The sequence below is a fragment of the Oreochromis aureus genome, linkage group 17 (genome assembly GCF_013358895.1).
Source record: "Oreochromis aureus strain Israel breed Guangdong linkage group 17, ZZ_aureus, whole genome shotgun sequence".
Taxonomy (NCBI): Eukaryota; Metazoa; Chordata; class Actinopteri; order Cichliformes; family Cichlidae; genus Oreochromis; species Oreochromis aureus.
Window position 1 is genome coordinate 6381568 of NC_052958.1, and position 121896 is coordinate 6503463.

Sequence of the window (121896 nt, forward strand, 5' to 3'; positions counted from 1 at the left end):
ATGGAATTAGTTGGGGATGTTTCTGCTGGGATCTCTACTCCTTCGGAAGATTGGCAGCTGTCTTCCAATCAGTGTTTTCCACTTGTGAATAATCTTTCTCACCACAAAATAATGGACTTGAAATTTGAAATTTGTCTTACAACCCATCCCAGATTGATGGGCAGCGACAGTTCCTTCTGTAAGATCAGTGGTGACGTCTTTCCTCCTTGGCCTTTTGTTAACACACTACTGAATTCTCCAGATCAGCAAACCTACAATGTCCGCTTTCATATAGTTTCTGATGATCAATTAGTCAAGTGCATTTGATTAGCTGGACCTGGCTAACACTTACCCTCTTAAGTGGCTTACCCTCTGGGGCGCCTCTGTCAGTGCGCCCCAGGGTGGCTGTGGCTACAACGTAGCTTGCCATCACCAGTGTGTGAATGTGTGCGTGAATGGGTGAATGACTGGATATGTAAAGCGCTTTGGGGTCCTTAGGGACTAGAAGGCGCTATATAAATACAGGCCATTTACCATTTACCATTTAATTTCTATGGAAGCAGTAATGGTGCACTTACTTTCTCACAGGACTGCACAGAGACCTGTGAAAACTTTCATTTTCACTTAACTGCACATTGTTGTCACAGTGTGATAATGATCTGGTTCACTTTCAGAGCATGTTTTTCTTTCACAGTCAGCGGAAGGTGACTGGCGTGAGTGGTTAATACACAAAGTATGGACTCTCACATTAAAGAAAGAAATCTACATCGAAAGTCTGTCTGTAGGTACGTTTTTTTTGCATCAACAGGATTTAGGAAAAGGTCATGGTCTGAACCAGAAGTGAGTAAATCCATTTTGTCCGACTACACATATGGCAATATACTATTTTTCTTACTATCAGTGTAACTGTTTTCTTTATTGGGTAACAATTCAAAATGCGTTTGCAGCTAGGTCACATGAGGTGAACTGTCTCAGCAAATCAGGTCATCCAGTTGTTGTTACATTTTATTATCAGATGATCCTAGAGAATAAATCACTGCACTATCACTCACAGCTCGAAGGTTCCTGGTTCGAACCCTGCCTGTGGCCTCCAGCACTTCCTTTACTCCAGGAATTTCGGCTTCTTCCCAAACACACAGATGTTAGGCTAACTGGTGATTTTTAGTTGGTCATGGATTTGAGGCAAATAAAGTGCTTTAGGTGCACACAATAAAGGGCTGTATTGCTATATGTTGTACGGTTATGTGTGGCTAAAAGTGTGATTTGTAGTCTAAAGCCTGTTGTGTGGTCAGTGAGACTAGAAAAGTGTTGCATGCATGTACATTACATGAAATCCTACTGCTTTTGGTGACCTCTTTGACGCCTCTATGCACTTTGCTTTCATGACTAATCAAAGCAAGTGTCTATTGTAAGCATACTTACAATCATATACAGATGCTAGAGAGCAAAAATGTTAAACACAAATGGTACGTAACTTCAGACTACAACCGTCTCTACATACAGCCTCCCAGAATCACAAGCATGACTGCAAGTCTTGTTTTATCACTTTCAAAAGTTCACTTGAGTTTTTAATTCCTTTACAGTATTAATATAAATCTTTGCTTCATATAACAGGAACTCTTTATAGAACTGCTAATCCTTTTAAAATACTTTGGTCCGCAAGTGCTCCAGTGCAGTTTAGTGCTTCTTATAAGGCTTTAAATGTTGTTTTAGAGGCACTGTTGGTCCACACTGCCAAAAATAAAAGTCTGCGGTTAGCATTAAATCCATGTAATTTACGGCTGTGAAAATATAAACTGAATATTGACTTCAATCAAATTTTCCTAAACAATCTGTGTGTGTGTGTGTGTGTGTGTGTGTGTGTGTGTGTGTGTGTGTGTGTGTGTGTGTGTGTGTGCGTGTTTGTGTGTGAGTGTAGAAAGATGAAGAAAGCTGGAAACCCTGCTATTAGCATGTCAGTGTGCACGGCTCAAGTGCACCACTCAATATACACAAGCAACTGCACACTTGAGCCCTTTCACACACACACATACACACTGTTATTGTTTTGTTTTTTTCTTTTCCAGCGTACTGAATCCAGAAGTGAAACAATAAAATGTCAGCAACGAAAAGGTCGTCGGGGGACAGCCGAGGAGCTTCCACATGTCTCCTCCTCTCTGCGGTGCTGTATTTTGTGTCTGCGATCAAAGGAGCCAGAGCAAGCAGGGCGTTCTCATTGCAGATCCTGCAGCTATCACTCTAACGGCACAGGCACTGAAAGCTGAGCTCGCTTGTGCAGGCCTGTAAACTCAATAGGTGTACTGAAAGTGAGAAATATGCATTCTTAGCTTATGCTTTTAGTTAACACATCTCAAAATACATGCTTAATATACACCACTCCAGAAGAGGTAACATTATCTCTTTGTTCTCTTTGATGTAGCCTTCATCGCTTTCTGTACTTTTTTCAACATCTTAACTCTGACTACATTTCCTTTTGTGAGGTGGGCAGATCGATCCAAATATCAACAGTATTGATACCAACGCTGGTATTGGTATCAGATCGATACTGTTGCAATAGGATCAATACTTCTTTTCTAAGTTCAGTGTGTTGCCCACTGGCCACTTAAATTCATTATTTTTTTGCAAATGACCCACTATGAAAAATGTCTGACTATTTGGACATTGATGATGATTATTCATCTCATAACGCTTTATTAGTTAAAAGTATCAGTATTGATCTATATCAATCAATACTGGTATCAGCAATACTGTCCCTGTATTTACTTGGTATAAGATTGATTCTAAAAAATTTTGTTTGCTGACATTAACAGCATCGAATTGGAGTGGAAGTGGGTTGCAAAGCGGTTTGAAGATGCCTGCACAAATGCTTGCTAAACAGCTAAAACATTGTATTCTATATAACATATGCTAGCTGGATGTGTAGAAGGGTATCAGTTGATACTAAGTGTCTTAGTTTAACGTTGTGGCCTGACTCAGTTAATGCTATGCTCAATGTATATAGGATGGCTTAACATAAGTGGTTTTTTAAATATGGTGCATTGCCACATAAATTACCAAGTAACCAAACATAAAATAAATTAGTTACAAATGTCTCAATTTTTACAAGCTCACGGACACAAACTGTGACAGCCTGAATTTGTAACTAACAGAATTTCACTACAGACTATAATTTGTGTCTGTAGCTTGTATGTTGTCCTGACAAAGCAGAAATGTGTCACCATATAGTCAAGAAACCATAGCTGCAAAAGTAAAAGCAACATTTTTATATTTTTCTAAATCTAACCCAATATTTTTTCATTCATAAGTCCAAGTCCTTTTTTATTATATTGAAAATTGAAAAAAAAAAATTGAAATTTTTTTTTTGTGTACATGGCCAGTACAGATGAGACCAGACAAATGAAAACTTGTGTTCAAGAACATGAATATAATGTTGGAACATTCATGTTCAAAAACCCAAGAAAACTGTTAAATTCATATCCAGAAACACAAACAAATAAGTCAGAGGTCATGGCTATTTCACGAACAGCCCTGACATTGCATTGTTGCTAAACTAACTTTATCCATATCTATCAAAATACTTGTCACTACAATACTTGTAAAATAATGTGGTAAATAATTCAAAAATTAAAGACACTAACAGAAAGTGTTTTTTAATCCATTGTAAACACTGACAGTTTAAAAGGTGGACGTGGCTACCGTGAGGTCATCAATTAGTTCACGAAGTTTGAAGTTTTCACTGTCGCCATCTTGATTTAAAAAACAAACAAGGATGTGAGAAAAAAGGGCGGCTCTGGCCATGAAACCACTTGCTCATAAGATACCACAGATATTTTTGTAAAAATAAATAAATAAATAAAAAATAAAAAAGCAAGCCTATTATTTCATGACTCAAAATGAGCGACTAAGACCATAGAATCACCAGCAAGTTGTTTACAGAGACAAAATGAAAAAGTAATTTCACTATAGACTTCTACAGGACTGGAAGTCTTTTGCAACCACAGCTACAGCCCAGCCCATACAGCGGTTTATTAATTCATATTGTGGATGGATTATCTTAGTTGTTCTCCCGACTGAAGTTTGCTCCGTTTACAGCATCCTGCCATGCGATTGCATTTGTCCCTAACCATCGGGAACCCTCGCATTAACTATTATCAAATGGAAAAAAGTTAGCATTCATCCTCCAGCTTCACTGTGTTTATATTATGCTAACCGTAGCTGTGTAGGCAGCCACCACGTGGCACATTATTATATACCAGCTAGCCCAACTTCAGTAACCCTACAAACGTCACTGCTGTTTAGTTTTCTGTCTTCATTTATGTCAGAAGTGATAACAGAGCTGTACGTTTTAATTTTTTCAGAAATCCCTCAGTCAGAACATGATATATTATGTTTGGGTGGAAACTAGCGAGTTAACTCTCTGCTAACTTCTAACTCTGTTAAACTTCATAAATTCTGTTTTCATGGATACCTGGATGTTAAACTTAATTGTTACACCTGGTAGAGCAGCAACACTGATCATTTTATTAAAGATGAAAGAATTTAGACAGTTGCGCCCCAGGGTGGCTTCAGGCCCCATTTGACTTTGGGGCCTGAAGAGGAGTTTGGACCCAGAAATGGCTAATGATGTCAGACTTACAGACCAGATAGCAGTATAGTAGATTGTGACCTTACAGGAGCTCAAACAGCCAGCCAGAGTTACTCTCTCGAGGTCTGTGACCAGTTGATTTTGTGGCACATTTATACGGCTGTGCAAGCGTGTGCAGTGATCTGGGCAAGAGGAAAAGCCAAGACTGAGCAATGGACAAGAGGAAACACTGAAATACATTTATTGATAGCATGGATTTTTTTGTTTTCTCAGATTGAGTTATTCTTTGATTTAAAAAACAAAAACAATCCCTTCAAAATGTAGCTTTTGTCTTTGCAAAAAAACTATTTATGTGAGCTCAAAAAGTCCCACTCTACGCACAAAAATAACACCACAGCCTCAAGCCTTTGGCCTCAAGCAGAGAAGAGACGTGGGCTACAGAGATCTGCTAAGCTCACTACTTCACACTTGCAGATTATTTTTATTTTCAGACTTTGTGCCAACAATTGCTGACTGTAGAGAAATGGCTCCGCCGAAGGATTCATACAACTTGTTTCACATTGGTGGTAGTGCGCCATAAGACCTGTAAACAGATTTTGGAAACAGATTTTAGAGTAGCCCACATAAGAAAATAATCTTATTGCCTTTCCCATTAGTGCGTTTTCCTCTTTTATGCATGCATCACCTTTTTCTGAACTTTGTCCCTAAATGACCTTACCTCTTTCTGTCCTATGTCACTCCCACGTCTCATGTTAGGTAACTCCGCCTCTATAATCCACACAACTACTGGGGGTCTAATCTGTCCGCTTGCCTTTTCTAATGAGGTACACCTCTTTATTTTCCAAGTCAGTGCCAATGTGTCCCATAATCCCCGTTTATTAGCCCAGTTAGCCTATATATAGCCCCAACACACGCACAAACACACAAAAAACTACAAGAAACCACTGCTGTATTCATATTAAACAGCTTAGCTTGTATAGCGAGCAATGCCTTTTTAAAATACCACAGAGGACTCAGAAGGGATTATATCAGCCAAACTGATTTTTTTTCTATTTTTTTCTCGCGCAGGAAGGTGGGAAAAGGATGCAAAAAGGAAGCGAGAAAAGGGTGTAAAGATTACTCTCAAGGTGAACCTGGATGTGGGAGTCCAGGAAGGCAGCTGTGAAGAACAGTGCATACCTGAATGTCACTCACATCAGCGTCTGTGATTTTTTTACATAACTGAGCCTACAAGCAGAGAGCATTTAGTGCACCTCCTGTGAGCGTCTGAACACTTTTTTTCTCACTCCAAAAGCCACTCTACCATTGTTTTCTTTTTTTGTACTACAGCTGTCAGGATGGAGGCGTTACCATGAAAAATGAAAGCCACATCAGAAAAGTAATTGAGTTGCTTGGGGAAACAGAAGCTTGTGTGCTACGATGAAAGATCCTTTTAGACCATATTCTACTATTGAATGTTAACAGTTTACAAATTGTCTACAAATTGGCACCAGCTCAAGATGTGACTGGCTGGGAAATTACATTTATGCCTACTGTAGCTTTGGGTGTTACAAAAAGATACAGAGGGAGGGGAAACGCACCACCGTGCTGCCAAAATTCCAAGGACATTTCATGAGGTGAATCCACTCAGCATGATTAATATGTGGCCCTTTATTCAGTGCTCATTTTTGGAGAAAAAAAAATGCAGCGTGTGTAAAGTGTGCACTGTATGCTGTAAGCCTTCTAAAATGGTGCAGTAGAGCAGGGCCCCTGTGTGTGTGTGTGTGTGTGTGTGTGTGTGTGTGTGTGTGTGTGTGTGTGTGTGTGTGTGTGTGTGTGGAGTACTATTCTACGCAGCATTTGGCAAGAGCGAGCAGAGGAGAGAGGGAGAAATTTGACAGATTGCCAAGCCGACCTCGTTTCCCTCATTCGGTGTGTGCATGCGCACGTGTGTGTGTGTGTGTGTGTGTGTTGCAGTCGCAGCAGTACTGTAGCAGCACTAGCCAGCTTGGCTCACTTCACAGCTCCTGGATCTCCACCCTGCACTTTATACATGTAACCGAATCGCCACTGCTGCACAGCACTACATGGAGACCAGCACTCCCTCCCTCACTGTCTAAAATACACACACATACCCGGGGTGTACATGCACGCACATATGCTGCAAAGCTACATGACACACTTTTCTGCTTGTATTAGGGTCTTTTGAGGTAAAGCAGCTTCAGTTACATTTGACATTTTCAAAACCCAACTAACATGCAGGCTGATATTTACAGTAGGTCACAGCTGATGCTCATATATGCCCTGTTCTCATGTAGTGGTATATGTGCTAATTTGTGGGTTTGATCCAGTCCCACCATCCTACACTCTATCTCAAATAACTACAAGGTTCTGAAAATATCACAGTGTCTAATAATAAGGCTATTGAATGTGCTGTCCCACTGCTTTTTTGACTCTGTGTTTGTGTGTGTGTGTGCACACTTTGAATGTGCGCATCTCTGGCACCGAGCCTGACTGTTCTCCTCACAAGGAACTCATTGACCTGAATCGGTGCAGAGAGCCGCGCCCCTCCTCAGGGCTGCTGCAGAAACTCTAGGGAACCTCTGGTGGCCTCAAGGAGAACTGCAGCCTCAGCACTATAATATGAGACACCTGACTGACGGATGCTGTAGGTGGTAAAATGCTGATTCTGTCTACATATGAGAAAATTGTTTGCTTCATATTTATTATTATTTTTCAGTGTATATAATTTGTAACTTTATTGTATTTTATTGTTTTTAAGCTTTTTATGTATTTATTTATTTGTTTGATTATTTGGTTCAGCTTTGAATGATTTTACTGCTACTGAGCTTATTGTACATTTTGACCAAGTATATATATGTTTGTTTTTTTTAAATTTTCAGATTTGGAAGTTGACATTTGGCTAATGAGGATTACTTTTCTCTCAGCAAATACTGAGCACTGTCCTGTGTGTGTGCTTGTACCACTGTGCACTGGCAGTTCTGACTGTCTCTCTCTACAGCTCTGGAGGATCAGAGGTCAGGATGTGCAGGTCTTCTCGAGGGTTTCTTTTTTTCCATTATGCAGACTTTAGACTCTCAAGGGAAAAAAACATTTCACTGAGAGTATCTGGTGTATGAACTATAAAAAGACAAGAGATCAGAGAAACTACATTTTCAGGGAGTATACACAAAAATAAAACAGAAGCTGATAGTCCTTTAACTGACAGCTGAAATGTCTATTTCAGTTTTTACATTTTATTTGTCAAGCTGCAAGTTTGCCACACAGAGGCTGTCAGCAGGTGACATAAAGCTCCCTAATCATATTCTTTATTCAGACACAGGCATCTTTGAAGTTTCCTTTATTTTTTTTCTGTTGTAATGCCTTCCTGTTCATTCACCAAAATTTCAATGAAAAATTTGATTAATGTGAAGTTCTTTGTTTGCAGCAGAAATCTTAGCTTTAGCAGGTACATATTTTAGCAGATCTTCTGGTGAGTAATACAATCAGTAATAAGGACTCCAGTTTGTCTCAGCACCTTAACTCATCCCTTTCACTCATGCAGAGGACTTCTGACTTAATGCTTTCCAACTGATCTGCACCTGGGCCCATTTCACAAGTGGGTCAGGTCATGATATATTTAGTCATAAAACCACATATTGATATTGATGTCACGGTTACCATTTTTTATACCAAGTAAGGGCAAGTATGACAGATGATGTGAAAGTTACTCTGTTTGCACAAACATGCCCTTATGATGTTGTTTGCATGTGCATAACTTTTTATTTGCATGTTAGCAAATGTCTTCAGGGTCTTTGCACACCACTTGCTGTGTTCAAAATTTTTATTCCGATGAATAACAGGATACCTTGTCTTGTTTTAACAAATAGTGTTTGCCCTATAAATGTTTCCAGTTACTTTTTCAGATTCCAGTGTTAGCATTCATCCAGACTTGAATTTCTCTATGTCTAAATAAGAAAAAAGCCTGACTGATATCAGTAAATCAAACATTAGCTTCCTAGCAATGGTGAAATGATTGATTAATCAATTACCAAGTCAAAATCAAGACTAATGGTGCATATACACTGAAGGTGTTTCAGCTCTTCTGTCACACATGCATCTGACAGAACAGATACGCTCCTATTTAATTAATCTGTCTGCACAGACTTTGGAGCATCTAACCCAAAGCACAGCATTACCAATTCTTGTTTTTGTGTTTATTATGTGCATAACTAGAGTGATTGTGTGTTGAAGTCTAAGCAATTTGTCTTGTAGAGACAGAACACCAGAGCTGATGCTACAAACATGCAGCTCGTGCTTCACTTTGAGACAGCATAAGATTGGATAAGACATGTATACAAGCTGTTTTTATGACTTATAGTCACAAAAGAGATCAACCTCTATACGTTGTGTGACTAACTGCATATATTCAATTCAATTCAATTCAATTCAATTTTATTTATACCAAATCACAACAACAGTCACTTCAAGGTGCTTTATATTGTAAGGTAGACCCTACAATAATACATTCAAAGAAAAAAACCCAACAATCATATGACCCCCTATGAGCAAGCACTTTGGCGACAGCGGGAAGGAAAAACTCTCTTTTAACAGGAAGAAACCTCCGGCAGAACCAGGCTCAGAGAGGGGCGGGGCCATCTGCTGCGACCAGCCGGGGTGAGAGAAGGAAAACAGGATAAAGACATGCTGTGGAAGAGAGACAGGGATTAATAACAGATATGATTCAATGCAGAGAGGTCTATTAACACATAGTGAGTGAGAAAGGTGACTGAAAAGGAAAAACTCAATGCATCATGGGAATCCCCAGCAGCCTACGTCTATTGCAGCATAACTAAGGGAGGATTCAGGGTCACCTGGTCCAGCCCTAACTATATGCTTTAGCAAAAAGGAAAGTTTTTAGCCTAATCTTAAAAGTAGAGATAGTGTCTGTCTCCCGAATCCAAACTGGAAGCTGGTTCCACAGAAGAGGGGCCTGAAAACTGAAGGCTCTCCCTCCCATTCTTCTTTTAAATTCTCTAGGAACAACAAGTAGGCCTGCAGAGCGAGAGCGAAGTGCTCTAATAGGGTGATATGGTACTACAAGGTCATTAAGATAAGGGCCTGATTATTTAAGACCTTGTATGTGAGGAGCAGGATTTTGAATTCAAGCCAATACAGGAGAAATATGCTCTCTTTCGAGTCCCTGTCAGTACTCTTGCTGCAATATTTTGGATTAACTGAAGGCATGGTAAAATGCATGTTGTGAGTTTAGAGAATCGTTATGCGATAAAAGAATAAATCGTTATGCGATTAAAAAAAATGTGCCTAGCTAAATAGTAAATGGTGGAAAGTGTGTAGTTGTGTAGCACTTCTACCCTACTTGACTTTTGCTTCCTAATGCATACCATGTAATTTCTTTTTAAGTGAAATAGTTCCTATACGCTTTTTCACTAACTTTATGTATAGTATTAGATGGAACAAGCAACTACTATAAACATTTACCTGAAAGACTTGTTCACTTGTAAAGATAGATCCAACATGTGCTTCCAGCTAAATGCAAACATTAGAAAGCTGGCATGTTCAAGGAACTAACTAAGAAACTATTTCCAGTCAGTTGATGTTTATTTCTGTGGCCTATTACTTGGAAATGTGCAGTAGTTTCTGTGTAACCAGGAATTGGTCCCACAAAATGCAAAACTGCCGGGTTTCTGTCTAATTTCATATTAATAACCTATTTTAAGCCACACTCAATACTGCCTTTCTTCTAGCCAACAAGATAAACTAGCAAATATTAACCACATGTCAACCTAGAGTTGTTATGATTTTGTTTCATGTCTTGAACAATGGTAAGTAACATTATTAAGATTTCTAATAGATTTTTCATTGAAATGTTATCTCTATCATGTTAGCTTTCTGATATTAGCATTTGTATCTCGCACATGACAAATCCATTCTTAAAACACTTCTTTCTTTCTGCTAAATGATTATAGTAGTTATTTATTCCAGCTATCTAAAACAGTTAATCAAATAGCATATAGCATTGGTCACAAAATCCAAGCAGGGTATATGTGCCACAACTACATACTTACCACAATCTGCTATTTAGTACTGTTTTCTTCATGTAAGATCATTTCTAGCAGCTTTATTCTCTAAGCTTGACACCCACCATATTCATTTTACATGCAAATATTAACAGAACCTATAGAGGTTGGTCCCTTGATGTGACTATAAGTCATAAAAACAGCTTGTATACATGTCTTATCCAATCTTATGCTGTCTCAAAGTGAAGCACGAGCTGCATGTTTGTAGCATCAGCTCTGGTGTTCTGTCTCTACAAGACAAAGTGCTTAGACTTCAACACACAATCACTCTAGTTATGCACATAATAAACACAAAAACAAGAATTGGTAATGCTGTGCTTTGGGTTAGATGCTCCAAAGTCTGTGCAGACAGATTAATTAAATAGGAGCGTATCTGTTCTGTCAGATGCATGTGTGACAGATGAGCTGAAACACCTTCAGTGTATATGCACCATTAGTCTTGATTTTGACTTGGTAATTGATTAATCAATCATTTCACCATTGGTAGGATGCTAATTTTTGATTTACTGATATCAGTCAGGCTCTTTTCTTTTATTTGGACATAGAGAAATCCAAGTCTGAATGAATGTCAACAACGCTTTTTTTTTTACAGTTTTAAAACAAGATGAGGTATCCTATTATTCATCGGAATAAATATTGTGAATACAGCTGAAGGTGTGCCAACATCCTGAAGACATGTGCTATCATGCAAATTGTTGTTTGTTCAAATAGTGTAACATTCAAATCAAGCAAAAGCATAACAGTCAGTGTGGTTTTAAGAATCAGCTCTTTTTATTTTGTTTTTTATGGCACAAGGTGGGGTTAATTTAAGCAGTAAAATATGATAACAACATTCTAATATGTTAAAGCATCGACCAATATTACCTTGTTATTATAAAGTTACTGCAAGTGAGTGTAAAAATGTCTTCTGCAAAGCTGCTACTATTTTATTGGTGACAGGTCATCGGTGAATAGGGTTTTACTTTCTATTGCCATAGTCAAGCATCAAGGGACTATTTAAGTAATTTACGATTTTTGCACTTGATTTGTTGGCCCTTGAGGTTACAGCTTGATCTGGACCAAAGTGATGGTCTGAGGACATGACTGCATGGCATTGCCATCAATTGCGAGTTTCTGCTGGGCTACCAAAACATGCTAAACATTCACTGCTTCCACTTTGTCCCATGTGACTATTTTCTGCTTATCGCCTTTGATTAGACAAAGCCAATAATTTGATTATAATGTTATTTGCATGGCCAGTTTTAGCTATTTTCAGTAGTAAAACACTGAGCAATATTAGAAAAGAATCAACCGACCATGATTGGTTTTTGCGTCCCTTTGCTGACCTGACACCTTCATCAGCGACTGCTAATTTCATTGTACGAGTATAGCAAATTAATGGGCCTATTTGAAGTGACAGGTGTTATATTGTTTGTGGCAGCCCAACATGTATGATAGAATTAGTTGATCAAATCGACTGGGTACTAATCATTCTGAGCACATTCGAGATTAAAAGAAAAGAACAGTTTGTTCCGGACCCTCTGATGTATCTGTTCCGTTCCCAAATCAGCAAAGGATCAGACTGTGACGGCATTTGTGAGGAGGTGTCGCTTGTCTTTCTCTCACTACAATAGCTGGTGATTTTCTATTTCCTGGCCTTGTGGTGTGTTTGGGTGAGACACAGAACATTCCAGCACTCGATGTACCCAACAGCTCCAGTCTCATTTGGAGGGCTGTGTGCATGCCTCAGTGTCTTGTCATTTTATTTTTCACTGCGTCGATCAGTGCATCTTGCTCATCTCTCCTTCTGCAAGCATCTCTCTTTCACTTTCTCTTTAGATTGGCTTCAACCACACATTTACACATAAACAGCCCTCCCGGGGTTCATCTCATTTGCCTGCAGCTGTTTTAAAACGATGTGATTCTGTGTTTCTTAGAGGGACAGTTGTGTAACCTCATTAATGCTGCTCGGCCTCTGCATGTGGGAAATGTGTCAGAGCCCAGCTGAGCACCGCCATTGGCTCGCAGGCCACACTCCCCTACCGTTCGGCCCCTCCCATTTCCTCCAAATAGGGAATGCTCAGACGCCTGGGTGTGGTCTCCATGGCAACCGCCACTTCAAGAGAGTAGCCTCATGTAAATATCCCCTTTTCCTCTCCTTTCTGTTTTGCTCTCTCGTCTTCTTGTACACCCTTTCCATCCTTTGTATGGCTTCTTTTCTTTTCTGCTATTATTCTAACACGAGATGTCATATTCTGTTTTGGTCCGCCTCATCTGTAGGAATGCAAACATAGCTTTTGGTGACTAAAACACAGTGTGTGAATACAAAAGATAAGCATTTTCATTTCCTTTTACTGGCACTCCTTTACCTTTCAAAACGTTTTCTGTCAGGAGAACGACTGCCTGGAGCCTGTTCCCAAATTTATATCCCTCCATCTAAATTCCACTGCCCATTTTTGGGTATGGGCAAGCTCATAAATCAGACACAGACACACGCAAGGTGTTCAGAACATGAGGACCACCCACTCTTTCAATCATATAGTATACACAGCCTCTGTAAATTTGCTTAAGTAAAGGTCATCAGTTCTTTCAGTGTTATATCCACTTTAGATGAATACACATATACATATATATATATATATATGTAGAGAGAGAGAGACAGATGACTCATCTTGTAAATAATCTTTAGTAAAAAGTATGGAGCAGTGTTTATACTAAAGTATTGGTTGGCTAAATCTCCTAAGAGCTGCAGTGGCCAATGATAAAGACTTATCACTTATTTTTGTAGATGCACGTCAGCCTTTCAATCGGCGTCATTTGTCCTGCAAAGCAGGTGAAATGTGTGAGTGGTTGTTGTTGTGGCTTATCAAGTGAGACGTCAGACGGATTCTTGGAAAGCTCAGCCTACAGAACACCCGCTTCCTGGCTGCCGAGCGCTCATCATGTTGCTCCCGACTGACCGTTCACTCCATGACTCACTCCTTCCAGCACTCGCTTCTTTCTCTTCCTACTCACATCTCAAGAGCTTTGGTGCTTCGCCTGATTGCAAATCAGTAGTAACGGAAAATGTGTGAGATGAGTGATGGAGGTGCGCAGTGAAGTTAGGAGGGGTAGTGGGAGAGCCCTCTGTGTGTGTGTGTGTGTGTGTGTGTGTGTGTGTGTGTGTGTGTGTGTGTGTGTGTGTGTGTGTGTGTGTGTGTGTGTGTGTGTGTGTGTAAGAGAGAGACACCCAGAAACCCCCTGTAAAACGAGCTGTGGAATACTAAACATGGAGGGGAGCTCTTTTTACACATCAATGTGCCCCGTGTGTGTTGAAATCTTTTAATACATACTCTGAGCGAAGAGAAGTGCTAGAAAAATGTTTAATCTGAAGGAAAGAGAGGAAGGAGGGATGATGCAGTTGCAAGGGAAAGAGGAAAATAGGCAAAGAGGCGGAGAGGGGGAAAACCTGCAGTGCAACACAGTCTGAATTATTCATCGACGTCTGATGGGTCGCCGCAGACGAAGAGACGGAGGGGAAGACAAAAGGGGAGGCAGAGAGAGAGAGAGGAGAAAAAGGGGAAGGGACGACAAGCAGGGAAAGAAAAGAGGAAACATGGGGGGACGGAAGTGCAGGTAGGTGGACGGAGGAGAGGAAGTAAAGGGGAATTAGGAGGAAGAATGAAGGAGGAAAAGAGATGGAAGAGCAATAAAAAGAAAGGGAAATGAGAGATGGAGGGATGGAAGGACAGAGCAGAGAAGAATCAAGGGAGAAGGAAAGGAAGGAGGGATACAAGAAGGGAGGGAGATGAGAGACAGCCGGAAAGAGGGAGGGATAGCGCAGTAGTCTGAACTATGCGTTCCCGACACTTGAGTCACGTTTGCACTGTCTGCTTCCGTCACTATACACACACACACACACCTAAAAACACATCTGGGTACAAGCTGTTTATGTTACAGAAATATAACACATATTTAAGATAAATGCATATGGGGTTACAGAGCATGACAGACCAGAGTCCTACACTGAATATGACAAGCAGGCACCAGCACCAAATAGCCTCACGCACGGCAAGTGTCTCCTTCAGTGGAAGACCCCACAGCTTAAAAAAAAGGGGGGGATTCATCAAACGGCCTCAAAGACACACAAACACACTCACGCAGACAGACAGAGGGTAAAGTACACACAGTGACACGCGCGCGCAGACAGTGTGGGAGGATCTGATATGCTGCCAACAGATGAAGAGGAAAAAAGGGAGACAGAGCAGGGGAGAGTGTGAGGAAAAGAGAGACGGGTCAAATGAAATAAATGGGGGGAGAACAGCAGGGATAAAAGAGATGGACACACACATGCACACAGATCATAAAATGTCAAAGAGCACACAGAAAGGAGAGCCTGACAATTATACCTGCACGCTTGAGGTAAGTAGCGTTGACAGAGGGTTTAGCTAAATTTTCTTAACTTTTCTCAATTTTGATGTAAATGCGCCCAAAAACTCTGCAACAGTACAGAAGAATTGTCCTCAGACTGATGAAATTTAGCAATCATTTTAACATACAGCAGCAGGAGGCTGCATACAGACAGTACATCAGCCCCAAACTGTGTGTGAAATAGAGAGAGAGAGGTGCACTGCATCCACAAATGCAGAGAGATCATTCAAGGGGAAGGAAACCGACTCGCAGGGAAAAAAGTAGAGATGAGACAGAGGGAGAGAGCGAGAGAGAGATGGATGCGGATGGAAGGAGGGAGGGAGAATGTGTGAGAGGCGATGGGGTGGCGAAGGAGATAGACAGCACTGCAGCACTGTGAACTCTTTGTCCCTGTCGCATCTCACTCGCGGAACACAAACACACACACACACAAACAGAGTCACAGACACACCAAAATAGACATAGCATGCAGAGGGAATGTCATATCAATGAAAAGTGCAGAGCCAGACAGCAAACGCCAGACACTGCAGAGACAGACACACCCTAACACACAGCTTCATACATGTCAAAGTTCACTCACAGATGGGATTCGCTCATGCATTTATAAATGTGACACTGCCATTTATTACTGTCATGTATGTTTCTTTGTTTCATCGGGGCACGCAGTTACCTTAACCTTTCCTCGCATTTTGCATGCTGCACTGCACAGGGTTACACCAGTGACTGCGCTCTGCAATTTCCATCATCTGAAGCTTGTTAGATGTGCATTTACATTGGCCACTTTGCTACACTAGTTTCATATCAGTCAAGTTTAAACAACTCAGTTGTTTTCAAAAGAGCCTGTTTCAGCCAAAAGTATCCACTAGAAGTGAGGACAACGATCCAAATATCGATAGTCATATCGATGCCAATGCTAGCATCGGTCTCTGTATCGGAATAAATAAATACAAATTTGGGGAAATGAAAAAAATATACCTCAAGCAGTATATTTTGATTTGATGATGATTCATCTCATAAATATTGACACACTGCTCTCCACTCCATAAGTTGCCTTTTATGAGTTTAAAGTATTGGTATCAATATTGATATCAGTAACACTGGCCCTGTATTTTCGTCATCGATACCACAATTTGCAGTTTCACACATTGAAACTGCAATAGTTTTACTTAATATAATCTATATTATATCTAATAAACTATAAAAGCACTCATAAAAGCAGACCTTTTAGTGCTTCAGCTTAAACACGTGCATCAAATGCTGGATATATATTGTATACATGTGCACTTACGGACTATCAGTAAGAAACACTAAATGCAGGGTTATCTGAGGACAGCAATAAGCAGAGAGAGAGGAAAACTGCAGTTCCTTTCATGTTCTTTGATTTCATTTCACCCCATGTTGAACAAAAAAGCCCAAGGTCAGGGTATGACAGAAAGAAGTACATTGGAAATAATTTGTTTTTATTACTGCTCTAAAAAGACATACTTGAAGGGGGAAAAGTGCTGCATAAAGAAAAGAAATAAAATACATTTATGTGAAACTCTCGCTCTTCCTCTTTGTTTACCTCTTCACCACTGAGCAATCAAAGGTATCCTATGCCACACAATGGTGCTGTAGCCTCTTATGGCTTTAAAAATTACCTACAGTAATAACCCGTTAGTTAGCACAAAGATCACTAATTATGGTCCCACATTTTTGTTTTTCAGCATGAATTATGGCACCACATTGATTTTGTACTTTTTCAGCTGAGTCAGTTTCAAAGTCTGGATGAACCTTTAGACCTCCACCTTCTCCATGACCACAACATCTCAATGTTTTTTTCCAGGACACTGTGCATGAGAGCTTCCGACTTTCTGGATCAAATGTGTTTATCAGTATTATAGCTATAATGTGGAACTTCAGCAGATAAAATTCCCTCATCATTCAACCCTTTTCTTGAGATCAATGATTGGATTTACACTAAATGGGCAAAAAATACCGGACCACTTACACATAGTCAGTGTTGGGCAAGTTACTTTGAAAAAGTAATTAATTAGAGTTACTAGTTACTTCTTCAAAAAAGTAACTGAGTTACTCACTGAGTAACAAGATTCTAAAAGTAATTAATTACTTGAAAAGTAACTATTGCGTTACTTTAAAAAAAAATGTTTAACCCTCTGGGGTCCAGGGTATAATTAGCCATTTTTAACTACTTTTGATTTATCCTCTACATTTCACCTTTAAAAACTATTTACTTTGCCTTGTTCCTTTCCTTCCCCCAGTCAAGTCTGTCGCGTATTCAGCAAGCGAAAATAAAATAAACAATAAAAGGTGAATCAAATGGACCATTACGGCAAGGCTGGGATGGTCCATTTGGTAAAGTAAATCCGTTGGGCATCTTTCTTCGCCTTTAGACAATAATTCTGATGGCAAAAGAACCAAACGGGACAGGTTAAAATAAAAAATAAAAAATAAAAAAAATAAAAGTAATTAATTACTTGAAAAGTAACTATTGCGTTACTTTAAAAAAAATGTTTAACCCTCTGGGGTCCAGGGTATAATTGGCCATTTTTAACTACTTTTGATTTATCCTCTACATTTCACCTTTAAAAACTATTTACTTTGCCTTGTTTGGTATCATCCATTTCAGCACAACCTCACGTGTCTGAATTTACAGTTATGTTTTCATTTTGACATACTGTATTAACACAATTGATCTAAAATCAGACAAAAAACATAAAATTCGAGTAGAAAAAGTTCTATTTTTTACTGTAACAACCACAAACATGTTTAATGAATCATATTTCATAACTTTAAATGCAAATATAAATTGTCAGTTTTAACCCTAGAACACTATCGCTGGGTGATTTACACCCGAGCAAATACATTTACATGATTTCTCTCTCCTGCAGCTGTTTGTGTGTCGAGGAGCCTGTGCCTTCACCAGGGAAGTCCCAGGAATGGGTGGACCAAAGACCAGCTTTCCAGAGTCATTATTTTGTTTTAGGAGTTTTTTTTTTTTTTTTCATTTTGTTAGATATGGCACAGTTGAAAGAAGACCACTCTAATTTGTCATGTGTTGTCATATTTTGATATATTTGATTACTTTTTATTGGTTATATTATATCAGGTAAAAATCACCCGGCATTAGTGATTGTGTTACTATTTATAGCGATAGTGTTCTAGGGTTAAAATCATATGCACAAATTTTGCAAACAAAGTTATTTGCAGCCATTTACCTTTTACCCTTTTTTATAACCATTTCAAACTATTTACAGAACAGTCAGGTGTTCTGCATTCAATAAGATGCAACACAAATTATTTGTGCCACTCCAAAAAAACAATTTCTGTCCACTATAAAGGAGAACATCACAGCCTGATACCTGCAGGTCTGACAGCAGCAGGTGTATCACTCCTGTTTTCTACCTGGAGACAGCAGTCACCTCATTCTTTTGACACACAACACAAAACTATCCACAACACTACACACTAACTACACAAGACAACACATTAACTACACACTCCAAACACGCTAAACGTCACAAATCTCTCACATCTCAAAACTTGCTCTCTCTCTTTTTCTGATGTCTTTCTCTCTCTCTCGCCGTCACTCCTAAAACTTTCCCCTCTTCCTAAACATCCAAATGTCATGTTGCCATATCGTTTTCTGATTGGTTGACATGGTGCATTTTTCCACAAACACGAACGGGCTGTTTTTTGGTTTGCTTTTTTATTTTTTGGTCATAAGCAGAGAGTGCTAGCGCTGTCCTTAGACGTTAAACGTGGCGAAACCATTCAGGAAAAAATGCCATATATATTGTTTATCATGACTCTGGTTTTACATGGCCTATCAACACAATTAAAAACTGGTATATATCACCTTGTTGCTTTGTCATCTTGAAGTGGTCATGTGATTGGCTTACCACGACTACTTTATTCTTCCTCAGTCAAACAGCAGCACTCATGTCATTGTTTTGCCCCCTTAGCTACAGGTGTTGTGCTAGAAAGTGATCGTCGGGCAGAAAGTGATTGCCGTCCGCAGGAGCGCGTGCAGCTGCTTAAAGCTGTAGCGCCCAGATTACTTACGTAGACAGCTACTTCCGTTGAACCATTTAATATAAGGTGCAGTAAGCTGAACACAGCTTCAACAGTCTGTTTTTTGAAAAATAGTAACACGACCGCACCGCATTTTCTTGTTAGTAACGGTAATGGCGTTGTAACGATAGAAATAGTAATTAGTTAGATTACTCGTTACTGAAAAAAGTATCACTGCACATAGTATCCACAAGAGCTGTTCAGCCATGGAAACCCACACCACGAAGCTATTGGTGTACAGTGGTGAAGAACCTCAGCACATTGCGATTCCATCCTTTGGCTTTGCACGGTCTCCCACTTCATAGGTGAGTTGCTGTGGAAAACCAGTTTTTTTTAAAGTTCATATTTTGATACAAAAAAATAATAATTGGAAAAATTCCAAAGAGTTTAGTTTAGATTAAAACACTTCTGCAAGAAATTGTTTTCAGTAAACTTTTTCAGTTACCCAGAATCATTTGAGAAAGGTTACTATTAGCCTTAAGCCTTGTGTCAGGACTGTGTGTGTTTCTCTTTGCGTGTATAAGAATGTGTAATGACCCAGATTCTCTATAGGGACATGGTACAATGTATTTTTCAAAATGATGATTAAAACTTGAATGCTTCATATAGGAAGGGGAGCAGGGCTCTAGAGACAGAGAGTGAAACATGCATGAGAAATATTAAAGTATGATTGAAACAGATGAAACAGAAAATCAACTAAATACTTTATATTCTGCATAAAGAGCAAAGAATAAGCTTTTCTTTCCCGAGGTTAACCTGAGGTCAGAAAGCCATACCAATGGCTAAAAGCCAAATACTTGACCTTTAGCCAATCAAAGTTTGTGGATTATTAAAAAAGGGGCTACTGTGGTATGTTTTAAGTCAGGACTTTGACCTTCTTTGTGTTTTAGTCCATTTTATAAGGTCAAGGTTAAGAGCTGTTGTTTCCCGAGCTGTTTTTTTACCATTATTTTTACAGGGTTAAAATTGACTCTGTTAGTGTTGGTTCATGTGTTCACCGAGCTCTTAATGTACGTCTGGATGACTACAAGTTTCCCCGTGTGCAATGGGGGCATATTTATTAAGTTACATATTTATAATGATATAGTCTAGATGATTCTCTTGCACTGTATCATGTATCACGTGGAGGAGTAGCAGTTCTACTCTGAGCCCTTCTTAAATGACTTCTCGCCCTACCTCTCCTTTCTCTGTCTCTATCCAGACACCTTTCAGAGGAAGCTCATTTTCTTCACTTATATCCACAGTGCCGTTCTCTCAATCAGTACCCTCACTTTGTGACCATGGGTGAGCGTAGGTGCTGAATGTAGTTCAACCAGTAAACTGAAAGCGTCACTTTCAGGCTTGTCTCTCTCTTTACCACAGCAATGCATCATCTGCATCACTGCAGACACTCTACGCTCCCTTCACTCATGAGCAAGACACAGAGATACTTAAACTTCTCCACTTGGGGAAGTCAGTTATAACTGATTTACAGAAGCCACTTCACTTTTTTCTGGTTAAGAACTATTGCCTCATATGCGGAGGTGCTAATTCCCATTACAGTCGCTTCATGCTTCCCTGCAAACCACCCCAGTACAAGCTGGGGGTTAAATCACTCGATAAAGCCAACAGAACCACGCCATCTGCAAAACGCAGAAACAGCATCCTAAGACCACTGAACCTGACATCCTCCCCACCTAGAAATTCTGTCCACAAAAGTTGTTGACAGAATTGGTGACAAAGGACAGGGCTCGCAGAGTCAAGCACACACCAGGAATTAGTCTGACCTTTTGCTAGGAATGCCAACCAAGCACTTACTATGGTTTTACATCAACTGCAAAGCAAGTAACAATGAACCTAATACCCCATCCTCCTGAAGGACTCCCCAGAGGACATGCGAGGGATGTGATTGAAATCCTTCTCTAAGTCCAAAAAATACATGTATTCTGGTTGGTCCAACCCCCACACACCCCTGAATATCCTCATGAGGATAAAGAGATAGTCTGGTGATCCATGACCAGGATGAAGCTATAGGATAGGATTTAGTCAGGCAATGGATGGAATACTTTGAGGATCTTCTCAATACATATTTTATAGATGCAACTGGGCGACTCACATGTCAGGTAGTTAAGAAAACTCCAGTGGCTGTGGTCCTGGAGTGGGTAAAATTTGCCCCAAATCCATTAAGGCTCTGGATGTTGTATGGCTGCCCCTTGGGAACGGTGCATTTGGAGTGGCAAATTCAGATCGTTATTCCAGTTTCTGAGAGGACGGATCAGAAAGTCTATAGCGACTCTATACCAAAGTACTGGAGTGAAGAGTTTTCACATTAGATGAATCACACATTCAGGGGGAAGAAAGGTGTTTATATCTTTGTCCCTTCTTAAAAGAGTTAGTCGAAATTGCTTGTGTGCCAAAAATATTTGATAATCAGCTTTTTTACAGTGAAACATTACTCCAGCTGCATCTTAGTTTGCAAGAAAAAGTGAGAGAAATAGTCACTACATCAATTTTGAAGATGCCTTAATATTAATTTCAGTGTGGTCTCAGACATGCTTCATTGTCTCATTAAGTAGCAGGAGTGCCCTGTAACTACCAAAGCTAGAAATATCAGTGACGTTTTGCTCATAAAGCGGTCATGAATAATCTCTTCTTTCAGTCTTACCTATTCATTGCTTTGTCTCTTTTTCATTTTGTTCAGCTAAATCCACTCTTGTAGTAACAGCAAGTTGTGGAATAAAAGAATGTCAAGCACTTGATGTATGTGTGTTTGTGTGAGACTGACTGAGCTCGCGCTCTCTCTCTCTCCATATATATATATATGTATTTATATATATGAAAGAAGACTGCAATTCTTGATCTTCCTCTTGATGTAGTCTACAGTATAAAGGCAACTAGATAAAGCTATATATGTTGCAAATAATTGTTTTGAAACTGCCTACATTAAAGCTGATTTCTTTTATTAAAAGCTATGCCTTAAAAGCTACATCTATGCAACACTTTCAATCATTTTGTGCACCAGCTCTTTTGAAATAGAAGTGGTCAAAAAATAATGAGAAAAGCTCATCTGATAATTGCTTTTTTGTTCTACATGTGCAAACATCAAATAGGTGATGGACTGCTCAGCCGACTTCACAGATGCCTTTAACTTTGGTAGCGTCCATTAGCTCAGTGGCATGTGCCAGGTTTGATGTCCATATAAACACGTCTTAACGTTCCAGATCTAAATTTGAGTCATTTTATTTAATACTGTGATCCATCCATATGGGCTAACACTGCAGCAGTCACAGTAGAGTGTGACTAAATCGTATTACGCTAGACATCTCCTATGGAGTGTGAATTTATAAGTGCTCTGATCAGTCACAACATGTCTGGTATTGTGAAGGTCCTTGTCATGTCACCAAAACAGCTCTGGCATATTGGGGCACAGATATAGGCGCTATGAGGTGTTCTGGATCATCCTGCATCAGGAGTTTGAAATCCATATCTCAATGCCTTGGATCCTTTATTGTGTTCCTCAAGCTGGGCCGTGTGGAAGGCATATTTCTGCCTAACAGCGGCATTGCTCGAAGGGTCATGTCAAAGTAAGATGCACATGAATGGTTTCCCAGCAGAGCAGGGCGTTGTAAAGAAATTATTGATGTTGTTTAATTTACCTTTTAAATGTTGTGTGTGTGTGTGTATGTTATACATGCATTTGTTTAGCATACATGTATGGCATTCAGGTTCTATCTTTTAACTGCAACTTTGCATGTGCTTGGTCCGTGTGCAGGTGTAGCATGTTTTCATGTCCACGTTGTGCATCCATATGTGGCTCGAGTGCACGTGGATAGGCTTCTCTCCAACATGTGTGTGGCTCAAGCCTATTACAGCAGATGACTCCTGCGGTGTGGAGTATCCGTCTCTGCTCTTCCTCCCGCCGAGCAGACCAGGCGCAGTCTGTCACTTAGTGCCAGCGGATGATTCGCAACCACAGAGTGGAGAAGAAGACCGTACATTAGCTGCTACATATAGGAGGACAGCTTCCATTTGCTTTCTGTCATATTCTTGAGTTATGTGTAAATTTGCTCTTAGTTTATTCTGGAAAAAGATTCCAATTAAGAAAGAAGGCAAAAGAAACATGTAGCAAAATGGAAATGGGTGTAGGAGAAAAAAAAGAAGGACTAAACGACTAATGTACCTGTAATAAGCAAAGAAGAAAACACAATAAGAGCTGTTGGAAAGCATGATGAATTATGTGAGCCATTTAGACTTTACATTTAAGAGAAATACCCTAAAAGGTCTGGCTTAGTAAGAAGATTGTTAACACTCTACAGAATGAATAAGTACAGACCCAACAGGAAGTTAGCACATTAGCTTTACTGCTAATATGGTAACTTCCTGTTGGCTTTGTATTTATTAAAACCTTCTTATAGGTGGAACTAGCTTTCTTCTGTCTCGTTTATTGTCAGTTGGCAAGAAAGCAAAAAAGAATAGTAGTGATCAAGATGTTTCCCATAAAACATCACAAATTGTACTTGATGTAAATGTAGACGATCTCCTGTTCCGACTGCAGCTTGGAGACTTAACAACCATTTTTACTGTCTATAGTTTTCCATCACAAAGGCTCACATCAGCTAAGGAGCACTCCCAGGACTTTATTATTAGGTTATTTTCAATTAACAAGGTTATACACTAGAATTTTCCAAGGTTTTGGGGGGTTTTTCAGGGGAGGGTTGGCCACACAAGAACAATCTTTTCTCAACACTGTAAGGCTACTTGCTAGATTTTTCCATATGCATTGTCTTCCCTTTTTTGGAGGATTAAGTAGCTAGAATATCAGCTATTTGACAGTGGTGCATCACTGCCCAAGCAACTGCCTGTAGGAGGAGATAAATAACATCTATATCAGGTATTGTTTTCAGTTTTTATGAGCAGATGCTGAACTTTATGATTCCACTTTGTATTTCTTACAGGGACTCCAGGCTTACCCTTATTTTGGTGTGAGACTGTGTTTTTTTGCTGCCGGTGTTTAACATTATTACTGCTCTCTATAATTGAACTGTGAATCGTGAATTTCCTAAATCTACCCTAGGGCTAGATTTGTTTCTAACAAGTTATACCGAACTACTTGTTCTTAAATCATAAATCTAAAAAGATTTATTAGTATTTAATTGATTTAATCTCTTTATTTTTGAAAGCGCATGGTCAAAACTTTTCAAATCTATAAATATCCTGTATAATAGTTGTACCACATAATAATTATTCATTAGTATGTAAGATGACGGTAATTCAGACTGCACAACATTCAACAAGAAGAGCACTTATGTCATCAAAGTATGTCCAGCCACTTGTACGGGTCTTTCTATTTTCTGTGTGTTTATTTCAGGGTTGAAAATGAACCTTGTAGGTATATTTTACCTTGGAGGTTCACCTCCCAGCCTGACATGATTGAACACGTCAGTGATTTAAACTCTGCCTGACAACTCTATTTCCCACTAGTGACCCCCTAATACACACACACAGGCACACAAGAGTCAGTAACCATGAAATGGCATCACCTACCAAGGCAGTGAGGGGTCAGCTTGATGTTGAAAGGTTGCTATTGGTTAGCTGACTGGCTCACGTGTATAACAGGAAATATATACGTTTACCTGAATGCCTCAAAAGAGCCTTCTTAGATGTTTTTTGGTCACAAAGGTCAATCTATAACATTATTCTTATGCCTTCCAACTGCTATATCAGTACACGTAGCTGCTGTAAACAAAGAACAACTTTTATTTTTAATTGTAACACCCCGCGACAACCACCACCACGCCCACCTTTCTTTTTAAGTGGAAAGGATCAGTTTAAGTCCATTATGGAACAAGGTAGTCTACAGAGGTCATGCAACTTCATGATTACCACTGAAAGTTTCCAAGACTGCGTTTTGAAGAATAACTCTTACTGGCTCAGCGGTATTCAGAATTTACAAGGGCAGTAGTCAAGAAAATACTTATTGGGGGGGGGGGGGGCTGCTTTAAGTCAATCTTCTACGAGGATGAAGGTCAACCAGACCATCTTTCTGCCTCTCCATTCATGTCATGTTCCATTTGTCTAGTCTATTTATCTGTTCATCACTTTTTGTCTTTCCCTCTCTTTGGCCTCTTGGTAACCTCACACTGGATGGGAATGTCAGTGTTCAGTGGCATTTACGGCCCATTCCCACTGCCCTCAGAGGGCCTAATTACTCCTAGGTCAAAGGTCAGTTTGTGTATTTTTGGCTTGCGTGGTTGGCAGAGGGAGGTTCATGAACACACTCTCAGCATGTGCTAATGATTCCACCTGATGGTCGTGCATCTGATCAATCATCTCTGAAGGCAGAAAATATTCAACAGACACAGATGAGGGTCTTTCCCATGTGATTAATCTATGGTGATGCACACACATGTGTCAGGTTGTAAGGTGGAAGCATTTCATCAATGTATTGATTAGACTATTGATTAGCTTAATAGCAAGTATAAACACTGGAGGTGCTGCTACATTATGCACTGACTGACTGACTGAATGGTTAAGTGTGCATTTATGCACTAGCATGTGTCAATATGTCGGTGAGCAAACAAACGTGAGCATGGTTGCATGTGCTTCTAAGCATACATGTGTGCGTCTACTGTAAATATGCCTTTGTTAACATATATGCATGTGTGCGGGAGTTTCATGTGTTAAGTAGCTTAGAAGTGGCAGCTGTGGCAGAGTGCACTGAATACAAAGACCCCACCCTACCCCCTCCAGTCAACCAACCGTCAATCAAACACTCTCAGGGGGAAGTGTGTGCTGGTGTGTTTATTTCTTCTTCTGTCAATCAGCTCGACTGATGGCCCACCCATCTGTCTACCCATCCATACATTGTCCATGCATGTGAACATTCATTATGCATGCCAACAAAGTGAGCTGATGGAGCTTTTTATATGGGGTGTAAACACTGAGAATCCATAGTTCCTTTCATGCATGAAACCCACAAAATTACTTGGTTCAGTTTTCCTGGTAAGATAATGGATAATTACTGAAGGCTTCTCTGACTCATTGTTCAGTTTCTAACACATTCATATGCAGCTTTTGTTTTTACATATTTTTCTATTATCTTTTTGGACTGCATTAATATGTGGAATCCTCATTTTTACCTCATGTTAGTGTGGTTGGTTGTGGATTGAGCTATAATACCAAACTTCTACCCGAGTGAGTTAGCAACATACTCCTGCAAGCTAAATCAAATATTTCCTTCATGAGTTGGAGGAGTCTAAAAAAGAGCAAAATAAGGCTGTTTTTAGACTGCACTGGGGCACAGCATGGTGGATTGGTACCATGTCAACTTTATTTATAAACCACTTTTAATACAGTGATAATAGACACGAAAATTGAACAACTACATTCAAAACAATAAGAAGTAGAAAAACAAAACCAAGAAGAAAAAATGCTATAATGCAATAAAAACAAGAAGATCAATGTCTCATGCAAGCCAGAAGAGCTATATTGTGCTCTTTTTTATATGTTCCAGTCATAGGATGAGCAGCAGCATTTTGAACCAACTCCAGATGTGAGAGGCAAGACTGTCTCCAACATAAAGTGCATTATAGTAATCCTGCTAAGACATGATAAAAGCATGTATCACTGCCTACAAAGGACACGTTTCACCTTTGCCCATGGCCTTAAATGAAAGAAGCTAGACCTTACTAGTGCACCAATTTGTCTGTCCACTTTAAAACCACTGTCCATTATAAAGTCCACTATGGACCAACATACTTGGTCAAGCATAGCATGCTCCCATGCCTTCTAAGAATGGGTCCCAGTGGAAGGAGATAAAGTAAGAAAAGCAATGGTCCCAAAATAAAACCCTGTGGAACACCACAAGCCCAGAAAGCAGCAGAGGAAGCTGACAGAAATCCTCCTACCAACTAAATATTAATTAAACCTTTTCAAAGCATTATATGCACAAGATGCTGTTGACAAGATGGTTAATTTGGATGGTTAGCTATAGCAAAAGCAGTAGTTGATCAAGCAGAAGACTAACCACATCAGATGCTAGGAAAATAGCATGAAACACTCTTAACACTGCTGACTATGTACCATGAAGGGTTTTAAACCCAGATTAGTTATCACTATTGCCTCACAGCAAGCAGATCCTGGGTTTTAATTAATCAGTGTGGAGTTCTATGTGCATGTTCTTGCTTTGTCTACTTGGGCTCTCTCCAGGTACTCCTACTTCCTCCTGCAACCCAAACCCATTTGATTATATTTGTTGAGCTGTTTGAAAAGTTGTATTGTAAATTACAGAACACTGAAAAAAAACATCACTCTGTTTATTCTTACTTCTAGCTAAGCACTACGACCAACATCTGCACGATGCACACATCACTCGGATGAAGGAGAAATCTCTATGCCTGCAACTGGAAGCAACTACCGGCTGCACCACACACCAAAAAATAAAAAAAAAACTAACTTACTTGACAGCATTACGTATTAATTTTCCTATAAGATTTAATTGCTAAATAAATAAGTGAAGGTGCCATTAACAATCATTCTGGCCAACTTCAACCCCTGACTGCACCAAAGTCACAGCTTGGATTAAACTATAACATTACCAGATGTTAGAGGGTAAACCTTTCCCATCTGCAACAAGTTTCTCTACAATTTTCTTCATTACCACAGTGAAGACTCCCGCGACAGTGACACCACCACCAGAGAACATCTGACTGCAATCTCATGGCATCTATTTCACTGAAGGACATCTATTCAAGACTGTTGGACTGCGCTGCAAAAGGGATGCCAAAGGGGTACCCAGTGCATTTGAATGTACCATCAGTGGGGCCCTGGCCAGGCATCAGCTTGTGACAAGATGGGAGTGAGTCTTCCCTTTCATTGCAGCACAGCATGCATAGCACAGGTAGTTGTGCCCATTTCAAATGCATGTGGTTCCATTCACTCGTAAATTATTCTCCCATTTCCCTGCTTACGTCAACACAGGCGTTTACATCATTCCCCAGTGGTAAACACATGCACTTTGATAAGGAAAGCATTGTGTAAATGTACTCTAGATCACAACAGCAGTAAACAAGTGTGAAAACAGACCCGCATGGTAAGGGGGAGAGGGGAATACAGTATGAAACCCAGTTAGAAAACAATATGAACAGTGATAACAAGCAGGCCTGTTCCTTTGTGGTGTTTGTTCTATGGAAATCTTTTATGTGCTTACTTGGAAATACTGGAAAAGCACCCCCGTAGTTTGTTCCCTGCCACCACCACAGAAAATGATCTCAGTATTTTTAAGTCAAGGGGCACATTGTGAGGAAACTTTTAGCCATGGTTTTAAAGGTTGCTTTTATGCTTTTTTTCTTTTTATGCATGCATTTTCAACATTGTATGTATTTATATACTACACACAGTATAAAGCTGCAGATTTTTTGCCAGCATGTGTGTGTGTCCATCATATCACGCATGTGTCTGTGGCACCTCACGTGGAGGTTTACCTCCCCTCCGGCTGCCTAGCAGCTCGGTGTGCCAGAACAGGGTCTGTATCTGTGCCAAGTTCCACACACCACCACACTCACCTCACATGGCTCCCAGTAGTTCTCCTATCCAGTTTTTGGTTATTCAAAAGGTATTTTCCTAAATTGTTCTTGGCACTTGGTGTGCTGAGTGAAATCCTCCTAGGCTTTGAAATAAGCTCACACACTGTGGGTTTAAAGACGTACAGATATCAGTGGACGGTTTAACACAAATCCTTTCTTTTGGGAAGTGAAATTCAAATTAAGCTAGACTCATTCATTGTTATTGAATTTGGTATTATTTAAGATACAACAAATGTCTCTTTGTGATCCACAAACTGTCTGTTCCCTATGTAAACTTGTTTCTTCCACTAAAAAAAAATAATAATAAAATTCTGTCAGTGAGTCAAACTTTCAGCTCACTATCTCAAAATTTCAGCATACTCAAAAGTTTGAATTGGATAGTTAAAATTTTGAGATAATAACTCAGAAGTTTGACTTTGATCTACCTGAATGTTTTCTTTTTTTTCAGTGGTGGAAACACGTTTTCATAGCTCGCACCTGATTCTGCAACCAGAAAGATTGTGCCTTCTTTACACTGTAATGAACATGTAGCCCATTGCACACAGGAATCGCTCAAAGCCCTAAACAGACTCAATGAATCCAACAACAAAGGTGCTCTCACTGGGTGTAACCATGGTAATGAAGGGCACAAAACCATCCTCACCTCGGTGTTATGCTTTTGAATTGTCCACTGGTGAATCCCATTCACTTGATTGTAAAAGCTCAGGAAAACCAAGAAGGAATATGAGTCTGTATACATCTGGAGAATGAACTGATTGGAATTAGCTATGAAAAACACTTCTGTGGAAAATCTTTTAACATCACAATGCAGGAACAATATGAGAACAGCATGGAAGATGATTGTAAACTGCAGCTTGTCAGTCTGGAAGACCTATATGACCACAAAAGCAGCAATTTTCCATTGAGCTTAATGTTTGGTTAGCGAAGCATGTTAATATAAATTGCTAATAACTCCATGTTAATATAAGATGCTAGATAGATAGCAAACATGTAACATTTTAAATTATTGTTGGTACTGTTGGCTCTATTCATGGTTGAAAAACAGTTCCAAAATGAAACCTGTATGTAAACTTTTTAGCAAGAGAATGTTTGATTTTGTATGGTTTGTATTCATTTTAGGTGTTGTGTTTTTCTCTGCTTGTGTGCCATGTAACAGATGTTAAAGCTGAGCACATCTATAATTATTATTAGAATTGAAGTTTATAATCAATTGTGTTAATTTCATATTAAATTAAGTTTACTTTTCTGCTCTGAGCACATCTTACATCTTGTTCTTTTTCACTTTTACGTGAGTAATACATCTAAATTAATAGTTTAAAAACTGGGGGAAAAAAATATATGGCAGCTTTTACTCATGTTTGTCCCATTTTCTCTTAAAAAAATGGGGAAAGTAGTATTCTTCCAACACAGACCTCGTTTTTTTTTTCTTTTCTTGCAGTGGCAGAAGATTATGGAAAGACTGAAATTGAAGAAAAAAAAAATTGGGAAACCCCAAACCCTCCAACATGTGAAAGAGTTGAAGGAAAATTACCAGCAGCAATGCCCCTGGTATATGAGCAGAGCTGTGGCAAACATGGTCCCGTTCTTTTTTCTTTTTTTGTTTAAATTAAAATACATGTTTATTCTTTGAACACAACCTAAAACCTTTAAAAGCTGGCTAGATGACAACTGAAAGCTGTTTTGCATCTTTAAGCTAAACAAAATGAGTGGTATCCGCTTTTTAATGTGGCTCTCCAACTACAAGAGGGGTGGATAAGCACATTTCCAAGTACCAAACTAAAACAAAATCAGACATGAACGTTGGGACAGCACAGGTGGTTTAAGCTGCGCTGAATGCAGCTGTGAGTTGTCTGGTACAAAGAGAACAGCAGGAGAAGTAAAAAGGGAACACACACTTTCCTCAAATGTTGTGTTTTCTTTCCATGTAGAAGTGAAAACACGGTGCAATGATCATGCAAGCATTTGAGAATGTGTGTGCATGTGCGTTTTTAGCTGTGTTTGCTGGCTCTTCTCCTACTGTGTGGTAAATATTTCTTCGGGAGAATCATCCCAGTCTGTTCCCAGAACAACCACCCAGCCTTCAGCCAGAATTATTTGTTATTAATTCCACGAGTATGAGCTTCTCATCTTCTTCCATTCGCCTCCCTGCTTACAGTAAGCAGCTGAAGCGCCATAGTGTGCATGAGAGAGGGAGAAAGAGAGGCAGAGGGAAAGAGAACAAAAGCAGAGAGAATCAACATGTGACAAGTGAAACTCTGTCCACGCACGAGAAGAGTCGGGTGATGCCAAGGTCAGATCAAAACAATAACAGGAGTGCACGCACGTGAATCGTCTCCCCCACACACAAGCTCACCACCTCACGACCTTTTTCTCAAAAATACGCTGTACGCTTGTGCAGCTGTCAAAAGTTGGCTTTTTGCGGCACTCGCTGCTTTTGTTTTCTTACAGAACAACCTCTTTCTCCCTGATCACAAGCCAAAACATCAACTTACGTTGTCAGTATATCAGCAGTCATTTGATGAGTTGGGTAGCCTTTTGGGGGAGTTTGTAACAGCAGATTTAAAACATTAATCTTACTGTGAGTCATTTCCTCCTCAAAAAAAAGGGAGGGGTATAAATATACGTTGATTAGTGTGTAATTGCATCATCAAACAAATTGAAACATTCTCTAAAAATTAGTCCTCTAACAATACATGGGAGTAGCTGCTTGTTTATAGAAGCCCCCATCTTGAATACAGTGGCTGAGATGGACATCACTGTTTGGCCTAGTTGCATTTTTTCTGTGGCTTGAGACCGGCCACATATTATCAAACACTAACATTGGAGGAGAGGGGAAGGTGTTTAATTCATGTCTGCTCGTTCAGTATATAAAGGATCATACCTATGTAGTATGTAGTAAGGGCGATCGTGGCTCAAGAGTTGGGAGTTCGCCTTGTAATCGGAAGGTTGCAGGTTCGAGCCCCGGCTTGGACAGTCTCGGTCGTTGTGTCCTTGGGCAAGACACTTCACCCGTTGCCTACTGGTGGTGGTCAGAGGGCCCGGTGGCGCCAGTGTCTGGCAGCCTCGCCTCTGTCAGTGCGCCCCAGGGTGGCTGTGGCTACAACGTAGCTTGCCATCACCAGTGTGTGAATGTGTGTGTGAATGGGTGAAAGTTTGGGCAGCACGGTGGCACGGTGGTTAGCACTGTTGCCGCACAGCAAGAAGGTCCTGAGTTCAATTCCACCATCAGGCCGGGGTCTTTCTGTGTGGAGTTTGCATGTTCTCCCCATGTTTGCGTGGGTTCCCTCCGGGTCCTCCGGCTTCCTCCCACCGTCCAAAGACATGCAGCTTGTGGGGATAGGTTAATTGGATAATTGTCACTAGGTGTGAATGTGAGTGTGAATGTTTGTCTGTCCCTGTGTGTTGGCCCTGCGACAGACTGGCGACCTGTCCAGGGTGTACCCCGCCTCTCGCCCTATGACAGCTGGGATAGGCTCCAGCGTCCCCCGTGACCCTGAAAAGGATAAGCGGAAGCGGATGGATGGACCTATGTAGTATCATCTGAGATGAAACTAAAGCAACAAAGCCACTAGCATTAGGATAAAACCTTTCCCTCCTCACCTCAACCCTCACCTCCTGAATTAAAATCAGGGCACTAACACATTAAAACGTGTATATGTATTTCCAATATTGTCGGAAGTACTTATTGTCAGCAGATTAGAGATGAACCAAATGACAACAGCTGGTTATAAGCTAGCATTATGCCAGCTAACCTTTGGCTCAAGTGTTTGAAAAACATTTCACAATTTTACTTATAAATGTGGATCCTTAAAATACAAAGTCTTTGCCAAAAGAATACAAAAAAATCACTCCTTTTGTAATACATCATGATCAAACAGGTTTAATCAAGGGTAGACACTCAGCCAATAATACACGCAGACTAATAAATATAATATTGCTCTATCAACAAATTTGAAACCGCAGTAGTCTCTTTAGATGCAAAGGTTGTGTTAGAAAAAATGAACTTTCTTCAAAAAGCTTCAACCAACAGATCATCACTAGACAGGGCTGCCTGCTTTCCCCCCTCGCTTTTTGCTATTTTTAATCAAGGCACTAGTGGCAGCAACCCGACAAAATACAGCTATATCAAAGGAGTTCAAACAGAAACTAAACACCATAAGATAAGCCTATATGCTGATGATGTATTACTTTTCCTCAGAAACTTACAAACCTCGCTCATAAAGACGATCACACTTATAGACAAGCTCTCATCAGCAACAATACATTTCTTGAATATCAGCAACTTACACACTCAAACATATGGGGGTTTGGGGGGCAGTGAGGGGTTGGATGAGGACTACTGCTTAGTAATACTCATTCTGTACACATACAATCACAGATACCCACCCAACATAGCGCATTCAACACTGAGCAGGAGGAGGGGGGCATCTTCCTACACCCCTGTTTCACACACCAGGGGAAGACCTCACGCCCCACAAACCACCTGTAAAATACAGGTGGTTTGTGGGTTCCCACCGGGTTAGGGGTGCATGTGTGTCTTCCTGTGTCTCTGTGTGTCATTAGTGAGTGGGTGGTTGGTTGTTGGTTCTTGTTGATTCCAGGAAGCATGGTTGGATGTTCCAGCGTGGTCGTTGACCCACTCCCTTGGTAGTCCAGGCTGCCTTGGACCTCTTCTGTGCTGGGGGGAGACCCTGATCTAGGCTCATTCCAGGGTGACTGGCCTCTAGCAGGGTCATCTGCCCGTCTCCTCTGGGACTCCCACCTCGGCTTCCCACCCTTATTTTCAGGTACATTTTGTGACAAAAACACATACTCACTCTCGCTTGACGCTCGTTCTTTTTCTCTCTCTCACACTCATACTCACACACACACACACACACACACACACACACACACACACACCCACCCACCCACCATAAGCTGATTGTAGATTTATGTATCTGTGCCTGTTGTCATCCCCTATGTAGCCGGTGTATCAGAGAAACTCAGGAGAGTTTTCTCCAAGCATGACATCCCAGTGTACTTCAGACCCAGCAACACACTCAGACACAAACTGGTTCACCCGAAAGACAAAACTCCAAAACACAGACTGAACAACGTGGTGTATGCTGTACAGTGCAGCGAGGAATGCCCGGACCTCTACATTGGAGAGACCAAACAGCCACTTCACAAGCGCATGGCACAACATAGAAGAGCCACCTCCACAGGACAAGACTCAGCAGTCCATCTGCATCTTAAGGATAAAGGTCACTCTTTCGAGGATGCCAGTGTTCACATATTGGACAGAGAGGACAGATGGTTTGAAAGAGGAGTGAAAGAGGCCATCTATGTCCACTGTGAGCGACCATCTTTGAACAGAGGCGGTGGTTTACGACACCAACTGTCTGCCATCTATAATCCAGTTTTGAGTTCCCTCCCCAGACGCCTTAACGCCCACTCACATCCTGGGCCATCTGACCTCAGGAATTCACATGATAGGGTGGGGCCAGGTTTCACAATGAGCTCACCCGAAACCCTGGCTGATTAGGTCCCACACCCACTTTCACACCTTGGCGCATGTGATTAGAGGATCACCAGGGGGTCCTTTGTCCCTCCTTGGGGGGATACTCCCACTGGGTTTAAATCTGGGACTCTCGGCCATTTGACCTTAGAACTGAAGAAGCTTCTCGGATGAGAGGTGAAACGTCTTCAAGCAACTCAAAGAAGTCCAGACGCTTTTCTTTGCAAACTCCTTTGACTACGATGACCTGGATGACTGAGAACCTTCACAGACATATCTGTGCCTTTTTACATTTTTGTGTTCCAGGTGTTTGTTTTTCTTACAGGTACGGCAGTTTGCAATATATTATGCATTTCTAGTTGTACACTGTCCCTCAAACAACTCACCTCAGTATGGCTGTCATACAGAAGTAAACTTAACTGACTCACTGACTTGTATTGGACTCCTTTCACATGGTTACAGCCTCCTGCAGCTGAATTAAACAGTAGATTCACAGCCTACACTCACTACAGATGAATGGCAGCCAACAACAATGACAGCGTTGTTTGTTCTACAGTAGCCAACATTGGTAACATAATGCACTTGAATTGGGACAGGTAAGAAAACAGAGTTCAGTTTACTACAGTATGCAATCTGTTGACATCTATGGGCGAGATTTTACACACTGTAACTTTAACAGCCCTGTCACTTACAGAGAAATCATTAGGACCTGTCATGGTCCTGGGTCACTTTGACCCAGCGTTCTTACTTTTCTTGTGTTTTTGTATTTTATCCCATGGTTCCTAGGTTGTTCAGTTTAGTTTATTAGATTCCCCTTGTGTCCTTACCCCCTGTGTCCCCCTCCGTGTATCTGTGAGTTCCCATGCCTCGTTTCTCCTCCTTGTGTTTTACTCCATGTTTTCCCCCAGCCCGTCTGTCTGTGCTCTCCCCGTGTTCTCTCTCCCCCTCCTGTCCGCGTCTCTGTGTACTTCCTGTTTTACTTTGATAGTCTCCCGTCAGTGTATGTCACGTTGTGTTTGCTCCTGCCCTGTCTTGTTGCAACTATCAGTATCGGCTGTGTTCCCTGTGTGCTCCCACGTCCCTCGTTATCCTTCTGTTTATTTATGTCTGCGTCTGCCTCAGTTCTGTGTCTCATCCTCCCTCTTAGCTGTGTGACTTTCCTCGTGTCTTCCCTGTGAGTTTAGTTTTCCCAGTTTAGCTTCATACTGTTGTTTGGATCAGCTTTTTCCCGTTCTGTTAATAAAGCTACATTTTGAGTTAAGCCCCCATTCTGGTGAGTTTGCATTTGGGTCCTTCTCCTGCCTACACACAGCGTTTCATGACAAGGACCAATCATCTACCCATAAACAAAATATCAATTCTTTTGAATGGGACATAAAAAGAAAATTAACCTATTGTAATAAATAGAATGACCTCCTGTCTAAATAAATCACACTAACAGTTTCACAAAAGTGCAAAATGAAAGGCAGTTCTCTTTTTTTCATGAGCTATAGAATTTATGTTGTAGACAGTTGAAATATTGGCAAATCAGTTGCAATTCACGCTGTTCTATGAAAATAACATTCCTGCCGGCATTTCTGAATGTCTAGTAAAAAATCAATCTGATGTTCACACTCTCTGATGTGAGAATGAGCTACATCATCAAATTTACAGGTGGCAAAAGCAACTTAATGTGTTGAAAGACATCAAAAGCCTAAACCAAATGGGGCTAAGGGGAGCTATTACATCCCAGTGTGCTGCTTAAGGTTATTTATTTCTTGTTTCGTTTTTCGTGTAGCGATGGGTTTTTGTGCATATTAACCTCTTACTACTTGTCTTTTTGAGATTGGTTTTTTTTTTTGAAAACCTCTTCCTGCTCTCACAAACCCCATGTCACCTTTTTGATTATAGCTACTTTTTTGCGAGTTATTTTGATTTAGTTTTATTATATATAATGAGCACCTTACTTTATTTAGCTCTTTGTGTTTTGGAACGCAACAACTTTAAGTAAAAAGGATAGTATATTTTATAGTATTTTAAAATGTTTTTATAGTGTTTTTATTCTGTGTGGATATGTCATTAGACACTACACTGATTTAACCGTAATTTGACCTGTAATTTTTCACCCATTTACTCTCACAGCATCTCAAAGACTTTCCGTTTTAAAACACTGGCTGAATAGTGGCAGGTACCGATCTACCTGAAGTCAACTGAATGTGGCTTTTGAGTCCTACAGTTCCAGAATGTGATGATCTTTAATACAATGAGTCCTTAAGAATGTAGTTAAAACTTATAATTCACAACCATCAGCAGTATTCGACAAGGGCCACTTGTTTTCTTGCTTCATCTGTCAGATTTTCACAAAAACTAAATATCCTTATCAAGTGAATAGAGTGAAGCTCTCATGTGCTCTTTGTCCAAAAGCTTCATTTTATCTGCCTTCCATACCCCTGGTTGGATCTTAAGAAATCACCCACTTCTAATAGGATTATGAAGATGCCAGCCCTACCGCAGATCAGTCCTGAGAGGACTGAAATGGCTTTGGCTTATCCCTGAACTAAGACAAAGGCTACAGATGGCTCCTTTTGCTGCTGGTGAAAGGTACTGAAGAGAGAGAATCACTGAATGTATGAACACTCACACTGTGTTCATCCCCTTTTCCTTGAGAGCTTGGGGGCATTGGTGGACTTTGCCATTCAAGACTGGAAAACCCCACAATAAAAACTTGGGCCTAATTCAAAGAAAATCTTGATAAACGGAAACCGCAACAACTCTCCAAACACTCAACCAGTAAATCTGCAGACTAACAAAAACACATGAGTGGTACAATGACTAAACAATGACTAAACGCTTAATCTTTAACTGATTTTCAGCCATCACAGCAAACATCTGGGAAGGAACAAAGGGGAAAGCCAACTGACTTGTTTTGCGGTCATCATCTGACACCATAAAAAAATGTGGGTTAATGACAGGAACCAAAGTTAAATTGTCTTTGCTACAACAGTCATATCTATATTATATTATCGTATATATATATTAAGTGTCACAGTGCCTTAACAGCAAGTTATCCAGCTGTGGTCATAAACACAACATGTGAGCTAGGATTAGGATGTAAAATCCTTTTTTCACAGTATGTAAAAATGATGAACCGTCCTCAGTTCTGAATGTCTTTATGGGAAAACTAAGAATGGCACAATTCTAACAAGCTTGAAAGTCAATTTTTGCTACTGCCACCTTTATTATTCAGCCCAGCCTGAACTCTTTTATGCAAGCTTTCTTTAAGTAGTGTTTAGGAATAGTTCTCCAGGACGTTCAAAGCTCTTCTTTGGATGTTGGCTGTTTTGTGGTCCATTCACTGTCAAGGTGATCCCACACAGCTTTAATAATATCCAGGCTCTGGGGAGGTCGATCCATGACTTATACTGTTCTGGTATGCTTGTACTGCACTGCCAGTGTGTTTGGGGTCATTGCCATGCTCAAAGATGTGAATTTCAGATGGTACTGCACAGTTGATCCAAATATGATGTTGCCCAACACCACAGCATCCCAAAACCATGGCAGAGCCTCCACCATGTTTTATAGGTGGCTGTAGCAACTCACTGTTGTACCTCTCACCTGACCTCCTTCATGCATTTTTATGACTATCTGAACCAAAAATGTTCATTTTGTTCTGCATAATTATTACTTAATAGTACACAATATAAAGTTCATCCGTTTTTTTCAAATTTTTGGGTTGACTGGAAGCTATCCCAGGGCTGCAAGTCTATCGCAGGGCTAACAAAGAGAGACCAGCAACCATTCACGCTGACATTCACACCTACAGACAATTTAGAATCACAAGTTAACCTGACATGCATGTGTTTGGATGCAACCCATGCAAACACAATGAGAACCAAACTCTAAACTCGACATAGAAAGGACCCTAGTGGAGTTGACCACCCCACCACTCTGCCCACACACACACACACACACACACACACACACACACACACACACACACACACACAGCCAATATGCACTGACAAAAAATGCACAGTAGGCTCTGGCTTCCCCCCACAATCCAAAGACTGTTAGGTTATCGATTCTAAATTGGCGAGAAGCCTAAACGTGAGCACAAGTGGCTGTCTGTATCTTTGTGTTAGCCCTGCAATAGACCTGTGACCTGTCCAGGGTATGCCCCACTTGAACCGATGTACAAAATATATAAGAGACTTACTTGAACAAATATATATGAATATATGTTGTATTTACTGTAGACCTATGCCATCATTCTTATTGGGAGGATGGTTTTTCCTCTCTTCTTTGTCATATAGTCATCACACTGGATTATCACCTCTTCTGCGGATGTGAAGGACACAGTGTTCCCTTTCATCATAGTCTGCCGCTCATGATTTAAATCAAGCATTCCTCTAGTAAGGCTGCAATTAATTGGCAAAAGCGAGAACTTCATCCAAGTGCCAAGACAGGTTTTATTAAATGCTAAATTGATAAATCACAGGTTGGTGAAACAAGACTTGAATCAATAACTCCCGCTTTTCGTAGCCAGTACTCTCCTCTGTTGGCCGAGAACATGCCTCTGTAGTATAACACTCAGTCCGTGACCTTTTATCTGAGGACAATGTCCCCTACAGCTGATTTCCATATAATTCCAGACTCCCTTTAGCCTCATGGGAGAAGGAGGGGGGAGGGTTTTAATTTCACCCTCCTCACCAAAAATCATTGCTCTATTCCTGTTATCTCACCCCCTGGTCAGTGCAGAGAACATAGCCCACTCACATGTACATACACACACCTTCTCGGTCAAATCTCCTCAGATCAGAGTGACATAATGCAACATGAGCAGGAAGACAGATGCAGCTGGAGTGACCTGCAGAAACCTTTTAATAGCTTTTCATTGCTTGACTTTTCTTTTTTATCCTTTAAATCCACTTAGAATGGAACATAGGGCCGCTGTAAATGACTGGCTCTCTCGGCTTGAGTTGGAAAAGGGCAGCCTTTGGAGCCACGGGAGTGTGATTGGAGTGTTTAGGAGAAATCAGTGGAGGAAGGGAAGGAATAATTTGCATTTCCCCTCAAGTGACTCTGGCGGTAACAAGCTGACGAACAGCAAAAAAAGAAGAAGATGAAAGGATTAAACATAGATATAGGTAGGCTGCACTTACAGGTAACTGCTACCAATTTATTTCCGTTTATCTCTCCACATGTATTCTGTGTAAGTGCAAACTATCAAAGCTTCTGCGAGAAAAATCACAAGAAAAGTGGTGTACAAGATAAGTGATAGTTTTAGCCGGTCACTACCAGGTGATTTTTTTTTTATGACTAAAATGGATAGCAAGTGATGTACGCCATCGTGCTCTTTCACTGCTCACTGATGTGTCAGGCTCATTTCCATCAAAAAGTGCCTTTTAAATGCAGTGATGTAGAAGCTTTTTTCTGAACATCAATTTGGCTAATTTCATTTACCTTTCATCTAGATCCTTCTGCAAATCTACTCAAAAGCATCCTCACTTTATCCTGATTACCTTCGCCGTATTTATTTTGTCTGACACGTACACATGCGGTGACTGCCACGTTGCTTCTACCCTCAATTACTCAACTGTGTGCTGTGTGGATTTTTTGTTCTATTGTAAACTTTTTCACCAATGTTGCCGTGATAACAGAAAGAGAAGCACTCAACTGGAAATGCCTTAATGACAAATGACAACTTAAGTGATGGCAGTAAATACCTATGAGCATATGCCATGCTATTAGGGTCTTGTGCTGCCGCCACTGGATGTCATAAAGCTGCCATAGTGTGACAAAAGGAGTTGGCAGCTGAAAATGCCCATTGTCTGCAAGCATTCAATGGTCATACCACACCCTTTGGAGCATTAAACACTTTAAACAAGATGGGCAGTCTAGAAGTTTGTTTAACCACTCGCAAACAACAGCAAATCTGAGATGTATGAATTAATGCACAAGGACACAACCACACATACAACTCAAAGCATTTAGGCATGTACACATGGTCAGGACCACTTGCTGAAGTTATGCACTGTATCAATGGTTCAGGTGTCTGGTGGTGGTGTACTGCATCTAGGACAACACAGCATGCCATAAAGGTCAAATAATCTAAAGCTGGTTTCGCTGTACTTAAATGGCCTCCACAGTCACCAGATCTCAGTTCAATAGAGCACATTTTGGATGTGCTGGAACAGGACATGGAGATGGAAGGGGACAAATCTCTATGTCAATATGAACCAAAATCTCTAGGGAATGTTTCCTTTTATGAAGAATTAAGGCAGTTGTGAATGCAAAAGGGGGTCCAACCCATTGCTAGCAATATGTACTTAATGTATTTTTAAAATTTTCTCCGTGGATTTTATTGTTATTGTCATAGCATTCAGATTTTCATTGTGTTTCCAAATACCCAGGGTGGGTCACCATGTATTTAAATAGAGGGTGGGATGCTCATTAGCTTCTTATTTTGTGACTAATTATAAAATAGTCTAAAGGAATATAATAGAAAAAGAATTCCTCATTGAGAAAGCTGATACTTAAACATTCACAGATTATTATTCATATATCCATGCTATCTTTTCTTTCTTAAGTCCTGTTGTATTTTCTGCAACTCTGCCAAATATATACTGTCTATTCAGGGCTCTAAGCTAGTTACATACAGCTCTAGGAATAGCCGTGAGCTATACATACATTTTTATTAGCAAGAGGAAAAAAATCTATAATACATTTAAAGGATCTAGCCATGTATAGAAGTGTGTGTTACAGTGTGTGTTATACCCCAAATAACTTGGCTGAGAATGCCGAGGCAGCGCCACTTGGATTTGTATGGAAATGCCTTTGGCCCCAAGCCAAAGTGGACCCTACAGTTGAGTTATTCCACAAGAGCACATACACACACACACCATACACTCCGAGAAAATAGGGATGCCCTTTTACTTCTTTTGGATGGAAAAAGAAATACATTTCAATTAGCGGCCCAGTCCAAATACACCACTGTAAACACTGTGCATGCGAGTGTGTACGTGTGTGTGGTGTCTATGTGTGTGTGGAAAGGGGTGATGGGGGGCTTGTGAATAGGCCCATAGAGTCGCTAACCACAGGCTGGCCATTACACCTAGTTACAGTCACCGCTGGATCGACAAGGAGACAGACAGTCTGCAACACTGACAGAACTCCACTGTGTGTGTGAGTGTACGTGTGTGTGTGTGTGTGTGTCTTATATCAGGTAGGGGATCCCCTGAGTTACCCCTGTCAATACTACCACACGGTTAATAGAAAACGTAAACTCTGTCAAACAGGGAACAAGGGAGAAAAAAGAGCTTTTCTCTTCCAGCAGAAAGAGTCCTCTGTAACCTGGAGCTGGTCGGACTGCTCGTCTGTCTCTCCGTCTGCGTCGCCGTCACTGGTGAAAGACGTATTCAGATGATTTACTTGAGAAAAAGCAGCAATAAAAGGATGTTACACTATGCTGACGCAAGTTCTGCATTTAAGAAATTATCTAACTTAAGCTTCATAAGCATTAGCACCATAGCATAGCACAAATACTCAAACATGCCAGGATGGCTCCTGTTTCTGTTCTTATTTTTATCCTTTATATAGTCGGTCAGCAACACTTACATTTGGGGGAAGAGCTACCATAGACCGGATCCTAATTTTTGAGGTTGTCACATGTTTTCAGTGTAAAACCACATCCAGGTTTACAAAAGTAACATTTTGGACTGAATCCGTTATTCCAGTTGACTCCATGCAATCAATGAGTCCCTGGAGAAAATTAGCAGCATCCTATTCTATTACTTTTGCTGCTCCATAAGAGAAATGTGTACACTTCCCAGCCAGGATTGGATGGTACAAGAACAGTCAGAAAACGTTATTTAAAAGTTAATGTAAAGGTTCAGTTCTTTGAATCAAGTGGGTTTAAAAGTGCAAAGGTTCTTAATTAAAACTATGTTCTTTCTCTAATCTGTAAATTGGACTGCATTTTCATGTCAAATGTAAAAAAGAAAAAAGAAAAGCTTGTAGTTTTTGACCAGATGTATTGGTAATTTCATGGCTTTCAGGCTTCTCTCTTTGAGGGTTACCATGGTAGATCAGCTGCTTCCATCTCACCCTATCCCTAGCATCCTTCTCTGTCACACTCTGCTTGTCCAAAACATCCAGGTGCCAGCCAGGAGTTGAACATAGAGCCGTATGATTCGTAGTACGATGCGTTAGCCATTGTGCCAATGGCCCCAAGTTAATGACAGAAATATAAATGGAAAAATAGACAAAAAAGACAGTGCTATAAACCCTTTCTGAAAACATTTCCTGAAAAGTGCATTTCTATTTACAGCTCTCTCAGTACTCTGGCTTCCTCCCACGCCCCACAGACATGCTTGTTAGGTTAATTGGTGATTCTAAACGGTCATAGGTGTGAATTTCTCTTTGTGTCAACTCTGTGACAGACTGGCAACCTGTCCACGGTGCACCAAGCCTCTTGCTGGCATATGAAACCATCACGGTTGTTCGATGATTATGCGTAGAGCTTATGCACAGCTTTGCTGAATGTTGTAGCTGTTTACTCACCAGAGCTCAGGGGCACAAACAACCAGTCTGTAGGCCACTCTTGCTTATGCTAAAGTAGAGCTTTCAGCCCATTTTTTTAACCTTTGACGCTTTTTCCTGTTTCTCTTTCTTTCAACCAATTAGTATTCAACCTATGCACAATGTCATAAACGCGTTTTGTTTTGCTTTTTCAAAAGACTGCATGCAAGCGCATCTGTGTAGGTTGCCTCCCCATAGTCTTTCACTCTGTGACACACAGTACCATGAATCTCCCAGTAGGGTCCAGACCCCTGTTACCCTAAATTGGATAAATGGTTCAGAGCTGGAGTGATTTGTGTGACAAATAACAACCTAAAGCTTGAAAAAAGTCCAAGATCTGCATATTTTTTTTACTCTGCATATCTGTCCAATAGCTTGTTCGTTTTTAATGAGTGAAATCAGGACTTCGATTTCATTCCAACACTCTCCCTGCCTGTTTCTCTTTCTTTCTCCGTATAAGCGTGCCTTTTTCTATGTTTACACACTGTGCCATTATACTGGCTTCACCTTCAGTCTGTCTTACTTTCTGTCTCCCTCTCAGCTGATGCACAGTATTACTATTCTCCATCCTGGCTTTTACACACACCCCTCCCCCCTCTATTTATACACAGTGTTACTGTTCCCTCTATTGGCTCTTTTTAAGAGTCTCTCGCTCTTGGACGCAACCTTAAATGGAAAGTCTATACATGCTGTCTGTTTGTGAGGCCCAAAGAACTCCATTCAACAGCTGAGCATTTATAATGGTTTGTTTATGTCTTAAAGGGCTTTCCACAGTAACCCCACTGTCATGTGTGGAGTCTGGTTGAAGCAGTAGCCCGGCACACACACTTCACACACACGCTTGTGCTTGAGAGCATCGGGGATATGGATTTAATTAGTCTTATTATTCTAATCATAGGCTGTACATGACAGGCCATGCCACTGGGAGGGGATGAAGGGGGAGATGGAGAGGAGGAGGGAAAGCAAAGTGAGTGTGGAGGGGGGGCAAGGTGGAAAATACTGCTTTTTCCACTGATTGGGAGGATGGTGAGGTTATTACAGGTTGTTTGAAGCCTTGAAATTCTACGCTAGTTCCATCCTTCCGGGAAAGGCTTAAATTTAATAAACTGCTCGCCCACTGAAGCGCTCCTCGTGTGCTTCCGTTTGATCGCTGTCAGAGCACGGCCGGCTCAGTTAGGTTTTCTGTCAGCGTGCGTATGTGAGCGAGTGTTTATCAAGGCTTCTTTTTTTCCCAGTTTGGCTCACATCAGTGGCCTATGCAAAGGGTTATGTGAGAGTATTTAAAAACTGAGATGTTCTGATTGATGGCTGTTGAGCCTCTTTGCACCTGTCTCTGGCATCACTAGTGGAGCTGGCAGCTTGATGAAGTGGTGCTCTCTGACACAGACACTTGCATGCACGCTCTTGGATGAGGATGCGTGGGTGTGTAGGGACCTCCTCCTTGCTCTGTTGTTAATTGCCCCCACTCCATTACGCACTGAGCCGCCATGGAGGGGGTGGGCAGGGAGAGCGGGTTGAGGAGTGAAAAAGAGGAGAGGAGTGGCGGCATCACAGTCAGCCATCTGCTCTGACTCCTGACCATGCTCAACCCCACCCCACCCCTAACACCACCACCACACAGAGCCCCACCCTTCTCCCCTCGCTGCACATCACAACCTCTCCCGCCTTTTTCAAGCTTGCTGGGGGTTGATTCCTTTATTCTACTGTGAAAATAAAGCCAGGTGTGTGTGTGTGTGTGTGTGTGTGTGTGTGTGTGTGTGTGTGTGTGTGTGTGTGTGTGTGTGTGTGTGTGTGTGTGTGTGTTGCCACTTTCAAAGAACAAGGGACCGGCCCCCTTACTGCATCCACACAGTGTGCAACCACAAGTGGTGCACACGTGCCTCTGCATGATTATGGGAGAAACCCAACTGTGAAACATACCAGTCCACAGTGTGCAAAACAGTTAAAACAGTCACATGTTCTTTACACAGCTCGTCTATTTATGTGTGCTGTGTGTGTAAGGTGGGTGGATAAGGGCTGACTCACACAACACTCACACTCAGTTTGAATCGGCACACCGAGTGAATTAAAGGATGGGAGAAAAAAATCACTGTTGCCACAAAAGACACAGCAAAGCGGGATGGAGAAAAGGAAAGGAGGCGATAGGGAGAGAAGGAAGACAAGATGGGAAGGGGAGGGGCTGAAAGAAACACAGGCAGGATCCTCGGTGAGAGTGGTAACAAGTGTCTGGCTCTTTGTGTCTTGATGTATTGTTCCTGCAGCAGATGGAGACAGCCTGTCGTGACTTGTGATTGACAACTAGATGAATTGTGGATCTGCTTTAAAATTAGGTAGCTGTGTGTGTGTGTCTCAGTGTGTGTCTCAGTGTGTACATGCACACATGTATGTTCCATTACAGGGCAGTCATTCATCAATTATTGACACGAGGTTGTCACTGTGAGGTGAGCTGGTTTTCAAATGCAGAATTTCAGCTGAATAGATGATAATGCAATTTTAAAAAAGTCACTTTTTTACTGTCTTATTGCTTTTAATGTCCAGAGTGAAATATCCCTTTAGGTTTGGCCGTGAAACCAATCCACCCAGACATCACATCACCACTGAGTTTGGTGATTCCACAGAATTTTTCTTCTAGGGCTACTATGCAGCATTTTTCCTGCAGCAGGACGTTTTGGGTTATAGGCTTTCACAAGGGCCTTATGGTCCTGTTACTTCCATACATGTAAAAAAAATAGTTGTGGCAAGGACCACAAAGACCCAAGGAACAGAGCTGGCATGAAAATAGAGTACTGATTTACTGAGAGTCCTGCATGAACGGAGGAGCTGGCATGAAGGTGGGTTGCAAAGTGGCTTGCAGATGAACAGAAACTGTGGGCTGACCACAGCAGTTGAAAATGTAACACCAGGTATGTGATTTTCTGTGGATGCATAGAGGCAGAGCCATCAGCCGACATGAGCTGGCACCGAGATGACCTTATTTACCAGGACTACGATTGACCTTAAGAAAAAAACTAAGTTTTTGCGTGCTGATCTTAACACTTTTTCGAATCTTCACTTTGCTAATGTACAGCTTCACAGAGCTGCGTGAAGGCAGGCTCTTAAGAAAGAAAAATGTTTTTACTATGTGTAAACACGTCTTGATCATTTAAAAACAGAAATAATGTGCAAAATTGTATCTAAAAGTGGTAGTTTGAGAGAGGTCTCCATCACCCAGTTTCAAATATAGATATCATTATTTTATGTATATAAAGAAATAATTACGTTCAGCTTTTCCAAAAATACCACCTCAGCATCTCTCAGCTGAAGTTGTTTGTTTGTGACCTTTGGCTACCCCTCCTCCCAAAGCTCTGCCTCTCCAAAATGGCAATTACCAACCATCCATCAGTATTCTGGCATTAATGGGCTAGCACCCTGCCCCCCCGGCTATTGTAGTATAATTACACGGCATCCACCCTCAGGGCCACTCTTATGTCCATGCTGAGAGCTCTCCCCAAGAGGGGCGTCACAGAATGCAGATGTGGGACTTCCACTATTTCTAATCAGAAATGTTTAAGCTGAACATTCAAACCCAGCAGTCACAGAAAAATGTTTAAAAAACATGTAGAAATATGACAAAAACCACAGGTGCATATGTGGTGGGATTTTACCTACATGCTCCCGGGGGACACACGTCTCAGTAGGGTCGGGATCCAAGGCCTGGCCCCTAAGGTGACAGTAATAATAAAGGTTTGCAGAGGGTGGTGGGGCGTGTGAGGTGGGGGGATGCGACCGTCATTATTACAACAGAATTGAAATCCCACAGGGGGCTCTATATATGAGAGGAAACAGGCTAGAATATAGGCCATCCATATGGATATGCCGTGATGATGAAAGACGTTGCTGTGGAGGTACACCGTGTGCATCCCTCAAGCAAAACAATGCTGTGTTTCTTCCTTCTTTCATCAGTTACTGCCAAAAGGCCAATGAGTTCATCTGCCATTCCTCCATCGCTGCAGAGTAGCTGTACTATTAGGTGGCTGCCAGGGCACTCCGCCAGCACCATACTCTATATACTCATATATTGTAAAGGACTGGAATATTGGATGCAGACCAAGCTGAGTCACTACAAGTTTACCTACAAGAGATCATCTGCATTGTTTTAAATCTGCCTTGAAAGAACACTCAGATGCAGATATCTCCACAGCAAGAGTTATTGTTCACTGCAGTGTCACACTGGGCAAGAGACTAAACACTGAAGTTGCTCTCATGTGTGTATGATTAGTTTCAGTTGGTGCTAGAGTGTGTGGTTTCCAGCTGTCCCTGTGAAATTAATTGATTAAGTCCTAGTCTTAAAGGACTCGAGGTTGATCAGTGATAAACTAAAGTTGTACCTTTTGAAACATGCTGCTTTCAGCAGCAAGGCACGTTTTACTTTTAAGGTGGAACCATTTCTGTTATGCACACTTTTTCTTTCTTTTTCTTTTTTTTTAATGAGTTTTTACATTTATTTATTTTATTTGCACACTTTTACAAGTTGCCTACTACTCGATGGTTAATCACTGAGTGTTTGCAGACAATTTGGCATCCTCAATGCAAACTACAATCAACTGCAACCCTCTGCTAGCAACCAAAGTAATTTCAAGGATGGTTTTGGTGCAGCATCCTTTTTTGTTCATCCAGTGACAACCAGCAACCTCCAGCAACCACTTGCCAACCAGTAGGGGAACACACATTTTTCCCTAGTGGCAACAGGTTGCCAGGAGTTTACCAACCAGTCTCCAATCATCACCAATAAATTTGAACTTAGATGTTTAGTCATTAAAATAAAGTGCTTGTCTTTCCTAAACTTAGTAGTAACAAAAGTTGTACCAAAAAAAACATTTTATCTGTTATAAGAGCCACTTGAACATTTTTTCTTTGAGTCTTGGTGGTGAATACAATAAAAAGTCAGTGTTTTGCACTAGCTGTTCATCATTCTGCGTCAAAACTGTCCTACCAACTATCGGACCATCTTTTTAGAATTATACAAATAACCATATTTTAAATAGGAATTCTGACTTAGATATGTGCGGCGTAGGATTTATCATTGCTTTTCATGGACAAGCTACTGTATCTAATGGAGACACTTTGTCTGAATTTCGCATTTCTTACCAGTTGATTCAAATCCAAAAACCAATATCTGTGATGTGCTATCGCCTGACAGTAGCGGCCAATAAGTGTATTTGTCAATAAAAGAAATGTTTGCAAAGGAACCAATATGGCAGTTTCAGCTCTGGCTTGGCATTGCCTTGCATTAGAAGGATAGCAGTATATCGGTGTGATGGTAAAGAAGCCAGCTTGCATAACTGGCCAGTGTCTGAACCATATGTGAATACCAGTGCTGAATTCCTCCATGTGATGCATAGTAGGCTGTAAGTGTTTTGAGCGTGTGTTTAAGGCTGCGTCTCTGTTTTCCCTTTTCTTTAATCTTTTTTCAAAGTCTGCTTTTTCTTTTCATATTGTAACTTTTTTTTCGTTCCCCACTGTTGTCTTACTTTTTCTTCCCCCATGCAGTTCATTAGCTTCTCTTATACTTCCTTTCTTTTTACCCTTCTTTCTCAATTACTCAGTACGAGCAAATGTTCCTCCCTCATCACAGACACTTTCATGTTCTTTGATGGGATCCCGCTATCTTGCACAGAATATGCCTGTGGTCTGGTGCAATGGGCCTGTACCAACAAATGCCATTGTGCATGGGGGGTTGGCAGATCCCTCTGAAGCCATGCCAGTTCTTCTGCCAAGTGTGCACACACGCACATCAGTGATTATCAAGCAAAGCCTGTCAAGTGGGGAGCTTATAGAACTGCAGGAAAGGCCTGGCACTCATCCACCCACGGTCCTCTTACCCCCACCCCCACCCTCTGTGCTTAGTGCGCAGTGGGGGGTCAGTAAACACACATGCACACACATCCATACACGCCATCCACCCCCTGCAGAAAAAACAGCTTCTGTATTGTGTTTTCGTGTTATTTCAGCCTATCACACAGCTTTTTCAGCGAAGACAGGAAGGCAGATATTCGGCTGAGCTTTCACTCTAACAAAGACATCTCGACCGCATCAAAGCGTTTGACGCTGACACACAAAAAACACGCAACATGCATCAGTCGTGTTGAATCGCCGATCTGTCTTCCTTTCTTCTTTTAATTTTTTTTAAACACGATTGAGTGCACACATGAAACATATCTGTGTAAAATGAGGAATTTAATGGTCATGTCAAATAAATTGCCAAACAAGAGCCAGTGAGGGAGGGGGGGAGGGGGGCAGTCCAAGTAAAAAAAAAAAATAATTCTAGTAGTCTAGCTTTACGTTTTTGTTCTTCTTTTTGTTCTTTTTGAGTTTGTTTGCTACAAATTTTCTGGTTGGTTTCATTATGACTTCTCAGATATGGTTATGGTGCATTCCAGATGAACTCAAAAGTTGGAATTTATGAGTTCCCAGTTGGAATTTTTATCTGGAACGCCCACTCCACTAGGATTTCCAACTCGAAAAGTCAGAGCAACCTCAACAACCCAGAGCTAACAATCCAAGATGGCGACAGTGAATGTAAGCAGTAGTAAAACTAAAGAAGCAAAACAAATCCTCTTTCTTGTGCTTTTCCAAATATTGGAACTATCTTATCTGACAGAATAACTGAATTGCAGCAATAGATTATTAACTCTGTATTTAGTTCGGTACTTCCTATTTTACATTGTTAGCTTGTGTGTCTTGTGTCTTCAGTTTTATTTGTAGTGTTTCATTCATTTCCACTGGTAACCTTTGTGTAGCTTTTGTTTAGTCTGTTCCCACTGAATGTGAGAAAAGCATTAAGCAAAAGTCTGTACTGTAAATAAAGATTTAGAGCTACACTTTTAAACTTTTGACACTTAAAGCTTGTGGCTGAAACTACTGCGTTTCCCATCAAAGCAAATTCTGAAAATGAGCTCCTTGTTTTCCAGATTCAAAAACATTTGAAGCAACGGTCATTAAACAACACATGGCGGACCCTCTGCAGTGATAAAACTTTGTATGTCTCAGACTTATGGCAGCAAGTGTCTGAAGATCCATAAACTGAGTCCCGTTTTAGTTTTGAATATCTTTTTCAAGTTAGATTTAACTGAGTAAAATTACCCTGAGAGTTAAAGTTAAACTTTAAATCTGTGGTGTTTCTGTCTCAAGTTTTACAGCAACAGTTAGTGAACTTTTCTCACTACCTTTGCCTTTGTTTTCTTGTATTTACAGTACTTAAGTGCTGTCTGTACTGTACCTATATGTAACCTGTGTGTGTTATGCCTAATCTCTGGATGTCTGGACTCTTTTATGTCAATCACTGCAATATAAATATACATAGAACCATGAGTTGTATGTGTTGTGGGTCTGTTAGGTCCAGCTCTCCTTGTAAAAGAAGAGAACCCATGCCATTAACAAGAGATTTTTTCCACCCACTGCTAGCAACCAGGCTAACTTAGCCTGCTAGCGTTATAGTTATATCCTCGAGATAAAACTCATTAAAAACTTCAGTTAGTAAACTCAGCCGTCTGCAAGACTCACACCAAATGAGTCAGATATTGAACAGAACAAAATACAGAGGTTCAGTCATATTCCAATTCCAATTAGTGCCCTAAAGAAACTTTTATTAGCCATTAGCAATGTGACGGTGACCTACCTCCAGCCATGCTGGAAAGAGCTGTGACCGGAGCGCCATGCACGTGCCTACGTCATCACACGCCACACAACCGCACTAAAGCAAACACACACACACAGACTCAGAACACAAGGGCAGGAGATTAAAAGCCAAAATAAAATATTTAATAAAAACAGGTGTTCTGGTGAAATTCATAAGCTTTCAGCACAAATGTTATGTATACCTTTTCTGAACCTCCTGTGTCTCTCACTCTCACACACACATAAACACACACAGGAGTGTGCAACCTCCACAGCAGGCCAATCATCACGTGCTTGACCTCTGCTACTGATATGTCAAGGGTCACCGGCTGCCTTCCAACAGATGGACCCCTCTGAGTGTGTGTTAGGGGGACTTGATTGTTGGTGTGTTGTCGCATTGCTTTAATGCGACAACAAACACAACACAGAGGAGGGATTGGGACTTATGGGAGCAGGCGTGTGCCTGGGTCGTGACATGTTAGAGTTCAACAAAGCTGACAAAAGCTCATGACTCCACTCAGGTCACAAGGCGAGCGCTTTTTATGGCTATTCATTGCCTTTTATTGCTGCGCTACCAATGACCTGGCATTTAGGGAGCAATCCCCGGATGATCTGACCCTCAAAAACCCCTGTCGAAAAAGATTGTGGTGGCTGCTAATTAAAAAGCTGGAGGTAAACGCAAAGGTTAAATTTAAATATCTGTACGGTATATGTGTATGTGCAGGTGTGTGTGCATGTGTGTGTGTCAGAGGAAAAGATATCCAGTCACTTTAAATTGAGGCATTTACAGAGAAGGGGAGGGATGGAAAAGAAAACATTGCCACCGTTTCTTTCCAGTAAAAACACAGAGCAGAAAGGGGGGAGAAAAACATGGAAGATGACTGATGAGAATGAGTTGCCAGCGTGAAACAGAAAGGCAGGATTTTGGCTAAATAGCACAGGGGTGACAGAGAGATAGGAGCCCATGGAATAGGCCTTGTTTGCCAGCTGCGAGAGGCATGAGATCATTGCCCCGTGCTACTCTGCGCCATTATCCTACTAAACCCTGCACCCCTCCTCTCCCTGCCTCCTATTATCCTCCCCAACACAAACATACACACACACACTTTTACACACTCATCTGACTGTTCTGTTTATTGATGACTCAAGCTTGCCGTTTCTTTCCGGATACACAGTCAACACTGGAGCTCCGGCACCTCAGGGCCTAATGGACTGATCTCGACTGTTTACAGCTGTGCCCTTTCTAGAATGACTCACAAAGGAACAAAGAGGCCTCTGTGTGCGGGAGAGATTTTCCTTTTCTCATCAACAGGACCTACCGACGTGAGCTGCACTTTTCTTCGAACGCTCTCCCACCTCTCTCCTCCCTTTGATAAGCTTGTTGTCTTCTCTCTGGGCTCATTCTCCCTCAGTCCCAAAAACCTCCTCTTTCATCATTTCATCTGCAGGATCTTCTTGTCATCTGTCCCCCACTTTGACTCACCTTTACCACCCCCCTCTTTTGTTTCTTCTGCTTATCTGGTAACCAAATCACATACATTTCCTGTAAACCGCCCTGCAAACACACAACAGCAACAAACTTACAGGTCTGGCTCTGCAAGGACAATGACCTAACAGTCTCCACTCTCGTCGTCCCATCCCCCTTTAGGCGTTCTCCTTATTTTATCACCCTTGAACCTTTCACCTTTGTCCCGCTTACACAGCTCTCCTCCTGCTCTATGTGTGCGTTATTTGTTTTCCGGATGTGTGTCTTTCCATACCTACCTGACAGCTTTAACCCCCTCCTGCCTGCTTGACATGAAATTTCCACTCAGTGTGGCTCTAAAAGGCTCGTATTTGTTTGTGTTGTGCAAAGCCCCGGCGCGAGCGCTATGTCAGCGCTCACCAATCGGCCCTCTCGGGAACAACACCCCATCGGAATGTCTGGAATTCTACACAACAAGGATTAGCTCATCCCTGTCTGTTGTCTACGGTCTCCGTGTTTGTCATTCTTCCCCTGCATGGGCTTAGAGGCCGAGATGGACAGACAGTGATAGAAGAATCAAGGGGTGTGACAGAGGTAACGTTTCATCTGGAGGCCCTCCTTTTTATCTTGAATGCCAACACAAGCTGTGAATATTTTCAGGGCTCTTTTTCTCCCCCGACGGCGTTTTTAATCATTACAAAGAAACGGTTCACTAAAAACAGCTGCTGGCACCAGACCTGGCCCTTTTTCTTTCTTTTTTTCCACTCTATCTGTGCATATATCTGGCCAAGCCCAGACAGCATGATATCATTTTTGGATCATTTCAGCATAGCTACAACATGCTGTGATTTTAGGAAATGTTTCAACTAAAACATCAAAGCGAGAAACAAAAGAAAAAAACAGATATGACCTTCTTTGTACAACCCCAGATTAGCATAAATTGGAACACTGTGTACAATGAAAATAAAAACAGAATACAAGGACTTGCAAATCTGATTAACCATCAATAGAACATAGAAAAAATATCAAATGTTTAAAATGGGGAAATGTATCATTTTAAGAAGAATGTTGGCTTATTTTGATTTTAATGGCAGCAACATATCTCAAAAAAGTTCAAATGTGGGATCACAAACTACATCTACACATTGTGGAACATCTATCCATTCTCTTATGCTTATACTTATCAGAGTCGCGGGGGGGCTGGAGCCTATCCCAGCTACCATAGGGCAAGAGGCGGAGTACACCCGCCTCTTGCCCTACGATCGCCAATCTGACGCTGCATTGTGGAACAGTTTCAGAATATTCTTCCTCAGTGTGAAACTTCATCATCTACAGCACATAATACCATTAAAAAGATTCTATTTGGAGAAATCTCTGTGCGCAAGAGAAAAAGCTAAAAATCGGCATTAGATGCCTGTTATCTTCTGGCCTTCAGATAGCACTGCAGGAAAAAGAGGCATGATTCTGTCATGGAAATCACTGCGTGGGCTGCATCTCTGATGGTATGGGGGTACGCTTAGGGATTTGGCTTCTTGCATATCTGGTAAAGCTCCATCAAAGCTGAAAGGTATACACAGGTTTTAGAGCAAAATACGCTCCCATCCAGACAACATCTTTTTATAGGGAAGGCCTCTCATATTTCAGTAAAACAATATTAAACTGGATACTGCAACAGCATGACTTGGTAAAACAGAGAAGGTGCTGAAGTGGTCTTCTTGCAGTCCAGACCTTTCATCAACTGAAAACATTTGGCGCATCAATGAAACAGAAAATACGACAAAGAAGACTGTTAAGCAGCTAGAATGTTATTAGACAACAATAGGAAAACACTCTTCTCCCAAAAGTCCGCCATATGGTCTCCTCAGTTCAGTAGTAAAAACATGGCCTTGTACCAACGTTGCTGTCATTATATTAAAATTGTGTTTTTTCTGTTGTGAATACCATTTTTGCAAACCACTTGCATACACCTTGTCCTATCTTATTTGGGATTGTAAAACTTTATTTTATTAACATCATTTTACCACTTTTTACCACTTTTACCACTTACCCACTCAGAGTTTTTCTGATTCAGCTCAATATAAAAGCCAAAGCAACTACAAACCATCTTGTCATGGAATTATTCCAGCGGTGAAACCACTGAAATCTTGGATCATGCCCTAAAATAACTCTAAAGATGGAATAAAGCCACTACACAGTTGAGTTGAAAGTTGAATGAGATGCCACAGTATCTATCTGCAAACAGAGATATGGACCTCTACCAAAGTTCCCAGAACCACATTTAAAAGGCCTCAATGACATCATGCATACATACAAGATGAATACAAAAGCTTCTGCAGTGCTAAATATTTCAGATCCTTCATCTTATGTTTTGTGTCTCATAAAGTATGACTTATGCCCTTTGCCATTTTTCTCATGCAACATAAATATTAACAGGAAAATATGAAAAGCAATGGAGTGAAGTGTGGAGTGAACAGAATTGTCTGTTTGTTTGTTTACATTCAAGTGATCATGTTAACTCATTTTTGCTAAAGCTCAGGCATTTGATCTGTTTATTAGATGCTTTCTTTAAACAGCTTACTGCTATTGCTCTCCTGCAATGGGATCACCAACACTAGCTGCATAGTCATTGACTTCTTGTACCTCATCCATGGATTTGTGACAACATCTTGCACATTAGTGACTCTACCACAATGATAAACATTATGATTCTGTAGAGGCTTCATGCCTTGCGTAAGTTCATTTGCCCCATATATCTTTAGTAGCAGCACCACTTCACCTGATACTTGAAGCCTCTCAGTTACAGTTCTTATAACTTTATTTATTTTCTCTAAATCAGCTGTTCCCTCACTCTATTTGGGGGAGGGGAAGTTATTGTTGGTTTTTTTTATTGTAATTTCAGTCATTAGAGTGGCAGCAATATTTTCCACTGTCTCACACTGCAGATGAAAACCCATCCAAATGAGGCATCTCGAAGTCAAGCCCTGGTGAACAGCGCCATCCTGTGGCTGTTTTTTTGTGGACTTCATGCAAATAGTGACTTCTGAAGTGACTGCATTTCAGTACACATCTCAGTTTATTGTTCAGATCACCAGCACAATGCAGAGGCATCACATATCTAAAATATATTATCATTTTCTTAATATATAAATATTGTTTATTATATATCGAACCATTAAAACCATTAAAGAGAGCAATGCAATTTTTTAACGGCACACCGTATTTTGATAATTTGTATGGATATAATGAAACTCGACTATATAGAATGAAATTTGAATATATAGAATGAAACTTGAATATATAAAATGAAATTTGAAAATATAAAATGAAACTTGAAAATATAAAATGAAACTTGAAAATATAGAATGAAATTTGAATATATGAAATGAGTTTCAAGTTTTGTTGTCATGTACAGATAAACAGTGTAGCCACATTTATCCATAATGAAATTCTTTGGCTCGTGCACCTCAGCTTTACATGAGCATATAGGAAGTGTGCAGTTATATACAGAAGAAAACAAGAGAAAGTAAGAGAAATTAGCAGTGGTAGTAATACAGTTTTTCTCAGTTGCTTTGGTGCATTTCTCACAACAGAATTAAACTTTGCACAATAGTTAGTTCAACCTCCACAACATGTAGTCGTTTTGGCACAACCTTGTGGCAGTTTCATGTTCATTTCGTCCAAAGGCAAATGCCTTTGGACATGAAGCAGTTGAGTAAGTACAAATATCTAAAGAATGGTCACTTTTGACTTGCTATTCATCACTATCTCCTTGCTTCTATCATGAATGTCACAATTATTTATACTTGTACCGGCTGAATAGTCATTGTCCATACAACTAATAGTCTTCATGTCATTGCTTGTGTCAGTGCACTCAAAATTGTTGAACATCTTGTCAAACAATTTGTACATCCATTTTGAAAACCCTATTTTTAAGGAGTTTCCATGAAAATCTCCATAAATTACTTTTCTCAGGTGAACCTTATGTCACACTAATGGAAATTGGTGTGTGTTACTCTTACTTGCAACCAATGAAAAGCCTCTTCTACCCAGTCATAGGTGAATCGCGTTACAGTATCCCCTACTCTACAAGTATATATATAATGTAAACCAACAGACAGGATTGGCATGAGGTGCATACTGAATCTACAAAAGCTTGTGATGACATCACAGCAGGGTCCTGCAGAGGATGGATTCGCCACTCCAGGAGATACTTTCCTCGCTGCATTGCGAGGATAACATCTGTTGTGATGTAGATGAAAATATGTGGCCAGACAGACAGGAACGTCTGGATGTGCCAGAATGATTTACTGTACTGTTACATGTGCTGTTTATTGTTCACATTAGTGCACAGCTCTACCAAATGGGTGATTTTATGTTTACATGTATTCTACAGTGAACAAGTGACTGTAGCATATTTTTCTTTTGCACAATTCTGTAGGATTACAACAAACACTTCTACACAATGGAAATGTGAAACGTACGTATTCAGTGTCTCAGTTACTCCCAAGACTCCCATAACATCTACAGTGACTTCACTGCACATTTCAGATGGCTGTACAGGTAGGCCATAGTGCTGTCGTCAGCATTTTCAGGTGTCACCAATTGTTTTTGCAATGGGAAACACTGAAATTATAAACTGTCATAGTGGAAACATGACCATGCCATTTGACTATCTTGTTCATACAGATGCTGTCAAGACTTTTCATTTTGATGGCACTGGCAGTTTCATTGACATGGATACTTGCTTTTGCGGTATGGATAATCAATTCTGTGCATGTGACGTGCTTTTGCAGGCTATCCACTAGGTTTTGCAGTTTGCACTAATTGTTTTGGGAAATGCACTAACTGCTGTGCAAATGTTGATGGTGTTCTGAGAAACGCACCAAAGCGACTGAGAAAAACTGTAATATATAAATATTGTTTATTATATATCGAACCATTAAAACCATTAAAGAGAGCAATGCAATTTTTTAACGGCACACCATATTTTGATAATTTGTATGGATATAATGAAACTCGACTATATAGAATGAAATTTGAATATATAGAATGAAACTTGAATATATAAAATGAAACTTGAAAATATAGAATGAAATTTGAATATATAGAGTGAAACTTGAAAATACAAAATGACACTTGAAAATATGAAATGAGTTTCAAGTTTTGTTGTCATGTACAGATAAACAGTGTAGCCACATTTATCCATAATGAAATTCTTTGGCTCGTGCACCTCAGCTTTACATGAGCATATAGGAAGTGTGCAGTTATATACAGAAGAAAACAAGAGAAAGTAAGAGAAATTAGCAGTGGTAGTAATAATAAGAAACTTGAATATATAAAATGAAACTTGAATGTATAAAATGAAACTTGAATATATAGAATGAAACTTGAATATATAAAATGAAACTTGAATATATAAAATGAAACTTGAATGTATAGAATGAAACTTGAATATATAAAATGAAACTTGAATATATAAAATGAAACTTGAATGTATAGAATGAAATTTGAATATATAGAATGAAACTTGAATATATAAAATGAAACTTGAATATATAAAATGAAACTTGAAATAGAATGAAACTTGAATATATAAATGAAACTTGAATATATAAAATGAAACTTGAATATATAGAATGAAACTTGAATATATAAAATGAAACTTGAATATATAGAATGAAATTTGAATATATAGAATGAAACTTGAATATATAAAATGAAACTTGAATATATAGAATGAAATTTGAATATATAAAATGAAACTTGAATGTATAGAATGAAACTTGAATATATAAAATGAAACTTGAATGTATAGAATGAAACTTGAATATATAAAATGAAACTTGAATATATAGAATGAAACTTGAATATATAAAATGAAACTTGAATATATAAAATGAAACTTGAATGTATAGAATGAAATTTGAATATATAGAATGAAACTTGAATATATAGAATGAAACTTGAATATATAAAATGAAACTTGAATATATAAAATGAAACTTGAATATATAGAATGAAACTTGAATATATAAAATGAAACTTGAATATATAAAATGAAACTTGAATGTATAGAATGAAATTTGAATATATAAAATGAAACTTGAATATATAAAATGAAACTTGAATGTATAGAATGAAACTTGAATATATAGAATGAAATTTGAATATATAGAATGAAACTTGAATATATAGAATGAAACTTGAATATATAAAATGAAACTTGAATATACAGAATGAAACTTGAATATATAGAATGAAATTTGAATATATAGAATGAAATTTGAATGTATAGAATGAAACTTGAATATACAGAATGAAATTTGAATATATAAAATGAAACTTGAATATATAAAATGAAACTTGAATATACAGAATGAAACTTGAATATATAGAATGAAATTTGAATATATAGAATGAAATTTGAATGTATAGAATGAAACTTGAATATACAGAATGAAACTTGAATATATAGAATGAAATTTGAATATATAGAATGAAACTTGAATATATAAAATGAAACTTGAATATATAGAATGAAATTTGAATATATAAAATGAAACTTGAATATATAGAATGAAACTTGAATATATAAAATGAAACTTGAATATATAGAATGAAATTTGAATATATAAAATGAAACTTGAATATATAAAATGAAACTTGAATATATAGAATGAAACTTGAATATATAAAATGAAACTTGAATATATAGAATGAAACTTGAATATATAACTTGTTTTTATTGTGGTTGAATTGGGTTTCAGTGCTTGTTTACAGTACATTTCCAGATCCTCAAAAGTCAAAAGGATGTTACCCGCCAAAGTCCAACAGCAGCCTGTATTCAACCACGCACATTTTTATGCCTTTTTTTAGATTGTAAATTCCATTTCACTGTTAAATTAAACTATTGAGTGAGAGCACAAAGACTGAGACCAAAAATAAACAGGTAAGAGTTTTAGCAAAAGAATTATAAAGCCAATGTAGCTTGTGCTTTGCCCATAATCACTGATGAAGATTTCACATAGCTATGAACTCTGTTTTACTGATATCAAATGCAGATCCACAATCTGCTCTCATATTAATCACTATAAGGCCGTATTTTTATGTTATGTTATTATTTTATGTTATTTTCTAGTTGAATGTATAATGTTTGTGTGTGATTATTAAAGCAAAGGTTTGTGTGATCTCCAGTAGCACACTTGAACAAAGAATATTAATATTAAAAGTAGCATTTTACATGATTCATATCATTCCAAACCTGGTTTGAACAGGATAGCTGCCACTACATTGGCGTGAGAGACTACAAATCTGTTTTCCAGTCTTTGGGGGCACATGATGCACAGATGTTCATTATGTACAATAAAGGGAGGTTTTGTAGCCTGCATCTTGTCCAGGTGTGTGGATTTGCAGGGTAATTTTCTTAACGTCTGTATTGAATAATGCTACTTTAACTGCTTGATTAGTTGGTGGACTGCCTCTATGTGAGACTGAAATAATGCTCTGCATGTTTATCCTTTTACTTGCTTCACTACAAACTGTTCTTTAACTTTCTTTGGAAAATTTCGTTGAACCTTTCCCTCAAGCTTGACAACTAAAGGGAAGGTCCTAAAACTCGTGTATTATAATGAAATCTGTGACTATTCGTTCTGAATTAGGTCATCCAGCTACTTGGGAAAATAATACCGCAGCATCTAATTTCAAAAGTAATATTTCAATGTGTATGCAGTTGAAATGCAGGTTTGCAAATATGGAAATAGTTGACTACATTTGCAAAGAGCATATTCCGTAAATATCAATTGCAGGGCACTCTATGCATGATATTATGATGCATACTTTAGGGTATCATATTACCCCTGAAGGGTTGAACAGAGAATCGTACTTGATTGTTGGTATGAAATAATATTGTATCACACAGAGCTGATAATGACCCTGATCTCTGACATCACTGCAAACAAAACATATTCATGCAATTATTTAAACACTATTTATTTGAATATTTTAAACAGTTCATGTGAAAGAAAACCACCTGAAGGTGGCAGTGTTCACCATGTTTTTAAGAGTGCACTGCATGTAAGAGGGGCCTGAAAGCTTAAGGCTCTGCTGCTCCTTCTACTTTTAAAAATATAAATACTCTGTTTGGGTGAAATGGTACCATGTGATTTTAAAAATAAGATGGGGCCTGATTATTCAAGACCTTATATGTAAAGAGAAGGATTTTAAATTTGGTTCTGGAGTTGACCCAAGTGAAGAGAAACCAGTGTTGGGGAACTATGCTCTCTCTTTCTAGTCTCTGTCTTTACTCTCGCTTCAGCATTTTGGATCACCTGAAGGCTTTTCAGGGACTTTTTCGACTGCCTGATACTACAATTATTAGGCTGTCCTACAAACTTCCTGTTTTTAAGTTGTCTTAAAAACAGGGAGGGAAGACAACTAAACAGGATCTGTCAAGACAGATAAACTGCAGCCGACAGTTGCAGTTCATCTGATTGCCATAGTGCCATGTCAATCACATTTTTTCCCCAACGCTGACAAAAGGTCATATGTTGGTACCTGCAGGCATAAAAGGTGATGTCACTTATTTCCTGCAAAGCAGAACTTCGCACCTTGCCTCGGGTGATCTCAAAAAGTCACACAATAGGGTAGGGAAAGATGTCAGATATCTTTCTCTCTTAACCTCTGGTTATTGTAATGACCTACACATTTTTTTCACATCATGTGATGACTCACACTCAGTGATCGCTCACTCAGTGTGTCAACCACCACCACCAAGTGAAGAAGCCTCTTGGATGAGAAGTCGAATGTCTTTTTTAAAAGCTCTCAAGACATATCTGCACAGTTGTAGAGTTTTTGGAGGAAGCCAATGACATCACCTCTTATACCCGCAGGTACCAACATTACCCTGATGTCAGAGTTGGAAAACAAAAAGAATGATGCTGTGTGTTTAACATAACACCATGACAATCAGATAAACGTTAAGATTAAACTCAACTTTCAACTGCATCTTATCTGTCTAAACTTTTGCCTGAAATCTCATTTAGGTGTGTTTATATGAGGGCAGGAAAAAAACAACATCCTTATTTACTTTAAATGTTAGCTTCTTGAATCATTTTCTGCTTCTGTCTGGTTTCCTTGACCTCCCAGTGAGCATGCAGTTCATTTAAGGTTTACAGTCTAACAAAGTGTAGACAAACTGGAATTGTTTCATTCATAGATACTGGTTTTCCATGCAGAGGAAAGCCAGTATCATATGATAATAAAAGCAAAGGGAAGTCTTTGCACAACTTGAGGTTCATGTCAATATTCTTAAATTGTAAGTGGTTATATGAATTGCATTCACATCTTTTGACATTATTAGCAAAACAAAAATACATAAATGTGTTTTTAAAAAGACTGAAATTTTTCTTAGTTAGCTATAAATCTGTATAAATGTGGAAGTTTAGACTTATTGCTGTTAATATTAGCAAAATCTTGACATAAACCCCAGAGCCTGAGAAAGTGTTTTTGCTGTCTCTCCCCTGTAGCCAGGCACACTGAATGTACTACTAAACACTGTCATACTTTCAGCTGCTCCTTCACTTCCCAAGGGGTCACCACAGCAGATGGGTCCACATGTTTGATTTGATTTCAAGCTAAATGGTCTTCACATATCCTGCCATTTATCCAGTCTTCAACCTCCTGTAGTGCACTACAGTAGAACCCCAACCCTATCCCTAATCTTAAATGGGTTATAGGCAAGTGGTAGAATAAGAAATTTGCATTCAAATTAAGGTTACTGTGGACAAAAATAATGATGCTGTTTGTTTAGGAAGAATTTGAGTGGACCATTTAATGTAACTACAACTTGACTTGTTGAGGTTACACTTTTCCTCATTTTCCATCACAATGATGATTCAGTAGTGGATGCTCATATAAAATATCACTAAAGTTTTTAATAATGACAGTCACATATGTATAATTAATCTTTAGTAATATGTCACTTCTTCCCAAATCCGGGGTCTGCATGATGGAAGTGAGAGGAGATATACTATATTCAAATCAAGCAGGCACGCAAACTGCTTATAAAAGTATTTCTGAAATAATGGCTCGCTCCCAGGAGCTCACTGGATTCCAGCATTGGACCGTGATAGGATCCCACCTGTGCAACAAGTCGAGTCATGAAATTTCCTCCCTGCTAAATATTCCACAGCCAACTGTTAGTGGTATCATAACAAAGTGGAAGCAAATATGAACGACAGCAACTTAGCCACAAAGTGGTAGGCCAGATAAAGTCCCAGGGCGGGTTCGGTGGATGCTGATGTGCATAGTACGCAGAGGTCATTAACTTTGTTCAGAGACAATCGCTACAGATGTGCAAAATTCATGTGGACTTTAGATTAACTCAAGAACAATGTGCAGAGAACCTCAATGAACGGGTTTCCATAGCAAAGCAGCTGTATCCAAGCATTACATCACCAAGTACAATGCAAAGTGTTGGATGCAGTGGTGTTAAGCACATCTCCACTGGACTCTAGAACAGTGGAGACATGTCCTCTTGAGAGATGAATCACATTTCTTTTTCTGGTAATCGTATGGATGAGTCTGGGTTTGGTGGTTTCCAGGACAACAGTACTTATCTGACTGCATTATGACGAGTGTAAAGTTTGGTGGAGGGATTATGGTGTGAGGTCGTTGGGTTTGGCCCCTTAGTTCCAGTGAGAGGAACTCTTAATGCTTCAGAATTCCAAGACAATTTGGACATTTTCATGCTCCCAACTTTTCCATCCATCCTTTTCCATCATGACTGCTCACCAGTGCACGAAGCAAGGTCCATAAAGACATGGATGAGCACGTTTTGGTGTTGAGGAAATTGACTCACCTGCACAGAGTTCTGACCTCAATCCAACAGAACACATCTGTGATGACTTACAGCAAGCCAGGACTGTCATGTCCAGCAGCTGTCTGACCTCATGCTACTGGAAGAATGTTCAAAACTTTCCAGAAACATTCCTGAACATTAAAGAAAGCCTTCCCAGAAGAGTTGAAACTGTGAAAGCTGCAAAGGGTGGACCGACATTATATTAAACCCTATGGATTAAGAACGAAATGTCACTCAAGTTCATATGTGTGTGAAGGCAGACTTTTGGCAATATAGTGTATCTTTAAAATGACCACCTTAGACACATAGCTGTGGTATTGAGTACCTACATCTTCTTTTAAACTGTTTATTAATAAGGAACCAGACAGAAAAAGGTTGGCCTAAAGGGAGGGTGACCTGAGGGGTAAGACACACATAAGGATTATTTTGAAATGGACAAAATGCGCATACAAAGCTACTCGGAACTGTTGCATGGCAATCCACACAGGATCATGGTGCTAAAAACTTTTTTTTAAAACTAAGAAAAAAGGAAAAACTGGCACAGGTCATAGTAAGGTCTGTGGATTGTTTCCGCTTTGGGGAGCTTCCTTTTCTGTTGATTAACTAATTTGCAAAAGTCTCCTTGTCAGTTTTCTCAAAATGAAATAAAAATTAAATCCACATGTCAGGAGGAACCTCAGCCTTTAAGGAAGAGCATGCACTAACTCCAACAAAAACACTGATGACAATTAGCTGCTGATGATAAACAGAAATTGCACTCGATAAAGGTCACGCACATCACAATGTAGCATGTTTACACCAAAAAAGGAAGCGTTCCTTGTATATGCAGGGACTGGGGACAAACATGGCTTTGTTATTTATTTTTTAAAATATAGTTTTATTTTTCCAGCCATCACACGACCAAGGATAAAAATATCTTTTCAATTTCCCCCTGCTAAATAATTTCCAAACAATTTTCGTGTTGCACGACCAGCCAAATGTTTTGCATGCTTACTTACTGCCTGATATTAATCTAACAGGAAAATGTGTCCCAGTATATCTGAATGAAAACGCTAGTGCATGTAGCATTTTAATGTAACCAAGTTCCTTGTGTGTCGAATCGTTGCCGCGGGATGGATATATGACTATCGTATATGACTTCTGGTCTAAGAACTGCACAGAGAGGGCTCTGTTCTGTTACTGGTACTGTTTTGAGCAATGTCATTTGCGTATGTAAATCACAAGGAAGTTCGAGAAACATTTGGGTAGTACAGACAAGTGTCACTACAACAGAAACCTTTTTATTATCATAGCTGTCCAGGACGTTTGGCTGCTTTCCAGACAATCTTTAAGAATCAGAAGTGAAGCCTGTTAAAGCAAAACCCAAAGTGCTTCTAGAAGAGTCTTGCCATGGCTTTATAAATGTGGGATGGAACCAGCTTTTCTTTAAATGGTTTCTGGTACATACAAAAAAAAAAACCTGAAGAATGTCCCTAATTAACAGCTTCATTAACCCCTTCATTAATACTGATCACAATTGCTGACACAAGCAATGTGTCTGTGTCATCCCATAAGAGAACTAAGTGAATGCCATCCTAATTCATTTCATGTTACCTTCATTTCAGTTTTATTTTGATAGCACCAAATCACAACCGCAACAGTTGCCTTTAGCCGCTTTATACTGCAAGGTGAAGACCCTTCAGTATTAGATGGAAAATCCCAACTACCGGATCATCCCCTATGAGCAAGCACTAGGCAATAGTGGGAAGGAAAAACTCCCTTTTAACATAAATAAGGCTGCAACAGATCCAGGCTGAGGCAGCTGGGAAAGTCTTAACCAGCTGAATGAGCACATTCCTCATACTTTTTATTCCTTCTGCCTTCTAACTCTTACCACACTATTTGCGTCGGATACGTAGCTCGTGCCACCGGGGAGATCAGGAGTGCTGATGAATCACGTGTGAGTTTACGTCACTGTCAGATAACATTACAGATGTGTTCTGGGTTACTGTCCAGCTGAAAAACTAAGGAAGGTCCCACTAACCACAAATCTGATCGGATGATGTGTCACTACCTAAACTTGTGGTTTAGCTTGAAAAGTCTTAACTAGCTGAATGAGCACATTCCTCATACTTTTTATTCCTTCTGCCTTCTAACCACACTATTTGCGTCGGATATACGTAGCTGGTGCCACTGGGGAGATCAGTTGTGGTGATGAATCGCCGTGTGAGTTTATGTCACTGTCAGATAACGTTACAGATGTGTTCTGGGTTACTGTCCAGCTGAAAAACTAAGGAAGGTCCCACTAACCACAAATCTGATCCGATGATGTGTCACTAAACCTGTGGTTGCCTCGCATGTGAAGTAAATCAGCAGTGAAGTTTACCCACACTACTGCACCTCCCCCAAGTTTCACTTCAGTAATCACACGAGACGAATCTTTTCACTTTTTCTCAGACATTAGCAGGGGGACTGGAAATTACCAAGATTTAGACAAACAGGTAATGCTGACCTACGTCTTCTACTTAAAATCTAAGAAGCCTTATATTGGCTGAATGAGAGCTAATGTTAATGGTCTTTATTAATGCTTGTTGCCATTACTATATACACACCATAACTACTATAGTTGTCTGTAAAATGAACAACTATAGCAGTCGAGTGTGGGTTAGGGTTAGGTCCTGACAAAAACAAGCCACGGCCTCAGACATATTAAGAAAACAAAACATTCAGTTGGCTAACTTTTACCAATCCTCACATGTTAACAGAAACACTTTCTGGTCCTCGTGACATAAGAATGCGAGGCTGTGGCTAAAAAGACTATCATATCGTTCATGCTGATACCAGTATGAATTAAAAGTGTAGTATGACAATTACATTGCTAGAAAATCCAGGTCTGAGAGAAAGAGCTACATGGTGGCTAGCACTGTCCCATGCAGCTAATGGAGTTAGGTTAATGAATGGCTCTAAGTTGCCGTTGAGTGTGAGTAGTTGTCTGTCCACGGAGTATCCTGCCTCTCGCCCTATGACAGCCCGCCCCCACGACCCTGATAAGGAGACATGTTTTATATTAACCAGACTCTAGACTATGTTGAAAACTATAAAGAGTAACGCTTTAAATGAACTTAAAATAATCATGTAAAGGATTTCCACCTTAATAAGTAGCTTTCTGTTAGCATTAAGTATTTTTGTTGGACTAATGTAGTTTGCATGGGTTGGATCAACTCAATTAAATAAAGTTGGACTCAACTGCAGTAAATAAGTAGATTAACCAAGTTGGAATAACAGAATTGCATAATGCTAAAATAATCACGAGGAAATCCTTCACGGGGGGGGGGGGGGTTGATAGGTGTAAAAACATTTTATTTTGTTCATAATGTTGTTACGTCTACCCCATTGCTACTACAGTGCTGTGCAAAATTCTTCAGCCATCAATCAATCTTTATATTTTGTTTCCAACCAAAAGCCAAGAAAGAAACTTGAGAAATGATCTTAGGCAACGGTTTTCTAGGTTTTCTAAAGGTCTTTCAAAGTTTTTTTTCTTGTTACATTGGCTGCTTAACTTCCTTGTATCTTCCTTTTCAAATGAATGTGGTTTTTGTTTTTTTAAGCCACTTAACTTTGGCCTATGAATGACTGGAGGATAAAAACAGCATTTAACTCAATCAATGTTACACCTACGCATGAACAACAACAAAGGACTCATTTTAAATTGGATCCTTCTGGTATTTTGTTACTAGCACCCTGTTGCAAAACTATATCAGCTGTTTCCATTCACTTAATTGACTCCACAAGAAAAAAAAAAAAGCCAACCATAGCATAGTTTGACAGGTATAAAATGATATTTTTTCACCAAAACAGTGATTTTCCTATTAGTTGAAAACTTGGCATATCTCAGCATTGTTTGTATTTAAAAATGAGGAAAATGGACAAAAGACAGTAATGTCCTTAAGAAATAGCAAGTAAGAGTACAAATGCCTTTGCTTTCTTCTCAAACATTCTTTGAAGCCTTCATTTAAAATAATGGCATCTTGTTGCTGCAGTTATCTCTAGAACCAGATTTAACTCCTCATGACTCCAATTACACTTAAATATATACAAGGCCAGTGTTTTGGGTGTATGAGAGGCCATTAGCATTTTCTGGCTGTTCTTCAACAGGAATCTGAATGGAGACGAACATGCCAGATAAGCTGCAACTGGCTCTGATTTCACTGCGCTGAGAGTGTAAGCGTATGGCAACAAAGTTAGCATTAGCCATTAAAAAAGCCTTCCATTATTTTAGGGTATTCACTTTGCAATACAAAGCACCTTGAGGCAACTGTTGTTGCAATTTAGTGTCATATAAATAAAATTGAAGTGAACTGATTATTATATAACAGATATGTTTCCTCTTGCTTATCTTAGCCAATATATATAATGTGGAAGAGTTAGGGCGCCGTGTGAAAACATTTCCTCTTCTTTGGCACATTATCAAATAAACCCTAGAGAGGAAGCATTAGCTCCTATAATGTCCAGTTTAGCAAAACAGGCAGGTTGAACGGGTGAAAAAGTTACGGCCCTCACCAGACAGCCACAATACAAACAAATGACTTTATATAATGTGATCCATTATAAACAACAGTAGCTGTAACCTTGACCCATGTACACTGATGAGGAACATTTAACTGTAGATAAGCAATAAGTTCTTTTGCCTTTGATACTTTATGTTCAGGCTGCCATAACATGTAAAAGAATAAAAGCGCTGGGTCACAGTAGTATTTTTTAATCTATTTGTTTGGGAGTGAGAGGATGTCTATACTTGCTTTTTGGCAACACGTCACTAGCATCTAGATATAAAAAATAATGAGCACATGTCGGTAAAATGTAAGAAACAGTGTTTTTCCAGTACCATGTAGAAACATCACTCTGCCTTTTTGTTTTTTTAACCACAGCCAAGCTTCATTGATGTGGAAATATTAATGACCTTACTTACAATTCAAGATGACATGGTGCAACAGTCTACATGTTTTGACAGACTGAAAAGGTACCTGGAGCTACAAACGTAATTGATCAACCAGTTTTTGGCTGTAGAGCAACAAAATGTGGGCTGCAACTACAAGTGACGCATTTCACAAGTTGCATTGGTGTTTTATCCATGGTTTTTATATACTCGCCAATTATAGTACATCTAATAAGTAAGTAATTGACATGCTCATCATCAGGTGATGTGTTATTTATTTATTTTTTTACTCCAAGTGAATCAAAATATCTTATCTAGGTGATACCAACTCAACTCTTAGTTTGGTGTCAGACGTAAAAAAAAATGCAAATTTTCCTCGCTGAAGGAAGTTGGATTAAAGTTAAAAGGAAACACAGCTATCAGCAGCTCTGGCTCATGTGAGCAGGTGCGCAAGCAGTGATGTGGAAACTTTCACTGAAAACTGGGAAACAAGCTGCTGAACATAAAGAGCAAAGTGTTTATAAAACTGTAAGGACATAAATAGATATGGAGCAGCAAAATAAAGTATAAGGCTTGTAAGCTTTTGTTGTTGAGATGAAGTCGGTGTTAATGACTGCAAGTGTTTTAATGCAAATGTATTGCAATTATATTAGATTTGACTTTGTAAAAACAAAAACAATATTGTGAGGAGTTAGTGCAAAAAAATTGGGTTAAATGATATAATAATGGTGCATTTAAACAATAATTAAAACAGCATTTAGTTTTGTATTTTGCCTTTTTTATTGAAAATATACATTTTGAGACAAACCTTTGTAGCTGCAAGATTAAATGAAATTTTACCTTTAAAATAACTTTCTCCCAAACAAACACAACCACACAAAATACATTAGCCAGTAACTAGAACAAGCATACAAACCAGCACCTCTGCAGAAAGCTACATACCGTTTGAAATGTCAGTGCCTACAATATATACTGAATTCAACAGAGAACTTAGTTGCTTTTGTAACATCTTTATGCCTCACACTTTGGTCATTCAGAGAGTAAGTTCGCCTTCTCGTTGTTTCCGCACTGCGGCGAATCGGGTATGAAGACCCGTCCGTGGACAACCGGCTGAGTTTGTAACACAGACACCACACAGGTGGGAGGGGGTTCTGCAACAAAACAGGAAATATGATAAGATATGCGCACGGGTAAAAGAAAAGAAAATCTGTATGGTATGGGTCAAGCAAATGAAGCCATAATCTTACCTATTTGCTTTTCGCCGTTACGGACTCCGGTTATTTTCTGTTTCCTTCTCCGATACACTAAAAGAGAAGACAGGGGAATTGTGATGAGGAAGCAAATCAATAAAATGACAAATTCCGTGGCTGCTTTTCATTCAAATGGCCTGCGATACTCTGATGGTACTTGTAATTGGATGCTACTGTCCATCCATCCATAAAGAGGGGAAGCCAAATTTGAATAATCAAACATCGAAGATGTCAGGGAAAGGAAAAGCTAAAAATGAGTGTTAACATTAGGACATTATTAACCAGCCTAGTTTACTGAGGCAAACTCAGCATTTACTCCCTTGCAAAGAGTCAAACATGAAGCCTGCACATACCAGAGCATGCTGCAAAATCTTTGAGTTTGATGGGCAGGCACTGGAAAAGGGCCTACATCACCACTGAAACATGCATTTACATGTTCCAGTGGTACCTTCACAGTATATCCCCAAATAAAATAAAATGGTAGCCTGAAACCTAGCAAATAACTTTTCAACCTACCTGATAATAAGACATGAAGTGCCAAAGTGACACATATTACTCCAAAGAGGCAAACACCAGTCAGCACAAATACCCAGGTCAAGTCTGAACGAAGAGGTGATGAGTCACCTGCAAAGAGAATTTACAGTTTGTTAGATGATCCATCCAGTTTGCATCCTGCTCTCTGCACATTCTCAAACCCCCAATTATGTGTAAAGGAAAAACTGGTACTTCTTATTTTCCACAGAACCTTTCATCTTGAACATAATAGTATCATTAAGCATTGCACGCACAACAAATCATCCTTTTATTTTTCAAAATGATGCCAAGACACCAAACTTTAGATGCACATGCATTTGCAATTATCTCGTCTCAGAATTCCCATGGCAACAAACGCAAGCTCTGTTACTGTACTGGAAACCATTTACATTTCAAAACTGGTGCATCGCCTAAGGTTTACAAAGTTTCGTGAGAAAATAGTAAAGGAAAAGTTTGGTTAGACTACACAGGACAGAAGCAGAAATGAAGAGCAGAAAGTATTTTACTGGGATGCAGCTCTAGCAGAAATCATACTTACTGCACAGCTTCAGACAGTGAATGACAGTGGCAGCATACTCCACATCAAGCCTTTTTACCTGTGCAAATAAAAGGGATATATTAAAGCAACAGTCTTTTTTTAAAATAGGAAGTGCAAAGCACTCAAAGGATCCCCTACACAAACATACCTGAAGACATGAGTTGCAGAATGTCCCTTTTAGGTTTAAATCAACAGCTTTTTGTTTCTCCTGAGAAAAAAAGACAAAAGATAGGAAAGACCAATCTTGGGATTATTTCCTGCAGGCGATATGGAAGTTGTCATGGTTTCTGTTTTTTCCTGTTTCTTTGATGTGCTAACAACCATGACGCGTTCAGGAGAAAGATATCTTGTTACACACTAGGTCTTGCTAATCTGTTGGCAGATCCCTTTTGATTGCTGGAAAGTGTATTGTAAAAGATATAATTACTACCTTTTTGCTCTGTTGGTAGCAAATAACTTTTAAAAGTCACGACACTTTAGAGAAAATGTGAAGTTTCCTAGCAACAAAAAAGGCAACATGTAATAAACAGCGATCATGTATGATAAAAAGTTGGCATGCAGTCCGTGTAAGCGTGCTGTGGCAGGCTGCTTCAAAAAGGCAAAAGGTTATTGCATGCAGGCAGCGAACAGACATTTGTTCTGCCACTCTTACTTAGACTCATCAGATCTAATGATGAGCGAGAACTCTGTCGAAGAAATCTGCAACAAGATATGTTTCTAGTTTAAAAAATATGTCATCGTCTGCGATGGGAATGTGTTGCACCTACCACCTGCACGTTGTGTGTTTCAGTGGTCTGACACTCAGGGGACCCCTTGGACTTCACGCACAACCCCACAGAAAAGTTTGCAGAGATCTGTGACAGCATCTTCACTTCTTCACGCCCCTCTGTTCTTGTTGTAACCAACTCCCATGCTAGATTTTTAAAGATATCATCATACATTACTGCCATGCATAAAGTCTGTTATTATCATCATTATAGACATCCATTATAGAACATGTGAACACAGTAGGGTCAATACATTGCCATAGATCATCAGAGCATCGCAAAAAATACTCATGATGTGATTAGCAAAGGTCTGAAAAAAATAATAAGTCACACCTTGGAGTCTCCCATCAGCAAAGGGGCACCTGGTCCAGGACTGAGAGCCTGCAGTAAACTGATGAAGACAGATCAACATTTTCGAGTGTTCTTCATCGAGCTGTTATATCAAACACACTACTCTTAGGTTTAAGAGAGCTTACTAAAATCATTGTTGCATACCCATAGAAAATAGTTTAACAGTCTAATAATAATACTTCTGCTTTGCGTTTAGGACTCAACTCTCACTTCTGAAATGCAGATTTGATCACAACTTCCTGTTATTGGCTCAATAATTGGCTTCCTGTTATTGGCTCAATAACAGGAAGCTGATATAATAATAACAAGAACTCTAGTATTAAATAAATACATGTTTTTTAAACTCTTTATTACTGAGTTAGTGCAAATGCAAAAACTTGCAAGTGTAAGAATTGCAACCCAGAAGCATTGCTTCTTGTAGGCAGTTTCCTGCTTTTGTAATGAAGGGTATGGATAATTAGGGCCTCCTTGTCAGAGTGTTGGTGACCTGGATTGTCGTTAGCTTTCTGAGCCGGAGAATGTCAGTGGGCATAATGCTTTTGTTTTTTAAAAATGATAGCAAAAATGACAAACTCATGGCATCAGAAGAGTAAACGATGATATCATGGTATCATTATCCAGCTTTTTAAGCCTATTTGGTTGTTAATTCTATACGTGCAGTCTTTAAGTACCAGGGACCATGTTAATTTAGGTAATGGCTCAAAATAACTACGCATTTCAAGATGACTTCCAAGTGACAAGAGAGAACTTGATAAAATCCTGATAAAATTAAAACATAACATGGCATATAACATGCTATTAAGATAGCCATGGAGTTTTTCCATAATGACCCAGCTAGCTTAATAAGCCATCTTACAGCAGTAACGTCACATACTGACCAAGAAATTAAATATATCTTCTCAATCTTATTGTTTTTAAAGATGTCACACTATACCAAGGTGATCTCAGTCATCTGAACTGTCAGGTCAGTTCTGATATTTGAGTTGCATTATGCTAATGTGATGCAAAGGTCATTTTGTAATCAAATACAGAAAGCAGAAAATAAACTGTTTTGTTTGTTTCACTGTTGCTAGCGTATCAAGTTGACATGCCCTAGTGAAATTTGTGGAATGAAAAAAGCAAAAGAAAGATTGTTACCTTGACGCACAGTCGATCGTGGGGATCCACCTTAGAGAATGCTATCTGAAAAAGCATTAAAGAAGTTTTTGTGAATGAATCACGAGTTCTTATTAATAAAGAATTGCAGTTACACAAGTGATGATCTAAATCATTAGCCTGGGTGACTCATGTTGTGTTTAGATTCAGAGAGCTATATTTGTCTTTCAAGTGAAGCATCTGCCTAAGTCTTCCCAGCCTTCAGCCTAAATGTCTTGTGTCAAAATAAGGACTCCTATCCCTTCATTCTTCCAATATACTTTATATGTAGGTCTGGCTTGACTTATACAAACAAGAAACCCAACTCAACATTTATGTTGTCTTAGGAAAGTTTGGAATAAATGCATGCTCTTGCTTTTGTTCGATTACAGCAGAAAGTTCCTAGCTATAGTGTTTATGTGGAAAATGACACGGTTAAATAGTGAGCACTTTTATGTGATCGTTTGAGGCTTCCACCTTTTAAAGAGGTTTCAACTACAACAACAAGCTACATCTGAAATCAGATCAGTCAAGATGATGTTCCACTTCAAGCTGACATGTCCGCATTCTTGGCATATGCTAATAAAGGTGAGTGACTTTTCTGTGACTCATCTCTCACATAAGACCAGGCACCTGACTGTCAGGTTGTTCAAACCCCTCTCAAGCCTCTCCGTAAACTGAGTGAGAGTTCTGGCTTGTATGTGTGTGCTCATGTGCAATGTTGCCTAATAAGGGCATCAGCTTAATTACACTTAAGTGATTTGTAAGGATAACCAAGCTTAAGAAAGCTTGCTTAGTAAATATCTGAAAGGTGTGTACCTTTTCTCTGGTAACATTCTGGGAGGAGTGTGGGAAATCCACACAGATGCCATCATCTCTCATCTGACACAATGCAGCCAAAGCTGTAATTGGACAAGCAGGCTCCCATAACAGAGTCTCCTCCAGTGGATCAAAGGTGATTCCAAACCACAGTTCCTCAACACCTGCAGGCGAATGAAGTCATAGGATTATGGATTGTTATGATACACCATCAGCTTTCAAATGTTACAGCACACGCTGGCAATTTTCTCATCTGTTTGAATGAACAATGTGACTCACGGTCTTTGAACGGGCAGACCTGGACTCTTGGGGCGTCCATCACCGCTGACCAGCCCTGTGATGAATTTATCAGTGATTACTGAAGGTCTTTCATGGAATTTATGGCAGAAACTGAAACTGATTAAAGACTGGGAGTGTGAGCCATAGCATTACCTCAATGCAGAGGCAGGGCAAAGGTCGAGAGTATGGGAAGGTGACACTCTTTATGGGCTGCTCCTTCTTTATCTGAAAAATGAGAACAACTTTTGATTATTTGTGGAATGACTGTCTGGGTAACAGTTAATGATGGTTCTTGTGTTCACTGTGCACATTTTTCACCAGCGGCAAGACTTTTGAGTCCTTACTGTTTCAGCTGTCCTTTAGTTCGGGGAATACCGCGCAGTCCTGATTGCCAGTTATATAAAGCAATTTAGTAAGTGAGTACATTTAAATTTGATTCACACAGGGAATAACCCGATGACTCACTTGGGGATGAAAGGTCATAAGCGTGGCTTAGACCTGTTATGCTTTTCTTGCACTGTTACATAATGCAACATTACCCCACCTCTCGCAGATCTCACTTTATATATATATATTCATATTATTGAGGAACAGAAATAACTGCTCTGATTCCACTCATATTCATTCCAATAAGAGTCTCTCACCAGCGTATAGGCCCCTGTGCCAGAGCAGATGAAATCCTTTCGGCAGAGACGGAGGTGGTAGTTGTGATCGTTAAGCATGTCTGAAACGTTTACACTCAGCTCCTTCTTGTCTGGGTTTACTTTGTACGACAGTCTGCCAGCTGAAAGAGACATGAAACAATCAGACAAGGAAAACAAAAAATTAAAAGGTCCAATTACATTTTATTTATATAGATATTAGATATATATTTATATACATATCACAACAGCAGTCACCTCAAGGTGCTTTGTAATGTAAGGTAAAGACTCTACAATAATACAGAGAAAACCCCAACAATCAAACAACCCTCTATGAGGAAGTAGTTAGCAGCGGGAAGGAAAAACATCCTTTTAACAGGAAGAAATCTCCAGCAGAACTAGGCCCAGGGAGGGGCAACCGGTTAGGGGTGAGGAGAGGAGGACAAGCCCAAAAAATGCATATATTACTGCATATTTGATATTTCATTTCACTGCACTGCATTCATTAAAACATGTAAGGAGAAAGCATATTAACTAATATAATTATATTTACACTTACTGATGCACTCCGGAACAAGTCTTCTAAAATCTTCATGACTACATCCTGTTGAGAAAAGTGAAGCACTTAAAAAAGAAACAACAATTCCTCTCATTCACGTGTCATCACGCATGTGGGAGTTGTTTTCACACAGTACTCACTTAAGATAACTCGCTTAAGATATTTACACTCGTTGAATCATTGACATTCATCATTACAGAGCAGCGGAACACACCGCGAGGTTTCCTGTTTTTTCTACCAGTTACAAGGAAATACTTGGCAGGGCTGGTTGTGTAACACTGTTTATTAGTTACCCATGGTTACAGTCATATGCCCTTGAGTCTGTGTTTGCATATTTATGCAAACACATGGACAAAGTGCATGTAATACTACCTGGACTATGATAGGTGCTGGTCCAGGTCATTCCACAGTAACTTGGGACTGTTGTCACCGTTACTTGCACTTGCTGGTTTGGAGAAACTTCAGTGCAGTTGTTCTCAACTTCAACCTGCAGGAAAGAGGTGGGAAAAAGCACACAAGCTGTCACATGTCTGTTAAACGCTGCGCCGTGTGGAAATATGCTGAAAGGACCACATCTGTTTCAGAAGCAAGGCCGATGGAAAGCCAGTTAGCCTGGCCGGACCACTGTTGTGACAATCACAACAATGAATCTGTCTACCTGAGAGACCTGAAGGCTCCAGCTAGACTATGGAAATATCCATAGGCACGGTGATGCTAACCACTGGTTTGCTCTGAGGCGTTAAACTGTTTATTTCCTCTGTCACTGTTTTCATGTTACAAAATCATCTACAAAGTGGGGTGTGGCTCTGACTGAGAAAAGAGGACACACCACAAACCCAGCAGCGATCAAAATTTGGGTATGCCACAAAACATTATCAATGCTTGATGATCTTTCTGACTCAAATGAGGCCCATAATTTACAAGATGGCATGTTTTTTTAATTACACATGAAACAGACTGAGATCATAAACTCATTACAAAAGTATTTATTGGGTTAACAGATCACTGGAGTTGAGGGTTGGTTTTCTTTCTGCTTCTTTACTCCGTTTTTTTGCAGCCTCACCCACCTGTGGGCCATTAGAAAGAATGCAGGTTTTACTCTGATCTGGAATCTTTTAAATACAGTTTATGTGACACACCGATTTCACCATCGTGGGCATCAGATGGGGAATGCTTTTCAGCTCCGTAACCTTTGTGTAAGTTACAATGGCATATGAGTCAGTTTTCCAGTGACCTTTAAGAGCAAATGGGATGTCCCAGATGTGTGGAAAAAGGTCATATATTTTTCCTGACCACAAGATGAGAGGAACCTGAAGGATATCGAGAGCTGCCTCATCAGCAAACTCCCCGGTTTGCAGGAAGGGAAAGACAAAAGAGGACAGGAAGGCACTATTGGCTTGGCAACATTTGAGTGATACACACAGCGCATTTAACAGAAAAGCTACTCTAGCATAACACTCTGGATTAATTAATGTCCCACAAATACCCAGCGATGCCAGATGTGCTAGGGGTTTTACCTGCAGTCCAGACATCCTTTCTCTTGATGCCCTTGTGAAGCTAAAGGTTTTGCACCTCATCATCATCCCTGCGGTTGTGATACAAAAGGACACGCCGTGGATGGAGTCTGTGGAAACATAATCCAGAAGACATTTTGAAGTCGCTGTAGCAGTAACCAGCACCAGCCAGTCAGCCATTCAAAATGTTTTTGAATGGTTGATCAGCTATTTTGGTGCAGGTTGGCACTGTTTTAGGTGCCACACAGGAAGAAGTTATTTAGGTACTTTCTTTTTTTCTCAGCAAAGGGTTTCCTCAATTCCAAGACGGATAGTCTGGAAATCTACCAGGTTTACTGTATTACGCTGTGCACATGGATGGATGTGTCTGATAATGTGTCTTCCTGTGTAAACCTTATCAGATTGCATGGGTTGTCAGCATTATCAGGAACATGAAGTGTCAATTGGCATGTTTACCATGCAAAAGCAGAAGTTTTTTCATGGAAGCTCGTTGCATTTTATAAAATGTGACTTCCTTCAGCAAATGCCTTTAAAGTGTGTCATCAGCGGTTATCATCTCTAACATCATTCGTTTCTACGTTGACTTGACTACACCCTAAGAGTTCCATTTGGCGCTTCCTTGTTGAGGAAGTTTTGAATAAGAAGAAAAGAAAACAACTGAGTAAGGACCTTGGTCCGACATTGGACACCAAATAATATCACATGACATGTATCTGTTGGCATGAGTGTGTTAGGCATGGGCTCTGTTTAGTTAATGATTGTCCTCCAAAAAAAACTAAAAAGTCCTTCTATGTATAACTTAGTTAATTACATGCAATAACTTCAGTCACTCAGCACCTCTTTGTCAAAGTTTCCTTCAAGCTATACTGATTCACCACACCTATGTCTTCTGTGAAAACAGAAGGAAGATTTTGTGGTTTAATAAACAGTTTGGCTTTGAGAGGATTCAGCATTGTTGCTTTCAGGACAATTACTTCCAAGTATCAAAAGAAATTCCGGTGTAGTGTTTTAACAGCAAAGTCACATCTGAAATAAACAGCCCATACCAGGATGTAGGCTGTTTTAAGTGAAGAAGAGTGAATGACAAAGACGCCACACTGAACATGTAGAGATCAGTGTGACATCGGCCGTCCACTGACTCCTCGCAAAACATCAAATGGGCAGGTACGCTAAAAGCATCAAAGTGGTACTGGGATTATCTTAATGTGATTTCTGGGGATGTTTACATGTGAACTTAGTTAAATCGTTTTGGAAACACACTTTAGCTGAGTGCCTCTGGCGCCAAGCATCGCGCTCCAGCGCCGAAAAAAGACCACACACAGTGTGCACACAGGGTGATACACTGAGACAATGAAATGCTATAGTTGAATTGACAGCATTAGTCTACTTCTGATTGAAAGTGAGATTATCTTTTGAAAGTAGGAGATCCAGAAAACTGTCTAAAAATAGTACAATAGCATCAGGTGGAGGATTTGGCACAAAAGTGGATAACAGGGACTTTGGGAGGTGGGACATAAAGCAGGGAACAAGTGGGAAAAGCAACTTGGATGGTAAACTGTACATGGAAAATGATTTGGTGCCAAACTAAACACTGCAACATGGAGCTCAAGTGTAACTGGATTTTAATCCTATAATAGCTTTTAATAAGTGGCCAAACTAAATAATACAGTAGGGTGATACACTGAGACAGTGGTTCAGTAATTTGGCATCGCTGTAAGACTAAGAGAAGTCAAAGACTAGACCCTGTGCGCCATGAGCCAGTCGGTGTATGGATGCCAAAGCAAATCTCTGTTCACCCAAACAGATTTTCATTCATTGCTTGCCCTGTAAAAGCTTTTGACATTTTTGAGCACATGCATTTCCTATAAACAGCTATCGTTGCATCTATTTTAAGCCATCACACTTACGCACCAGTGACTTGCACCACTGCTTTGATTCCGAGCCGCAGCGAGCACTTCTGCATCCTCTCACACTTCATGACCGTGGAAAGGCTGACGTTGTGGAACACGGTGGTGTTGAGACTTTCAGTGGGGTTCTCGCATGGACGTGGAAATGAATCTACACAGCAACAGGGACAGAGAAATATTTTTGAAAAAAACAAAAAAGTTATGCTGTGGGATGTGTGAGGGAAGGTGTGGATTTTGTGTCCAAATGTGGGTAAAAGGATCTTTGAAGTATGCTTACTTATAGAGAGCAAACCACAGCAGCGTTCCCACCTTTGCCGTCTGCTATACAAAGCATCTGAATTTCTCTTTAGCATTTTAAACTTTATATTTCTTTAAGTATTTTGTGCAGAGAGTACAGGTAGCAGCAATGCACTGCTTGTTGAGCTTATCGTGATTTTATCACGTCTGATTTGCTGTGTGAGGGAGGGAAAAAAATCGTTTTAATGCTATGGGTGGGGCACATTTAAAGATCTTTGAATGTGGTTACTGTTTTTCACTTTAGTTCAGTGGCACGTAATGGTCTCTGTGTTGTTTTACAGACCTTTTCAACCCAGCCTTGAATTCTATGTTAAATGCTGAATGCAGTTGCTTTGACAACATTGCAGTAAAATATAAAGGCTTTTCGAGTTATTGTGCAAATAAATACCCAATGGGCATGCATGACTGCAGGTGTAAAGTGGTAACAAATCTTTACTCACAGCCTCCTTTGGTCTTGCAGTGAAGTCCCTGCAAAAAGAAAAAGAAAATAAAGAAGAAAACACAGAGTCATTCATGACAAGCTCTTTTCTGTGAATTCTGTGTAGGAGTTTTATCAATAAAGTTACCCTCAAAGAGAACAAAGGTAGCAGCTCTGCAGGACAGGGAATTCCCAGACAACAATGAGTCTTTACATCCTCATTGCTCCTTTCAGGTAAAACTCTGCCTCTGTGTGTGTGTGTGTGTGTGTGTGTGTGTGTGTGTGTGTGTGTGTGTGTGTGTGTGTGTGTGTGTGTGTGTGTGTGTGTGTGTGTGTGTGTTTAACCCCACAGCAGGAGCACTGTAACACAGTTGTCTTTGGTTAATTTGCACAAAGTCAGCTAACAGCAAGAATTCACCCACAGATTCAAATAATAATAATAATAACAACAAAAACAATAATAATAATAATAATAACAATAATAATAATAATAATAATAATAATAATAATGAAGGAATGTGAATCACGGGGGTCTTTAAGTAAAAATGTTCTGGCCAATGCATCCTCGTTCATTCACCAGTCAAGTATGTGAAGCATATTTCATAAGTCATTGCGCCAGAATAAACAGTGCCTTCAATTTTATGATGTTGGGAATGTGATTTGTAACCAACAGCAGCTTCAGGAGTTTTTTGTTGGATTGTTTTTTTAAATGAAATCTCAGCCTTTTGGATCTACCACCCATGAGGTACCTCGCAGTACCTCCCACGTATGATGATGTTTTGACTGTAAACACATCTCTAGTTCATCTTTCAGAATGGTAACCAACTGTCAAACTGTTTTCTTGCTACAGTGAGGCGCTGGGTTACACTATTAAGCGCGTACACATGTAGAAACCTGCAGATGATAAAGAGCTTTATCTTTACTGTACTCATGCAAGACAGGGTGGGTTAGAAGGAAAAGGAACCTCTTAAAGTTCAGGTCACTGAAAAAGAGTAAACATGTGGTGTTGACTATCTACCCTCCACCTAGATCCATTTGTAGTTGTTTCCTCCTTGGGCTCCAGTAAATGATTAGCTATATTTACTAACTCATTTATCACCACCGCCTTTAACATAAGCTCAACAGAAGAGGCTTCGCAGGATGTAGTTTGTAAAACTGTCTTCCAATAGGTGAATCAGAGTGTCATTAACTGGCTTTCATGTGGTTTCATTCTATGTAAACTGAAGAGCCTTTGAGATTAGAATTGGATCCATCACAAATCAGATTTAAGTTTGATCACAGCCCCATTAATGACCACAGCTGTAAGAGTACAGAACTGATTATAAACACCTGTATATTTCTGTTATTTTCACTCACTAAAAACAGACAAATTGGCATATTAAGAAGTATTTTTACACACGTTCATCAGCAGCAGTGACTAATATCAGATGCTAATATAGAACACAATAATATAAGCTGATCATGTGATTTTAGCCTTGTTGATTCTTTTACCTGAGAGCACCTCATACATGTCTCCAGTCCAGGGTTTTCACCTGCAGCTCCAGTCAGACGCAAGCAGCAGTGCACCAGCAGCAAGCCAGCCCACAGGATCATTTTACTGGCCAGGTGTGGACACTCTCTTCTTCTTTCTAGAGTCCTTGAAATCTGTGCCTCTTCTAGTCCTCTCTAATCTTTTCTCTTTTTCTTCTTCAGGTGGGGCTAAGTGACAAACTTGTCACAGCTTGACGTAGTTGAATGGTGAGGTTCTCTGGTTTGATGTGTCCTGGATGTGATGATATCCAGCGTGTAGTGCGAACCAAAGGGCTCCAGCTGTTTTGTGTGGGAGGCGGGGCTCTCTGAACGAGAGAATAAAGTAGCAGTAGGTTTTTTCCTCTTCAGCAGCTCTTTCCACAAGATGTGATTTTTTTTTTAAACAGTACATTTCCTCAGTGTACAAAACTTCTTCGGAACCTTTCTACTTACCTGTCACACTATAGCGAGCTGTAATTATGTGGAAATGGTACTGAAACCCAGTCACAAATCCTCTCACCCACGCCAACGTCCACATGCTGTGACAGGATTTACTGGAAAGGTGCAAAATTTCACATCCTTTTTTTTTTTTTTTTTGCATAATTTCTTCAATTCCTATTGTGTATTTTGGAAAAAAAAAAAAAAAAGAAGCTTCAGGAGGAAACCCTGTGGTTTGCTGTGGTTGCAGCAGTCCCCTTTTACTGACTGGGTATTAAAATTAGAAAAGGTAAAGCAGTTTGGGGACTATGAGAAGAGCTTGTTCTTAACATCTGACTGACCTCTTAAATACTTTCGCTATATTTATGTTTTGTAATAATAACTCCTCACATTTCACTCCTGAGTGTGTGAAATAAGCTTCCTCTTGGGTCAGCGTTGCTTTCCCTTATTTGGGCATGGTTCTCAGAATTAAAATGAGCTGGAAGCTCCACTCACGTACACTGCCATTTATATCTTAGTCATTTAGTTATCTTCCAGTTGTCTAAAAGCATGTTCTGGCATACTGAGTCATTTACACATTGCACATTATTCTATTCAAGTGTCAAGCTGAATTTCTGTATTGCTGAGGGGAACTACTACACTGGGGTTGTCGCTACACGCTATACATCAATCACTGTCTTTCCATTTTAATTTTGATCATCTGTTAAATTTTATTTATTTATTTCAAGTTTCAAAGTATGGATTACACATCTTTTTGGCATAGACTCTATTATGCCTACACACTTTTCAGTTTACAAATTTCCTATAATGTTCTAACTCCTTGCAGTGAATCACAGATGACATGACAGCTTTTTCCCCTGAGGATGTACTCACCTTCCAGTTCTTACAGAGTTTCATAACATCTCAGTTAGATCAAAACATGCATGTTTCACAGAGGAGTCAGTGTTAGAAAATAAAGAAAGAGACTTGTTGAGGCAAAACTTTCTGCTAATGATAATACTGGGAAGAAGAAGAAATTACAGCTTTTCCAGCATATACACGTTAATTCCTTGTTATCGGATAGCTCTAAGTGCAGTGAATCATAGTCCAGCTAAATATGGGTCAAGACGAGTTATACCTAATGTCTGGGAGAACATCAGATCTTTCCTTTGTGTTTTTACTGTAAGGTGTTGTCTTTCCTTTAAGTGCTGTGTCATAAAATAACTTGAAAGATTAAGGTCATAAAAATGTTGAGAAGCTGACTATACCTGACTTCTTTCAGCTGTAACTTCTCTGACTCATGACTCAGTGGACTTAAAAACAAGCACTTTTATGGCATGAAGACAAAACAACATGCTCTCCCATTGGGAATAAAAACAATGAGTCTAGTCACACCTGACTCTAATAATAGATTATCAAGCTGCGTTGTGACAAGTATTGCATTAAACTACCCTGAGATGCGTAGGCGATCTCCAGCCAACACACCCAACTGACTGAAGTCAAATGAAGATACAAACAAGATTTGCTTGCAAATGGTGTAAAGCGGCTTTAAATGAGGGACAAAACAAAAGGCAAAAAGTTGGTTTGCATACATCATTTGAGTTTCCTCGATGAAAGTGTTGGTACCGTAATGCAAATCTGACGAAAGAAGAATGACAGAGCTGCATTTAAGATCCATTTATTGGGAAATATGTCTTTACAACTCTCATCATTGCTTGAGAGGAGAGCCATGAAAGAGTTTGAAGTGTTTCCTGACACTGCGAAAAAAAAACATTTGGACATCCATGGCTATCCATAAACTGGCCCATCTACTTTTGAGGAACAGCTCTATCTGCTGGAGTTCGGTGTGTATTACACTACAGTAGTTACACCTCCCCCCCCCCTCAGGGCAAAGGTTGGGGCTGTTGGTTTAATAGCAACGCTATAAATGTTAGAAATTGGCTTTATTTTTAAGTTTGTCTCCAGTGTACTGCATTGGAGTCCAAGCCTCTGCACTCAACACAATTTTTACAGGATTTTAGAGTAATGATCGTAACGTATGTATATATTTCTTTTGCCCAAGTCCTCCAAGATGTGTAAATCAATCCGGATGAAATTTGCTAAACAGTCTAGCGTGCCAGGATTATTGACATATATGTCGCTTTTTGGAACACCTAAATCCTTGCACACTATATATTTTATAGGAGGTGCTTTGAATTTGCTGCTTAATGTTGGTGCTTAGGTGCTCAATTTGTGATATGACTCATTACATACTTTTTCCAGCCCTTCCATTTCTTCTTTTGTCCTCCATTTTGATGCTTGCTGTGTTTGGATAAAGATTTGGGTTTTTTTTAAATGTATTAATTGTCTCATGATCATGGTTCAGCCCTTGAGTTATAGGCCTTTTTGAGTGGTTTTACAAAAAAAAAAAGAAAAGAAAAGGTCAAGTACAAAGACTGGACTGGGAATAAGTGGGATAAAAATGTGGCAAATATCCAAAGAAAAACCTTTGACAGCCTGGAAAGCTGTTACTCAAAACTATTTTGGTTCCTTGGAAGCAAAATATAAAAAATGCAACACATTCTAGGAACAGCAAAGATACTCAAGCTTCCAGACCTCTGGTACTGGACCTGAGGGGTGAAAGGGAAATTTTTAAAAATAGTAATACAGCTACCTTGTTGTGTCTTGTGATACAACAGACATCATCTTTACTGCATGAGGTTGTCACCAGGAGTATTCTTGTATATATTCATTACAAGCTCAGTTTGTGTGATTTCGCCTTCTAACAAGATGCAGCTCATTGCACCATTTTTTCAACATCTTTATATTTATCAGCACACTGTGTTTATTTGCTAAAGCAGAAATAAGTACTGAAGTACAATTTCACAAAAGTGCCCCCCCCCCAAAAGCAAGGAAACGCCCCTGGGTATGGAGGACGCGTATATACATATATATATATATATATATATATATATATATATATATATATGTGTGTGTGTGTGTGTGTGTGTGTAGATAGATAGATAGATAGATAGATAGATAGATAGATAGATTTCATCCATATATGGTGGGTATATAGGTAACCATGGTGTCTGTCCGTACTGTTTTTTTCAGTGTGCATCAATGGATGCGTCACATGACCATTAATCTTCAGTGCATTTCCGCTTTCACGGCGGCCGAGCTGTTATCAATTGCTCTCCATGGAGGCGTGGAGGATTTTAGTTGAAGCATCTCTGCTGTTTCCACCATCCTCTCCTCCGGATGTGTCTCTTGTTTCCGCACTGAATCAATGAAAGCGTAATCATCCTCGGATTGCCTCATCCTCCTCCTCCTCCTCCTCGTCTTCTTCGTCCAGCCCTTCGTCGATCAAGCGCGGCCGAGCTGGGGGGGAATCCGGGGAAAGGTAGCCGCGGCGCCCCGCACCGGCCGACGGACACCCCGCCGCGACGCGCCACTAACATGCTCACCCGTGTAAAGTCCGCCGTGGCCGGTTTCATGGGGGGAATCATGGCCGGGGGTAGCTCCGGGTCAGGCGGCAATACCGGATCCGAGCTGCCGCTGAAATTCCCATATATGAGACCTGATTTCCTTGGACTGTCCCCGGATGAGATCGAGTGCTCTGCTGATCACATAGCTCGGCCCATCCTCATCCTGAAGGAAACCAGGAGATTACCGTGGGCCACCGGATACGCTGAGTAAGTAAAACAAAGGCAGTCGGCCTCAAAATCAATTCTTGCTGACTTTTCTGTGTCAGATGCATTTAATGTAAACCAAATGATGTGGTTTAGCTGAGGCCTAAGAGCGTGCAGCTGCTCACTCAGCTCTTTATCTTTCCAATTTACTCCTTCTGCTCCTCCTGTTAGACACACAAATCAAGGAGCATGAACTTGAACCTGCACTGTGACCTGTGACCTGCATTCATCTCCCATATGTTATGGTTCATTTAGGGATCACACAACAACCTTTATGCGTGCAGCTTCTTAAGTGTGGCCTTGAGAAGTAGAGGACAGCATGCATCCAAGGGATCACAGCCCAAGCTGGTTTTCACGTGCAAGAGGATAACGCCTTCCAACAGCAGTATCTGGGATTTAGTCTACAGCAGTGCTCCACTCAAAGCTACAGTGTGTCAGTAAAGTCTAGATCAGGGGTGTCAAACATATGGCCCCGGTGACAGAATCGGCCCACTAAAGATTCCAATGTGGCCCGCTGAACGGATGTGAAAAATGTAACAAAGGGCATCGATTTGTGGCTTTGAACTGCATTTTCATGAGGTTTATAACTGTGCCTGCCAATAAAGACGTCTTCCATGGTTATTCATATTACACCAAAGTAACCAGATAATAAATAAACAATAAAATGACAGAAACATTTCCATTCTTTCACCATCTATAATCAAAATTTCATATATATAGTCAGTCCACAGCATTAAAAAACCCAATTAATTGTTTTATTATTCATTTAATTGTTACAGGACATTCTGGCCAATGAGCTAATTTTTCTGTAATTTTACACATTGATTCTTACAATTTAGTCCCAAAGAGCCATGCTGACAAATTTCTTCTATCTACTACAGCAGCATTTTATCACATAGAGCAGCGGTCCCCAACCCCCGGGTCACGGACCAGTACCAGGCCGCGAGAGTTGAGGCCCTGGTGTGAAATTTATGGTTTTCAGCGTTTTCATCTTTATTTTTTTTATCGTTAACTCTGTTTCCCTGGGTCTTTTCCCGTGTGTTATGAATAAATCTTCTCTTTTTTTTGGTAGAGGTACTGGTTTTATTTTGTTGTATTTATCTGCGACACCTTAAAGGCCAGTCCGTGAAAATATTGTCGGACATAAACCGTCCGTGGCACAAAAAAGGTTGGGGACCACTGACATAAATTAACTGAGACATATTTTTGAAATTGTTTCTGTTTTTTTTTTTATATGAAGGTATCGGAGGGATTCGCTGCATGGTTACATTTCTTTATACTGTGTTTCATTGGTCCGGCCCACTTAAGGTCAAAATTGGCTGTATATGGCCCACAATGTAAAATGAGTTTGACATCTCTGGTCTAGATGCACTGTGGCTCAGTGCAAACTCATATTCTGGCTTTAAAAGTAGCTGACTAGCCTTCAGTGCACACTCTTGTTTGTGTTTTTTCTACTTGTTGTTGTTTTTATCCAAAACCTGCATGAGAATGAATATACTCACTTATTTTCAGGAAAGCCTGCTTACCTCGAGGTAGATTGTCTGAATGTTGGTAGATAACAGCCAGCTGCAGTGAATGGCTGTGCTAGAAGTTAAGTCCTCTTAAGACGTGCACAATGTTCTTTTGAATGTAGGTATATGGTGTTATATAACATTTAAACTTGACCTTTGAACTTTTTGAGTGGCTTTTACAAGGGGGAAAAAAATCAATCTCTTCCTTGGAACACCCTGCTAAAATTAATGGAAGCTCATATCTGCAGTTTATGCTGTATCATGATGCTGAGACAAGGGAATGCATTCGGTCATACAACTAGATTAATCAGTTTTTGAGTGAGCGTGTTCACCCCTGTGGTGCATTACACTTTGCATTGTGGTTAGATATGATTAGATTTTGCAGGAGCACTTGTCTTTTGCTGTGGTATTGTCTTATCAGATGCACCCTGCTGTATCCATTTCCTCCCCTTTGTTCCACAGAGGTTGAGTTCTAGATGGCAATCCCCCCCTCCAACCTGCTCCAAGCAGTGTTTGTTTAACGTTTAATGATAAGGTACACAAATACATGTGCGATTACCCTCAGAACAAACTAGGAATTCCCTCATAATTAATCACTACCTTTGGCACTGAGCTTATCTAGTATGTGTGTAGTAGGTGTATACTTAATAACCCTAGGCTGGCCATAGTCTTTCAAGATAGAAGTTCTCAGCTCTAAGCGATGTTGCCTTTTCTCAGTTAGTCTTTGCAACATTAAATGGGGTTTGGATTTGTAAGTAGTTACACTACACTCACTGGTCACTTCACTAGGTACTTCTGAAACTGCTCAGTAACATAACTATCCAATCAGCGAATCACATGGGAGAAACGCAGCGCATTTAGGTATGTAGACATGGTCAATACGGCCTGCTGAAGTTCAAACTGAGCATTAGAATGGAGAAAAAAGGTGATTTAAGTGACTTGAACCATGGCATGCTTGTTGGTGGCAGACAGGCTGGTCTGAGTATTTCAAAAACTGCTAATTTGAAGAAGAGAAAATATCCAGTAAGCAGCATGCCTCTGGGTGAAATTGAAAGGCAACAGTAACTCAAATAGCAACTTGTTACAACCAAGGTATGCAGAAGAACACACTCTTAAAATAGATGGACTGGTGAAACAACAAATTCAGCATCATGGATGTACAGCTGACAAATCTGCAACAACTGTGTGTGCTAGCTGTGCTATCTGGTCAACATGAACCAAAGCCTCCGAGGAACATTTCCAGGACCTTGTTTAATCTGTGCCACAAAGAATCAAGGCAGTTCTGAAGGGAAAAATTGTGCCCTAACTAATAATTAGAAATATCTAGCCCTTTCTTCTTTTCTGCCCCATTGGGTTATACTGAGAAAGCTGAGAAAGCTGGAGATAAATAATGATTGTATGCTATACACATTCCTGTGTTGGCCAGCACACTATTTTTCTGTTTACATGAAGTTTGAGTTATTTTGACGTATGGTCACACCTCACTTTCTTTTCCTGTTTTTAACACATCACACATAGCTGCACTCAGACCTGTGTGAATGGATGGCTCTGAATGGATCGGTGTGGTTAATGAGTTCAGTTCCTCTCTGCATTTATCTGTAATTAAAGCCTGCAGTGTTCTCATTACAGCAGCCGTTTTGGCTTTAGCCTCTTTTTTACATTGGGAATTAATAAGCTAAATATTACATTCCCTTTTTTTGATGAAGAAAATTCCAAAACAAACTTAGACATATAACCGAATTTGTCTTGTTAATTTTACTATTTGCTCTATTCGTCCCATGATTAATGATTTTCCACACCCGGCTTAGGAGTTCTTTTAACCAGGCTTTAAATATATGTGTGTTGAAGCGGTGTGCATGAAGCCTACAAAAAGACAAATCACACGGCTGGTCTATAAACAGCTTCAAGGACTGAGTTTTAGCTAATACGCAAGAGAGCATATGTAGGAATTGGTGCAGGTTTAATTGTCATTCCCACACTTTATATATAACACACAGTCACATCGCCCATTTTGTTGCGTATGTGGAATTGCATTTTGAAGTTTAGGCACTTTGGCTGTGGTTGTCGTTAGGAGCCAGGAGTGACCATATTTAGTGACCATATATAGATGTACTGACGCTAATCCTGGCAGGCTTTGTTAGCAGCTGCAACCACAGAGTCTGTAATGCACATGGAAACAGATACATGCTAATTAGTGTTAAACAGGCCCACTAAAATGGGAGAATTGCCAAAAGGCAGCAGTAGATTTCCGATGCCATGAGTCGAGCATTTTAGCTGTTGCTTGCTATTGTTGTTTTTAGAGAACGTAGAGCTGGGCAGTTATCAGCTAATTCTATTGCTGTTTTGCTAGCTAGTTTACTAAGGTCTATCCGCAATTCACCAATTTTTAACTGGGATGTAAATTTTAGCTGTTGGAACCAAACTAAATGTACCTGCCAAAGAAACTGAATTAACTGACTTCTTGATGTCTTTTAGCACTGTGCAAAAGTCTTAACCCACCCTTAATTTCTTTATATTTTGCTATAAAAATGGAGAATAGGTGCAATGATTGATTGAAATACTAAAATATATTGATATATATAAGTATAGATGGTTAAAAAACATTTGTATTATTCTTGTGAGCTTGAAAGCCAATATTTGTTATGACCACCTTTATTCTTCAATACAACTTGAACTCTCATGGACAAGTTTTCTTGTAATTTCTTTAATTAGTCTTCAGGAATATTTTTGCAGGCTTCTTGAAGGACATTCAGAGCTCTTCTTTTGGTGTTGACTGACTTTTTTTCTGTTCTCTGTCAAGATGATTCCAAACTTCTTCAAAAAGGTTGAGGTCCTGGCTCTGAGGAGGCCAATTCATGACGGATAGTGTTCCATTGTGTATTTTTCTATTCAGGAATGCTTTTACTACATTGGTAGTGTGTTTGGGATCATTGCCATGTTGGAAAATGAAGCTGTTGTCAATGAGACAATCAGAAATTGGATTTACCAACCCATCAGATCCGTTGTTGTTGATTTCCATCCTTCCATTTCTGTTGAGGCTTCAGTGAACAGTCAATGAACTGACTAAAGTTGTATCTCTCAGGTCCTATATCAAGTATTTCCTGGATCCTATTTCTTAAATACGTGACTTTCAGATAAAGTTCATCTGCTGTGTGTAGTGTTTTTACACTTGCGGCTTCTTCTGAAGACCATTACAATAAAAAACTTTTTTTTTTTTAAAGTATAAAAGTCTGCCTCCCCGGAAGCAAAATCAAAACATCAATGAGGAGTAGCCCAAGACTTTTCCACAGTCCTGTAGAACGTCACTGAATGTTATCAAGACAGTATTTTCCATGTCATCCATAACTCTAAACTCAGTGTGTGAGATGTACTAAAAAAATTAACCACTTTACAGCTGCTACTAAAGGGGAAATGAGAGGCTTCAGGGACCTAAACTTTTTTTTTTTATCATCCAATAAACAAGTTTATGAGGATAGTAAAGTTGGGACAAGTCTCTTAATTCGAAGGATAAAACTTTGTTTCCAGCATGTCATGCCGCTATGTAGTTTCACTAATGTGTCATTTTTAATGGTGGTTTAAGTAGAAATGGCTTTTGGTCAAGGCCACTTGGTGTGTTTTTAACTCCGGCATTGTGAGTCACCACTGGGAAAGACTGGCAGCAAGTCTGAGTGGAGGAGAGGTAGTGTATCCAGCTCTCCATCCATTTACCAACTCAGGGTCATGTGGGGGTGCTGGGGGTTTTTTAACCTGTCATTGGGTGAGAGGCAGGGTACTGCCTGGACAGGTCGCCGGTGTCCAGGTTTCTTAATCAGAGATTCAGTCTGAGAGCCTGGGAGTCCCAGGCTTTTAGTACTACATGAGCTTTGCTGCCAGCAAAAAGATCATGTAGTAATGTCAGGGGAGAAAACATGGTTATTTCAGTAAAAGCTACAACCAGATATCAGCGGCACACCGAGTTATAAATTGCTAAGACTTCTGCAAATTTCCCAGTATTACCACAAAAAATGGATACAATAAGTGCCTACTGCTGAAGACGAAATCCAAACCCATCCATTCAGAATTTGTTTTGTTAAATTTTCTTATCTCCTATATTCAGATGGCACAGTCCCAACCAAAAATCTTCATGAAGCGTTAAATCTAGACTTTTTTTTAAAAGACTGTTTTACTGTTGAACTCCTCATTATTGTGCCATTATTGTTTCTTTCCTGTTCTGATTAGAGGCACAGTATTAAACCATTGTGTTTCACCAGATAATTATTCCAGTTTTTTGGGTGGGGGGGGTATGTCTGCTCTAAAATCTGTTGCTGATGATGGAGAAACAAAAAGCGCATTAGATGTCTGACAATGGAGAGGAAAATTAGGTTTTGTTCCTAATGGGAGGAAAGCTATTTCTTCAGAATGAAACAAAAATTTGATTGGCAGGGAAATGAAATCATTCTTCCTGTAAAATGGCTGAAATGAGGACAGAAACAAGTTGTGAGAGTACTCCCGGTCACATGCACACAATGAGGGCTGTGTGTTTCGTGTAACACAGTGGGATCATTAAATTAAATGCACTGTTAATGTGGATGATTACCGTGTTTTCTGCAGGCAGATTGGATGAAGCAGAGAAACGCTTCCTGGACTTCTTCTGTTGACAAACTCAAATGTGGACGATGCCTCAGAGTGTTTTATGACCACAGTAACTCAGAGGGCACTTATTGCTGTGGGTGTGGTGCTAAAGTTGAAATGCAGAGAAACGTAATCGCCATTGACGACCACCCGGTGGTCATGATAGCTTTTGTGGTGAGTGACACATTATAGCCTATGCATTGTCATCCTTAGTCGGGAGTTCTCTCAGTACCACAAGAATCCTTTGTGGCAGGAAGGTGAATGATGGAATAAATGTAACAGGCACCAGCAAATCAACAGTCCACAACCTACTGGTAATCCATGGATCATCTTAGACGCCTACAGAAATGTTAGCCAAATAATTTTGTGTTGTGGTTTAACCCTCATCCTACCAACAGATTTAACATACATGGACTACATGTATGTAATACATGGATACCAAGAATGAGTTACTATAGAAACCAAATATAATAACAAAGCAATAATAGAAAACCTTGTATTATACTTGGAGCATTGTGAGTTTTGTAATGTCATCAAAAGGGGAAAAATAGATTCTTATTCATATTTTTGCAAAGTTAGAATTAATTTGCATATTTTGTAAAAATACTTAGTTTTCACCAATTACAAGTAAACATTTGTATTCTATGTACATAATGAACAGGAACTACAAAATAACTTAAAGAGTCAATGACTTAATCCCTTCAGTGCCCTTTATCTGACCTGTTGGCTTCCATTAAATGCCCAAAACAGGTCACCTAGGAGGGCATATCTTGCACACTTATCGCTTACCGACTAGCGGCTGTGCTCTGAGTCCCTCCTTCTGTGGCTCAGCTTCTGAATGACCACCTTCTGGGGCTGTTTCGAAGGTTGGGCATTGACACCCTTCAGAGAAAACTCAATTCTGTCGCTGGCATTGGTCTTTCACTTTCAGTCCCCACACAAAACTCATGACCATAAGGGAGGGTAGGAACTAGGACCGGTAAATCAACAGATTGACTTTCATGCTCGGTTCTCTTCACCACAATGGACACATACAGCGAATGCATCACTACCACGGCCGCACCGATTTTTTCTGTCAGTGTGCCGATCCATTGTCCGCTTCCTTGGAAAGTGGAGCAAGCGCATTCACCCCTGTCGGAAACCAACACCTATCGAAACAAGTGTGACTTATTCCTGGCAGTGTGAACCAAGCTCTCACTGCAGTTGTACAGGAACCAGAAACAAATTATAGCAAACACTTGTTACCTTCCTGTCTGGGATTCAGGAGCAAAGGTAACATGTTTTCAAGTGGATAATCTTCCAGTTGAGTGTTAGACAGGCACCTCGAGGGCCAGTGTCCTGCAGGTTTTAGATTTTTCCTTGATCCAACACAGCTGATTCAAATGGTTAAATGACCTCCTCAACATGTCCTGAAGTTCTCCAGAGGCCTGGTAACAAATTAATCATGTGATTCAGTTGTGTTGACCCAGGGTAATATCTAAAACCTGCAGGACACTGGCCCTCGAGGCCTGGAGTTGCCCACCCCTGCAGTAGCTGAATTCATCATTCCATCTATTAAAGCTGCAGAGATGAAATTGGATGCCTTTGACTGGGGTCATAGGACACTGATGTGAGATCATTAGGACCAAATTGATTGATAAGCAATTAAAGGAAAAAAAACAACTTTGATTTTGACCACTGGGGTCTTGCACAGCTCAAACGCTAACAGCGCATGACTAGAAATTGGCATAAAGAATTTTTTTCCAACCTCAGAATGTTCATATACTGTGTATGTATATTCTTACACTATACAGACTTTTGCTATTATTGCATTATGTATTTTAACAATTTCAGTTATATCATCAGTTATATCGCACTATGCATACACATACATATCCATGTTGAAATGCTCACATCGTGGCTCTTTTAACTAAAGCTAATGAGCATTTGAGACCGAGGACCAGACAAGGCTGCTGCCTCACAGAAAGCAACTGACAATAATGTCTATAAATAGACATGCCAATTTTTCTACTCAGACACACACACACAACAACTACAGCCTCCAGGGATGTTGGCCAGACTTGCCAGTCTAACTTTTTTTCACCATTTATTTGTGACCCAATTACATTATCTAGAGTTAGCAGTTATGCAGCTGGTGTAGTGACCTTTGAGACAGCAAGTGAAAACGAGTGCTTCAAATTAAGAAGCATTTAGTTTAAGCAGAAAAGGTTCACTCTTACAGTGTTGGTGATTTTACTGCTTAGTTATGGCGTGTAGCATGTGGAGAAGAGTCGACTGTCGCCTGAATGTCGGGCATTAATAGGAGACTGTTTAAACAAATTCATTATGTCAACTCAAAACATGATACTACTCTGTATCGTTCCAGCAGACTGAAAGAATCCATTGTCACAGGTTCAAATGTGTAAAAGTGTTCACAAACGTTGCTTTAGCTACCTTTTGAAGACTCTTATGGACAAAACACTCCGTGAGTATATTTTAATGAGTAAAGATATAGATTATATATTTAAAAAACTCATATAGCCACCATGAAAAACTTTGCTTTGCGGACTTTTGTTGTCAAGTCATTAGTTTGGTATTCTGGCCATCGACAACTTGGTTTTGTGAAACTAAAGGTTTAAAGAAACTGTTTAAGTGTAGACCCCACTTGCAACCCTAATTGGCTGCATGCCCGTAAAGTAATGGCTTATTAGTGGCAACGAAGGCACAAGCTAAAACGTATCCTGAATTATCTCATTTGTCTCTAGACAGTACCATAAGCTATAAAATGAAAGTCATGAAATTGTTGACTCTGTCTGCATTTTTAAATCAGGCAGCAATTATTTGCAAAGTAAGATGAAAGGAGGTTGCTGTCCTATTTTTACACGTGTGACTAAACCATTAGCTTGCACTGAATTAAGAGCTAGCTTAGTCAGGCTAAGTGTATGGTGGTTTTAGTGGTTTGGTGGTGCATGAGATGAGCCCTCTTCTTCATAATATCCCCGGAGTATTTACATTTATTAAACAAAATCTCGATATTTACTGTCCCTGTATCGATACAATATTGCCACATAAATTGTAACACTGTGCTATACTTTATACAGTTTAGCTACCTTCCAGTTTAGCGTCAGCTGTTAATGTAAAATACATTTTTGGATTGTGTTACAGAGGCCAGAGTACTCAGAGGAAAGCCGCACAGGTAGAACATGCAAAATCCACACAGAAAGCCTGAAAAGAGGTTCAGACTAGGAACCTTCTTGCAGTGAGGTGACAATGCTAAGCGCTGCACCACTAAACCACAGCTGGGGAAAAACAAACTAACCAAAACTACATATGAGCACAGTGATGTCTGGTCAAAATTTCCCAAGATATGTAGAAAAATTGTTATTCTCCAGTCTGGGCTGTAGATAAAAATATGGTTATCGTGCAGACTCTGAAGACAAAAGTTTTTCTTTTGAACTTTAAAAACAGTTAGATTAAGAGTGTGGTTTGCCTTAAAAACAATGCTGTTTTTAAATTGTTAGTGGGCTACACTTTTCTGCAAACTCTCTCTGTGGTCTGCCTGTTTTTTGGGGTTTTTTGTTTTTTAAAAGCACACAAGCACAAATGATGCTCAATAGGATTGCGTACATGCACAAAGCGTTGGCCATGTACCCTTTGTACAACTGAGCACAAATAGAGTCTTCATATTCACCCAGAGGCGATTGTCTCTGCATCAGGACACTCCCAGCAGAGCAGTACCACAAATAAGCATTCCTGTTTGATCTTCATCAGGGACATGAAACGTACAACGCATGCTGTTTCACTGGGTCTGTAGATAGAAACCGCAGGCAGTGGGTCTGACTAATTGTTGCAATCCTGCAGTGAGCCTTAATAACTATGAAAGACCCCGGCGCCATTTCATCCAACAAAAAAAGCTTCTGATTTCAGCTTTCGTTCAACTGCTCGTTCCAGAAAACAGCTGGGAAATCACAGCAAGCGTTGCATCTGATGTTTGAAGCAAAATGATACTGGCTGAATGTTGACAAATATGATTTTCAATCATTCTTTGGTAAAGGCTATAGACAAGAAAATGGGTGAGTGCCTATAATATGACTAAACTTGTACATCATGCCCCATCTTTCAGGGTTATTAATGCTGGTAAGAGTGCGCTGAATGAGGACCAGGCCTGCTGTGAGGTGGTAGTAGCAAGAAGGAGGCCAATGAGCTACTGCCCTCCCTCCACACCCACCAAGACCCCCACCGCCAAGAGACGCAATTCCTTGCCCAACGGAGAGGGCCTAGGGCTCCGTATGGAGCACAGCACACTAGGAGAGGTAATGGCATGCAAACACACAAATACAGCCTGTACCGTAAATGTTGACAGATTTTGCTAACAGGCATACATAGGTTGCAGTGACCTTACTTGTAAACAACTAGAGTGCAGAATAAAGTTGGTCTTAAAAAATGTTTCCTTTTTTTGTACTAAATGCACAGCAAGAGGATTTCTGTGCAGCTTCTAGTTGGGATTAAATTGTTTACAGGCGAGGGTTTGTTGTCCCCATATTTATGGTCCTTAGAGCTGTTTAATGGATTATTTGGTGTGTTTGGATCCAACATGTGCAGTAAATCTGTTGTGATGAAATTACATGAAAAACACAAAGGAGTGGTGTGAGTGTCGAACGTTCTTATCGAAGAGTTCAGGAAATTGTTAGCAGCAGCTTCGACAGCCCCAATTGATTTTGTTTAAAATCTAAATCAAATCAGAAATCAAAATTGATAATTGGTTAAATTGAATTGAAAATGGTGCATGGGGGAAAAAACTGAAACTGAAAGATCTTTATCACTGTGATGCATTCCTTCAGCTTTTATTCAGTAAACATCTGGGGACCGCTGTTGGAGTGTACTGGATTACTGCAGGGAAATATATACAGGTTTTAGTTGCTCTAAAAACTAGATATATTGTTTGACACTGATTTGGCCTTAACAGTTATGACTTCATTCTTGTAATCAGGTGGAAGCCAGATGATTCACCTCCTCCTCTCAGTTTCCAAACAGAAATGTTTAGTTACAACACAGCAATTTTTACAGGACTGCAATATGTCTTAGGGGGAGTTCCTGTTTAGAGATAGTTGTGGCCAAAAGTTCACATGCACTCATCATGGGCATGGATATCATGGTAATTTGGGGCTTTTAATGATTGCTTTGAACTGTTTTTTTTTCTAGGGTGACATGATTGTATGGCATATATCTTTAACGACTTAAAAGAACAAGAGTTGGGTGGACAAGTTTGAATTTGATTTGTATCCCCACACAGGGATTAGAGAACATACATGCGTCAAAATTACACGTACAGCCCAGTACAGTAATATTTTGTTAAACGGCCCTAAGCGAGCTGTACCTCGACCAGATGCTTTCCGTAGCCATCAACAATTGTTTGGCATAAACATTTGACCACACAAGAAGGGTGATCAAACAGCCACCCTTCTGGATAAGGCTGAATATTTGACCACCCTTCTTGGTATGGTTCATAATGATTGGTTTCCTGCCACAGACCCAGCTTTTAAGCATTTTCAGGAGGGCTGAGGTCTGAGCTTTGGGAAATCCATTCCAGAAGATGTTACAAGCCTTTTTTATCCATTCCAAAACCAGTTTTCCACACAGAAATGTGTCCAGAGTTTTGGAATGTCTTAATCATATTTACTAAGAGAAGATGAAATTGGGTTGTTGGTATTCGCAGATAGTAAATTCCAGCATATGTGATGAAGTTTCAGAAAATATCAAACTATAAAGGCAATTGTTTATGTTTACTTAAATTGTTCAGTCACCTCCACAAAACTGTGAGAGGCTGAAACACATGGTAACTTTATCATAAACTCCCCAAAGCTTCATATCGAGGGTCATTTCTTTGTAAAATAACATTTCCAGAAAAAGATTTCTCTGAAAATGGATATAAATAATAAGATATCGTTAGAGGTTTATCTCCCAATACTTTTTGTTTTCTGTTCAGTCCAAGGACATAGCGTCAAGAAGTTAATGTTTCTTCAGAACTCAGGGTGTGGCTCCATCTGAGCCCGGTTTACTCATTTGTCTAAATTGCGAAAAATATCCCCAGAGGGATATTGTGTTAAGTTTTGTGTGTTGTGCTGCTGTGTTACGAATGGCTAAACTGTCAAACACACAGCTTTACCTCCAAACTCAAGAATTCTGCAAAGCATTCTGAAGAATGCGTAATGCCAAGGTGACTTTGCTCTGACGCAGATGTGACAAGGTTGTTCCCACAGACAGCTGATAGGGAACTTTGACCTCTGGAACACTTGTGTTACTGGACACAATGAGTCATGATGTTCTTGTTTCTTTCAATGATGACTCATACTACATGACCTCTTATCAGCATTAGTCATTCAGCAACATGTTTTTGTTTTTTTTTTGGTCCTCTCCTCAAATGTGAGATTGTTTTTTAAAAAGTATCTGTTTATAGATTAAATGATGTGACCGAGGGGAATTTTGGAAAAATTTAAAAATCCCTTTTTTATTGTCTGGATCTGCTTGTCTATGTTGGAGATCTCTCTGGGATTTTCCTGCAGACGTAAAGCACTGTTAATGTGTTGTCAAACAAAGGAAGCTATCAATCAATCCTGATTAAAATGCAGCAACAGTATAATTCCTTTATGACTCTGTTTTTTAATGGGATTATGTTTGATTCAGCCGTTAACTGCCCTTTGTTCTGTGTGTTCTCACCATTCGCCTGCAGGAAAGCGAAGGACTCGTGTTTCACTACTGGGCTTTGTTCGACGGTCACGCAGGTTCAGGTGCGGCAGTTGTCGCCTCCCGCTTGCTACAGCACCACATCGCCTGCCAGCTTCAGGCCGTCATAGAGATTTTGCGCAACTTGGCATCTCCACCCCCCACCGTGCTGGGCGAGGAGCCAGACTGTAATCCCTACCTCCAGGGAAACACTCCTCACCGTGCCCTGACCCGGGCTGCTTCCCTGCGCGGGGCCACAGGTGCACCAGGCTCCTCTTGTAGCACCCCGCCTCCACCACGCTTTTTTACTGAGAAGAAGATCCAGCACGAGAGCCTGGTGATTGGAGCCATAGAGAACGCCTTCAAAGAGATGGTGAGAGATGGGTGACATGCTTTTGTTACTTAACATTTCAGGAATTTGACACTCTGAAGTTTTTATTATCTTATACAGTAAAGGCTGTCATGACTCCAATATCAGCATTTTCACCAGCTTCTTTCCTCTAATCCATCCAAAGATATTTAGGCTTTTATTAACTGTTTGAATCAGCTTGAAAGGCAATTAATAAAACTAATAACTAGTTATTATAGATCTGGTTTTGTGTGTGCCGCTTCACTTAAATGGCTTACTGGAAGGAAGCAAGCTGTTGGTAGTGGTTATTAGTAACATTTCCACGGTGTTTTCCTGTTGTGACAAGTCATCAATTTGAGTGAGACATTGATTGTTATAAATCCTCCCACTTAGCCATTGTACTGCTTGGTTGTTCCTACAGGCTGAGATAACCCGTGTTCCTGAAAGTGATTGATAAGGGTGTTTAGCAGGCACAAACATGACTTTTGACCAGGTCGCCTGTATTTTGACTCACATCTGGGAACATTTTGAAGTTTGCGTTCACACTGTGTTTGTAAGACACAAAGAATATGGTGAAAAGGCAACAGATTCAAGTATTTAACAATGAACTTTATTTCCAGTAAATATCTGGCTTAATGATTTTGTTCTTGGACATGTGAATACGTGAGAACAGAGCTGGTACTCACAACACAAATGGCACTGACACATGAATTAAGTTGGAGGTGGGTTGTAAAGTGGCTTGCAACTCTGGTCAGGTTAAAGCAGCTTAAATAGTCCAACCTATATTATTATTACCTGGATGTGTAGAAAAGCCAGGCATTAGCAAATCTTTGTCTCACTAGTTGCGGTACTTTTATAATATTGTGCAAAAGTCTTGAGCCACCCCTCGTTTCTTCATATTTTTCTTCTAAGGAGCCAGACATTGGCTGCCTTTTCACTCATTTTAAGTCCAGTCAATCTACCTGACCATTTCCCTAAAGTTTCTTTTTGTTTGTTTGTTAAGCCACTTAATACTAACCTGTTAATCATTAAAGTATAAAAAGGTTACTGACTCAAGGCAGCCTGTCCAAAAACCCTTAATTTGTTCACTTTTCTTTATTGAATCTATAAGAAAAGTCAAAGTAAAGAGTGTTTAAAAGACATAAAATAATATTTTTACATAAGCAAGGTGATTCCCAAAGAGCTATTAGCTGAATAGCTTATTATAAACTTGGCATATCTCACCATGCAGTGCAATGGCAGGCCCAAAATAAAAGAAAAAATCATAGAAAAGTGTCGTCAGGCTATCAATACCATCTAGATAGCATTTGACTGGCAGTGGCCTAATTGTTTGCTATGACAATGAGAACAAAACAGACTGCCAGTGCATGGATTGGCCTCCCCAGAGCCAGGACTTCTGCATTATTGAAGGAGCATGGGATCATCTCAACAGAGAACAGAACAAAAAGCAAACAATATCCAAAGAAGAGCTTTGAATGTCCTTCAAGAAGCCTGCAAAAATATTCCTGAAGACTACTTAAAAAAATAACAAGAAGACTGCCAAAGAGAACTCAGGGTGAGTTAAAGAATAAAGGTGGTCATACCAAATGTTGACTTTCAAGTTGTACAAATTCTCTTTTTTACCTTATATACTGTATTTTCATATATGTTTTGTTTAATGGTTTGATAAACTTCTGCACCTATTCTCCACTCTACTAGCAAAATATAAAGAAATGAGAGCAAATGCACTGTAAGAGTAATTATATGCACATCATGCAGGTGCGGCATTTAAAGTGTCATTTAAAGGCTCTTGAAAGCAGCAGATGTTTGATGGCCAAACAATTTTTCCATAATTGGAAAAAAATAATTATAAATAATGAAGGTTACTCTTGCAAGCCACAATTATTGCTCTGAACAGGCTGTACAATTCTGAATGTCTGTGCTGTTCCAAGACGGCCTGTACACAATGTGGTTGATTTCAGTTGACTGTGGTTCGTAAATTTACTTTAAAGGCCATGAAATGATCTCAGAGGGATTTTTTAAGCATGCTTTTTAGGAAAAAGCATAAAATATTTACATTATCCACATGTGTGCTTTTATGTGTGCACAAAGTAAACATTTACAGGGATGCCAAGCAGATATGCACATGTAGTTGATAAAGGCGCCAGCGCAAGCTAAACAAAATAAAAGCTTTACATCCGGCACGCAAACTCACCAACATACACACTTTGAAAAGATTCCCACAAATATTTTCTTTGACCATAACCTTTAGCATCTCTGTTTATTCCTTATTTAAGCAAACTGGGAAGTGATGGTTTTTAGCAAAACAACACATACGTCCACACACATTAATCATATTAATGTCTTGTTCAAACAGCTGCATTCCATAAAAATTCTGTAAATATTTAGCACTTTAATTAAAGGCACGCAGCTACATTTATGAAAGAGCCTGTGGCAACATCAAACTTATTTCTTATATAGATGTTATCTAAAAGAGATACTTTCATCCACTTCCAGTCGTGTGTTTCCTTCAGTTTTTTTTTCTTTTAATTGTATGTTTCTTTTAAATTGGTTGGTAAGATCTTTTATGAGGCAAGGATTATGCAGTGTTGCCACTAGATGGCAATGGAAATCAACCCAAACAGCTCAGGCTGGACTAAGCTTAGACGATACTCTTCCTCTTGTGAAAAGAAGCACTTTTGCACCTGATTTGACATCCTTTGTAGAGGATTATCACTGCATCGGTTAAAGCCGTGGCCTCTACTGAGTTAAAAAAAAATAATCAAAAATTCCATCTGAAGCCCGCAAGGGGGCTGCTGCTCCTCATGAAGCTCTTTCTGTAGCTTTTCTGTACACAACTGTAAGTCTGGGAGCATTCATCCATGTTTTAGGGCATGTTGGGTTTAACTCACTATATTTTCATTATTGCTCAGTTGCTGATCTGACGTGAGAGTTTCTGGGTTGGGAGAAACGTGAGCAAATATTCAGATAAATATGTGCACATGTTTGTTTAAGGCAAACGTGCACATATTTATGAGATGTACACCTTGTACATCTCATAACCCGGTGAGCATCAGTCAACATGAGAGCACTGGTTCACAAAAGGGGGGACGTGCATTAAATTATCATCAATATTATTATCCCCCTGGAAAAACTGAGCTTTTTATTGAGTCATATCACAAACCAGCTCTGTGCAATGATGTGCTTCTGTGATGCTCAGAGCTTCATAAAATCAAGTTCCAAATGAGGGTTGTCATCCAATTTATGCCCAAAACAAAAGAAATCAGTTCTTTTTGTGATAAAGAATTGTTGATCTTCACAAAGCATGGATAAAAAAAGTTATCACAACATGTCTAGGTGTTTGGAACTGGGGTGAGAAGTATCATCAAGAAATTCGAACAGAGCCACACAGAACAAGGCTGGCAGAGGTAGGCAGTGAAAGATTGCAAAGACTCGGGAAAGAAAACTAGTGAGAAATGTGTCTAAAGACTCCAGAACAACTGCAAAGACACTAGAGACACGAGAGAATGACAAGTCAGGAATTGTGATGTCAAGGAAGACAATCCCTAGAACCTCGCACAGGGAATGGACTATGAGTCTGTAGACCAAGAAAAAGTCCACTTCTGCAGAAGAGACGCCTTCAAACCAGACTAGTATCCTAAGGACAACCTCGAGAATGATTAGGTATACTAAAAGTCCATCAAGACACATCTTGTCAGTGTGTCTTTAGTTGGGAATCTAATCAAGGTGGGAGGAATCATGAAGAAAGGACATGTGAAGATTCTCCTGATGATGCTCTATTTGTGTTTTATTGTGTTCCATTGTTGGTGTATTTTATCTAGCTTGAGTTGGTGTAAAACAAGCCAGCATTTTTTTTCTGCACCTTTTTTTTTGTGCAAATTTCATCCATCCATCCATCCATCCATCCATCCATCCATCCATCCATCCATTCATCCATCCATCCATCCATCTTTCTCTTTTTATTATTGTCCCGCCTGCTTATTCATTATGTGAATCCCTTAAAAATACTCTACAGTCTGTGTGTGGTGCATTTCCAGCAACGTTTTATGATTGTGCATTGAAATAAACTAACAAACTGAATCTCTTTAAAACAGTAAAAGACTCAAAAAGGAGTAGTGTACATTAAACAGCCATTGCTGCTCTGACCTGATAATTACAAGTCCACTTGCAAGCCATCTCATGTATCGTTATCTTCGTGATTTGCTCACAACAAGCACTCGTTTACTGACACAACATCGACATGAGGTGCAGGTTAAACCAATCGATTGTCTCATTCAATGCCCACACTTTGTTCGCCTTTCTGAGATGTTGATGAGGTTTCCTCTTGCTCGCCATTTGCTTCTGTATTTCTCTTGTGGCTCTTGTGTTTGTGAATAAAGTCTTACTCTGTGTAGTGTATGTAAACTCTCCCTCTGCCCACGTAAGAACCAAGCCATGCGAGAGCTTAACTTGTTTGGCGTTTCCTAAATCTTTGTCACGTCGGCGGTTGTGGGAGTGTTTTCGAAGTTCTTACCGATTGTCTTCTTGCACGATGCTCCTTTAAAGTCTCCGTCTCTTGTCCTTACCTCTGCCAGGACGCCCAGCTCGAGAGGGAGAAGCAGGTTTTTAACATCACAGGAGGATGCACGGCTCTCACTGTGGTTTACCTCCTAGGAAAGCTTTTTGTTGGGAACGCAGGTGACAGCAGGTACCCGTGCTTGTGTTTTGCCCTTGAAGTTTGGAAAAAAAACACATTTTTTGAATAACCGATAATGTTTTCCAACACTTTTTGTGTCTTTGTGTGCGCAGGGCTATCATTATTAGAAACAATGAGATCATTCCCATGTCGACAGAGTTCACACCAGAGTCAGAACGACAGCGACTCCAGTTCCTGGTAAGAATACTCTCCGCCTCTCACTTTTCCTAAGAAACACAACGAGTTTTTATATCACTTCTTTGGAAGCGCAGTGGTGCTTAACATTCACTCATATTTGTATAATGAAATCTGAAGATTGATGAACGCACAGTTGGATCTATAATTTGTTAGACCGAGGTTTTGTAATTCTGCCTCTGTACACCAGCACAGGATTTTAAATCAGTCAAGATGTGAGTCAAGTGCAGATTTACAGCTTTAATTCAACAAGTCAACTGCCTGAAGTCAACAACTTCACGTCACCACATGTTGTTTCCTCCCCTGAGATGCTCTGCTAGGCCTTCAGCTGCTGCTTGTTTGTGGCTCTTTCTGTCTTCACTTTTGTGTTAATAACTTAAAAGCTTACTTTATTGGGTTGAACGAGCAGAGAGTGTGGCCCTGTACACTTCAGAATTCATCCTGCTGCTTCTGTCATACATGCCCACGCCATAGCATGTCTGACAGATGATGTGAGACACTTCAGATCGTCAGCTCTTCCTTTACTTCTCCATACTACAGGTTCATCTTGGTTTCATTTATCCAAAGATTCTTTTTCATAATTGTTCTTTTGGATGTTCTCTGCCAAAGTCTAACAGTATACCTGTTGAGAGTAACCAGTAGTTTGCACCTTGTTGTAAACCCTCTGTATTTGCATTCATGAAGGCGTCTCTTGATTGTAGACCTCGACAAAGCTACACCTCTCTTATGACTTCGTTAATTATTGTGACATTGTTCTTCTTAACCATGTAAATAATTCTGTCATCATCCATTTTATTTGACTTCTGTGCTGTTGCTGTGCTGGCAGCGTTTTCTTTCTTTATAAGAATGAACCAGATTGTTGATTTATCCCCTAAAGATTTGGCAAATTATGGACCCCACTGTACATGCAGTGAGGTCCACAAAATGTATACAAAATATAAATTTTTTTTCCAATTTTTATTATAAATATGACCCATAACATAACCAATAAAGATAACTTAACAAATTAGATACAAATATTTGACTTAGTAATTTTTGTGGAATGAAGTAATCCTATTTAGCTAACTTAAACTGAGGTAAACTTAACATTAATTTATACGTTATGTCAATCCTATGTTCAAGCCTATTCGCTTCAACTCTGTACAAATAACTTGGGATCCTAAGGAAGTTTTTTATAGTTACATTACTTTATATTTTTCCATAAATATATAAAGTGTTATACTTTCATATATAACAAGGCTAAAGTTATAAATAATGAGTTCAAGCTGCTCTAAATGTTTGGTTTCAAGCAGGGGGGGGTTTCAGCTGTTGGCTGTGGATATTATTAACATGGCCATCTGAGGTGTGTTTAAATCTTCTGTTGATGAGGGGCAACCAATCAGAAGAAAGTTTGCTTAAAGGTGAGTGACTTAGAACTGGGATTATTTTGATTTATGAGTCTTTCAAAGGTAGTCCAGGTGGTAGAGTCCTTGAATAAAAAATATGGAGCTGGTAATGGTCATATTAGAGCAAATTTAGGTGTAAATGACACTGATGTCATCGCATAGTTTGTGCGTCAGAACACTGAGAAGATTCTCTTCCAGGTTCTGGCCCGCAGTTCTTTAATAATTAAATTTCAAATAGTGTTTGTTGCAATACTTAAAATTGGGCAAAAAACCTACAGTGATGGAGAAGGATGCTCCGCACATCTGCCACATAATGACTCGAAATTACTGTCTGTCCTCCAGGGTTTCATGCAGCCTCACCTGTTAGGAAATGAGTTCACGCACCTGGAGTTCCCCCGGAGAGTTCAGAGGAAGGAGGTGGGCAAGAGGATGCTCTACAGAGACTTCACCATGAACGGATGGTGCGTTTTCCCCATTTAACATTTCACACACGGGTGTCGTGAAGCACTTAACGACAGCAGACTCCCACATCCCTAAAGCAGGCTGCGTTACCATGTAAGATGCCATTCAATTTATAACGTGGAATGAAAACTGCTAATGTTCAGGGTCTCGCAGACCTCAACCCTCTCCTGCTGCATTCTTATTAGATGGAGTTAGGATGGGAAAAAAGTCTCTGCTCCTGCCTCTTTTACTCTTGCTCATAATATGGCATCCGGTGGGAGCTGAGGAGACCAGCAGAGAGCTAATGAGGGAGAAGCCTAACCTGATTCGATATAATGATACAGCAGAGATGGTCCTGTATGTGCGTTGTTATGTGGGTTAGCAAGGCACCATGCTGTTTGACTGTGGCTGCAGTGGAAGCCAGTAATGAGGTGTGCTTTTACTGACACATTCGCTCCCTCTCCCCGACACATTGGCACATACAGTACTGTTCCTATTGTGCTGTGTGATGTATATTTCACTGTGACACTGCCCCTCGAAAGCAGAGATGTGCCAGCCAGGATGTAGCGCCGACTTTTTCTTCACATCGGAGAAACGAATCTGTTTGGAGTCATTTGTTGTATTTGTCCATATTTCAGTAGAAGGAGGTAACATTTGAACATTTCTGGAACTGGTGCAGATTTAATAGACACGTTTTGTTGCAGATTCCAAACTACAATGGACAAGCGTCATGGTGTGATTGGTATTGGTTTGGGGCATAGACTGTATATTAAAAATGGACTTAGCCACAGTGATGATGCTTATTGCTTGTGCACTGCCATCTTGAAGCTTTTTTGGGGGCATTCTGCCAGTCATCTCATGTTTACCTGATGTTCAGCAGCTGCTACTAACCTAGCTAGTGTATGATAGGTTTATTAGAGGCTTTTTGCTGAAGATGATTGTTTAATGTGGCTTTTAATGTTATTGATGAAAGTGTTTTTGGTCAACCAGAACATTGTAGTTAAAAGCGGTAAAACCCAACGGTCTGAAAGATGGTGAAAAGAGGGGATCAGCAGACTGAAGCAATATTTCTGTATGGATTCATAACTACTAGTGGACAGTTTTGAAATTACACTATTCATCTAATCTAGAAATATAAAGAAATCATTGCATGTTTTGTATGAGTAACCTTTCTTTAAGTAAGAATTCTCAAATATTAACTGGTCTGTAGACAAAAATAACACCTCTTCTGTCCACACAAGATGATAAACTAACTGCAGTGGAAAAAAGAAAATCCAGGTATCTGGAAAACTGTAGGTAACATTTGGCCTTTACACCCATTGTGATGTTTGCAGAAATCTGAACAGAATATCAGCACAAACAAAAACCGTGTTAAAGTGGCCCACATTGAAATTTTGAGGCAATGCAAACTTCAATGAAATAAAGCAACCGTTATAAAGAAGAACGGGCCGAAATGTATCCACAACGACGTGAGAGAGAGGAAGGCTTACAAGTTATTGCTAATAAGAGTTTCTCTACAAGTTATTGAATCATGGGGTGTACGTAGTTTTTCACAGGACTGCATATCTCAGGTTTCTGTTAGGGTCATTTCACCATAATTTGCTGATAGTCGCAAATTGAGTCAGCTGGAGAATAAAGCTGAAGTAGCTTATGGCTTGTTCACTCCAAGCAGTGAATTTTCAGTACTGAAAATGAGAATTGTCATTCAGAAGTTCCCTCACTTTCATCGTAAAATGGTGGGAGAGTGGTTAGCACTGTTGCTTCACAGCAAGAAGGTCCTGAGTTCAATTCCACCATCAGACCGGGGTCTTTCTGTGTGGAGTTTGCGTGGGTTCTCCCCGGGTACTCCGGCTTCCTCCCACAGTCCAAAGACATGCACTTTGTGGGGATAGGTTAATTGAAAAATCGAAATTGCCCGTGGGAGTGAATGTGAGTGTGAATGGTTGTCTGTCCCGTGTGTTAGCCCTTTGACAGACTGGCGACCTGTCCAGGGTGTACCCCGCCTCTTACCCTATGACAGCTGGGCTCCAGCTGTCATAGGGGTGTAAAGGCTCCAGCGCTCCCCGTGACGTAAGCGTAAGCAAATGGATGTCCGTGTTAAGTTTGACATGCACAGGCAGGAGGGCCGCTGATGGATGAAGACGATGTAGAGGTAGAGATGATGCTGGCAAGGAAGAGAGCCTTGCCTGTGGGTCGGGTAAAGTACATCACTCACTCACTTGAGACAGACGGACAGATGGGCAGAAAGAGACATGGACTGACAGACAGAGCAAACCCTACTCAGATAATAAAGCTGTTTGAAGTTGTTGATATTCTCCACTGACTGGTGACGCCAAACCTAATCTAGCCAGTTTAAGTACATCAGCGTCAGCCAGGGAGTCTTTCAGTCTGACATCAAAGCTCTGTTTCTAAGTTCGTTTTTCAGATCTCTCTCCCCACCCACTTTTGTGCACTTCTGAACTTATTTTTGTTGCTTGCTTGCGGATCCTGAGATTCCCTCCCTCTGGCTTTCTTGCTAAAATTTTCAGCTTAGAAAACTCTTTTTATTATGCCCTAGAGAGTCATTCTGGCATTGACATGCAAGCAATATCAAAAACCTAAAAGTGTGTGATTCACTTTGTTGCTAACCTGTGTGTTTGTCCTTAGACCCAACAAGTTATTACTACAGTAAGAAATGGGACAATCATAAATTAACATTTGATTAGAGACAAAAGTAAAATATAGAATTTCCAAAATTATTGTTTGTGTGTAGTTAAAGTTATCTTGATATCTGGCTACTAGTTATTTGAGGGGTTGGGAGTTGAATAGATAAAGTCATTTATCAGGTAAGAGGTAGCATTGATGATTCTTTCAAATTTTTGTCTATCAGGTGCTTTGGTTTTATAAAAGTGCAACAGTAAATAGCAGTACCTCTTAAACTACCACCCGGAGGCAACAGGACAATCTATAAATACAACACTGAAATACTGGTTTGTGGCTAAAATGTTAGCTGTCACTGCTGTAGCAGAAATTGGCTTCCAATTTCCATTTGGGTTTCTGTCAGTCCACCCAACTTATGTTTGTCAAAAATTCTTTCTCCTTTTTGCTCAGCTGTTGGTCTTCACCAACTGTAAAAAGAAACCTGTGGCTCTATTGCTGCTCATTAATCAGTTCTACTACAGATACTATAGATATTTGGTTATTTTAAAAAATAAATAAATAAAAAAAAATCTGATATCAGCTGTTTTTGCTTTTGTTTTGTTTTTGTTTCAGACATACGAAATATAAAAGCAAAGGGAAGTTGCAGAGTGCCCTCTAGTGGACAAACCACGCAACTGTAACACTCATAACATGGATGAATGGTTTTTTGTTTTTGTGTTGTAGAAAAGTCAGCACCACTTATTCAGATTTAAGTGAGTGTATGTTTTTTAAAGTCATCAAAGATGCTTGCTGTAAAATCATTGGAAAACAACAGATCAAAGAAATCATTAAAAGCTTAAAATTACCATGACATTCATGCACATGATACGCGTATGTAAACTTATGACCACAGCTGCAGACTCTGGAATGCTCGTTTGAGTGCATATGTTACCATAAGCTTTATGACACTGTACTATCACCATTCCCTACCAGCACTGCCACCCACTTACAGTGCCCTCTAAAAGCACGTTAACAGCAGGGTGAAAATTTCAAACCGACGTACTCGCGATTACGGATGATCGATGATGCTGATACTCGTCATTACTGGTGATAGATGGCAGCTGCAGCAGGACGAAGTGTTCAAAGTACAGACTGTTTTTTTTTTCTTTTTTGTCTGGCTGTGTACAAAGCAGTTCCTCCAGACTCACTGGTCACACCTTTCATCCATAAAAAACACATTGCCCCATAACGCGCTGAAACCAAAGCAACAAATGTCTTGATGTTTATCTGTTAACTTTTTTTGCACATCTGAAACATCAACTTCTGAATTGCTATTTATACATTATAGCAAACTGTATGCACATTTAAGTCGTATATTACAATAAATCTATAGAGGACTAACAGTTTTATGTCAAATTATTGGATGCCCTGTCAAGTGCTTGTATCATGAACCAAAAAGAGTTCCAAAGTATAAGTTGTGCCCATGTGTGGGATGTTGCTTTATTAGCAGCTGGACTCTTTGTTGCACTTTGTATGAAGTAGATCAAACCCAGAATTATCTCATTGCTACCTCTTGTTCTTTTCTGCTGAGGTGACCAGCCATCACACAAAAATCTGCTTGTATTTGGGCAGGGGTGGGCAATCTCAGTCCACGAGGGCCGGTGTCCCTGCAGGTTTTAGATCTCACCTTGGGTCTACACACCTGAATCACATGATTAGTTCGTTACCAGGCCTCTGGAGAACTTCAGGACATGTTGAGGAGCTAATTTAGCCATTTAAATCAGCTGTGTTGGTTGGAGGACACATCTAAAACCTGCAGGGACACCGGCCCTCATGGACTGAGATTGCCCACCCCTGTATTAGGGGAACATTTTTTGTCATTGAGTTCACCATGAATAGAATTGACATATAAATGGCTTAAGGGGCAATTGTTGAAACTACTGCACATTAAGTGGTGTGATTTATATTTCCTGGATTATATGAGGTTTGACTGGACCACTGTTTGACGTAGAAGTATTTGCGTCACTGTCCCTGTCGTCCATCTGTAACTCAGTATACTGCATGATAGGGAAGAGGCTGTAGAACCTGTTTATTGTGGATCTGCTGTAGAGCAAAATATTCACCATAAGCTACTGAGACACCAAGATGGTATTTAAGATGGGGAAGAAATAAGACCCTTGAGCCCCTCTTTTTTTCCTTTTTGAAAGTACGCGTGCTTTTCGTGTGTCTGTCAAACATAAATAACATATACACGCTTTAAAAAGTGCACCTATGAAAGAGAAGGGGTGGAAAAGGGAAAAATTCATTGCCTTGATCTGCATTTCTTTTCTCATGCACAGGGCTTACAAGACGATCGAGGATGAGGATCTCAAGTTTCCTCTTATATACGGTGAAGGGAAAAAGGTAAGTGTGTGTGTGTGTGTGTGTGTGTGTGTGTGTCAGTGCAAGTTTGACTGAGTTTGTGTGTCTTCACCAACCCTTGTGTGGTTTGTACTGTAGAATTCAGAAGTGCAGAGAAAAAAATCACTCGCTCCAAAATTGTCAGTCTGTCTCTCACACACACACACACACACTACAAGCCTGCCAGCCTCCCAGAAAGTGGGCGAACTCTCTGAAGTGAGTGCGTGCGCGTGTGTCAGTGCGCACCCTCACTTAGAAGAGAGGGGAGACGGTCCATCTATTTCACTCCAGCGGCACCACTATATCTAAGACACACACAGACATTCAGACAGACACACACCACTCGGGAGATGACAGTCGTCTCTCTGAGAAGCGAAGTTAATCCCCGCTGGGATAGCAGGGGAGAGGAGAGAAGGAGAGACTGAAAATACTCCACCAAATAAACTGCAGCGGAGAAAGGGGGAAAAAAACGGCTTTAAATTCTCAGTCACGTCCGTTTGTTTCATATTTTCAATCAATTCCATTTGATGCAGAGAGAGACGTAACGCGAAGCTCCAGAAAGGAAAGCATCTTCTGACGACCACACGGCGCGCATATACGCGCGCACACACACACACACACACACACAGTGTTGTCCATCTGAAGTAGTGAATGGCTGCTGAATTCAAAGAGCGGTCACAACAAAGCGTCGTCACAGGGATGAGAGAGAGGAAGGCAGTTGCACAAGAATGCGATAACTGAAAGACTAGTTTAGTCTGAGTGCACTTTTGACACTGTTGCTTTTGCCGTAAATATCTTTCCACTGTTTGGCGAGCGTGTATTTAACAAATCCATTTTGAAGCTGTTTGTTGTGCCACTGCCTGATAATGTGATCATCGTGCAAAGCAGTAGTTTTACAGAGAAATTCGGCCCCAGATGCTTCATTTTTTTTAGTACATGTTAAAGACTGTGCTCCACAGACGCGCTCTGCTCTATGTTTGCCCATTTCTCCAAAAAAATGAAAGCTTTATCGCACTCGTCTATCACCAGCCTGCCACCCACTTACATCGGCCCCCAAAAAGCACGTTAACAGCAGGGTGAAAATTTCAAACCGACTCGCTCGTCATTACTGATGATTGATGATGCTGATACGCAGCACTGATGATAGATGGCAGCAGCAGGATGAATTCTTAAGGGCACAGATGGATTTTTGTCTGGCTGTGTACAAAGCAAGTACCTCCTGTCTCATTGGCCAGACCTTTCCTCCTTCAGATACACATTGCCCTTTAAGATGCTGCAAACAAAGCAACAAAAAGACTACACAACCAAACAATACAGCTTCATTATCTTTATTTCTGAAAACTTGTGTGAATTTGGTTTTTTTGCATCTAAAATATCAGCTATGAATATGTTGGTATATAATAATAAAAATGTATGTGGATGTAAATGATGTATTATAAAAGCGCAGACTGTCATTGAGTGTTCCCAGATTCAGTCGCCCAAAATAGTGTTAGCATATGTTTATGTGATTCCTGTCACTCGGTTCAGTAAGGAGACATCATTTTGGGGGTGGGGGTGAACATGATTTATTGAGATACAGAATTTGAATAAAAGTGATTTGGCGATTAGACCCGGATAAACCAGCAGCAGCAGAACAGAGACCCAGCAATGACAGGAATTAGGACAGGACCCCCCATTGTGTGTACACTGGTGGTGGTGAAGATGAAGATGGAGGCTTGGGTTATGGCTCAGAGATGCCGGGGAGAGATGGATGGGGAGGAGGCGGGTTGCACAAATGCGAGTCTCAAAGGCGGAATGACAGAAGAGCACTGAGATTTAAAGGCTGATTGAAAAATGGCTGATTGAGAGTAATGATGTCAGTACTGAGTTCTGACAGCGTGGGAAAGAGGAAGTGATGTAAAAAAACATTGTAGCAGGCAGATGAGTGATTACAGATCTTACTTATTGAACTTATGCATTAACTTTGTTGTGAAGCCATGTTTATGTCATTGTCTGGGAGAAGATACTATCGGCTGCTCTCTCGCCACAATGGGTTGCCGAGGCGGGTAGCTCCGCATGATTGATGTGGAAGTTTTTATGCCGGATCCTCTTCCAAAGAGAACTTGTGTCTCCGGCTGAAATGCTAAATGCTTTAAAAAAAAAAAAAAAGAACTAACCAGTTTGTTTTCCAGGCGCGGGTGTTGGCCACCATCGGTGTGACGCGCGGACTCGGTGACCACGACCTCAAAGTTCATGACTCCAACATCTTTATCAAGCCGTTCCTGTCCTGTTGCCCTGAGGTAAAGTGAAATGCTGACACACTAAGACGTAACACAAAATAAAAACAGAGCATTGCTTTTACCTTTATATTTTGCTCCATTCCTCTTAATTAATCTTTGTAGACAGATAAAGTGTTTGATCTTTTAGAAGCAAAATACAAAGCCTTTCCCTCCCATCATTGTAGCTGTGATGAAGTGCTCGACAGCTCTCGATTTTCCCTGCAACGCTTTGCACGCAGGTAAATTTTGACAGTCTGGGAAAAAAAATTCTGCAAGGGGATAACACGTATTTTCATCAGTGTGTTAATTGTTAGAGCAGGGGTCCCAATCCCAGTCCACGAGGGCCGGTGTCCCTGCAGGTTTTAGATGTGTCCTTGATCCATCACAACTGATTTAAATGGATAAATTACCTTCTCAACATGTCTTGAAGTTCTCCAGAGGCCTGGTAATGAACTAATCGTGATTCAGGTGTGTTGACCCAGGGTGAGATCTAAAACCTGAAGGGACACCGGCCCTTGTGGACTGGGATTGGGGACCCCTGATCTAGAGCATTCGCTACTCACCGTGTTTGGTGGATGCTTATCTTTGGCCAAATGGAGTTTGACTGCTTTGGGGCTTTCAGTGTGTCTCTGTGAGCTGGGTGGAAACACTTTCGTGGACATCCGAGCGGACGTTGGATCAGCAGCCGTTGCGTTGTTTTTCTTGAACTTTGTGCAAGAATTATACTGCCGTCTGCGGTGTGTTTTCAGGCAGCTGAATGAATCAGTTGTGTTGCTTTGTTGTGCAGACACAACTTTGCAAAGCTCTTAGCATATAATTTGTTCTTAGTTTCCAAACATCAGAGGATGAGCCAGCTCTTTGCCTTTTGCTGTCCGAGACTTTTTAGGCAGCCTATTATCGGCTGTTTAGCTGTCTTTTTAACATAGTTTTATTACATCCAGTAAAAGTCACGCTGCACAGTGCAGAAACTGCTATGATTGGCTCATCAAGCGTGAAGTGTTCCTTTATTTATTTATTTATTTTTTGAGCAGTGTATTTAACATTTAACACAATTGCTACTTAAAGTTTGAAATGCAGTTTTTAAAAAGTGAAAACATTCAATAATTCACGTTAAACAGAAAAAAAACCAAAGAAATCAATTTTCAAGCTAAAAAACAATTAAAATAAATAAACAATGAAAGGAACACTTCACACTTGATGATTAAAATGGATCAGTAGAAAAGTAGAAAAGAAATTTCCACCTATAGCCACCCCTGTAACGGTATGTAATTTCATGTGAACTACTGTTGTTCCCATCCTCACTACATCCGTCTGTACATGACTTATCTTCAATTTCTCTCTCACCGGTTCCTCCTCCTTGCGATCCTTTCAATTTCTTGAACTGTTGAATCTGCTGGCAGAAAATCTCTGAAAGCATATGGCAATGTGTGAATTACCCATCTGTATACATGTCAGGGTAAAATAAAAAAACAATATTGTGACAGTTTTTCTTTTCCATCTTCATCTTGGATTTATGAAGACGGTGCGTCAGCTTTGTAAATTAGCTTTTTACACCTTCTTTCAAACAAGTCTGACATATAGCATGTGGCTTTTGTCCAGGCAGATACTGAAGGAATAAAGAACATAATCTGCATCCTGCACTGTAATTATATAAACTCTGCCTCCAGTCCTGGCAAAACAGCTGATCAGTGCCAGCCTATATGAACTTGATAGCTGGTAGTCTTTTATGCATACTCTAACAAATGGTCCTGCATGCAGCAACTACAGTTTCTGCAAACCACATTGCACCCCATCTCCTTCATTTAATGCTATTTACAATATTTTAGATGCCACGTCAGTTGTCTTTTGGTTTTCCATGTATGTGCATGAAAAGCTCAGGAGCAGTCATGCCACGAAATATAAGTTAGTGCAGATGGAATAAGTCAGTCAGTTGACTTACCCTACTTCTGCCTCGGTCATATCTGCACTGCAGTCACTAGAGATGGCAATTTTCTGCTTCTCTGTCTGGAAAAAAAAAAGTCCTCTGCTGCTGAAGAACTTGAGCTCACCTGTCTGACTGTCTGGCGCTGGTTTCAAACCGCTTTCATCTCCTGATGCAGTTTGTCTTATAGAGTTTTGCATTTTTCCTCCCCGAGCGCTCTGCTTGATCTTTAATTCATTAATTCCCGGGGTTCATACCAGGTTCACATGGAAGTCTTAACTCCTCTCAGCACTCAGAGCCTCTGTCTGGATCTCTCCCTCTTTCTCTCACAAACGAATCTCTCACCTCTCCACAAAGCCTCTCAGGGGTATCTCGAGATGTTCTCTGTAAAGGAAGAAACGGCATTACATTCATTAAGTCGTAGAATCGTCATTGTGTGTAAAGGGTTGGACAGAAAAGATTTCATCATTTCATCTGTCTTAGTCATAATAAGCCAGCCTTAATTAAAATTGCAGTTTTGTTTCACTGTTTTGTAATTACATAAATGTGTAAAAGCCAATTAGCAAAACTGGAAAGGGGAAAAAACTACAAGCAAGATTTTCAAAAAGATAATAATAGAATCTCTTATTTATTAATGGATGTGTAGTGTATTATTTTGAATTACAGGGCAGATGGAAATTAATGGTTTACTCTGACTCATTTCGTGGGGGTTTCTTTCTGCCTTTTTTTTCCTGCTGATGAATACATAAATGATTCTAGAAAATAGTTGAATATTTTCTGCACTTTAAAGCCGTAGTGATGAGATCCAGCAGTGCAGATTCTTCCTCTATTCTTTTTTATGCTTTTCATGTCAATTTGAAATGAGTAGTGAATAAGGCAGGAGGGTGAAGCAATCCTGTGTTTCAGCAGTGAACACAAGAGCAAAGTAACAACAAAGGTTGATGTGTGCAGTCAGACCAGGCAGTCGATTCAAACAGGGTGGTGGTGAGGTACTGAGTACTATAAGTTTCTATATAATAAGGCATCTATATATTGCTATTAGCAAAGCCCCAAATTGCTTCACAAAAAGAAAAAATGCAAACAAAAGAACTACTTTTTTATTATTATTATTTTAAAAAAAGGACAATGAGAAACCACAGCTAAATATTTTAAAAGAATCTACCTAAGATGTTGCCAGATGATGCAAGTCTGGTCACTTGATCTCACGAGCTGACAGCTATGGATATCGACCATTCAAGCATCAAAGAGAGCACCCGTGTAACATGAAGGGGTCATGGGTCTTATGGTACGGGGCTATTTAATGCTAACTGATGAGCAGAGTTTTAAAATAATGTGAAAAATAATACTTGGCCAGTGTGATTTTAGACGTAGCAGAGTAATATGCTCCGAGGAGCAGGACATATTACTCTATACAGTCTGTATAGCTAGCTGTAGCTAACAGTCATCAAAGCGGGAACAAAAAATTTCCTGTATGACCTAATGTACATCAATGGATGATAGAAACAATGTCATTTTGGATTGTATTAAAATCAATTTATTTATTATAAAAGCATCAGAACACTTAAAATTACTTGATGGATTTGGTCATAAACCAACTTCACTAGTGAGCTGGCAACATCAGACTTTTCTTCCATGCTTTAGGACTGAAAGTATAAAGACATTCTTGGGGTCACTGGACTAAAAAGAAAAGTATAACTTAAGATAATATAGGTTAGAAAAGTCCAGCTGAGAAAACGCAAACTGCAATTAACAATGGACCAAGGATTGAGCCTTGAGGAACACCGCAACTAAAATCGATAGCAGTGCAATGTTGCCATACGAACACTGAATTTGAAATGTATGAATGTGAAAGATCTAGAGCACTTCCATTAGAACCAACCTCCTTTTTTTACAGCGCAGAAGAATGGAATGATTGCGTAAAAGCTATTAAGAGTAGGTCATTTGATACCCTCAGTAGAGCTTTCTCTTTGCTATAATGAGCTTTAAAAAACATCAGTATTATTAGTGATAAAAGGGATTGGTTGAGTTAAACGGATAACCCTCTTGTTGTTTGTTATGCAGGTGAAGGTGTATAACCTGACACATTATGAACACGGAGCTGATGATGTGCTCGTGATGGGAACTGATGGCCTCTGGGATGTCCTTTCCAACCAGGAGGTGGCTGAAGCCGTCACCACCTTTCTAGCTAACTGCGACCCTGACGACTTGCACAGGTTGGAACTTTCCTTTGTTTTATTTCCTTTGTCTAGTCATTTCATTTTTGCTACATAAATAAATAGGAATTTTGTAAATTGTGCCTCTGTGTTGTGTATTTTATTCAGAATTACATCTTTGTTTTCAGCATCATGCGCTGTTAGACTATAGAGTTTGGCACATCAGTGCAGAAAGGCACAAATATCCTGTTGCTAGATAAGATCCACAGATGTCAAACTGGAAGACAACAAAAGTTTCAAATATTGAAATCACAATAGAGCTCTGGCAACTTCTGTGTGTCAAGAGAGTGCAATTAAATTAAATGAGCTATAGTGTATCACAATATTAAAGCAAGGGCTTCATTGCTGTGCCTTCTATTGGCCAGGTATACAATGGCAGCACAGGATTTGGTGATGCGAGCACGAGGTATTCTGAGAGACAGAGGCTGGAGGATCACCAATGAACGTCTGGGCTCCGGAGACGACATCTCAGTCTTCATCATACCTCTCATGTACGGCAACCGCCAGCCCTGAGGAGCATTCCAGCGATGCTATGGTTCAGTGATGAGAAGGGCCTGTAGACTCAGCAGGATTGATTAGTCCTGAACTCAGAGTCCCCTTTTAGTTTTCTTATTTATTTGCTTCCTTAGAAGAAGGTGGAACATTAATTTGTTGGTGCTTCATTTCTCTATGGGAGTTCAGGATTGATCGGCTCAGGGGAACTACAGTCAGCATCGCCATGTTAGTTTATTAAGACTCCACAGTCATGAAAGCTTAAACCGTAGATAATTTTAAGTCACTAAATCATGTCATGAATAAACAATGTCAAGAAATAACTTGCCTGGCAAAACTCAAATAAGCAAATGCTTTTCCGAAGTGAAGAAGAGCTTTCTCGCTCTTTCCCTCCCTCCTCTTACCTCTTGTGCTATACAATTCTGGGCTCCTCCTCCTACTATTCCCCTCTCTTTAGTTGATCCTTCCTTCTCTTGTAGGCTATTGTATATTTAACTTGTTTATATATATATTTAAAAAAAAAGAATACCTCCTTTGTCTTGTGAAAATGGACCACGCTGACATGTCAGCTGCATTTTCCGTTTTGCCACAGTGTGGCTTTAAAGGACTCACTTGCTGAAGAACTGTTTCAAGTTTGCCGAAGAAATTAAAGAAGTGTTGATATGGGCACAGAACAAGAGGTTTCCACATTTCCAAAAAAGTCATTAGAGGATCTTAGCCTTTATCGATCGAGAGTTGAGACAGAAGGTCTGATGTGGTTTATGAACAAACAAACACATCTGCACAGCAAAAAATAAAAAGTTCACTGTGACAAGTCATTTAATCCAGTAACAAGTCGCCATGTTTTACTAAATGTTTTATTAAATGATTTTCTTTTAGATATATTCTTAGATATTTAGACTTTTGTTATTTTGTTTCTCCTCTCTAGCCATTAAATATGAAGCTAAAAATCATAGTTCAGCTTAACGAAGGATAAGAAATACTTTGGGTGGGGACCAAAATGCAACCAAACTTATTGTGACCGTATGTAATAAGTTAATGATCTTCTTACCTTTAAAATTGTTGCTTTGAGGATGGGGACAGCATCTGTGACCACTAGCAATCAGCCATTTTCTTGACTTTGAATCATCAAGATATTGATGAACCGCCAATGAGAAGGATTCAGTCTGCCATCAGATTGAATTGGTGCAAGTTGGGAATTATGTGTGCAGTCTTTGATAAAACCTGTTGGAAATTTGTTGCTGTCAACATGCAACATATACATGAACTACTTGCATTGAGAAATTCCTCCATAAATAGCGGCGCAGTTGCTGCAGGACAGCGATGTAACTGCAAAATAACATAGCAGGTTTACCTCTATCTTACTTGCCTCCGAGTGGTCAATTGGTTGCCGCCACTTGCAATTACCAGGCTACTATCCATCTTTTTTTTCTCTCCTAGTCGCAGTGAGGTTGCCGTCCTATTTTTACTCTAGCGTGGCTAAACCATAAGTCGTAAGTGGTTTCTATCTACTGATTTGGAAAATAAACATTTTTTAATATAATTTAAAAACCTTAAATTTTTAAATTTGGGATTTGGTTTGATTTCTCTTAAGGTTATAAATAACTGGTTTAACATGAGATTAAATGACTTGTACACCGGTGCATTTGCACTTTAGGCCAACCCATATAACTCACTGAAGACCCATGGTACGATGAAGAAGCAAATATTCCCTGCAGCAGGGACGATTGAATATAATTCATAACTGTAGTTTTAAAAAGAAAAATCATGAAGTACAATCAAGGTTGAATCTGAAAGCTTTTGTTTTGTTTTGGGGTTTTTTGCATGTGTCTTGCTTTAGATGCTTCATCAAAATACAGATGATGTTGCCTTCAGGGGGACGGGTTTGGGTGAAATGTGTTACCGTGAGTGGATGTAGTGGACTGTGTGTCAGTGCATGCTGTAGCATAATGTAGGCCTGGGATTATGAGCAATGGTGCGATGGTTTGAATTACTGTTTGATTTATATAGACTAAATGGGAACTGGTGACAATGTTATTTGTTAATGTGCAACAATCATGCATATATTATTGATTATATATTATTCCAGACATTTGGCATAAGACCCAAAGGATGAGAACAGCCACGAAGAAAGGGAACAAAATGAAACAATACCAATGGCTATATAGGAAACCAAATCATTTTTTCTTTTTTCCATATTTCTTTCTTGTTTTTTAGTTTTAGGAAGTAGCAGAAGAAATGAAGTAGTTTGTGATTTAGAAACTTTAAAGTTATCTCAAAATTTTAGGTTTTTAATCTCAAAATTTTTATTTGTATGTAGAAAATTGAAATTTTGAGATACCTAACTTGAAATTTAGAATAATTTTGATGAAATTTTGACAAACTAACCAAAAATTTTGACTTGCATATAGGGGGGAAAAAAGTGGTGGAAAAACTGACTTATGTTTCACTCCAAGCTGTTGAGGCGAACAAACAAATGTGTTTTAGAAGACTTTGAAAAATTAAACATCATCTTAAATAAATAATTTATCTTCACCGTAATTGATGTGTGCGGTTTTGGAATTAAACCGGTGTATTTAAAAGTTGACTGCAAAGCTGGAAAATGTAATAAGAGGGTGACAAGTATAAAGAAGTCATTTGTTAATAAGTAATGTCCTGAATGATGTTAGATAATTGAGCTGGATGAGAAGAATATTGGTTATTCCTGTGTGTATGGTGCATATGAAACTACAGCTAGCAGCTATCTAGCTTTATTTAGCACTGAGACTAGAAAATCAAATGCTGCTGATCTTTACTGATACTATATTTTATTATTTTGATCTGTAAAAAAGTCAGAGTATAAAAATTCCAGTTTTGCTTTTTCTTTTTTTTTTAACATATTAAAAGTTGAGATCTGTCTTTACACGTCAATTTCTGGCCTAGCTGTTTCTATGCTACACTAAGCTAAGTTAAGCTAATAGTCTCCTAGCTGTATCTTTAAGATTTTCTCGTGGGAACTGGGTGTGGTATTGAAACATCGCACTTCATTCTTCCTCAGACTACATACATGCAAATTACTCAAAATTATTTTGTGTCACCATACATGTACGCATGCTATTTGTCATGCTATCTTGCACAGTGTTTGCAGCTGATGACAATTATCTACCTTTTCCTCCAAGAAGCAGTCATTGATGTTTACCTGAACTTTGCATGGTGCATTTTCCCCTCTTATACATTCCATTAACGAAATATTTCAATGTTAAATTATGTATTGATGAAAGAAAAACCTTTCTAATCAGTGGTTATTTTCCTTCATACTTTACTTTTCGACTTAAATGTTTTTGATGCTACCAGATCTTCAGCATCTGATGTGTGCATCAGTATGTGTTTTGAATGTTCATCCTTCTACCTGTGCTCTATGCTCTTTATTATTGTCATTAAGCCTTTTTCTCTTAAACGAATGTGGAAACTTGAGTATATATTTTATTTTTCTCATCCTATTGTACCACCCAACTACTGCACATCAACTCAGGTTCAACTGTCATGTGTCGATAACGACCTGTTGAGAGTGATTTTCTAAAGACAGGGAGTGCTCTGTGATGGTCTTGGTTCCACTGCATTTGTAAATATGTGGGAGTGCATTGGTGTGTACAGGAAGCTCTTAGACTTGATCAGCTTAGTCCCTTCAGCCAACTGTGGGTCTCGCTTTCTGAACTTGCTGTATTGTGAACCTTGTCATTGCTGTTGTTTTTTTTCTACCTAACACTACTAATGGTTATAGAAAGATGCAAAGAGCTGATTTCTTTTTTCTGTAGCAAAGAGGAATTTTGAAGCCCAGTGGAAAACCATTCTAAGTGACCATTGTGCTACCCTCAAACTCTGTTTGTGAATGTGAACTGCACATTTTATATAACGTGAAAATAACTTATGAGGTCAAAAAGAAATATTTTTAATGTTTCCTTGTGCAACTCTTGGACTTTTGGGGGGGAGTGATGTTTACCTGCAGTGTTTCTTTTCCAGAAATAAAAAAAGAGACAAATGTTGAAGATCAATCTAAAATTGTTGTTTGTCTTACTAAAAAAAAAAGAAAGAAAGAAGAAGAGTCAAATGGAGCTGTGCTCAACATTCATGTGAATAGAATCGATAGTTTTTCCAAACCTTTGCACTCTCAGTTCAAATCAATCTCAACGAGCAAGAAACAAAAGAGAGTCCAGAGGAGCTAATCAGTGTTGTTGCTGTTTATATTCCCTTGGTTCTGCTTGTGGCAGACCAGAAACTAACAAACACGGTCAACTGGACACTCAAGGACTAGTTGGGCTCTGAGAGCAGACAGCAGAGGAACTACAGACTACTCACTGAATGTCAAACATTTTGCTGGAAACGCTAAACAAGCTGAGGCATTTTTGTTTTATTTATTTATTTTTACAGCGAACCGTAAGTGCAATGATTGTGCACAATCATTCAGACACAATTCATAATGTTGATGAGGTAAATGTGGGTAAAGGCCATTAGAACAAACTGATTTCCTGTGTGACCACAAAGGAAATGTGGAGAAAAATGGATGAATGACCTCACTATTCATATACTAGTAAGTGCTTTATTTAATACTGTCACCATTGGCCATGTTTGATGACTGCCTAAGTGAAAAAAGTGAAAACGAAAACCGTTGCTATTCTCTACAAAACATATATACGCTTTATTCTTCTCTGTTGCTTCCATATATGGAAGCAACAGCTGCTTGTCGAATGATCTTGTGTTAAAAGCTTTGGCATAATAAGCATGTGCTTCAGCCAGTACCTTTTTGATTAGCCTCGTGCTTTCTTGCTTTGTGGTAAATCTTTCTACTGTATTCATTGAGAGATTAAATGCTACTCAAAAAATAAACAAGAAAAAATGCACACGCTTAATAAGTAGGTTATAAAAATACTGAGGTGGGGAAATTAAAATGTTCATCTTCACTGTAAAATAAATAAAGAACCCATTAGAATAGAGTATTATACAATGTACTGCTTTAAAATAAACATTTTTTATATTTGCCATATTATGAAAAACACAGCTTTTTTCATGCAATCAACATGAAACCCTGCTATTTATCAATAGTTCAGGCCGCTGGTGGTGGAATGGTGTGGGGAATATTTTCTTGGCACATTTTGGGCCCCTTAGTATCAGCTGAGCATTGCGTTGTTTCTGACCATCCATTCCTTTGTGACCACAGTGATGGCTGCTTGCAGTAGTATGACGCTGTCACAAAGTGGAAAACATCTCAAACAGGTTTCTTGAAAATGGTTTGTACAATGAGTTCACTGCACTCAAATGGCCTCCACAATCACCTCAACAGAGCACCTTTGGGATGTGGCACAATGGATTTGCATCAATGCTGTGCATGTGACAAATCTGCAGCGACTATGCAATCCTGTCATGTCAATATGGACCAAAATATAAGAAGAATGTTTTCTAGCACCTTTTCTAGATAAAATTGTACCTTGAAGAATGGAGACAAAATTGGGTCCAAGCTGTTACCAGCAAAGTGTAACTAATAAAGTGTCCAGTGAGTGTACTATGAACCATGGCACACATCAACTTCATTCTAAACTAATTTACAATGCCTGTCACTAGGCAACCCTTTAAAATACATAAAAATCCTTTCATTCATTAAAAAAATTAAAGAAAATATATTATTTTTTAAAGTTTTCTTATACATGTACTGTCACAGGGATGGATGCACATATTAAACAGGGCTAACAATTTATTTATTGAACTCGGCTTATCTACAGGTAACTGTTCATCTCTGGCTCTCGTCCACAGTGTGTCTTTTGTCCTATCTCACTCCCAACACCCCTCACTGATGAATGCAGATGGCTGCCACAGAGGTTTCTTCCTGTCACGTGGGAGTTTGTCCTTTCCACTGTCACCAAGT

General features: G+C 39.8%; 2 protein-coding genes across 2 annotated transcripts; one reads left to right on the forward strand and one right to left on the reverse strand.

Moving 5' to 3' along the window:
• Positions 1–68392: 68392 nt before the first annotated feature.
• Positions 68393–80483, reverse strand: il17rel (interleukin 17 receptor E-like). Its single transcript, XM_031750624.2, has 18 exons — positions 80123–80483; positions 78654–78681; positions 77921–78067; positions 76013–76119; positions 74868–74982; positions 74496–74540; positions 73940–74079; positions 73449–73520; positions 73296–73350; positions 73017–73180; positions 72201–72245; positions 71046–71103; positions 70713–70858; positions 70094–70153; positions 69946–70003; positions 69390–69497; positions 68871–68927; positions 68393–68774 (listed from the first exon to the last, which is right to left on the reverse strand). Exons 1-18 carry the CDS (start codon positions 80222–80224, stop codon positions 68653–68655), a joined length of 1629 nt encoding a protein of 542 aa, XP_031606484.1. The 5' UTR covers positions 80225–80483; the 3' UTR covers positions 68393–68652.
• A 3053-nt stretch (positions 80484–83536) lies between these two features.
• Positions 83537–120005, forward strand: LOC116328744 (protein phosphatase 1H-like). Its single transcript, XM_031750607.2, has 10 exons — positions 83537–84231; positions 94453–94642; positions 97060–97425; positions 101976–102088; positions 102190–102274; positions 103999–104117; positions 109056–109119; positions 111288–111395; positions 115357–115508; positions 115874–120005. Exons 1-10 carry the CDS (start codon positions 83996–83998, stop codon positions 116019–116021), a joined length of 1581 nt encoding a protein of 526 aa, XP_031606467.1. The 5' UTR covers positions 83537–83995; the 3' UTR covers positions 116022–120005.
• Positions 120006–121896: the final 1891 nt, after the last annotated feature.

Excerpts from the sequence above, each read along its gene's own strand:
- il17rel (XM_031750624.2), bottom strand. The coding sequence starts at position 80,224 with ATGATCCTGTGGGCTGGCTTGCTGCTGGTGCACTGCTGCTTGCGTCTG. Across the intron at positions 73,181-73,295 it reads GGTCTGCCCGTTCAAAGACC|GTGTTGAGGAACTGTGGTTT; the intron begins GTGAGTCACATT and ends ATTCGCCTGCAG. Across the intron at positions 72,246-73,016 it reads AGAATGTTACCAGAGAAAAG|ATAGCATTCTCTAAGGTGGA; the intron begins GTACACACCTTT and ends ATGCTTTTTCAG.
- LOC116328744 (XM_031750607.2), top strand. The coding sequence starts at position 83,996 with ATGCTCACCCGTGTAAAGTCCGCCGTGGCCGGTTTCATGGGGGGAATC. Across the intron at positions 97,426-101,975 it reads AGAACGCCTTCAAAGAGATG|GACGCCCAGCTCGAGAGGGA; the intron begins GTGAGAGATGGG and ends TACCTCTGCCAG. Across the intron at positions 115,509-115,873 it reads GACCCTGACGACTTGCACAG|GTATACAATGGCAGCACAGG; the intron begins GTTGGAACTTTC and ends TCTATTGGCCAG.